The sequence below is a fragment of the Triturus cristatus genome, chromosome 9 (genome assembly GCF_964204655.1).
Source record: "Triturus cristatus chromosome 9, aTriCri1.1, whole genome shotgun sequence".
NCBI classification, from domain to species: domain Eukaryota; kingdom Metazoa; phylum Chordata; class Amphibia; order Caudata; family Salamandridae; genus Triturus; species Triturus cristatus.
In genome coordinates, this window is record NC_140592.1 from 958,511,303 (window position 1) to 958,655,481 (window position 144,179).

Below are 144,179 nucleotides of genomic sequence, written 5' to 3' on the forward strand. Positions count from 1 at the left end.
ATGAGACAACTCCGTGTTCCATTTCATCAACAACTGCAAGTGGAAGAAGAACTCACACGCCTCAAAGAACTAGGCATAATAGAAAGAGTAACAGGCCCCAATCCCTTGGTGTCCCCATTGATCATCTCACAAAAGCCTACGCCTGGAGCAGTTAGAATCTGCATAGACATGAGGCTCCAGAATCAGGTCATCAAGTGTAAGCGCCACATCAAGACAATGATGGATAACAGTATCACCAACCTAACAGGCGTCAAATGGTTCAACAAAGTAGGCCTTAATTCATACCCAGTGGTGGCTCGCAGAGGGAGTGCTGTGGGGCAAGGAAGGGGAGGGGCAGGGTGGGGGGGGGGGTTATGGATTTGGACATACGACGACATGGAGTAGGGTATGTACATAAATAAATAAAACTATTTGCCTTGAGCTCGATGCATTGACGAATTGGCAACAGATAAGCTGCGTGCCGGCTTCTTGACTGCAATTTTGATCGTTGTCCACCAATTTATGAACACTGTTGCCTGGTGAAACAAAATTGTGCTTGCCAGGTGGGGGAGGGAACAGTAGAATCAGACTATTATAATTATGACCCAGTAACTGCCAATGGTAGAACATTTCTTGATTCCATCAGGAGCAGGTCCCCACATTAGAAACACATCTATTCGCTGATGCCAGCCTGATAGGATTAGAAGCAATCCTGGTACACCAACAAAAATAAACTGCTAGACCCCGGAATCCTTTGTCAGTCGAGCATTATCAGACTTCAAGATGCCATATGCCCAAATTGAGCGTGAGGCCCTAGCCATCAAGCGGACCTGCACTCATTTTCGCCTGTACCTCATAGGCAGGGCCACTGGGATTATGCAGCAGGGGAGCACAAAATGAAGGGTTATATATACAAAGAAGTGGATGAGTGAGGCGTTAGCCATCATGGCTTAACGCCTCACTTTGCCCCTTCAGAAACGAAAGGCTGCACCATATTTACAAGGATATGGTGCAGCCTTGCATTTCCCCCTGTGCTGGCGCTACACTTAGCAGTGTAGCGCCAACGCAGGCACCCTTGCACCAGAGTGCAAGGGTTTATGCGTGCAAGAAATAGTTTTTATGTACAGGAAGGTCCCCCTTCCTGCACATAAATAATCTTGAAATGCCATTTTATCACTTCAATGTGTGCTGCTTAAGTTACAATTTTTTTTTTTTAAGGATTGTTTAAGTGCAGGAAGGGTCACCTTCCTGAACATAAGCAATTCAAGGCGTTTTGTTTTTTCCATGTATGATGCACAAGGCAGCACAAATGGAACAACAAGAACGAGGAGAAATAAAGCATTTCTCCTTCTTTCGCCAAGTTAAGACCAGGTTTTCTCTGGTCTTCATTTTGGTGCTGCCTCCTATTTGCGCTTCCCTTGTAAATAAAGGGTAGCGTCAAAATCAATGGGTGTTACGGTGAAATGCGCTCCGCAACACCCCCTGCCCACCCCTTTCACACTAAGCATAGCATGATAGGGGGCCTTATTTACAAGGCAGCTTTAAGCCACTTTAAGTGGCTTAACGCTGCCTTCTAAATAAGGTGAGGTCCCTATAGCCATCACAACGTCACTGAAAGTGACGTTGTGATGGCGATAGGGACTTGTACATATGACTCTAAGTGTGAGGGTTGACTAAATTATGTGGCAAGAAAAGGCAAATTATGGGGTATAATGCAGCACATGACAGTATTAATTTATTATTTTGTACTTTTTATACATAGTAGTACTGTCTGGACAAAGATTTTACCTCATTAGTACCAGTACAACAGCCAAATACATAAATAAGCAACAGAAAGAAGACCAGTTAGCCTTTTCAAAGCGTCTTCCAACGTGCATGAATACATATCAACACATTTTTGTAACTTAAGAACCGTTTGAGCTAGAAACTCTTTTTTTATGAAATCTGCAGATTATACATCATATGGTGGCTTATGTGGCAAACGTGTTATATCTTTAATTATGCTTAAAAAAAGCCTTGTACGCAGAATCGCATAATTCCAGTGACCCTGCTCTCAGGGCACCGATTCAGGCTATTCACAGACCATTAGTGAACGTTTTACAGGGCAAATTGAGTTACCCTCTCCCCAAATAGAAAAGTGGGTTCTCCAGTTACAACAATACAGGTTTAGCACCAAGTACAGTACAGGAGCAGAGAACCCGGCGGACTTTTTCTCCAGACACCCTCACTGCGGGGCAGACAGCGCTGCTTCCCAGACACATGCAACAAAACAGTATGTTCGCCAAATTTCTCAAACAGCGTGCCCCAGGGTACTGTCGTTGGATGACCTCCTAAAAGATGGCTGTATTCGGGGTAGGGTAGAATACAAAGGGCAAATCTCCTTGATGAAAGTGTGACAATAGGTGTCGCCCACTCCTCAACAAGTCATGAGGCACAGGGTCTCTCTGGATTAGGTAAATTACCTTTGATATTTCAAGGAGAAGTGTGTCCTTTCCTATACATTACCACATAGATTAATATCAGGATCCTAAAGTAAGCCCTGGAGAATACCCAATACCAAGTTAGGCTACCTGCGGCAGAAACATTTTGGCTGGTACGTAAGGGCCATTGTCCCCAATAACATCCTCTGAACATACTTCTTAAATATTTTATATATATCTAGGGTGCCTACTGTTAGACCTGGCACCTTGGTGGGGGGTCTCCCTTTCATTTTTTGCTGTTGCCTCTTGTGTTTTTGCTGGTTATAGATGCTTTGGGCACTGTGCCACAGCTGTCCAGTGCCACAGTGCAAGTACTCCCTATGGTAAATTGATATATGGATTAGTGATTCCATGATTGGCTGGTTTGGTTTACTTGTCAGACCCTAGTACAGTACACTGAGTGTGCCCAGGGCTTGTAAACCAAATGCTATTGGTGGGCTTGCAGCACTGGTTGTGCCACCCACAGAAGAAGCCTGTAAAGGTGTGTCTCAGGTCTACCATTGCAGAGCCTGTGTGCAGTCTGGTACTGCCATGTTGACTGGGCAAGTGCACCCACTTTCCAGTCCCTAAACCTTCCCTTTTCTTCATATCAGACACCCCTATGGTAGGCCCAAGGGTAGGGTGCATTGTAAGTATAAGGTAGGACATGCCCTGGTGTGTGTGGCATATCCTAATAGTGAATTACAGCCATTTTTGTTTTTCACTATTGCTAGGCTACCTGTTCCCCATAGGCCAGAATGGGCAGTTTGATTATTACATCTTAGACCCAGGGAACTAGGTAGAAATTCGAGTTTAGTATGCCTGAACTCAAATGGTAAAATGCATCTTTTAGTGAAGTTGGTTGTAACATTCTTTGTTTGAAAATGCCACTTTTAGAAAATAGGTATTTTCTTGTCTAACCATCCAAGCCTGCCTCTGCTAGGTTGTGTATTCCTTGTCTGGAGTTTGAGTGACAGGGGCTGGGGGATTCCAGGAGACAGGGTGAGTCAGCACAGGGCTGAATAGAGAGATCTGCATGTAGATGGGTGGGAGGAGTTGCACCTGGGACCTGAATAGGGCTGTGCCTTCCCTCCCCAATGCTGGCTGCACCTCCTGTGGTGCCTCTGATGTCCCTGCCCTGCACTGTGAAAGGAAAGAAGGAGTCATGTTAACAAAGTGCTCCAGGACTGACCAGAACTGGTTTGGACTAGGCAAAGGCCTCTCTGCCTTCAGAGTACAAAGAGAAACTGTGTATAAAAAGGGGGACCCAGACCCCAGAACTTTAGATCACTTTTGGGAAACAAGAAGAAACCTTTGATGAGGAGAGGAACCAGAGAGTCTGAGGAGAGCCTATCCCTTAGCTTGAGGGATTGGCCTGCAGTGGTTGCTTGACTGCCAAAGAGAGGAGAAAGGAACTTTGTGTGTACTTTATTCAACTTGTGAAGGGTCTCCAAGGGCTTGAGAAAGAGCTTGCCTCCTGCTGAAGTCTCAGGGACAACAGACTTCACCCACCAGCTCTCCAAAAGTTCTTTGGAAGTGCCTACAGTTGTGCTGGGCTTTCTGAAGGACTGCGTGCCGCAAGAAGCTGGAAGCACGACGCCCGAAGAAGAAGCGTGTCGCCGAACTGCCACTGTCGCGTCACAATGCGAAAGCGCCTCGCATCGCCAGAGAAGAGGATCGACATCGCACCAGAGGCCACCGCATACACGGAGAAGCGTGTCGCAGCCGCAGCCGCAGCGGCTGTCGTCGCATCGCGGGAAAGCGTGTCGCCGCTGCAGTTGTCACATCACTGCTGAAGCGCCTCGCAACGCCGAAGAAGTGGATCGACGTCGCATCAGACGCCGCCACATCACCGAGAAGCGTGTCGCAGGGCCTGTTGCGGCTCAAAAGAATCATTGAGTCGCTGCACGGCCGTCGGGCATGGACGAATCGTGTCGCATCAAGAAGAAGACGCCATCTTTGTTTCATCGCACCGGATCTTCATCGCATCACAGCGTTGCGGGTCGCATCGCCATGAAAGCGCAGTAAGAAACCGACGCATCACCTCCTCTCGCAGAGAAGAACCGATGCATCCCCTACGCATCAGTAGGGACCTGACACATCACCGTTTTTACGTGTAAGGAACCGACGCATCACCTTCCCTGCACCACTTTCATTGTATTGCCTTATGCATCCTATGGTACATTGAACTCAAAGTCTCGCATTTTACATCTTAAAATAATTAAGCTATTTTCTACAATTTTTAAAGTACAGTATTGTGGATTTTTGTCATTTGTGGTCTTGTGATAAGTCTATATAAAGAATACTTATTCTGTGTGGTGTTCCTCTGTAGTGTTGTCACTGGGTTTCTGTATGTGTAGGCTTTCCTGTTTTCAGTTTCTATTTTTGGTAAATTCTGGTGGGTTTTTCCAGTGTTTTCCAGTGATTTCAATACCTTAAAAAACAGTGGTTATCAGTGATTACACATTTTGACACCATTAAAAACAACAGAAATAGTGTTTTTCCGATGTTTATGGAACGTTTTCTTTTATTATTGCTTGCTTTCTGCACTGATAGTGCATGGTATAATGACAGTGTACATACTGTGTATATGTGGTCCACTTTCTGAACTTTCCTAAAGAACAAAAGACCTTGCTTTATCTTGTTAAGAGTAGCACATTTTTTGACCTTCTAGGACCATGATGCCTTCTGGTAATACAGTGCTTGACAAATACGTAACACAAATACATATTCGAGACTCTTATAGGAGTCTTAGAAAGCAGTAAATTGAATTACTTCAAAGCTAATTTGCAGGAATACATTTGACGGCAATAGTATTACGAAAGCAAAGTTACATCTCAGTGCCTCTGTGAAGTAGAGGCAGAAAATTAGCTGCCAAGGTGGTTCTAAGTTCCTTTTATCTACTGCCACATTTCATGTTTCCAGAAGCAAAACATCTTCATAGAGGGCTAGGCTGACAGGGATTGATGCATAACTTATTAGGCTTCATGTTCTTTTATTATTTAATGGCTGTTGGAGAAAAACATTTGAAGTGGAAGGAATAGTGTGGAAGCAAGGCTGATAGATTCCTTGGTCTCTCCAGAGAGAAATCACTTCCACTGCATGATATAATAATTAATTTTTCTAGCCCTTGCTCTCTTTTGAATGCTCACCCCCAGGTAACAATGAAAAGCACCCTGCATGCCCATCCCGTTATTGGCTTCTTTCAGTAGTGTGCATTTTGAATGCCCATGCCATCTTTTTTTTAATTTGCTATAATAATAGACATGTAGCACTACCATTCAGAACCTGCATCACTCTGGCACGAACATATTTTACATTGAAAGCATTCACATAGTACCTCTTTCACTAAACATGTATCCATTCCTGGGATTTCCCTTTTTGTTAACCACATTTATCAAGTGTATCATTCTGGTGCAGTCACATGAAGCGAACCAAGTCTGCAGCTTTGATCCCAGTTTGGAGGTACTAATGGTTGTAATACCGTTTGCACACCATAGCAGGCCAGATTTGGCACCCCAGTAATCCTTAATTGACAAAGGTGAATAATGTACGAGAACAGTCTTTTTGCCTCTCCCAGAGCATTCTTCTGTTGGCACAATTTCCTAGCGGTAAGACCTAGGGGGAAAAGTGTGTGCAAAAGACATCAATCAGTGAAAGCTACTTCCATTCCTCATGAAACACGCACAAAGTGAAAAGATAGGCGCAGAAATCATCTCTGAACAATTGTACACTTTTGGACCCAGGGCTGGCCTTTAGCATGGCATGAGTGAGCTTGGCCGAGGCGCCAATCTTCAGAGAGGTGAAAAGACCTATGTGCATAAAGGTCCTACAACCAGCAACGACCCCTACCTTGGTTAGAGTGATTCAGTTTAAAGTACTTTCAACTATTCTTAACGTGCTGCAAACAATGTGTTTTAGCACCTATTCACCCCATACCTTTCCCTCCCATCTACCCCTCACCCTCTGCCACCGCTGACCTGTGAAAAGGGCCTGCTGTCACATTTTTTCACCAGCAAGGGAGGCATATTTCCTTCTCGCCAAAGGAGCAATTGGAGCAAAGGCCGCCTCTGTGTGCACCTCTCAAATGAGGCCGTGTGTTTTTGATATTTTACATAAAAGTCCCGTATTCGAAACATAATGACATAATTAGCATCTGCTGCATTATAATTTGCCGTTTTTATTACATTTTTCATTCTTTCTAGTTTCATAGATCAAAAAGTGTTCTGTAGTGAAAGGTGTGGGCGCGTCTGCTCACAGGGCATGAGTGATCTTTGGCAAATACAATTTGTAGGAGACCGTCATGTTAAAGGTATGTTGGTACCGGTATGTCATCTGCCTAACTTGGATTGAGTTTTCTCAAAACCCAGCAACGTGACTAGCCACAGAGGAATTCTTCAGGGGGGCAATATTCGCACAAAAACAAGAGTTGAACACTTCTGACAACAACATGGAGTCAGCAGAGCATCCAGCCTTTCCATAATAATGAAATGCGAAAGGGCTGCATGCAGATAGATATATCCCCACTCAAACTGAACACTCACCAGACAGCCTGCAATGTATTCAAAAAGACTGGTTGAGCAGCTTACACCCTAATAAAAATCATTACCCCGAGCCATGCCGCTACCTGCCTGTGTCACAGAGCAAGACTCTGACTTAGTAACGCTCTGGCTCGGTGGTGCACTGCAAGTAAAGTTGATGTTGGACCCGGGCCTAAAAACAAGATTAGTGTGACTGAGAAACACTGAAAACTAGTACAGTGAGCAGACAGTGCAGCGTGGCAGCTCCGAATGAATATGATGAGATCATGACGTGGTGCGCTAACTCTAAACACACATTTTTATTAGTAGCAGGAACTTAAGAATGATACATTACTCCAGCCTAAGCACTTTATCTTTGCAGTAGTGAGGGCAATGAGAGTGGCAATTCGGACCGGTACGGGCCTGCCTGGAGGCCAGCCATCGCAACGTCGGCTCGGGCTCCCGGCCTACAGTAATGCCAGCTGGGCATGATTGAGGCTCAGCTAGTTAAGCTGCACAGTGGGGTGTACTCTGCGGGCTGCTGAGTGAGGAACCACTCCGGCACCCGCTGATGTGGTCCCTGGCCTCTGGGAATCACTGAGGTCCAGTTCCAGGATTCATTACGGCGGGGTGAGCTAGGTACGGTGTACCATTGCTTGCAAGCAGCCAAAAATGTTATTCTTCCTTGCCCGCAACAAGACCCGCCTATTACTGTGAGTCAAACACTAAAGTCCTTACCTGACTGGTTGATGACATTATCTCCGTAGTAGTAGCCATTGAGCACTGACTCCTGATGTCTCTGAAATGTGTTGCGGGGAGTTTCAGTATATTTTGTACTGCTTTGGCTCCCTCAAGTGGCCAAGCAGTGCAACAATGAGAAAAATCAGTGACACTCGGTTTAAACCAGGTCAGCTGATTTTCATCCATTAGGGTACTGTCGGGCACAATCGGGTTAAACCGATTTCCGGACAGCCTATTTATGTGTTCATAAATGCTTTACACACTGCCTCTGAGAGAAGCCTGTCTGCTTGTGCCAAGCTACCAAGGGGGTGAGCAGGGGTTATTTTAGGAGTGTACCCCCTGACCCTGACTAGAAGCAAGGGTCCCTATTTGGTCAAAGGTACCTACCTCTGCCAACTAGAAACCCCCAGTTCTAACATTGGTGGTCAGCGGTGAGGATTCTGGACTTGCATTTGTGACTCATATACAGTGATTGGTGAACACCACTAGTGAGTGCAGACCAAAACGCGACCACATACCTTTGGTAGATTGTTTTTCCTGGAATTTTCTATTTTTGCAAAGAACTGCCATGTTTAACCACCATGGAGAATGCAGCATCCTTAGCATCTGTTGATTATGAGTGGGAAGAGGAGAAACTGGACTGCTACAATGTAAAACAGCTAAAGCACTTCTGCAGGAAATTTAAAGTTGCAATGACCAGTCTCTACAAGAAGGATGAGTTCTAACAGATGCTGAGGGACTTGGTCGCAGCAAGGAGTACCCCTGAGAATGAGGAAGGGGTTGAGAATGCAGAGGAGCATCTGGATGGGCCATTTGGTCCAGGGAGAAGGAGAGCAATTTCCCCAGTGGGTAGCAGTGTTTCTGCCAATGGCCTGTCCCCAGAGGAGCTGCAGGACAGGGAGAGGAATAGGATGCATGAGTTGGATCTAGCCAAAATGAATGGGCAGTTAGAAATTAGAAAATTGGCACAAGAGGAAAAGAAGATGCAACTGGATCATGAGAGAAGTTTGAGGGAGTTGGAGTTGAAAGCAAGGAGCTTGGAGATTACTCCCTCTGGTGGCAGCACACCATCCATGCCTGTGGAAGCTAGGGTGTATATTCCTAAGGATGTGGTTAGAGAGTTTTATAAGAATGATGACATTGGGCAGTGGTTTAAGGCCTATGAGATAGCCATGTCTTCCCACCGGGTCCCTGAGAAGGATGGGGGAGTGGGGTTGAGGGGGCGGTTCCTTAGTGAGGGGCGGGATACACTGTTATACTTGCCCTCTGAAAGCCATAATTCTTACAGCCACATGAAAGAAGCATTGATGTCCAGGTATGGGTTGACTCCTGAATTGTATATACAGAGGTTTAGAAATTGCAAGAAGGTGGAGTCAAGCACATGGGTAGAATATGTAACTTTCTTTTGCAGAGCACTGGATGGTTGGGTGAAGGGTAGCAAAATTAATGATTTTGAGGGGCTCTTTGGTTTAATTGCATGCGAGCACTTGTCAAGTAATTGTTTTCCAGAGCTACGCGAGCACCTGATTGATTGCAGGCTGACTAACCCTAGGAAGCTTGCTGAGGAGGCGGATCGAGGTTGAGCACCCGGGTTCACAAGAGTCACGTGGGAGACTCCGCCAAGACAAGAGAAGCGTGTCGCAGGACCTGTTGCGGCTCAAAAGAATCATTGAGTCGCTGCACGGCCGTCGGGCATGGACGAATCGTGTCACATCAAGAAGAAGACGCCATCTTTGTTTCATCGCACCGGATCTTCATCGCATCACAGCGTTGCGGGTCGCATCGCCATGAAAGCGCAGTAAGAAACCGACGCATCACCTCCTCTCGCAGAGAAGAACCGATGCATCCCCTACGCATCAGTAGGGACCTGACACATCACCGTTTTTACGTGTAAGGAACCGACGCATCACCTTCCCTGCACCACTTTCGTTGTATTGCCTTATGCATCCTATGGTACATTGAACTCAAAGTCTCGCATTTTACATCTTAAAATAATTAAGCTATTTTCTACAATTTTTAAAGTACAGTATTGTGGATTTTTGTCATTTGTGGTCTTGTGATAAGTCTATATAAAGAATACTTATTCTGTGTGGTGTCCATCTGTAGTGTTGTCACTGGGTTTCTGTATGTGTAGGCTTTCCTGTTTTCAGTTTCTATTTTTGGTAAATTCTGGTGGGTTTTTCCAGTGTTTTCCAGTGATTTCAATACCTTAAAAAACAGTGGTTATCAGTGGTTACACATTTTGACACCATTAAAAACAACAGAAATAGTGTTTTTCCGATGTTTATGGAACGTTTTCTTTTATTATTGCTTGCTTTCTGCACTGATAGTGCATGGTATAATGACAGTGTACATACTGTGTATATGTGGTCCACTTTCTGAACTTTCCTAAAGAACAAAAGACCTTGCTTTATCTTGTTAAGAGTAGCACATTTTTTGACCTTCTAGGACCATGATGCCTTCTGGTAATACAGTGCTTGACAAATACGTAACACAAATACATATTCGAGACTCTTATAGGAGTCTTAGAAAGCAGTAAATTGAATTACTTCAAAGCTAATTTGCAGGAATACATTTGACGGCAATAGTATTACGAAAGCAAAGTTACATCTCAGTGCCTCTGTGAAGTAGAGGCAGAAAATTAGCTGCCAAGGTGGGACTAAGTTCCTTTTATCTACTGCCACATTTCATGTTTCCAGAAGCAAAACATCTTCATAGAGGGCTAGGCTGACAGGGATTGATGCATAACTTATTAGGCTTCATGTTCTTTTATTATTTAATGGCTGTTGGAGAAAAACATTTGAAGTGGAAGGAATAGTGTGGAAGCAAGGCTGATAGATTCCTTGGTCTCTCCAGAGAGAAATCACTTCCACTGCATGATATAATAATTAATTTTTCTAGCCCTTGCTCTCTTTTGAATGCTCACCCCCAGGTAACAATGAAAAGCACCCTGCATGCCCATCCCGTTATTGGCTTCTTTCAGTAGTGTGCATTTTGAATGCCCATGCCATCTTTTTTTTAATTTGCTATAATAATAGACATGTAGCACTACCATTCAGAACCTGCATCACTCTGGCACGAACATATTTTACATTGAAAGCATTCACATAGTACCTCTTTCACTAAACATGTATCCATTCCTGGGATTTCCCTTTTTGTTAACCACATTTATCAAGTGTATCATTCTGGTGCAGTCACATGAAGCGAACCAAGTCTGCAGCTTTGATCCCAGTTTGGAGGTACTAATGGTTGTAATACCGTTTGCACACCATAGCAGGCCAGATTTGGCACCCCAGTAATCCTTAATTGACAAAGGTGAATAATGTACGAGAACAGTCTTTTTGCCTCTCCCAGAGCATTCTTCTGTTGGCACAATTTCCTAGCGGTAAGACCTAGGGGGAAAAGTGTGTGCAAAAGACATCAATCAGTGAAAGCTACTTCCATTCCTCATGAAACACGCACAAAGTGAAAAGATAGGCGCAGAAATCATCTCTGAACAATTGTACACTTTTGGACCCAGGGCTGGCCTTTAGCATGGCATGAGTGAGCTTGGCCGAGGCGCCAATCTTCAGAGAGGTGAAAAGACCTATGTGCATAAAGGTCCTACAACCAGCAACGACCCCTACCTTGGTTAGAGTGATTCAGTTTAAAGTACTTTCAACTATTCTTAACGTGCTGCAAACAATGTGTTTTAGCACCTATTCACCCCATACCTTTCCCTCCCATCTACCCCTCACCCTCTGCCACCGCTGACCTGTGAAAAGGGCCTGCTGTCACATTTTTTCACCAGCAAGGGAGGCATATTTCCTTCTCGCCAAAGGAGCAATTGGAGCAAAGGCCGCCTCTGTGTGCACCTCTCAAATGAGGCCGTGTGTTTTTGATATTTTACATAAAAGTCCCGTATTCGAAACATAATGACATAATTAGCATCTGCTGCATTATAATTTGCCGTTTTTATTACATTTTTCATTCTTTCTAGTTTCATAGATCAAAAAGTGTTCTGTAGTGAAAGGTGTGGGCGCGTCTGCTCACAGGGCATGAGTGATCTTTGGCAAATACAATTTGTAGGAGACCGTCATGTTAAAGGTATGTTGGTACCGGTATGTCATCTGCCTAACTTGGATTGAGTTTTCTCAAAACCCAGCAACGTGACTAGCCACAGAGGAATTCTTCAGGGGGGCAATATTCGCACAAAAACAAGAGTTGAACACTTCTGACAACAACATGGAGTCAGCAGAGCATCCAGCCTTTCCATAATAATGAAATGCGAAAGGGCTGCATGCAGATAGATATATCCCCACTCAAACTGAACACTCACCAGACAGCCTGCAATGTATTCAAAAAGACTGGTTGAGCAGCTTACACCCTAATAAAAATCATTACCCCGAGCCATGCCGCTACCTGCCTGTGTCACAGAGCAAGACTCTGACTTAGTAACGCTCTGGCTCGGTGGTGCACTGCAAGTAAAGTTGATGTTGGACCCGGGCCTAAAAACAAGATTAGTGTGACTGAGAAACACTGAAAACTAGTACAGTGAGCAGACAGTGCAGCGTGGCAGCTCCGAATGAATATGATGAGATCATGACGTGGTGCGCTAACTCTAAACACACATTTTTATTAGTAGCAGGAACTTAAGAATGATACATTACTCCAGCCTAAGCACTTTATCTTTGCAGTAGTGAGGGCAATGAGAGTGGCAATTCGGACCGGTACGGGCCTGCCTGGAGGCCAGCCATCGCAACGTCGGCTCGGGCTCCCGGCCTACAGTAATGCCAGCTGGGCATGATTGAGGCTCAGCTAGTTAAGCTGCACAGTGGGGTGTACTCTGCGGGCTGCTGAGTGAGGAACCACTCCGGCACCCGCTGATGTGGTCCCTGGCCTCTGGGAATCACTGAGGTCCAGTTCCAGGATTCATTACGGCGGGGTGAGCTAGGTACGGTGTACCATTGCTTGCAAGCAGCCAAAAATGTTATTCTTCCTTGCCCGCAACAAGACCCGCCTATTACTGTGAGTCAAACACTAAAGTCCTTACCTGACTGGTTGATGACATTATCTCCGTAGTAGTAGCCATTGAGCACTGACTCCTGATGTCTCTGAAATGTGTTGCGGGGAGTTTCAGTATATTTTGTACTGCTTTGGCTCCCTCAAGTGGCCAAGCAGTGCAACAATGAGAAAAATCAGTGACACTCGGTTTAAACCAGGTCAGCTGATTTTCATCCATTAGGGTACTGTCGGGCACAATCGGGTTAAACCGATTTCCGGACAGCCTATTTATGTGTTCATAAATGCTTTACACACTGCCTCTGAGAGAAGCCTGTCTGCTTGTGCCAAGCTACCAAGGGGGTGAGCAGGGGTTATTTTAGGAGTGTACCCCCTGACCCTGACTAGAAGCAAGGGTCCCTATTTGGTCAAAGGTACCTACCTCTGCCAACTAGAAACCCCCAGTTCTAACATTGGTGGTCAGCGGTGAGGATTCTGGACTTGCATTTGTGACTCATATACAGTGATTGGTGAACACCACTAGTGAGTGCAGACCAAAACGCGACCACATACCTTTGGTAGATTGTTTTTCCTGGAATTTTCTATTTTTGCAAAGAACTGCCATGTTTAACCACCATGGAGAATGCAGCATCCTTAGCATCTGTTGATTATGAGTGGGAAGAGGAGAAACTGGACTGCTACAATGTAAAACAGCTAAAGCACTTCTGCAGGAAATTTAAAGTTGCAATGACCGGTCTCTACAAGAAGGATGAGTTCCAACAGATGCTGAGGGCCTTGGTCGCAGCAAGGAGTACCCCTGAGAATGAGGAAGGGGTTGAGAATGCAGAGGAGCATCTGGATGGGCCATTTGGTCCAGGGAGAAGGAGAGCAATTTCCCCAGTGGGTAGCAGTGTTTCTGCCAATGGCCTGTCCCCAGAGGAGCTGCAGGACAGGGAGAGGAATAGGATGCATGAGTTGGATCTAGCCAAAATGAATGGGCAGTTAGAAATTAGAAAATTGGCACAAGAGGAAAAGAAGATGCAACTGGATCATGAGAGAAGTTTGAGGGAGTTGGAGTTGAAAGCAAGGAGCTTGGAGATTACTCCCTCTGGTGGCAGCACACCATCCATGCCTGTGGAAGCTAGGGTGTATATTCCTAAGGATGTGGTTAGAGAGTTTTATAAGAATGATGACATTGGGCAGTGGTTTAAGGCCTATGAGATAGCCATGTCCTCCCACCGGGTCCCTGAGAAGGATTGGGGAGTGAGGTTGAGGGGGCAGTTCCTTAGTGAGGGGCGGGATACACTGTTATACTTGCCCTCTGAAAGCCATAATTCTTACAGCCACATGAAAGAAGCATTGATGTCCAGGTATGGGTTGACTCCTGAATTGTATATACAGAGGTTTAGAAATTGCAAGAAGGTGGAGTCAAGCACATGGGTAGAATATGTAACTTTCTTTTGCAGAGCACTGGATGGTTGGGTGAAGGGTAGCAAAATTAATGATTTTGAGGGGCTCTTTGGTTTAATTGCATGCGAGCACTTGTCAAGTAATTGTTTTCCAGAGCTACGCCAGCACCTGATTGATTGCAGGCTGACTAACCCTAGGAAGCTTGCTGAGGAGGCGGATCGAGGTTGAGCACCCGGGTTCACAAGAGTCACGTGGGAGACTCCGCCAAGACAAGAGTGGGCAGGGTCCCCAGCAGAAGAGTGGGGGGGGGCAAGGGTAAACAGAGGGAGTTCCAGAAAGGGCCCCAAAGTAATTTGCAAGGGAACCAAGCAAAAGGTTCCCAGCATCCCCCTGAGAGAAAGCCCGGGGCCCCGACAGGTAACCCTGTTCCTAGGGGAACCCTGAGGTGCTACAAGTTTGGGGACATGGCCATAAGTCTAATGATCCCTGGTGCCCCCAGTTTGGAAAGACAGCACCCACTGGTGCTCCACCCCGGCTGATAGCGAGTGTAGCTGTGGGGAAGAAGAGGGGTGTCCAAGGGGGATGGGGACCAGCAGAGATGTCCCTTGTCTCTTTAGGAGACTGTGAGGTGGTCCCCAGGACCAAACTGCCTGATAACACTAAGAAGTACAGGCAGTGGGTGACCATCAATGGCCATAGAGTGGAGGCTCTTAGAGCCACAGGAGCCAGTGTGACAGCTGTCAAGTCTCACCTGGTATCTCAAGAGCAGATTGTCCCCAATGCATTTAACCCAGTTATTGCCGCTGACAACACAAAGAGCCACTGCAAGGTGGCTCAGGTTCCCTTTGAGTGGGGGGAGTCTCTGGTACTCTTCAAGTAGCTGTGAGGCCAGCCATCCTGTTGACAGTTTGTTGGGGAACGATTTGGAGAGCTCACTTTTGGCTAAGGTGGAGTGAAGTGCTTATTTGGAGTTGTTGGGTCTGCCTCACTCGGCGTGTTTGGCGGTCCATGGCAGCCAGTAAGGGTGCTCAAGAGGACCTAGAGCCTGAGAAGAAGGCCCAGGTGCCTGCCTTAAAGAGAAGAGGCAGGGGGTGTGAGAAACCGGCCCCCGAAGTTCCCACGGTCCAGGAGGAGGCAGACCCTGAGGGGGATGCCCTGGAGCCTACAGGGGAACAGGTAGCTGACCTGGGGGATCTGCCTGAGATGACCCATTGGCAGCAAGAAGGAGGACCCTCCAGGGAAGAGTTCTGCAAAGAGCAGAAGGAATGCCCTTCTCTTGTGGGTTTGCGGCAGCAGGCTGCATACCAGGCAGCCGGTGATTAGTCTGGATCACATTGGATCTACTGGGAGAATGATCTCCTGTTTACTGAGCCTAAGGTTGGTGAGCCTGGATCAGCCTGTGTGCTGGTGGTACCCCAGCGCTTCAGAGCCTTGCTACTGGGGCTGGCTCATGATGTGCTGATAGCAGGACACTTGGGGCAGGACAAGGACATTTGAGAGGCTTGTCACTCACTTTTATTGGCCCCAAATGCGCAAGAGTTCATACACTCATTGCAGGATATGTCAGACTTGCCAGGCAAGTGGAAAGAGTGGGAGGAAGCAGAAGGCTCCTCTCCAGCCATTCCCTGTGGTCAGCACCCCCTTTGAACAGGTGGGTATTGACATTGTGTGGCCACTGGACCCCAAGACAGCCATGGGCAACAGGTTCATTCTGGTCTTGGTGGACCATCACACCCAGTGCCCGGAAGCCATACCTCTGAGGACAGTGATGGCCCCCGTGGTGGGACTGGCACTGATGTGAATTTTCTCCAGAGTGGGATTCCCTAGAGAGGTAGTGTATGACCGAGGTATCAACTTAATTTCCAAGTATATGAAGTCCCTGTGGCAGGAGTAACTTATAAGTTCACCACTCCTTACCACCCCCAAGGAAATGGGTTGGTTGAGAGATTCAACCCAACCCTAAAAGGCATGATTATGGGTCTTGAGGAACCTATGAGGTGTAAGTGGGACATCCTGCTACCATGCCTGCTTTTTGCATGCTGTGAGGTGCCACAGAAATATCTAGGGTTTAGCCCCTTTGAGCTTCTCTATGGTGACCCCGTGAGAGGACCTCGGAGTCTGGTAAAGGAAGGCTGGGAGCAATCTCCCAGGAAACCTCCCCAGGATGCCTATAGCTACATGCTGGCCTTCAGGAACCAGACAAGGCGTTTCAGGCAACTCGCTGAGGCGAATCTGGAAGCCAGCCAGGAGGAGATGAAGTGGTGGTCCGACCAGAATGCCACTCAGGTAGAGCTTCAGCCTGGTCAGAAAGTGTGGGTCATGGCCCCAATGAAGTCTTGTGCGCTCCAGGATAAGTGGACCAGCCATTTGAGGTGGTGGTGGGCAAATGTCCTGTTACCTACTTGGTGGACTTGCGGTCTCCCAGGAACCCCATGCAGGTCCTGCATGTCAACCGCCTGAAGCCCTACTTGGAGAGGTCTGAAGTGGGCATGCTCTTAGCGACAGATGATGGAATGGAGGAGGAGACTGAGCCTCTTCCTGACTTACTGTTGGCAACAGAGCAAGATGGGTCAGTGGATGGTGTAAACCTCTCTTCCACCCTGACCCCCGAGCAACAGAATGACTGTCACCAGTTGCTGGGACAATTTTCTGATCTGTTCTCCCTGATTCCCAGTGTCACTGATTGGTGCGTCCATGATGTGGACACTGGAGATAGTCCTCCTGTGAAGCACAAAACTTACAGGGTGACTGACAAGGTGAGGGCTTGCATCAAGGAGGAGGTCTCCAAGATGCTTGCGTTAGGGGTGATTGAGTCCTCTAACAGTCCTTTGGCCAGCCCCGTGGTCTTGGTCCCAAAGGGTGCCGCACTGGGTGCCACACCAGAACTCCGGTTCTGTGTGTACTACCGAGGGCTCAATTCAGTCACGAGGGCTGACACGCACCCCATCCCCAGAGCTGATGAGCTCATAGATCGGTTAGGGGCTGCCCGGCACCTCAGCACGTTTGATCTAACGTCTGGGTACTGGCAGATGACCTTGACTGATGGGGCAAGTGAAGTACTGGGAATTTTAAGCCCAGCGGTGCAGGGGAACACACCCTATGACTTCGGGTTCTTCCTGTTTCAGACCTACAGAAACACAGAGTCTTCTGGGTGAAGTCAAAGATCAGTTTATTGGCTGCAGACCAATTACAGGTATCCTAGAAGTACAACAGCGTGTATGTTCTCAGGAGACTGCTAAAAGTTACAGAAACGAGCTTCTCCTTAAATACAAAATATCATGCTTCAGGCACACATTCCTTGGTTTACGATATGGCCATATAAAGGTATACATTACAAACGAAAAGGCAGAGTCATGATGACCATCCCACATTCCAGTTAAGCCAGCCCACAATTATTTACCCAGCGAGGCTCAGATCCCACATCAGATATCAACAGGCCCCAATAAACATGAGCATCTCCTGTTTGGAAAACAAGCCATAAAGCAGGAACAGTCAGGTGTGAAAGAGATTAGCTGGAGGCTCGTGTAGGATGAAAAGGCTTTATGGTGTGTCAAGCCCTGATGCTAATCACAGGTGGCCAGAGGACGGGGAGCTCGTGAGACCGGACTGACCTGGGGCAGCGGAGCCAAGCTGCCCAGGTCACAGAGAAGTCAAAGGAAGGCACATGTGCTCTAAAAGGCCCGTATTTGCTTCATGATATGTAGCCTATGTGAGGGCAACCATAAGATGGCCACCGCTCTAAGATGGAACCCACGAAGTCAATGTATAATAACGTATACACAGTGCATTCATAGCTAAAACGTTACACAAAGCACTTGTACATACCACATTGACCATTCGCGGTTCGCTAATACCGGGATAGACGGGGTAGGGCCCTGCCTCCTACGCGGTCCCAAATTGCAAAGTACGACAGACCCTCCTTTTGCCCTTACATAGGCAATAACTATACTCATTTCAATCCGAGTCTAGGTCAGTATTCATGAAGTCATGGAGATGTTGCTGTAGCATCATCCTATTACTTAGCTCGTCCCTCGATACAGGTTTCCTTACACATAATGTAGCACAGAGGCCACATATCGCAGGAGCACACTGTATGCACAGACAGAACAGGAAAAGGATGGCTAAGATCATTCCAATGACCATCAGAACTTTCCAACCCCAGGCAGATATCAGTTCCCAGAACCACCCCACCAGTGACCAATCTCCTTTATCCACGTGTATGGATTCAGATATTTTATGCAGTTTGGAGATGGCTTGATAAACTGTTGGAGCGTTATCTGGTATGAAAATGCAACAACTAGATTGGATAACCTTACATACCCCACCGCGGTCTGCAAGTATAACGTCTAGAACCATGCGGTTCTGCAAAGTCATGAGGCGATCCGCTTGGAGCTCAGCTGTCAAATTACCAAGGGCACCAGCCGTAACATTAACGGTGGATTCAACCACACGAGTCAGTTGTCTCAGGTTCCTACTATTGACCATAGGTCCCCAAAATGGCAGGAAACCCAAAAAGAAGTCTCCCGCTTCCTGACCGGCAGTATCCTCCTTACTAATCACACCTCTCACAACTCTGGTCTTGTGATAGTCAGAGGCAGCAGTAAATGTTGGCGGTGGCAGATTTGCAATATAGCATGTGCCCGAGAAATCAGGGGGCAACCATGTATATGCTCGGTCATTGCAGACAAAATATGTACCCTTGGCAGCCAAAAACGCTGGGGAAAACTGCGACGGAAAGGTGTACGTTTCAGTACAGTCACTTCTCCCCAGCTGAGCTCTAGGATTCTGACCATTACCTTGTAAACAGAACCGACCTATGTGGGGTACGACCCAGATTGGGGATGAAATTTTTCGCTGTCTTTCACCCAGACTAATACTATACCCCGTCGCGTTCCACCCTACATAAGCTCTCAATTCCTCCTTGGGTGTAGATGAGTATGCGTCGATATCTCTGCTCATATCGGCAACTCCTTTCATTAAAGCTTTATTATTTGTGCTAGGTCTGATGGAACGCGGTTGTCGTGGGGAGTAGGCATCTAGTGCAAAGAGAAACATGGTCTGGAATGCCCATGACGACCCATTGTAACTAAACGGCAGCACTAGATAAGGAATACCCTTATTAATGGTATGTGGCATTAAACCACACACCCAACAATTGGTGGTATTCATGACTAGTTGGTGCTGGTGCAGGAGCTGAATAAATGAGTTGTTTACAAACTCTGATCGTCTAGCTTGTTCGTGTTCAGGCAGAGGGTGAAAAGAGTGTGAGGAGACAGTAGGAGGAGGTATAGGCTGTTCAGTGGGTGCAATGGGCTCTTGAGAGGAGAAGAATACAAATCCTACAGTAAACACTACCATACTACATAATATAAACAGACATAAAAATACAAAGCGTTTGCTCTTCATTATTTTACATCTTTTCGCTTTAAAGTTCATTTCCTCAGCGAGTCTCTCCATCTTGAAAAACTCCATCCTCTAATCGTGCCGCTCGCGGCGGGTGAGTATCTTCTGCTAAGGAGTACGCCTGTCAGTCCATGGAATGCCCTAGACCAACCAGAACCGTTGACCTAACGTCTTCGGCCTGTACCCCAAAGTCTTGGCACCGCGACCCTGCGGCTGAACCCGGATGGTGGTTCGAAAAACAAAAATGAAGAAAGTCCTTCAGATGGGAGAGCTATGGTGTCAAAAACAAAAAGGTAAGGACAAAGAATATTTATTTGTCCATAGGCCTTAGTCTTAGATTATAATGAAAACGGCCAGATACTGTCTGATCTTGAAACAAGAGTTCAGGCTCTGTAGTGTCCAATCGAATTGACGGTGGCACAGCTTCTTGTAAAATATCGTCACTCTGTTGTGCTGAAGTTGTGCCTCTCACGCGTGCATCACTGAACGGCACAAAATGAGGTACAGTGTCTGTTTCAGAGTCAGCGATACCCTCCTGGACCCACTGGTCATACGGCAGAGGCAAAGGTATCCTTTTGACGTGGGCGCCGTGGATCCAGTTCTTCTTCCCCTTTACTCGAACAGCTGATCTTGTAGACAGAAGTACGAGATGAGGGCCGATCCAACGAGGCTCATCGTTGCTTTTGCGCTGGAAATTTTTCACCAGAACCCACGTGCCAGGGTCGATAGGGTGTCCTGGAGCTTCAGAGGCCTGGGGAAGAGTATCGTGCACCTGTTGGTGTAAAACACGCAATTTAGCCGTCAATTCGTACAAATAATGAAGCAGTACTGGATGTTCGATTTCGCTGAATTTCGCCGGTCTTGGCACACCCCATACATTGGCCGGGCGGCCAAAAATAACCTCGTATGGGCTAAGTCCCACTCGTGAGTGTACGGTCATTCTGGTGGACAGGAGTGCTAGAGGCAGAGCGTCAGGCCATTTAAGACCGGAGCTCGCTTGGATTTTGGCCAGCTTGAGTTTTAGAGCGCCATTGTAGCGCTCTACTAATCCAGCTGATTAGGGGTGATTTGCAGCGTGGAACTTCTGCTTGATCCCTAATCCCTCACACACATTCTTCATCACTTGACCCACAAATTCACTCCCATTATCACTCCACACCATTCTTGGCATTCCAAACCTAGGGAAAAATTCCTTCACAAGGGCTTTGGCTGTGGATAGAGCAGTGTTGTCTTTTAGGGGATAGGCCTCTATCCATTTTGAAAAAGCGCAGACAACCACCAATACATATTTCAGGTTGTTGCACCTTTCCATGTGGATAAAATCTAGCTGCAAAACTTCAAATGGATATGATGGAGGCGCAAAATGACCAGCTGGAGTTGGGGTTCTCCTACCAGGGTTGTATTTCAAGCATACCATACAATTCTTGACCACATTCTCTGCACACTTGAGAATTCCAGCATTCTGCCATACTGGAGCCAACAACTTACAGATTCCTTTCATACTGATATGTGCCATTCCATGTGCCATAGTAACCACTGGAAGCACATATGCATCAGGTAACAACCATCGCCTATGTTCTGACAAATCGACCCAACAACCATTCTCATCCAACTTACCCGTACTTTCTCTCCACTTGCTCAACTCTTTCTCTGTGGCTTCAGCTTGAAGGGACTTTACACTCTCTATTGTGTTTTCACATATTCCAACATCACCAACCCATCTTACAGGGCCTGCAACATACATTCGAGTCTTCACATCTTTTGCTGTTTCTTTCGCGACTTCATCAGCAAACGCATTACCACGACCAACATCATCAGTGATTTTCTTGTGCGCACTGCATTTCATAATTGCAACTTGCATTGGTAGGGTCAGTGACTCAAGAAGATCATTCACCAACTTGCCATTCTGAATCTTAGCTCCATGCGAAGTCAGGAACCCACGTTCTTTCCACAATCGCCCAAAGCTGTGCGCCACGCCAAAGGCGTACTGGCTATCCGTATATATGTTCACTTTCATTCCTTCAGACAACACGCATGCTCTTGTAAGGGCAATCAATTCTGCTGCTTGAGCCGAATTTTGTGGCACACGTGCAGTTTCCACAATCGTGTGCAAAGTCGTGATAGCATATGCAGCAGTCGTATCACCATTCGGAAGCTTGAAACACGAACCATCCACCCATAAAGTACCAGCACACTCAGTCAGGGGAGTATCTTTAAGATCTACTATCCCTTTCGTCTCTTCTTCGGTTCTGAACAGACAATCATGTTGCTCAATCTCATCTAGGTCTGCTGGAATTGGTAATAGTGTAGCTGGATTCAACGTGTTGCATCTCTTTATGTGTATATGATTTGCTAACAGTGTCAGCTCATATCCGGATAATCGCGCACTAGTTAAGTGTTGTGTCTTGGTCCTGTTTAACAGTGTGTCCACAGCATGTGGAACCATAACAATCAATGTATTATCCATTACTAGTCCAGCAGACTGTCGAATAGACATAGCTGCGGCAGCTGTAGCTCTCAGACAACTTGGCAATGCCCTAGCTACTGGATCCAAGGTTGACGAAAAATATGCGCATGGACGCGGTCTGTCGCCAAAAGGCTGTGTTAACACTGATAATGCGCAACCATCTTTCTCATGAACATACAATGTAAAAGGCTTGCTGTAGTCAGGGGTACCCAACACAGGAGCTGAACATAATGCATTACGAAATTCCCAAAAACTTTTCTGACACTCTTCAGACCATGGAATAGGATTCGGTGTGTCTTTGCATGTTAATGCTAACAAAGGTTTTGCCAGCAAGGAAAAATTGGGAATCCAATGCCTACAGTATGAAGTAATGCCCAAGAAAGCACGCACTTCTCTCTGTGTTCTTGGCACACTCAACTGTGCAATGGCTTGAATTCTTTCTGGGGTCAGTCTCCTTCCCTCCTTCGATAAGAGATGACCTAAGTAGGTCACTTCTTGTCGACAATATTGCAGCTTTGAGAGAGACACTTTGTGATGAAAGGCAGACAAATGACGCAACAATGACAAGGTAGCTTCTTTGCAAATCTTTTCAGTATCCGCGGCGATTAGTAAATCGTCAACGTACTGAATGAGGATAGCGCCACTGGGTAAAACCAGTGCATCAAGCTGCGCTTTTAAAGCCTGACTGTATATTGATGGACTTTCACAGTAGCCCCGGGGAGCGCGTTTAAAGCGGAAGCTTCGGCCTCCTAAACTAAAGCCAAAAATGTCTCTGCTCTCCTCTGCAATTGGGATGCTAAAGAAGGCATTCTTCAGATCGACCACTGAGAACCATGCAGCGGAGGCTGGAATCATAGTTAACAAGGCAGTTATATCAGGGACAACTGGAAACTGTGGCACAACAATCTTATTAACCTCTCTAAGATTAATCACAAATCTGTAAACAGGTGGCTGTGAAGGGTCCGTTCGTTTTAAGACAGGTAAAACAGCACTATTGCAAACGTTGCCTCTTGTCTCTTCAATTACACCCTTTTTAATCAAATCACTAACAATTGCTAACAATGCTTTCTGACCTTCATTGGAGATCTTGTACTGGGGAATACGTGGCAATCTGATATTGGCTTTTAAAGTGACCACATATGGCGGTATTTCCAGGAGACCCACATCATTGGGACCAGTAGCCCAAAGGACATCCGGAAGGGACGACAATTCAGGTGGCATTGCATTCTTAGACAAATACATTGGGGAAATCACTTTCTTACCTAATGTAAGTTGTACTCCTGAGGGAGAACAATATAACGTTGCATGCAATCTTTTTAGCAAATCTAAGCCTAGCAAATTTTCACCACAACCTGTCGTTAGGATGAGGGGTGCTTTTAGCTCACAAGGTCCAACAGAAAGAGACATAGGACTAGAAATCGGGTTCCTAACTGGGGCGCCAGAAAAACCTACTGAGGCATTCATTTCGCCAGACAAAGGCGCGCCAGGGAGTTTTGAATGCATGATTGAACTCTTTGCAGCACCAGTATCCAGCAGAAAGGGCTCCGTTACATTTGCTGTAGTTACTTTAACATAAGGTCCGCTCTGATCCACTGGCACTGAAACAACTCCCTCTCTCTGTCTACGGCTGTCCTAGTAATCGTTATCTTCTACATTGTCATCTTCTGCATAATAATCATTATTGTAGTACTGAGCTGTATTACCAGTCGCGTTGGCTTGCTGATCAAAGTTATTTATGGTATTTTGAGGCGGAAGAGGACGCGCGTTCTGGGGAACATTTCCACGCCCTCTGCCTCTAGGAGCTTGCTGACCACCTCTACCTCTTGCGCCATACGCATTACTGTTACGCTGCACTAATTTAGGGCAACTATATTTAAAATGACCTTCCTCTTTGCAATATGAACATTGGTTGGGACCTACAGGGATTCGTGGTTGATAATACCCATTCATTTGCTGATTACTCTGAAACTGTTGGGGCTGCTGATAGATACCTTGGCTTTGCCTATAATTATTCTGTCCTCCACGTGGCGGATAAGCCTGCTGCAAGAGGACCTTTGTTTTCAGTTCTTTCGTTTTCTTATCTGTTCTATCCTTCTCATCTTTATCTCTATTTTCATAATACTGTGCAGTAGCCAGTATTTGCGCTGAAGAGGAAACAGCCCAGGAACTTTCTGAGTCTTTTAATTTTTTACACAACTCGGGAAGTAGATTCTGCACAAATTTATCAACAAATAACCGTTGGCCACCTTCAGTGCTCATGTCTTGACCACTGTGGTCGATAAACGTTTCTTCAAACCTGGTAAAGAAATCAGACACTGTCTCATCTTTCTTCTGCTTACATGCGGATAGTTTATCCCAATTTACGCGCATCGCAGGCATTATAGTTTTCATGTAGGTAATAATTCGACCAGGGAGTTCTGCTACCAAAGGATCAGGCTTCGCGCCACCAACTTGTCTAGCGTCTGCAGCAACGATATTAGCCCATGTACCCCCTAGTTCTGCCGCATGATCCGTATTACAGATGGATCCCCATAAAGGCTGTGGAACCACATTCCCAAACAACATATCTATGTCAGCCAGATTCATTACACACGATTCTACAGTTTGGGATAACTCCTTGTAATATCCTGTAGGGTTTTTACGGGGGTCAGGCAATGTCTGCTTGAGTGCTAACACTTCAGATCGTTTCCAAGGGACATGCACCCAAACACGCTGAAAATGTGCTAAGACAGGTGGAACAGCATTTGGATCAGCAGGTCTCCAAACTGGGGGAACCTCACGCATCGGATATTGGCTCGCTTTTAGCTTTTTCCCCACAGGGAGTTCCTGTTCGAACAATGATTGCTGACAATCACCATTTCTGAGGGACAGTAAAGTCGCAACTGCTTTATCTACATTGGGGCCCACAATAATACCTGTTTCAAAATCAAATCGCACTCGACACAATTCCTGTGGGTTTGGGTTTGCACCATTATCCTCCAATTCCTCACAGAGGAATTCACACATCTTATCAAAGACATACCTCTGTTTTGGGGCATCCCATTGGTGAAAAACGTTAACAACTGATTCCACATCATAGAGTGAAGGGAAACCAATCCACCTACGCGCCAGGTGATCTAACACCTCTTTCTCGTCGGGACCAGGCAGCTGACTGCGCAATTGCTTACGCTGTAAGCCAGGAGTCGCACTGGATGACCCAAAGAGAGGCGACATTAAACTAGTAACTACATTAGCCAGTCGTTGTCGTGCAGAAGGAGAAGTTGAGGCGAAAACAGGGGGATAGACAGAGGGAAGAAAAACGGATTCAGATACAGGTACCTGGGTAGTGTAAGAAGGAACGCCAGGGGAAGCCGCTGGCGTGCTAGACAAAGTCGCAGGAAGCGCGGGGGTAACAGGTAACAAAACTGGCGGCCCTTGAGAGGGCTGCACTGCAGGGATAGGAGCCAGCTGAGGAGGAGCTGGCGGCTGTGGGAAGGCTTGCGGCATATTTACTGGAGGCTGCACATTTACAAGCTGTGGAGGTGCGGTGGCATTTTGCGCATACGGGGGTGGCGAACTTAACAAATGGGACATTAGGTAATCTTTTTCTTTCTCTTTTGTCTCATCTTGCACAAGGGATGACAAAACAGGGTAACATTTATCGATCCTTAGTTTGCGCTGTCTGTGCAATTGCTCATTCATTTGTTCCTCCTCATTATCTTTAAATTGCACAGCTGCTTGCATCACTGACATAGCTCTTTCTCTCTTATTTCTTTTCGCTAGCTTAATTTCTTTCTGTTTGGCTTCCTTTCGCCATAGGAGGAAAGAATCAAACATCGCCGGCCGGGCTTTCTTTTTAAACAATTTCACTTCCAAATTATCTAAGATATCTGTATCGAAACTACCATTTTGGGGCCATTTTAAAACACCGTCCTTTCTGGTGTATCGGATCCATACTTCATTATATGCAATGGGGCCCACGCCATGTTTTACATAAAGCTCATAAGTTGGAGTTCCAATTGGAGGAATCGGACATGAATCCTCTAACTGGAAATCCCTTCCACAACTCAAACAAAACAATCTTCCAAATACACTAGCACCAGGCATATTTCCTCACTAGTCTAGTTCTAAACTTCAAAGGATTATCGATTACGATAGTCTCGTGAATACACGAGTCCTCTGGCTTTGGCGTTTGCAAACTCCAAATCAAAATAATCCCGAAGGATACCAAATTCAAACTGGGAGACGCTCCACTTATACTTAACTGAATATCGATGATCAATGGCATCACCAGAAGACTCTCGGAACCGTTCCGTCATAAGCGTCGAAGGGGTTAAGAGGTTCAATAATATTAGACACCATGTAAATTAAGACCTACAAAATGAAAGCACTATGCTGCAAGATGGCAAAGTCTCTGGGTGGAATAACTCAGGTTTATAAACTTAACTGGAATATTGCCATTAGTATTATGCACATAGCAGCACTTGATTTGTAATGTGGCCTACTGCTTTGTTTCATATCAATCACAACACTCTTGATGTATGTTGGTAGTTAGTAAAAATTACACATTCAGTGTATTTAACTAGGCAGTTTGAAAAATGAAAATAATAAACAGGTGTTGCTTCCACATTTCCCTTTTTACCTTCGGCCCAGGCCACCCTTCAAACCACCCTGCAAGCCACTATAGCGCCTGCTATTTCCAGAGAAAGCTATTTATGCTCTATGATGGCTTAATCACAGTAAACTGAACTGAGACGTCAACTTCATTTTACATTTGACATGAAATAAGTTATAAAAGGCATTGACTTGAGTAAATACTGATGATGTGAGTCCGAAAAGCACTGGCATTCTATGAAAACCACTAAATCTCCAGATATCATTAGTACAGTAGATTCAGTAGCTCCAGAGCTCATGTATATGGGATGCCCACTGAATCCCTATTATGGCTGTCTTAGACTACCTTAATAATATTCAGTTGCGCCCCCATTTTCCTTTTCTGCCTTATGACCCAGAGCACCTTTACAAAGCCGCTGCAAGCCACTTAACAACCTAGTTCTACTCTGTTGAATGGCAGCCTGAAAAAGACACCGCTGTTGAATGGCAGCCTGAAAAAGACACAGTCAATGCCCTTTCTGTGAAGGATAAGAGATACAGAATGATGCTTGTAGGAGTGATTTATTTGCTTAATTTCTGCAGGTGGTGGATAATGGGACTCGCTTTGGGAAATGCCGGCATTGGCACTCATTTTGGGAACTGAGGTCGAAGCCTACCAGACAGCACAGCTGTCTGATTTGCGAATGAGATTTTGGGAACATTCGGAAAACATCCCTGGGAATGAACTCCGTCCATTGCTTACCATTGGTTTTGTGGTTTGTAACTCACATTTGCTTATTTCTATTCACTAGCTCTATTCGTTTTAGGTTGTTCAGATTGATTTTGTTCCTTCGGGTGCCCAAACCCCATCTACTCTATTTTCCATCAGTACAGAAGTTTTGTAAATAGGCCTTTGAATCTTGTACTTATCTTTTTCTATTTGCTGTGCATTCAAAGACAGAGGGCAAATGTCAGGCTGTCTTTCAGGGAGCTCAATATTTTCTTTTCTTTCTCTGACTTCAAAGTGAGAGTATGTATGTGACAATCATGCTGGCTACTGTGGGGGTGCTTGAGGAAGGCTGTATGATGTTATTTTTTTATAGTATACAGCAAAATGTAAATGTCTGTTAGTGCGCTATGCAGATATTTCGGTATATATCAGAATGAGAAAAGCACAAATGAAGCAAATTTTTCTGTAATTCTGAAGTGTGGTGGAAACAAATAATTTAATACGATCAAAACAAATCAATATACTAGGTGATGACATTTCCACACATTATATCTGCGCTGTATACTGGTACCAGGAAAACTATGAGCCAGATGTACATAGGCAAACTTTTGCGATTACCAAATAAGCACATTTTTGCAATTCGCTATTTGGTTATCGCAAACACCCATGTACAAATGTGTGGTTTACATATTTTGCGATTCCCAGGGGATCGCAAATAGACCTACATCATGAATATTAATGAGGCAGGTCTCGGTTTGTGACCCACTGGGAAATCGCAAAAGTCAGAGTGATGGTCGCCTGATGGGGATGGCCCATATGCAAACACAAACACGCTTTGTAAACCTGATCCTATATGTCTGTGCAAATGTAATGGTCATTTCAGTTGAAGATGGGTGACATGGCAGTGCACTACCAGACCATGCATATTCCACTTTATGCCACTTCACTCTATTCGGCACTACTCCACACTATAGCACTCCACACCACTCCACACTGCACCACTACAACCTACCCAGAGCCACTCAAATCCATGTCACTCTGTTCTATGCCACTAGACTCTACGCTGCTCAATGTGCAATTCTAATAGATTCTATGATCAAAGATAAATATGGATAAAGACGGCTTTGTAGAAAAATAAATACTATGAAACCAGGATCTCCACATACAAGAGTTACATGAGGAGACGGGAAGTGTAGGGTGGTGGAAGAAAGTGGTCGCATAGTAAGCATTCCCGGGGTTCGCAGTGCAGGCTGTCAGCTGCTGAGAAAATCTTTGGACTCCTGCACTTATTTATTTATTTTGTAAACTTTTGGTTTTTATTTTAATTAAACACTGAAACTAGCTGTTGTATATTGTGTATGAAGTAAACCAGATAGAAACTGCTGGGGGAGTCGGAGTGGTGGAGAATCAATGAAGAAAGAGAAGAGTGAGAGGGTTTTCAGCGTATTAAGAAGAATCCTGGAAACTTGCAGATTCAGTGGTATGTAAATCCGGCCTCCTCCTGCCATTAAAACGTAATGGTGTGTGCTCTTCACAATGTTAAGTCAAATGTGTGGAGCGCTGACTGTGGATAATCCGGGGCTCTTCAGCTCCGCTGCTCTTTCTGTGGAACTCATAGGAGTGAGAACACCCTCTCCTGAAGCAAGACCTGGAGCAAATGTTCCTTCCTTCATGGGTCAGATGGCTACCCGACTGCTCGGCGCAGACGGTATGTGCCAAGGTGGCGTCGTGTTTTAAAATCCGACGCCTCCTACTGTCCTGACAAAATAACAGAGGTGAGGTGATGGGTTCAAACCTTGACTGCTTCAAGGGCATCCTGCCTACCACGTAGTCTAGCTAGCATCTTCAACATATGTGTCGATGACACGGTGCTGCTTCACAATAAATATCCTTTTAGGTTACACTAGAATCATTTTTTTAAAGTTTTGCTACTTGGACAAAAAACTGGAAATGTTATTTTTCTCACTCACCCATGCAGCAACAACTGCAAGAATTCCCCACTATGGTAGCATTAACACTTTTGTGTTTGCTCATTTTAAATATTGTGTTGCCCTTGGCCCGAGGTGGCACAGGACATATAGAAGTGAGCAGGAGGTGTTTTTTTCTCTCCTACACAGCATCCTCCAGTCCTATCTCCATGTCAGTTTAGCAATCATGATCCAAACTCTTGCCACCTCGAGGCATTTCATAATTCAATGACATTTGGTGGATGTGAAGTTCTGATTAAATTAAGGAATATGAGTATACTTTTTCCCTGTCATTTTCCTCAGTACACACACACATGCATACACACACACACACACACACACACACACATACACACCTGGAAGCCTACTGGGCAGATGCTAATCGACTGGTTTTAGCGCTATAAGCTCAGTCCACCGGTTGGCCAAGATTCTCCACTGTTTCGAAAGAATATTGAATGTTGTTTTATTCACCCCAAACCACACCATAGCAACCCCAAAATATAACTTTTCCTTCTTGTGTGTTAGTTTATGGGGTTTGTTGTTTCTCCATACTGCCGTAGGACTGTCCTGTAACTCCACCTTGGAACACTATTGCAAACGAGCAAACACAAGTACATCAAATAATTTACTCTGTTTGTTCCCATACTAAAAAAAAGTGAATTGGTCCCTTTGAAGTGTCTGTTGTTCGCACCTCCTTGCCCTTCTACTTTCTATTTTGAGAGTAAGTTCTTTTGTGAATCAGACCCTCAGAATGCGCATGCATTGCCGACTCATGACAATTACTTGCTTGAAGCATCAGAAATGATAGGGCTCCTCGGAAGTGCAAACTTCCTCACACAGTGCACACTTTGTGCCTATTCAAAACATTTAGGGGTATATTCACAAGAACGCGTGCTAAACATCACAAAAAAATGTTAACGCAACTTTACACATGGAAGTCTATCACGGGAAAATAACCCGTGTCAATGTGGAATTCACAACAAGGCGGTACAATGCTATAGACTGCCGAAACCGCGGACAATGTCCGCAATACAACCACCTCGATGGAGATAAAAACACACACCACAACACAAAAAACCTGCGATGGGCCAAAGCCTGATGAGGAAATCATCGATAAGCAGCGCCAGGCCTGCAACACACACCTGGCCGGAGGGAAAAATCACCATAAAAGTAGAAAAAACACCCAAACACAAACTGACCAAAACCCAAGCACCATGGAGGCAGCCGAAGTAGGTGCAGAGGACAAGCACAACCCCACAAGCACCCCGGACGACCAGTCCGGGACCTCTGGGACAGGGAAGGGCGAGGACAAGAAGAAGAGGAAGATGAAGTTCAGTCCGCAGGCGAACAGGATCATAGTCACGGAGGTGATGAAACACCATCAACAACTGTTCGTCACCTCCGTGTCATTGGGCACCAAAAATGGAATATGGTGGGACATCGTGGACTAGTTGAATGCCGTCGGAGAGCACAAGAGGACAATGGTCAAGAGGCGATGGAATGACATCAAGCGAAAGACCAAGGAGAAACTCGCAGCCAACTAGAAGGCAGCAATGCAGACTGGATGTGGGGGCCCAGTGCCCCAGCTCGTGCTGGATGACATGGAGGAGCTGGTGTCGACAGTCATCAATGTGGATACTGCGGCCGGAGTCGGGGGGCAGGACACTGCTCGACAGGACACAACACTACCGCAACAGGTACTAGGGGGGCGGGTGGAGAAGGCCACGATGGCACACATGCACAATCAAGCAGAGCACAGTGCACACCCTCAATGACTCTGAGTCATCGCCCTAATCTATCGACCTCATGGCTAGCAAACTGGACGCCATCCATGGGTGTCTAGGACCGCTCCATGGTCTCCAACGAGCCCTGACTGACATCGCTGGAGTCGTGACGCTGAGAGAAGAACACCTGTCCACTCAGAGGGGCTCCAGCCATACCAGCAGTGAGCTGGCACACATGCGGAGGCTCATGGAAGACATGGTGCGGATGGAGGCGGTAAGGATGGCAGCCACCGCTGCACACCAGCGAAATGTAGCTGGGATGTACCATGCCCGGCAGATCATCATCATGGCATTGCTGCCACAAGGTGTGGCGATGATGAATGCTGTTGCCCCTACACCATCCACATCTCCGCCCCCTTGTGTGCCATTGCTTCACAGTGTGGCAGACGTATTCACTCCAGCACCTGATGTGTCAGTGCCACACAGTGTCTCTGCCGGTACTGCAACACCCACAGGTGGGGCAGAGGACACATCCAGGGACGAGGAAGTTGAATGGTTTGTGATCAGGAGGCACTAGCATTCATTTCCGCCACCTGGCCTGTTTCTGCTTGGGGCTGCACATGGCCACATGACCTTCCACTAACCTCCGATACACTCCGATGCACTCACCTTGGACAACGACATGGACTGCCATATCCTGTTTGATGACCAATGACACGGCGACCAGACTGCGGACTGCACCCTTCCTCTTCCGCAGTACTTGTCATCCCCGGATGGACTCTGGCTGGCCCTCCACAGGCCCATATTGTGTAGTGTGGTCGGCATTGCCCTGTACCGCTCCAGCTGCAGAACTGCACTGGATGTGCAATAAACATCCAGTGACGCACTGCTGTGTTATGTCTTTCATCATTCATGTATGAATGTGTGGATGAATGTAGGGACAGTGATTTCCCTTGCGCCATTGATGCTCATCCTGTGGGATGCCAGTCAGAGGGTGATATATTGCATATTGTGTACCGGGTGCCGTGAACACTACAACAGGGACACACGCATCAGTCACTTCCATGTCTGGACATGAACTGAACCACACCCAGAGCCCACGAGCCATTGTTGCAAGCCCTGCACTGGTCTGGCGTACGGCAGGCCAGACTACTCCACTTATGCTCCGAGGTGGGGCCCTCATTGCTACCAGTCGCAGGCATACTCCCTGGTGGTGTGCAGGTCACTGGTCAAGTTGTCAGCATGTCACAGCCACTCCCTGAGGGAAGGTTTGCACGCACACCACACCCATCTGGCACAGGCGTCACAGGCCATGTGACTCCGCCAATATAAGGGGTCGGTGACGTCACATTCCCCTCTGCCAGTGGTGACTGGATGACGGACGCTTCACTGTTCTCAATCATAAAGGGTCCATGAGTTGTTGCGCACAGGGTTAATGGCACCCGAAGCCTTGCGGCCGGCACATGCACCCCACCACGGGACGGTGACTTTGGGTGCACTGAGTTAGTGACACCTTAAGCTGCTGAGCAGGTGTGCAGCCTGCGATGAGGGCGTGTGCACTGGTATGTCCTCTGACATGGAGTAATCAAGACCCAGCATCAAACATGAGACCTGGTGGCCTGCGGAGAGGGGCTGCATGGTGTGGAGGGTGCCATGTCTGTGGGCCCAGGGCTTGTGGCTTGCATCGGCACGTGGTGGGACCTCCTGCCTTCACGCCGGTGGCGGAAGGTGAGCAGTGAGGGCTGGGTGTGCATGGAAGGGCATGCTCTGATGGGCAGTGGGAGGGGCTGGGATGCCTCTGCCTGGGTGTGCATGGGCGGGCAGGCGATGTTGTCTTGTGCAATTGTATGTACTGTGCCAACCATGTATCTGGACTCTGTTTCAGGTGATGGGTCTGTCTCAGATGTGTGACCTGGTCAGGGTCGGACTGGGAACTGAGAGCAGCCCTGGCAAATTGGGGCAGACCAGCCCCCTTCTGGCGCATAGCGAGTGAGCGCAGCAGGCGAGCCTGACAGCTACTAGGGGGGTTTGGGGTGGTTCTTCCCCCAAGAAAATTTTGGAAAATAACAGATCAAAATGGTGAATTTTAAAGCACATTTTTCATTACATATTCAATTGTATATACTATCATCTGATGAAAAGAAAACCCATTTTTACAGAATCTGACCTGAGCTCATCATGGTTTGAGGTCAGTGCTGCACTGCTGGGGGCAGCGTGCAGACCGTCGGCCATGGCAGGAGAAACCAGAGCAGGCAGACCTGCACACAAATAAATCCACACTCAGGGTCCAGGGCACTAGGGCGCTGTGCGTCTGTGCTGCCTGCACAGAACCGGGCCGGGGATTAAACAAAAGTTATAGGACAATGCAAGGCTGGGCCTTAATTGAGGGTTAACATGCATTTCCCGTCTCGAATCTCTGTTAACAGATCACCATCTGCTTTCATTTCATTTTGTCTACTCCCATTCTGCACTTTTGCCTATTTTAACGGGCCACCCAAGGAAGAGGAAAAAATACGGTTTTATTTATCCAGTCCGCATCACTAACCTGCACCAACCGTACGTAGCCATTTTAGGATGCTGTTTTGTTTGTTGACGTCTGATGGGGATCTGAGACCTATCTTGACATCATTTCCTGGACAGCGCCTTTAAATCTGCTGTTTCCCAGTGGATGTCAATCATTGTTGCGTCAAAGGAGAGGATGTGGTGTAACAGCCAGAGTTGCCGACTTTGGAGCTGGGGAACCGGGTTCGAGCTTCAGCGTCAGCTCAACATCCTTTGATTCTGGGCAAATCACTTCATCTCCCCATGCCTACCAAAAATGAATGTGTATTTTTTGTAATGTGACGGGTGCTCAAGTAAAGGGCTCCAATACATTCGGGTTGCAAAAAATATATGAAAAAACCAAGTAACCGACTTCCTGCTCTTTTGATGAATTCCTCTTAGGCAGAAGGATATACGATTCCATTTCGAAGCTGATAGTGTCAACAACACGTGCCAAGTGGATGAACGTCATTCTTTGATTGTTTTGTGTACCTGTTTTGCAAAGGACATAAAGGGCTCTTTTTTTGGAATAGTTTCTCTGCAGTAACATACAAACCTTTTTTTACATTTATGAAGTGCAGCAGCTGATAAAGAGGGCTGCCTCGCTTATTGTGTCACTGTGCGTGTTATTGAAAGTATTTGCCCTGTTTAAGGAGCATACCAGACTCAGAAACTCGCTGAAACTCTGAATTAGTAAATGAGCTACAGGTAGCACAGCACAGTTCGGAAGCAATCGTGGCAGTGGGGAACCAGCTTTGAATTTGGCTGAACACTCAAGCATCCTGTGATTCTGGGCAAAACACTTAATCTCCCAATGTAAAGCGTTTTCATACCGTCAGGTCGAGTACGCGCTATATAAAACTGCAACAAATTATTTTTTTTAAATACCGCAGCAATCATACTTACGTACTTCCGAGCTATGCTGAGGTTCAGCTCATGTTCTTATTTATACAACTCTTCCAGTTTAATTGAAAATAGGCATAATACAGTTCTCTTCTGCTCTTGTGCACGGCACCTTGTTCATGATGAAGCCCCGCGGGCCTTCGCTTGAACGCCTGCGCAAACCCAGATCAGAGCTCTGCACCTGTGTCTGAATGTAATCACACTTTCTACAGCACTTGACACGTCATGAGCAAATTTACAACATTTCCAAGAAAGGCAAGATTTGTCAGTTCACTCATGAGGTGCAGAAAGCAAAACTTGGAAAATCAGTGGTAACCACAGCTCAATATTTCCGAGCTGAAGCTCATGCAGTAGTTCCTTTAGTTTTCGTAGCTGGTCTGAATTTGATCATAACAGGCGCACAGCTCCATTCTGCCTCTGTGTGCTGTGGTCATGATGACATGGCCTCGGATTCAGCACCTTAAATTGTTATCCTTTTTAACGCATGATACATGTGACGTCTGCATGTCTATCCTTAATCTGTGTGTTTCTTGCACGCTTTAGTGGCCGACAGGCCTGGGCATTGGGGGGGGCGACGGCCTTTACCTTTTATTTAATCCCGGCCCACAGTGCCATGATGAATCTATCACCCCCCCTCTTCTCTACACCCTCCAGATACCGACCCCTTATAGCCCATGTGTTGTCATCTGCCTGCTGGAGACAGGTAAAGGTAATGCTCATGAGAGCTGGTTACCTGCCAGGGGCAGCCCCAGAGACCGGGGCGCAGGAGGCACTCTCAGCAAAGCGCATAGAAAAGAGAAAACAGAAATGAAGCGATGAGGCTGTGCAGAAAAAGCCGCCAGCCTCGTCGTTTTAGCGCTATGTTCACTCCGCACATAAACAGCATTCTTGATGAAATGTCAACTTAATGTTACAAAGGCAAACAATAAAAACGCGCAGACACGCATGCGATGTGAAATGATCTCGCCAATAAGCTGCCCCCATAAATGACAATGGAGCTAATACAAAGAATGCACGCTTCGCTTCCTGTCCCACTGTGGCCCTCTGGTCTTAAGACTTCAGCTCTGCCCCTCCTGCGGTTGCCTACATGTACTTCGATCCTACTGTTAGTTACCCATGTTGACCCCGCGCTCCTACTGCACCTTCTGATGTGGTATTGTATAATATATTCTCTGATTGCTAATGCAAACAATTTGAAAAAATGTAAATAACACTCACCTGCGGGCAGCGGGTGGGAGACAGTCGGCAGCAGGGACACTGGGACAGGCAGGGGCCAGGGCCAGGGCTAGAAATAATTAAATTATGGGGACGGTGCAGAGAGAGGGCCTCTCTCGTCATCTGGCTTAGTTCTCTGAAATGTGGGTCATGCACACTTTTTATTGCGTGAGCCCTAATGCGCATGTCACCAACAGCCGCGTCCGCCCCACCCCCAGCCCCCTAAGGTGGGTGAAATGAAGAAGACTAAGAGACTGCACAGATGCGGTGGCGGGCACCGGGCGGAGACATCTGCGCCCTGCGCGCGCTTGCTACCCACCCCCTAAAATGGCACTTGCACTCCAATGCATTATTTGATCAGCAGCAGAGATTGATTAAGTTTTCACACAGAGCGTAGAGCGAGGAGAGAGTGAGAGTCACGCAGATGCACGCTGTGCAGCAGAGTACAGTGGTGACGAGTCAGTGACTACTGTACTAGTGGGTGTGTACAAAAAATCGGCCCCAGCAACAAAACAGGCCCCCGGCCAAAAAACCGGCCCCCATTCCTGGTAGCCTACAGGGCCGGACTGGGAACTGAAAGCAGCCCTGCAAATTGTGGAAGACCAGCCTCCATATGGTGCGTAGCAAGCGAGCTCAGCGAGAGAGCCTGACTGCTACTAGGGTGGTTTGGGGGGGGTTCTCTCCCCAAGAAAATTTAGGAAAACGACAGATCAAAATGGTGAATTTTATAGCACAATTTTTAATACATATTCAGTTGTATCAACTTTCAAAGCACAGTAAATAGTAGATTATGACCTGAAAGAGCACCATGTTACCCACCCAGTCATATGTACCCATAGACATTCTTTCAGAGAGCACCAAAAATAGACACAAGAAGTGAATCAGAGAGAACAAAGTAAAAGTGAGACCAGCCCCCCACATGGTGTGTAGTGAGCAAGCACCCAGGCCAGTAAGCATGGAAATGACACGCATGGGCCTCCAGCTCCAGATCACTGAGGCCAGAAACTATGGAAATAGCACACATAAATAAGCACCCAAGCCAGAAATCATGGAAACGTCATACATAGCCACCCAGGCTGACAGAAGGCATGGAAATGTCTCAAATGGCATGGCACCCTGGCCAGAAATCAAAAGTTAACACAAAGGCCCTGGTCTTGACATGACACATCTTTAAATAGCCTACTTAAGTGGGAGGCACAATAAGTGTTGTAGGCCCACTAGCAGCATTTAATGTACAGTTCCTGGGTACATGTAGAACCACATTTCTAGGTACTTACAAGTAAATTAAAATTGCCAATTCGGTGTAAGCCATTTTCACCATGTTTGAAAGGAAAGAGCGCAAGCCCTTTAGCACTGGTTAGTGGTGGTAAAGTGCCCTTGGGCACTGCCCTTGTTGGTTTCTACCCCTGCACCAGTGGTAATGTAGAAGGCAGGAGCAGAAAAGTAACTAAGGAGGGTTTTAAAGGGCCTATTAGTGTGTGAAGTGGCCCATACCTGATGACTTTATAAACTTTTCACTATAAGAGAGAGGAGGAGGAGGGGGCATAAACAAGAAGACGTATGGCTAGCGAGTAGCCTGAGAGCCACACACCGCTCTCTCCCCTAAAACTCTAGCAAAAGCTTCAGAGGCTACCACTAATTTCCTAGGGAGGTTGCAACCCCCTTTATGAACATCAGCAATTCAGAGCATCCACACACAAGCTGGAAGGCTGCTCTGTGCAAGGGTTTCCAGATCACCTTGTCTAGCACTATGATAACAGCTCTTCCCGACCATGTGAAGGGAGCCAATAGTGTGACACATGCTCACACCGTGTGAGGTAGCAGTTCTAGCTTCCACATCTGATCTTGCCCTTGCTGCCCCTGGGCCCTTAGGAGCAAGTAGGAGGCTGTTGAAGGGCTTGGGCTGGGATCAGAGATCAACTCTGTGATGTCATCAGAGGATTGGTGATGTAATTTTCCTAACACTGCGCCTTCTCTAGAGAACACTGTGCAACTAATTTGTTACAGATTGGAATCGATGCAAGGCAGACCCAGCCTTTTCAGCTTTCTGAGGCCAAAAAACACGAATACTATTCTGCTGGATATTCTGTTCCTTAGACATTGAAACAGAAACATCATAGCACACACAAGAATTGGGTATTATGAAACAGCAAGTCGCTTTCGAAAACTTCTGTCAGATTGCACACTGGGAACTGCAGCTACCGCCACAGTGGCCCGATTGCATCTTTTAGAAGTGAACCATCTGCTGAACAGTGAACAAACAAGTGCGCATTTTAACAGCGCAAACTCCTTTCTTGTGAAATCCGGACTGAAATCCGAACAATTTAAAAAAATGTAGGTCACGAACCAACTGAGCCAGCGTCAAGGGAACGCACCAAGGGCTCCTAGAAATGTACACGTTAGCCTAAGCGGCAAGTGCCAGTGGCAACACCAGTGGCCAGTGGAAAACAAAACAAATGGACACACTTGTGTAAAAAAGAAAGAAAAAAAAACTAGAAAGCCCTATTGTCTTCTTAAAATATATTTTTCAGCACAAGCCCGAAGTTAGGGCTTGTGCTGGAAAATATATTTTAAGCAGACTTTCTGACCACAACCTTTGCCCCAGTTACAGCCACCAAGAGTCAAGCAGCACAGCGCCACCAAAGGGAGCACACAACATGAATCCTGCTAGCTGTCTGCTGGCTCGGAACATTTCAGCTGGCCTGGCCCTGCTCGGAGTCTGGCACACACACGAACAACAGACAACACCTGACCCTGATGAAAAGAAAGCCCATTTTTACAGAATCTGACCTGAGCTCATCATGGTCTGAGGTCAGTGCTGCACTACTGGGGGCAGCGGGCGGCCCGTGGGCTGTGGCAGGAGGAACCAAAGCAGGCAGGCCTGCTCACAAATAAATCCACACTCAGGGTCCAGGGCACTAGTGTGCTGTGCGCCCTTGCTGCTTGCGCAGAACTGGGCCGGGGATTAAACAAAAAGGTATAGGCTGAGGCCCAGGCTGGGCCTTAATAGAGTGTTAACCTGCATTTCCCGCCTCGAATCTCTGTTAACAGATCATCATCTGCTTTCATTTCATTTTGTCTACTCCCATTCTGCTTTTTTGCCTATTTTAATGGGCCACCCAAGGGAGAGGAAAAAATAAGTTTTTATTTATCCAGTCCGCATCACTAACCCGCACCAACCGTACGTAGCCATTTTAGAATGCTGTTTTGTTTTTTGACGTCTGATGGGGATCTGAGACCTATCTTTACATCACTTCCTGGACAGCGCCTTTAAATCTGCTGTTTCCCAGTGGATGTCAATCATTGTTGTGTCAAAGGAGAGGATGTGGCGCAATAGCCAGAGTTGCCGACTTTGGAGCTGGGGAACCGGGTTCGAGCCTCAGCGTCAGCTCAACATCCTGTGATTCTGGGCAACTCACTTCATCTCCCCGTGCCTACCAAAAATGAATGTGTGTTTTGTAATGTGACTGGTGCTCAAGTAAAGGGCTCCAATACATTTGGGTTGCAAAAATAAAATTAAAAAAACAAGTAACCGACTTCCTGCTCTTTCGAAGAATTCCTCTTAGGCAGAAGGATATACGATACCATTTAGAAGCTGATAGTGTCAACAACACGTGCCAAGCAAATTAAATGTTATGATACATTTTATAGAGCCTGCCACGTGGATGAACGTCATTCTTTGATTGTTTTGTGTACCTGTTTTGCAAAGGACATAAAGTGCTCTTTTTTTTCGGAATAGTTTCTCTGCACTAACATACGAACCTTTTTTTACATTTATGAAGTGCAGCAGCTGATAAAGAGGACCGCCTCGCTGTGCGTGTTATTGAAAGTATTTGCCCTGTTTAAGGAGCATACCAGACTCAGAAACTCGCTGAAACTCTGAATTAGTAAATGAGCTACAGGTAGCACAGCATAGTTCGGAAGCAATCGTGGCAGTGGGGAACCAGCTTTGAATTTGGCTGGACGCTCAAGCATCCTGTGATTCTGGGCAAAACACTTAGGGGCAGATTTATGAGCCCCTTGCGCCACTTTTGCGTCACTTTTCCCATGTTAAAAGTGACGCAAAAGTGGCGCAAGGGGCTCATAAATCTGCCCCTTAATCTCCCCATGTAAAGCGCTTTCATACCTTCGGGTCGAGTATGCGCTATATAAAACTGCAACAAAAAAAATACCGCCGCAGCAATCATACCTACGTACTTCTGAGCAAAGCTGTCGTTCAGCTCATGTTCTAATTTATACAACTCTTCCAGTTTAACTGAAAACAGGCATAATACAGTTCTTGTTCATGATGAAGCCCCGCGGGCCTTCGCTTGAACGCCTGCGCAGGCCCAGATCAGAGCTCTGCACCTGTGTCTGAATGTAATCACAATTTCTACAGCACTTGACACGTCATGAGCTAATTGACAACATTTCCAAGAAAGGCAAGATTTGTCAGTTCACTCATGAGGTGCAGAAAGCAAAACTTGGAAAAACAGTGTTAACCCCAGCTCAATATTTCCGAGCTGAAGCTCATGCAGTAGTTCCTTTAGTTTTCGTAGCTGGTCTGATTTTGATCATGACAGGCGCACAGCTCCTTTCTGCCTCTGTTGCTGTGGTCATGATGACATGGCCTCGGATTCAGCACCTTAAATTGTTATCCTTTTTAACGCATGATACATGTGACGTGTGCATGTCTCTCCTTAATCTCTGTGTTTCTTGCACGCTTTAGTGGCCGACGGGCCTGGGCATTGGCGGGGGCGGCGGCCTTTACCTTTTATTTAATCCCGGCCCGGCCCACAGTGCCATGATGAATCTATCCACCCCCCTCTTCTCTACACCCTCCAGATACCGACCCCTTATAGCCCATGTGTTGTCATCTGCCTGCTGGAGACAGGTAAAGGTAATGCTCATGAGAGCTGGTTACCTGCCAGGGGCAGCCCCAGAGACCGGGGCGCAGGAGGCACTCTCAGCAAAGCGCATAGAAAATAGAAAACAGAAATGAAGCGATGAGGTTGTGCAGAAAAAGCCGCCAGCCTCGTCGTTTTAGTGCTATGTTCACTCCGCACATAAACAGCATTCTTGATGAAATGTCAACTTAATGTTACAAAGGCAAACAATAACAAGCATTGGCATAGCCAATAGGTCTCGCCTTTGGGACCTTATAAGTGTTTAGCCATGCAACAGTTGCATAACTAAACACTTATAAGGTCCCAAAAGCGAGACCTATTGGCTATGCCAATGCTTGTTTTAACTGCTGCAATCTATTGAAGACTCACGGAGAACATGAAAGCGAAAGTAAAAGTGAAAGTAATCGCGGTAAAGCGCGACGTGCGCGCCCGCGCACATACACCGTAGGTCTAGGCTGGCCTGGTAGCACTTTTTGGAGCCCTCACAAAATGTCTCGCCAGGCCAGCGCATGCGCTGGGTCAGGCGAGACCTAACAAAGTGTACAAAAAGTGATGGATAGAATTCTTGAATTAATATCACCCACTGGTAATCATTCGGGGACACATCCCAATCCATCATTATTTTGCTCACCATGCCACCTCAGGTTGGTCCCATTAATATTCAAATCAGTCTTGATCCTGCTCCAATGGGAACAGTCCAGCCCAAACTGCAAAGCCAGGTTCTCCCAGAACAGGAACACAAGCAACCCAGGACTGGTTTCGCTCTTGTTATGGGCTCATCAACTGGGTATAGCTAAGGGGTGCTCCTCCATTCGAGGAGAGGAGAGTCACCCCACAAGCCCCAAACTAAGTGACTGGACGGACGTGGCCATTGCTGCCAAGTGGCAGGGCGACACACTAAAGTATACAAAAGGTGATGGGTGGAATGCTTGAATTAAGTTCAGCCACTGGTAATTACTCTATGCTGCAGCCCAATCCGACTCTATTTTGCACACCATGCCACCTAAGTTTGGACCCAACTATAGGCAAATCAGTCTTGAGTCAGCTCCAATGGGAACAGTCCACCCTGATCTGCCAAGCCAGGGCCTTCCTGGACAGGAAAACAAGCAACCCAGGGCCGGTTTTGCCCTCGTTATGGGCAATTAGTGGGTTTAGCTTGGTTCCAGTAGCACAGTGTGCCCAGGACCCACATTTGGGCATGCCCGTCCCACTTAGGGCGACACACTAAAGCGATAGATAGAATGCTTGAATTAATCTCAGCCACTGGTAATTACTGGGGGCTGCATACCAATCAACTGTTATTCTGCACTTCAAGCCCAGACCCATCTGACAAGCCCATAACAAGGGTGAAACCGGTCCTGGGTTGTTTGTGTTCCAGTTCAAGGAACAGCCTGCACTTGTAGGCTGGAGCTGTTCTAGATCCGTGGGGGTGTGGTGCACATGGGATGAAGTCGTGAAAGGGAGTTTTGTAGATGGCTTGTGTTGGTGGGCAAGTCTTGCTCTTGAAAAGGGTTGAGTTCCTGGCTCTTGAGAGAGTGTTTATTCAGTGGAAGGTCCCACAACATCACAAAAGGCCAAATATGAGTATTTTAATGGCCTACACTGCATACGTAACTCACATCTCTTCTATACAAGCCCCTTGCTCACTTCTGGTTGCCGGAGTAGTGTTGTTACTCAACTGATGGCCAAGGTTCAAACAGACCGTGCATCTATACTCCATGGATTCATCAGCGCGTACCCTCTGGGAGTCGAGGAGAGCGGGCGGTGGGGGGCTGGCATAAAAACGATGACAGACAGCATGCAAATTAAGAGGAATAAAAAGTATTCTGCCTCCAGCAAAGTCTCAGTGAAGCTAATGGGATTTAAATGTCTTTGATATGATTGCCAATTTGTTTCCCATCGCATTAAGAAAAATGGCGAAGGCTGCTAATGCGGAGGTGATAGCCCTGCACTTAAGAGAATTCCAGTGACTCTTTAATAAAAGAAAACCGTGGAAGGATACGGTGCTAGATAGCCCCCAGCGATTCCTAATGCGCCAACCTCAGAGCTCTCGAACAGGCGCTCGCGACAAGCTGGGGTCTTCGCACTCGCATAGTGCTGAGTCGATCTTCTACGTGCAGAAGTAACCGGTGTACCCAATGACTTGAGCCATTCGTTCACCAGGTATTGTAAAGCAAATAATTGTGATTTTTTGTGATCCATCAACTTTGCTTTCGAGAGCACCAACCAGATGCCTTAAAATAAACTCAGGACCCTCTGGAAAGAAGATGGTGGCTGGACAGGGATCCATTGATTTGAATGTTTTCCACCGAGGGGTTCCAAGTGACATCATAGTCAAGAAGACTAAATCGGGACAACATGGCAGTGATGGAGAAACAGACCAAGCTGTGTGACCTCCTGCTAGGGCTTGCTCGCTCAGTTCCTAGGAAGATTGCAGGCAGCTACGACGCGCTATGTTCCAAGTTCCGAATTCTGTTCGCTTCTAAATCTTGTAATCTGGTGCGTTAGTCCATCTGGCTCCAGTGAACCAAGACAACAGACTCTAGCATTCAGTGCCTGAAACAGGAAGTGACATCAGAGGAGAACAAGAAGTGCTGCCTTTACATCCATTACTGCAGCAAGACGCATAGTAACAGGGGTGACATTTCTTGTTGGTGAAAATGAAAAAGAGCCTTTTGATTGGCACCTTTTCTGTTCTGGAAGATCTGCAGATGGCACTTCCTTCCCTCTTACATCATTTCCTGTTTAGGCAGTTGATATGACAGGTGTGGATTGGGAAATGTGGCAGAGGCAAAAACCTTTAGCTGTACGAATCTGAATATATTCTTTTAAATAGGTATTCCATGTTTCCGGTCAGTGGATGCCTTCTGAACGCGAGTTCAAATCGTAAAGACGCTTAATGTAAACTTTATTGAGTTTGCCTTTCAGAAAACATCTGCTTCAGCCTTAAACTAAGGTGACTCCATGTCCCCACGGACGCAAGGCTCCTGCTTTGGTTTTTCGTCTATCTTATTGTATTCTGGGAGTTGTAGTCTCCATTCAAAATTAAGCGATCCAGTTGAGCTAGGGAACGTAAAAAAGACCTCCACCTGCCTCCCCCTTAGCTCTGCCCCACTCCTCCCCTATAACGGCCCTTCTCACACACGGGCGAATCGCTGTAGATTTAGAAGGTTACAGATTTCGATGTACACAAGGCATACAGTTCGCAGGAAACAGCGGTTGAAAAACAGCAAAAATAGGATTGCACGAAAAAATTGTGCGAAACATACCCTTGCAGTGAAATTTATCACAGAAACAAATCTCACACAAAAATGTTTGTTTTGTCATAAATTGTGATTGGAAGCGGATTTTGCGATGGTAACTAACGTTGCAATTTAGAAACCTTCTGCTATTTGTCACCTGCGCAAAATGTTGCTGACAAGCTAATTGTGCGGCCCCTGATCACAGCGGGATGCAGAGTTAGAGAGCTCCTGGTTTCAGAACCGTAAATCATTTCTAGAGCTCAAAATGCGGTTTCAGCATTTTAGTTTTTACTAAACAGGGGAAATGCCTCTTAAGAAGTCAGCCGTAAACTGGTGGCACTTTCAGCAGTCGCATAGCGCTTAAATTGGGAAGATGCTCGTCACCGTAAGACTTCCTTCCTGCTCTGGAAGATGGTTCTAGGCTAGCCTGACCATTGCCCACTGCCCAGTGCTTTAAATGGAAATGTAACAAGCCTTCGGCCGCGCGGCCGTAAAAGTAACGGCCGCGCGGCCGTGAAAACGAAAGTAATAGCGATCGCGATCAAAGCGAAAGTGATCGCGATCGCTTGGACGGGAGCGCTGTGTGGCAAGCACGCGAGTGGTGTGCGCGCAGCAGTGATTGGCGGCTGCGCGCGTGCACGCTCACGTGCACTCAAGCTTTAGGCCACAGGCAGCACTTTAAAAATCCCAACTACAAAATGTCTCTCCGAGCCAGCGCATGCGCTGGCCTCAGCGAGACCTAAAAACGCGCATACACGCACACGATATGAAATGATCTCGCCAATAAGCTGCCCCCATAAATGACAATGGAGCTAATACAAAGAATGCACGCTTCGCTTCCTGTCCCACTTTGGCCCTCTGGTCTTAAGACTTCAGCTCTGCCCCTCCTGCGGTTGCCTACATGTACTTCGATCCTACTGTTAGTTACCTGCGTTGACCCCGCGCTCCTACTGCACCTTCTGATGTGGTATTGTATAATATATTCTCTGATTGCAAATGCAAACAATTTGAAAAAATGCAAATAACACTCACCTGCAGGCAGCGGGCGGCAGACAGTCGGCAGCAGGGACACTGGGACAGGCAGGGGCCAGGGCCAGGGCTAGAAATAATTAAATTATGGGGACGGTGCAGAGAGAGGGCCTCTCTCCTCATCTGGCTTAGTTCTCTGAAATGTGGGTCATGCACACTTTTTATTGCGTGAGCCCTAATGCGCATGTCACCAAAAGCCGCGTCCACCCCATCCCCAGCCCCCTAAGGTGGGTGAAATGAAGAAGACTAAGAGACCGCACAGATGCGGTGGCGGGCACCGGGCGGAGACATCTGCGCCCTGCGCATGCATGCTACCCACCCCCTAAAATGGCACTTGCACTCCAATGCATTATTTGATCAGCAGCAGAGATTGATTAAGTTTTCGCACGGAGCGTAGAGCGAGGAGAGAGTGAGAGTCACGCAGATGCACGCTGCGCAGCAGAGTACAGTAGTGACGAGCCAGTGACTACTGTACTAGTGAGTGTGTACAAAAAATTGGCCCCAGCAACAAAACAGGCCCCTGGCCAAAAAACCGGCCCCCATTCCTGGCAGCCTACAGGGCCGGACTGGGAACTGAAAGCAGCCCTGGCAAATTGTGGAAGACCAGCCTCCGTATGGCACGTAGCAAGCGAGCTCAGCGAGCGAGCCTGACCGCTACTAGGGTGGTTTGGGGGGGTTCTCCCCCCAAGAAAGTTTAGGAAAACGACAAATCAAAATGGTGAATTTTTTAGCACATTTTTCATTACATATTCAGTTGTATCAACTTTCAAAGCACAGTAAATAGTAGATGAGGACCTTAAAGAGCACCAGGTTACCCACCCATGGACCCATGGACATTCTTTCAGAGAGCACCAAAAATAGACACAAGAAGTGAATCAGAGAGAACAAAGTAAAGTGAGACCAGCCCCCCACATGGTGTGTAGTGAGCAAGCACCCAAGCCTGTAAGCATGGAAATGACACGTATGAGCCTCCAGCTCCAGGTCACTGGGGCCAGAAACTATGGAAATAGCACACATAAATAAGCACCCAAGCCAGAAAGCATGGAAACGTCACACATAGCCACCCAGGCTGGCATGGAAATGTCTCAAATGGCATGGCACCCTGGCCAGAAAGCAAGAAAAGTTAACACAAAGGCCCTGGCCTTGACATGACACATCTTTAAATAGCCTACTTAAGTGGGTGGCACAATAAGTGTTGTAGGCCCACTAGCAGCATTTAATGTACAGTTCCTGGGTACATGTAGAACCACATTTCTAGGGACTTACAAGTAAATAAAAATTGCCAATTTGGTGTAAGCCATTTTCACCATGTTTGAAAGGAAAGAGCGCAAGCCCTTTAGCACTGGTTAGTGGTGGTAAAGTGCCCTTGGGCACTGCCCTTGTTGGTTTCTACCCCTGCACCAGGGGTAATGTAGAAGGCAGGAGCAGAAAAGAAACTAAGGAGGGTTTTAAAGGGCCTATTAGTGTGTGAAGTGGCCCATACCTGATGACTTTATAAACTTTTCACTATAAGAGAGAGGAGGAGGAGGGGGCATAAACAAGAAGACGTATGGCTAGCGAGTAGCCTGAGAGCCACACACCTCTCTCTCCCCTAAAACTCTAGCAAAAGCTTCAGAGGCTACCACTAATTTCCTAGGGAGGTTGCAACCCCCTTTATGAACATCAGCAATTCAGAGCATCCACACACAAGCTGGAAGGCTGCTCTGTGCAAGGGTTTCCAGATCACCTTGTCTAGCACTATGATAACAGCTCTTCCCGACCATGTGAAGGGAGCCAATAGTGTGACACATGCTCACACCGTGTGAGGTAGCAGTTCTAGCTTCCACATCTGATCTTGCCCTTGCTGCCCCTGGGCCCTTAGGAGCAAGTAGGAGGCTGTTGAAGGGCTTGGGCTGGGATCAGAGATCAACTCTGTGATGTCATCAGAGGATTGGTGATGTAATTTTCCTAACACTGCGCCTTCTCTAGAGAACACTGTGCAACTAATTTGTTACAGATTGGAATCGATGCAAGGCAGACCCAGCCTTTTCAGCTTTCTGAGGCCAAAAAACACGAATACTATTCTGCTGAATATTCTGTTCCTTAGACATTGAAACAGAAACATCATAGCACACACAAGAATTGGGTATTATGAAACAGCAAGTCGCTTTCGAAAACTTCTGTCAGATTGCACACTGGGAACTGCAGCTACCACCACAGTGGCCCGATTGCATCTTTTAGAAGTGAACCATCTGCTGAACAGTGAACACACAAGTGCGCATTTTAACAGCGCAAACTCCTTTCTTGTGAAATCCGGACTGAAATCCGAACAATTTAAAAAAATGTAGGTCACGAACCAACTGAGCCAGCGTCAAGGGAACGCACCAAGGGCTCCTAGAAATGTACACGTTAGCCTAAGCGGCAAGTGCCAGTGGCAACACCAGTGGCCAGTGGAAAACAAAACAAATGGACACACTTGTGTAAAAAAGAAAGAAAAAAAACACTAGAAAGCCCTGTTGTCTTCTTAAAATATATTTTTCAGCACAAGCCCCAAGTTAGGGCTTGTGCTGGAAAATATATTTTAAGCAGACTTTCTGACCACAACCTTTGCCCCAGTTACAGCCACCAAGAGTCAAGCAGCACAGCGCCACCAAAGGGAGCACACAACATGAATCCTGCTAGCTGTCTGCTGGCTCGGAACATTTCAGCTGGCCTGGCCCTGCTCGGAGTCTGGCACACACACGAACAACAGACAACACCTGACCCTGATGAAAAGAAAGCCCATTTTTACAGAATCTGACCTGAGCTCATCATGGTCTGAGGTCAGTGCTGCACTACTGGGGGCAGCGGGCGGCCCGTGGGCTGTGGCAGGAGGAACCAAAGCAGGCAGGCCTGCTCACAAATAAATCCACACTCAGGGTCCAGGGCACTAGTGTGCTGTGCGCCCTTGCTGCCTGCGCAGAACTGGGCCGGGGATTAAACAAAAAGTTATAGGCTGAGGCCCAGGCTGGGCCTTAATAGAGTGTTAACATGCATTTCCAGCCTCGAATCTCTGTTAACAGATCATCATCTGCTTTCATTTCATTTTGTCTACTCCCATTCTGCTTTTTTGCCTATTTTAACGGGCCACCCAAGGAAGAGGAAATTTTTTTTTTTTTTTATCCAGTCCGCATCACTAACCCGCACCAACCGTACATAGCCATTTTAGAATGCTGTTTTGTTTTTTGACGTCTGATGGGGATCTGAGACCTATCTTTACATCTCTTCCTGGACAGCGCCTTTAAATCTGCTGTTTCCCAGTGGATGTTGATCATTGTTGTGTCAAAGGAGAGGATGTGGCGTAATAGCCAGAGTTGCCGACTTTGGAGCTGGGGAACCGGGTTCGAGCCTCAGCGTCAGCTCAACATCCTGTGATTCTGGGCAACTCACTTCATCTCCCCGTGCCTACCAAAAATGAATGTGTGTTTTGTAATGTGACTGGTGCTCAAGTAAAGGGCTCCAATACATTTGGGGTGCAAAAATAAAATAAAAAAAAACAAGTAACCGACTTCCTGCTCTTTCTAAGAATTCCTCTTAGGCAGAAGGATATACAATACCATTTAGAAGCTGATAGTGTCAACAACACGTGCCAAGCAAATTAGATGTTATGATACATTTTATAGAGCCTGCCAAGTGGATGAATGTCTTTCTTTGATTGTTTTGTGTACCTGTTTTGCAAAGGACATAAAGGGCTCTTTTTTTTCAGAATAGTTTCTCTGCACTAACATACAAACCTTTTTTTACATTTATGAAGTGCAGCAGCTGATAAAGAGGGCTGCCTCGCTTATTGTGTCACTGTGCGTGTTATTGAAAGTATTTGCCCTGTTTAAGGAGCATACCAGACTCAGAAACTCGCTGAAACTCTGAATTAGTAAATGAGCTACAGGTAGCACAGCACAGTTCGGAAGCAATCGTGGCAGTGGGGAACCAGCTTTGAATTTGGCTGAACACTCAAGCATCCTGTGATTCTGGGCAAAACACTTAATCTCCCAATGTAAAGCGTTTTCATACCGTCAGGTCGAGTACGCGCTATATAAAACTGCAACAAATTATTTTTTTTAAATACCACAGCAATCATACCTACGTACTTCCGAGCTATGCTGAGGTTCAGCTCATGTTCTAATTTATACAACTCTTCCAGTTTAATTGAAAATAGGCATAATACAGTTCTCTTCTGCTCTTGTGCACGGCACCTTGTTCATGATGAAGCCCCGCGGGCCTTCGCTTGAACGCCTGCGCAAACCCAGATCAGAGCTCTGCACCTGTGTCTGAATGTAATCACACTTTCTACAGCACTTGACACGTCATGAGCAAATTTACAACATTTCCAAGAAAGGCAAGATTTGTCAGTTCGGAAGCAATCGTGGCAGTGGACTTTACCTTTTGTTTAATCCCGGCCCAGCCCACAGTGCCATGATGAATCTATCCACCCCCCCCCCTCTTTTCTACTCCCTCCAGATGCCGACCCCTTATAGCCCATGTGTTGTCATCTGCCTGTTGGAGACAGGTAAAGGTAATGGTCATGTGAGCTGGTTACCTGCCAGGGGCAGCCCCAGAGATCGGGGCGCAGGAGGCACTCTCAGCAAAGCGCATAGAAAAGAGAAAACAGAAATAGGGTGATGCGGCTGTGCAGAAAAAGCCGCCGGCCTCGTCGTTTTAGCGCTATGTTCACTCCGCACATAAACAGCATTGTTGATGAAATGTCAACTTAATGTTACAAAGGCAAACAATAAAAATGTGCAGACACGCACACGATGTGAAATGATCTCTCCAATAAGCTGCCCCCCATAAATGACAATGGAGCTAATACATAGAATGCACGCTTCGCTTCCTGTCCCACTGTGGCCCTCTGGTCTTAAAACTTAAACTCTGCCCCTCACGCAGTTGCCTACATGTACTTCGATCCTATGGTTAGTTACCCGCGTTGACCCCGCGCTCCTACTGCACCTTCTGCTGTGGTATTGTATAATATTTTATCTGATTGCAAATGCGGGCGGCAGGCAGCAGACAGTCGGCAGCAGGGACACTGGGACAGGCAGGGGCCAGGGCCAGGGCTAGAAATAATTAAATTAATGGGACGGTGCTGAGAGAGGGCCTCTCTCGTCGTCTGGCTTAGTTCTCCATGGCACACTTTTTATTGCACGAGCCATAATTTGCAGGTCACCAACAGCTGCGCCCACCCCCACCCCCCAAAGGTGGGTGAACTGAAGAAGACTAAGAGACCGCGCAGACGTGGCGGGGGCGCCGGGCAGAGACATCTGCGCGCTGCGCACGCACGCGACCCACCCCCTAAAATGGCACCCGCACTCCAATGCATTATTTGATTAGCAGCAGAGATTGATTAAGTTTTCGCACAGAGCATGGAGCGAGGAGAGAGTGAGAGTCACGCAGACGCACGCTGCGCGGCAGAGTAAAGTAGTGACGAGTCAGTGACTACTGTTCTAGTGAGTGTGTACAAAAAATCAGCCCCAGCAACAAAACCGGCCCCCGGCCAAAAAAACGGCCCCCACCCCTGGCAGCCTACCGGGGGATTGCCCGGTGCCCGGCATTGCCAGTCCGGCCCTAGACCTGGTGTACTGCGATACATAACGGCAACTGGTTGGAGACACACCGGTGGCAGCAGGTGAGCAGTGTGGCCTGGGTGCGCAGGGACGGCACTCTCTCTCTCTCTCTCCCTCTCTTCTTCTCTTCCCCCCTTCTCTTCTTCTCTCTATCTCGCCCCCTCTCTTCTTCTCTCTCTCTCTATCTCCCCATCTCTTCTTCTCTCTCTCTCTATCTCCCCTCTCTTCTTCTTCTCTCTCTCTCTCCCCCGCTCTTCTCTCTCTCTCTATCTCCCCCTCTCTTCTTCTCTCTCTCGCTCTCTCCTTATCTCTCTATCTCCCTCTCTTCCTCTCTCTCTCCTTCGCTCTCTCTCTGTCCTTTGATGAGCACATATACACCTTATCATCATAATTTTTGTCTTGCAGGCTGTGACCTACGGATTGTCCCGAGGGAGCCGCCATGTGTATGCATTTCATTTCAGTGTTCATGTTAATAAAGTTTCATTTGTTGCTTTGAAAGTGAATGTGTGATGCTCATTTTTGTGACAACACATGCATGTCACCAGTTGTGATTGTGCGACATCATTAACCCTGGGCGTAGTGGGCGTAGTAGGGCTACGTGAAGCAGCACGTAGTGTGGCAAAATCTACGCACACTCGCGCGCTCCGCGTAGCCCCACTACGCGCCGCCCGCCCTCATTTTAAAATACCTTAAAAAATGTAAAAAGTGGGGGTGGCGGGCAGCTCTGCTTCGCAGCGGCGTGGGCGTAGTGCTGCCTGCTATGCCTACTTCGTAAACGGCAAAGCAGGCAGCGCTACGTCCACTCCTTGGGCGAAGCGGAGCACGACGCCCACCCTTAGACATCATGCGGATTATTTTGTACATGTTTCGGTGTAGCTGATGTGGCATTTCTTTGGCCGGTGGTGTGCCGGGGAGGAGGGGTCCTGGGGGTGGTGGTGGCGGCAGGTGTTATTGCCCTTTCAGCCCTCCGGGCAGCATGTTCAGTTACCCGGGTGCATCTGTTGTTCTTCAGGTGTGGCGCTGGGCTGTGTTCCCTTTTGTGGTGCAGGTTGTGGTCCGACTTTGCACCAGGTCAGAGCAGTTGTTATTTTCCTGCTGCTAACGCGCCTTATCGCCTGTTTTGTGTTCTTATCGCAGATTTGGCTGGTCGTTGAGAATGTTGTGGAGTGGTGTTGTTGGGGCTTTTGATACGGGAACGCCTACTCTGCATCTCATTAGCGATAATTGCAGGGGTTATCTGTGGCGATGTTTTTTGCGGCTGCTATCGCAGGTAAACTGGTGCTGTGGGATGTTAACACCAGCTTGTGATTGGGGCGATAATTTTATCGCAACTTTGGCTGCGATAAAGTGCCGTTAACTCGGCAATAGATCCTTTTGAATATGCCCCATACTCTGCATCAACAGTGGTAATTTTCCTTGGAAAGAGAACAGAACTGACACCCCCGAATTCTTAATCTTTGATAACTGTTGATCAAAACTAAACACTGTGACATTGAGTTAGTAGAACCTGCAAATATTGGCACTTCTGGGAGGATAATTTAATACAGGGTTATCTGCGCACCTCTTTCTAATTTTATTTATAAAATACTGCATTTATTAAATTAAATTGCATTAAAAACATTTAACTAGGCCATTGCACAATTAACTTTGTTTAAAAAGTTATAGCCTATGTTTAAGGCAGGGCGAAACTGTGCTCTGATTTCAAAGCGAGTAACACGCTCAGCTAGGAGCTGCGGGTATTTTTCATACCTATGGAGTTGTACCACCCTCGGTAATGCGTGACTTTGTTTTTACATAAATTAGCTTCCAAAAACGAAAACAGAGCTTGAGGCTTTTCGCTAGATATAGTTTGGAGCTCCCGCGGTCTCTCTCCCTGAATCCCATGTTGTCAGTTCTCGTCTCAGCGTGAATGTCGTGTGCTATAGGTTGTGTTATTAGATGCGCTGTGACAACGGTGGAAACAATCTTCGCTGCCCTGCGTATTATAAAAGATCGGCCTGTTCGCGGCTGCCAGGCCTGCGTATTTGCCGAGTGTGTGGCTGGCGTGATTTGTCTCCTGCTAATAAGCGTTCACCCGGCAGAGGTTCGAAATGACAGAAATCATCCGCGGGGACGTGGACTTTCTCTAATTTACTTATTGTTGTCCCCTTTGAAATGCAGATGAGGACATTTTGTTCTCTCGGAAGACGTCGCGTTTAAAGCAAATAAGCAAAACACTTTAGATGGAGGAGAACACAGAATACCGACCTTTATGGCGTTTTAAACCAGACAGAGAGAGGGGCAGGGTGGAGGCCAAGGTCGGATTGGTAACGCGGGCACTCAGGCATTGCCCGAGGTGCCGGTGTCCAGTTCCAGCTGTGGGCTGCTTTTTTGAGCAGTCTGGGTTGCGGATTTGGGTGGTTTCTGCATTGTGCGGCTACAGCCAGCGGCCCAGTGGGTGACTAAGTGGCCTTTCTGGAGGCAGATGGGCGTCCATTACCTCCCTTTTATCAAAGGGCAGAGGTGTCTCTCTTTCTCTCACAGGGCCGGCAAAATAATGTGTGCTTTCTGAGCGGGAGCAGGGGGCCTGAGCAGGGCTGGCTTGAGGGAAGTGCAACCGGTGCAGCCGCACTGGGTGCTGACCTGGAAAAGGGGGGGGCTGTGTCTAGCAATAACTTTAAAAGCACCTGCTGCAGAGTTCCTTGTGCGTCCAGCTTTCAGGCAGCAATGAAAATGTCAAGATTACTCTTGTAAATAATGTTCCTGTTAGAGGGAGAGATTAGAGTTTTGTCTAGTGGCAGTAGCTCTGAGGATTAATATGCCTGCTGCAAAGAACGGATCTGTATTCTATGTGTACTGCTGACTGGATTTGTAAAGACTGCCTTTATCGCGCTTTAAAACATATTAAATGTATGTGAGAGAAGAGCTATGGAGAATTAAGGGGCACTTTTGCCGACTGATAATGAAGGATTTAGAGGAGGAGGTGGGGAGCACCAAAAAAGTTTGTTGCACCGGAAGCCACCAGAGCTAAAGCCGGCCCTGGGCCTGAGCAGAAGTGGCCTCACTTGTTTTCAGGTGTATTTCACCAGTGTGATCTAATCCGTGCATTTTTTTTAACTCCCCCCCCCCCCCTTTTTTTAATACAATTTCGCAGAAGCAGTGTTTTGCGAAAGGCAATATGCACATGTTGGCCACTTTTTTTTTTGCGTACCCAGGCCGATTTTTTATCCCAATCCAACTCTGGGGGAGGGTGGGCAGGATGGGGTTGTATTCTGTTATTCTGTAATGCCCGATTACTTACTGGTAATCTTCATTCCTCCGAGTCCTGGTCTTCCTGGATGCGGTCCTGAGTACCGCCCTCCCACCCCGGCATGGCGGTTTATTATTTCCTGTTTTCTTGTGTCTTTTGGTGCGGTATGTTACAGGAAGTGCTTCGTTTTTTCCCCTCTTTTGTGGTGGCTCATGGGTAACAGGAGTCATCTTGGGGGAACGTTTGGGTTTCAGCTAGGGAATTGATTCTGCCAGAAAGGAGAAACATCTCATGCTTAAAGCCTGCATCCAAAAAGACGGATGAGGAGGTAATGGCCATCGCAGACATGGCCACTTGATAAGGGAAAAACGTGAAAGTCCATAGAATCAGACCAATGAATTCACAGTGTGGGTGCGCTGCAGTTGAACTATCCTGCAAAAGGGTGAGTGCAGTGTGAGACTGTTGAACGTTAAAATCATTGACACACTTTGCAAGTGAAAGGACAATTTTTTCAAGGGAAAGAATTAAAGAAAAGAAAAGGCTGTTAGTCTCATCCAGCATTCCGAATTGTCTACGTATTGCCATGTAGGCCAACCATACCTTTTGTGACTGCACAATATGTCCTCTCGGCGGTCCATTAGCAATGCTCTGCATCCATGCCATGCCCACCTTCAAAACGCCATTTTATTTGTCTCTACCACCATCACAGGAAGGCTCTTCCCACTGCTTAATTTGTGTCAGTGGTTTTAGGTGGTGAGCACTGGCCCTTATTTTTGTGAACCGAGGCTTACAAATGAGAAACCGGAGCGAGGAACTCCACTCATTAAACAAAACTGCAAACAACTGGAAATAAGATGGACAACGAACCACAAAGAAACTGACATTGACAGTTACTAAGCATCACCAAGACGCTACCATCAGCAGATTCGAGAAACCAATGAGAAGTCCCTTGCAGCTCCAATACTTGTAAAGAAATCTTCGTGATCATCAAAGACTTCATCACTCTAGCTTCCACCACAAACAGTATCAACCCCTCACAATAACTTTGTGGCAAACCTTCAGAATTTTTCAGAAACAAAATCGAAACCATCGACAACAAGTTCGACCTTTAACCGAACCCCTGCATGCACTCTCCCCTCCAACCTACCCCAAAAAATCCTCAAAACCCCCTAACTACAAGGGAAACAATCATGATGGAGGAAACAGTCAACATCAAAGGAACCATCACTCTGGGGCACCGACGGACACCTGCCCCACCACATCTACAACATGGCGGCCTCCCTATCAGCAAAGGATCACCGGCATCCTGAACACCACCATCACCAATGCGATGTTCCCGGAGGCCTAGCGCACACAGCGATGAACGCACTTCTTTAGAAACCTTTGTCAGGCCCCACCCAGCTAGCAAAATGCCACCTGATCTCCCTATTACCCTATCCAGATAAGGTCATAAATAAAGCCATTCAAAAGCAACTCGCCCACTGCCTTGAAACACACCAATTCCTAGGCACCACGCAGTCAGGTTCCAGACTCAACTACAGCACTGAGACCGCCCTCATAGCAGCAACAGACAATATCAGGATCATGCTCGACCAAGGAGAAACAGCGGCCTACATCCTACTCAACCTCTCAGCGGCCTTCAACATGGTCTCCCTCTCCACCCTGTGAAGAAGACCTCATGCAATAGGTATCCAAGGACCCACCTTCAACTGGATCTTCTCCATCCTCACTGGAAGAACACAAAAAGTCAACATGCCACCCTTTACATCAGAAGCCAAGAACCTCATCTTTGGAAATCCCCAAACATCATTACTCAGTCCAACCTTGTTTAAAATCTACATGACCCCAATGGTCAACCTCATCAGATCACACAGCATTACCATACTTATCGACACAGACGATACCCAATTGATACTCTCCCTGATGAACAAGACCCCTGCGACAAAAACAACGTAGTCACCTGCATGAGCACAGTAGCCACCTGGATGAGATCGAACTGCCTAAAGCTCAACTAAGACAAAACTGATTTAGTGATCTTTGGAAGGAAAACCTCTGCTTGGGATTCCACCTGATGGCAGACCTCAGCTCCACACCAACCCCCACCACCCACACACAAAAACCTAGGAATCATCCTAGATGACAAGCTCGGAATGACAGCCCAGATAAACGCGGTGACTACCTGTTTCCCCAACCTGAGGTTGCCGCAAAAAATCTTCACACAGGCATGAAAACCAGCAGACTTGACTCTAGACGACCCAAAATGCTATAGCAAGACTCATCCTCAACCTGCTTTGCCAAACCCACATCATCTCACACCTCAAGGAACTTCACTGGCTCCCCATAAGCCTACTCACCCAGTTCTAACTCCTCACACATATACATGGAACTGCACAACATAGGCCTTCCCTACCTCAACAGATTCACTCACTTCCACCCACCTACCAGGCATTTCCGCTCACCAGGACTCTAACTAGTGCATGTACCCTACATACACAAAAACAGAGTCAGAGGTCGAGCCTTCTTGTACATTTCCTTACGCATGGTTGGCCTCCCACATCACACCAGAGCCTCCTTACCGCTTCTTGAGTTCTGCAAGAAGCTGAAGATTGGCTCTTCGAATAATCGCACATAGGAGACAGTCACCTACAAACCTGCAAAGCACCTAGGTACCCTCATAGCTGATTAGTGACTTATACAAATAAACAGGAAAAAATTCACCATCCATACCATCCAAAAATCAGAAAAATAAGAAGGGAGGAGAATGGGAAATATATGAAAGCAGTGACAAAGAGAGAAGCAGGGGTGAAAAAGGACATCCATGTGTGAGATAAAAAGGAAGTGTAGGGTGGTGGGAGAAAGACAGAGAAGGTGGAATCAGGACCAAGCAATCTTACTATTCAACAATACTGGCATTTGGTGGCACTGAAAACAGGTTTCTGAGAAATAGTTTTGGGCCCAGCAATTTCTTTTCTTTCAAACTAAGCACTGGTTCTTCAGTGCATTCAACACACTTTCCTTGGCAAAAAGAGGAGCTCCCATGTCTCAAGAGTGTAAACTGCTCATTTCAGACTTTAATGATAGCTTGCTGAATCAAAATGTGTTGCTCTGAAGATTAATTGCCTCTTCAACAATTCTCAACTCCACAAGCTGTCATATTGTGTGATGTTCCTCATACCCTGCAAGTATACCTTACTAAATGTAAAGGCAACCTGCTGCCCGATATTTAAAAGGACACGTAAAGCCACCCTCTGTGGCTTTACATGTCTTTGTAAATATCACCCCTTTTCATGCAACACTTTACGTTTAAGGCGCGTGACATGGGTGTTGCTGTGGGTGTTCCCACGCAACACCCATGTATTCTGATGCATTTCCAGATTTATGAGAAATCGCAAACCTGGAAAAGTGTCAGAATTCTACGCCACCCCAGGGATGGCATAGGGAGGTGCAACGGGGAGAAATGTTTACATTTCCCCTTGTTCTTTTCCTCTTTCAGTGCCTGCTGCATTCTACAGCACAAATGGAAAGAGGAAATCACCTCTCGGCAGGACTCCTACTTGCACACATCCCAGGCATATACAGAAATATATCTCTTACACCGCTCCCAAAATATGCAAAAGCCTCTCACTCCACATCAGAGCCTCCACCTCTCTTCCTGAATTCTGCAAGAAGCTGAAGACTGCCTTTTTACCTAACCAATCTACCATAGGCAGGGCTAGGCACACACACCTGCTCCTCACCATGATACCCTCACAGGTAATAGTGAACTTTATAAATACACAAACCATAACAATTCAATTATACGGCACTGCAGAACCAAGAGATGTGATGGAGTTGTCTAAATTATGTAGCGAGAAAAGACAAATCATGCAGCATAATGTAGCACTTTCTGTGGCAGCATCATTCCGCTACTTTATCATTTTAACACACATTATTATTGACTGAACAATTGCCACACTTCATTAGTATCAATGTAGCACCTGACCTCAGCAATCAGCAATTGATAGATGAGAAGATTACCCTTTCAAAAGATTTGCAACTGCGCAGCACCAAATGTGGTGTTTTTCATTCAGTAACTTTTGATCTACTAGAGGAAAAAACAATTGATTCAAAATCTCCTCATCCTTAGCGATGATAGCCAGTTATTTTCTTCTGCAAACTCTTCGAACCTAAACTCAAAATAGAACAAGCACTGTCAAAAATGGTGACACCTAAAGGTGTATATGTTTCCAAAAATAAAAATAAGTGAAAAATGACGCATTACAAAAAGAAATAGAAAACATGTAAATAAAGCAGCAATGAAAAAAAGAAATTGGCCTGTCAGTCCAGGCATCTACGTGGACTGCTTTTTAGGTGAATTTGCACATGTGCAAGAGCAAAATGCTGTCACTCACTGTGAAGAGAGCCAATGGCTGAAGTAGGGTGGCTCATTGCCCATGCTGAAGGCTGTTGTGGGTGGAAAGAAAGAGTGACTGACACCTGAATAGGTCAATATATGAAGAGGGATGACCAAATGCCTCTGCAGGTGTATATAAATGTATTTATTTTTATTATGAAAATTTGGAAAAACATGAGATTGGTGTGACAGAAAAATCTGGGCCAAGACGAGACCTAAAAAACCCACCATCCTCATCAAAATAACACCCATCCGCACAGTCCATGGCAAAAAGTAATGAAAATATGTACACATAATCTAACCACTCAGGACATGGGGCTTACACTCTCTGATAACACAATTGAGTACACCCACCCAATACCCTCCTAGGAACTCATTCATATGACTATACTCTAAAGTGCTATTAACACAGGGATGGGCATACTGTAATAACCTCAAACAGCCTTAACTCTTAGCAGTTTTTCTCTGACTTACTGTAGAATTTGTGGGAGCAGAGACACATATTCATGAACAACAACTCTTTGAATTAGGTTAAGAGTGATTAAAAATCTATTTACGCTATTTACTATCCACTACACACTTTCCATGCACATAGCACAACTGTTCCTCAAAGAGATGTTCAATTCCTTCATAAAAGTAAGATTTCTCCGAAGTATTCCATGTTAATTAAATATACATCCTTCTGGCCATAAACAGGGCATCTCCAACTTTTCCCTTTACATCATGTCATTTATAACGCTTGTTGATCAACAGACACATTTGGATACCAAAACTTTAATAGGTACCTGGCTTTTCCATATAACTACAAAAAACAATGCAGCTTTGCCAAATGATAAACATTGTAAATGTGCTGGAACTGGAAAGTTTACGGTGGATGCTCACGAAATGGGTTTAGCACAAATGGAGAGGAGTCGTGAGCGGTGGCATCATAAGGAGCAGATACAATGATATGCAGTCTGTCCTTAAAAGCACAGCCTAATTTACTTAAAGTTTCACAAATAGGCTGAATTTTAAGATAATTAAAGGGGTTAAGCAGTGATTCAAGCATGTTGAAAAGGGTGATGGTCTTTGAATGGTATATGGTCTAAGAAAAGAGATTTAATCATTTTCAAGATGTGGGAACTCTGCAAGTAAGGACATGTCCTTATATAGGTGGCCTGATTATTTTCTTGCTCCTTCTCTTTCTTGTCCCCCTTCTCTGTGTCTTTCTGGTTCTCATCCTCCTCCTGTTCCTTGTGTTTGTGGTTCCCCTGACCTTGTCCATTGCCCTCCTTCTGAACGTCCTTTACCTGGCTCAGGTCCTTTTCCTCCTCATTGTACTAGTCTTCACCTTGGCCCTCCTCTTCCTTCTGCTAATCCTTATGGTCCTCCTTCTTCTGGTCTTATTCCTGAGCCTCTACGTCCACCATAATCTGGTCCTGAACTGGTCCTTGTGGCCATGTTGCTCCTGCTCCTCACAGTCTTTATCCTCCAGGTCCTTGTGGTCCTGATATTCCAGGTCTAGACTGTTTTGGTTTATCCGTCGTTTTTTCTCCTTCTGGTCCTGGTCTCAGTCCTTCTAGGATTGTTCCAGGTATCCCTGGACCTGGTCTTTCAGGTCCTCCTTGTACTTGTTATCTCGGCTCCCAGTCTTCCTGGTCATTCTAGCTTTGGTTCTCTAAGTGCTCAATACTCCTTATCCTAGTCCTTAAGGCCCTACATTCCCTTGCCCCTTGTTCTTCCTGGGCTTGATATTCCTGGCTATAGGCCTACAGGGCCTGGTCGTATTTTTGGTCCATTGAGTGCCAAAGCCCAATTCTTGCTCCTCTTGCTTCTCTCAGTCCTCTCAATCATAGTTCCCCTGAAGCTAGTCTCCTTATGCTAACCCTCATGGTCTCTTTGGTCTTTATCCTCCTGTTTCTGTTCCTCCTGCTCATATGGACCCTGAGCTACCTAGCCTTTGTTGTCTTAATCCCCTAGTGCTGATCCTCCTGGTCTTATGCCCTCTGGCCTTGGTTCCATGGTCCTTTTTCTCCTGGCCATTTTAGTCCTCCACATCCTCGTGGCCATGTTCCTCCTGGCCCTGGTCCTCTTGATCCTCAAAATTCTATTCCTGCTTATTCTCATGGTCCCTAATGTCCTTATTGTCTTGGTCCTTTTCCTCCTGGTACTTTTGGTCCTCTTGCTTCTTTGCTTTTGGTTCACTTGCTGCTGGCCTCCATGGCCCTGGTTCTTCTAATCCTCCTGGTCCTCTTGTTCTTGTAATTGTGGTCTCCCAGGTGTTACTAGCTTCCCTTCCCCAGGTTAGCTAGGAACTACCTTTTAGTCTGCCATTCAGGTTTTTATTTACCTTTAGAGTGCACCAATGCAGGACATAAGAGGAGAGATATGTATTTCTCCAGCATGTTTCAGGGTATATCAGTGGCACGTTAACTCTGGTGGTTAATGTGCTTGCTGGAGAACCATGTACATTCTCTGGTCACAGTTTATAAACATCAAAACATACCACAGATAGTTATTGTGCTTGTTTAAGAGCATAAAATGCAAATCAGAGATTTATTTTTATGTGCAGGATAGCTTAGTGAGCTAATGCTGTAGTTACAGAAATCCTTGTGTGACTTGCACAGGAAGAGTTACCATATACCTTAGTGAGTAGCAAACCTGTAACAAGAGATGCATGCGTCCTGCACACTATATATTCAGACCAGTGCAGGTTTTCCTTCAAGATTTTGCCATTTTAAGGTTATTTAAGTGATTTCATTTTGGGGGAGGTGATGGGATAGGAGGGTGGCAGATGGGAGGGCATGTTGAAGGCTTTTTGGGGACAGTTGCATTAATGATCCTCTTCCATATGATGTTGTTGCCCTTTGTATCTCTCTTCCTATTCGTTCCCATACTGGAGAAGTTGCTTTGTTCTTCTACGCTTAGGATTCAGTTGCTAGTTGTATCAGTGGGATTATGCCCTGTATTGGTTATATTCTGTTGGTACAATGTAAAGCCCAATAAAGATATTTTGCAAAATAAATGATTTCATTTAACTGCTGATAAACACATACTGCTAAATATATGATTATCAGTGTTATTCGATAGACAAACGCACCTTACATATTTACATGACAATGAAAGACCTTTTCTTCTTACATACATAGCTTGAAAAAGCAAAAGAAACCTCAGCTAGTACTTAATGTATAAAAAATCTAAATACCAAGGCCCTTCTCAGGAGGCAGCACTCATTGCCCCAGTGAACAGTGCCAATGGCAGTACCAGCACAACTACTAACCATCACACTTTTTATTTTTTAAAACATCTTTTTTTATTAATTTCGCTCAGTACATCTTCTTACACAAATATTACAGTATATATGAACACTCTCTTTTCGCACCATAAATCTAACATATTGTCCGCATTCTCACAACCCATCATCATCTATTGTTGTAGCACCCCTAGGAAACAGTGCTCCTCTCTTTTTTTGTATATTCTATTCGCGCATTGTTTTTCCCTTGAACTTTTATATTCTTTAAAATTCCTCTGTACGTATTCCACAGCCCCCATATTTTGTCCCATTTTCGTGGGCAACCTCTAGCTGCATAAGATACATTTTTGGCCTCTGAGCACCAGTCTAAGTCTTCCTCCCATCCCCGAAGGTCCGGCGGTCTGGATGTCCCCCACCCCCCAAAAATATCCCTTTTTGCCACTATTGCCGCAATTTTCAGACATATCGGAATGTACTTGGGCCATTTTATCTCGCCCGTTACACATACTAATAACCATCGTGGTTCTAATGGGATCTCCTCCTCCGAGACCTCCGCCATTATTCGTGTTACATCCTTCCAGTAGTTGGGAATGTACCTGCATTCCCAAAGAATGTGAAAGAAGGAGGCCAATTCCCCACACCCCCTTGAACAGTATTCAGATGTACCCTGGCCCCACTGATGCAGCAGTGTCCTGGAAGTATAAGACCTGTGGAAGATATTCAGCTGAATGAGACGAAACCTGTCTCTCACCGACACCTCACAAGGACTCTGCACTGCCTCCTCCCAATCTTCGTCCTCCAAGAGTCCCAGGTCCAGTTCCCATGCTCCTCTCAGGGGATCAACTGGGTTGGGTGAGTTACATACTATTTTCCTATATGTTAATGAGGTGGCCTTAGTTGTTATGTGGTCAATTAGTAGTCTATCTTCCAGTGGGGAGTACTCGGCCAGTGTTTTCCCGTCCCTGATATGTTTGTGCATGGAGTGGCACAACTGTAGGTATCTATACCTTTCTGTATCGGCCAAATCGTATTCGTATTGCAAATTCTCAAACGTACGTAGTGCATGCCCCCTCCAAATATCTCCCAGGCTTTCAATTCCCATTTTTTAAAATCCTGTCAGGTTCCCCACCTCACTCAACTGATCGCTATCCCATAAGAAAGTCCTGTCGGTCAACTTCCACTCCCATCCTAGATGTTTGACCACCTCTCGCCAGGCACGCAGCACTGTCTGTGTATGTGGTGGGAGTAATCTTTCCTTATTTCTACGATATAGTGCAGCCAGATGCCTCTCTTCCCCATAGGCCAATGGTCACTCCTGAACCCCGGGTCGGACCGATCTGAAAAGGCCCAATCGTTCAACACAATGAGCTGCGATGTCCAATAGTACTTTCGGATGTCTGGAACTGCTAGTCCCCCTTCATACACCCCTTGCTGCAGCTCTGCTGCTATTCTGCATGCTATTCCGGCAAGGCCTCTGTCCCATAGGAGTTTAAGCATTTCACTATCGATTTCTTGGGACACCTTTTTTGGTATTTTGTATGGTGTATTTTGCATGATGTATAGCAGTCTGGGTAGGAACATCATCAGTGATATCGGCAATTTCCTCCAGCATTCCACATCGTTCTTCAATCTCTGTATTTGAGGATATAGATTTCCTGCCAGGAAATCTTCTACTCTAATGGATATTCTTAAGCCTAGGTAAGTGAATGTATGTTTAACTACTAATGGTGTTGTGTCAATCGGTCTCCGAGGGATATCTCCTTTTAAGGGAAAAATCAGAGACTTGTCCCAATTAATCTTATATCCCGAGTAACTGCCGAACAATTGGAAGATGTGCAGCAGCCGATGTACTGATCTGTAAGGCTTCACCAGATAAAGAAGCACATCATCTGCATAGAGGGATATTCTATCTTACCATTTGCCTCCTGCCTCTATGCCTGTTATTATCGGGTCATTGTGGACCCAAGCCACCAGTGGCTCCAATGCGAATATCATGGGTGAGAGCGGGCAGCCCTGCCTCGTACCCTTTCTCAGAGGAAACGAGCGAGATACCGCTCCATTCACTTTCACTCTTGCCCTTGCGTCTTGGTATAGGTGCTTTACCCATGAACAGAACTTAGGCCCAAAGTACAGCCTGTTTAAAGTTTCAAACATATATTGCCACTCAATACTGTTGAATGCCATTTGTGCATCCAGGGAGAGAAGAACTGCATCTTCGGTGCATTCAGTTTTAGTTCAATGTAGCACCCCATATAATCTCCTCAAGTTAAGTCTCGTGGCCCTAAACGGCATAAATCCAGACTGGTCCGGATGGACTACAGTGGTGATGACTGTCTGTAGCCTGGTTGCCAATGCCCTAGCCAGCACCTTTGCCTCAGTATTTAATAACGATATTGGTCTATAGGATCCACAGTCATCGTCAGGTTTCCCTTTCTTAGGTATCATCACTATCGTTACTGTACGGATGTCCAAGGGCAGTTCACCTCTCTCTCGGGATTCCATATTTAGTAAATGTGGTGCGATTTTACTCACAACATCTTTATACATTTTCACTGGCAAGCCATTAGGGCCGGCTGCCTTCGCTGACTGGAGGTCAGTGAGTGCATTGGCAATCCCCTCTACCGTGAAGTCCTGGTCAAGTGTCTCTCTATCCTCCTCCCCCAGTCTAGGAAGATTAATTTTGCGTAATAGATCTGCACAGTCCGCAGCAGTGCGCTTAGCAGAGGATGCATAGAGTGCCTCGTAATACTGTGCGAATGCCTCCGCTATCTCCTCTCCCGTCCGATGCGTTGTCCCCCTCAGTGTGTTTATCTCCAGGACCCAAATTAATTTCCTATATCTTTTATCTAGCCATGCAATAATTTTCTTCGCTTTGTCGCCTATATCATATAGCTTCCTCTGAGTTGCCAATGCTTGTGCTCTTGCCCTTTGCTCCTCTTGGTTTCTCAGTTCCTTTTGCTTATGTCGAAGACGACGCTTTATGGACTCATTCGAGTCCCTCCCTTCCCAAGACTCTCTCTCCAGTTGCTCTACCTCTTTCTCAAACTCTACTAGCTCTCTTTTTTCTTCTTTCTTGATAATGCCTATTTGTGCTTGGATATATCCTCTAATCACTGTTTTCTAAGCCTACCATAGGTTGGATACCCTCTCGACTGACCTTTCTTTTTCTGGAAATATTACTCCCTTAGTAGCTGTACTTTTGTAACAAATTCTTTTTTTTGAAGTACCATGGCTCCAGTCTCGGGGCCAAAGTGTTACTTTTGACTGATCCCTGTATCTTTACTTCTCTTGGGGAGTGATCTGAGATACCTCGTGCTTGTTGTGACATGTTCTGAAATTGCCCCACCTGATTTTTAAATGTAAACAGATAATCTATCCTAGAGTGGCTGTTGTGTTTGGCTGAAGTGTGTGTGTATTGTAGGCTTGTTGGGTTTTGCATACACCACAAGTCAATCATTCCCATCACTGTTATGAATCCCCGCAGGGGTTCCCTTCAACTGGTGCTTGCTGCCCCTGTTAATCTATCTCTCTGTCGGTCGATTCCTGCGTTCATGTCTCCTCCCAATATCAACGTGCCCGAAGGCAGTTCCAGCAATATATCTCCCAGTGCGGGGAGGGTTTCCGAGTGTAATCTTGGAAGAACATAAACAGAGCATAGATTAATTGTCCTACCCTCCCATGTACCCGTAATAGCAACATATCTACCTATGCCATCGCACCAACTCCTGCCCGGAATAAAGGAAATTGACGCCTTCACTAAGATCCCCACTCCTCGGGAATCAGATGTACAACCTGTGTGAGCCATACGTTTATAACTACAGTGATCCAAAGCTTTGAATAATTTCCCTTCAGATGAGCCTCCTGGAGCAGTACAACATCTGGAGACTGCCGTCTCAGGTACTGCATAACCAGAGTGCATTTTATCTTACTGCCCAGTCCATTGACGTTCCACGTCAAAAGCTTTAGTGCCATAGAGAGACAAATTTCCTGATATCCCTGTTTGGCCTAGTCCCTTCATCCTACGCTTAGTCCCAAGTTCCTCCACAGCATTCTGATCCTTTGTGACTAAGCTTGGATTGGGTACATATTTGATGGGGTGCATCCCTGTGTTTTTGTATCAATCTACATTAGTTGTGCCTGAGCGTACAGACGAAACAACAACAACAATATTAACCCACCCAACATGGACAATCAATAGCCCATGTCCCTCCACCCTCCACCCTGCTACCCTGCTTGACAGGTCTAAAACTACCCGCCATCCCAACATTCAGAGAGCCTGTCGCCCCATATTAACTTGCTTTGTGTCGGGGTAGGCTAGAGCCCCCTGCTGGCTTTCTGCTTCTGTTGTCCAGCCCCACCAAGCGTATGTGTTAATGTCCTTTCCCTGCACGGGGTATTTATCTTTTCCTCCCTCTCTCCCCTTCCATGCTTCAGTCTCCTCTGGCATCCCCCACACCCTCTCATCTAAGCCAACAGAGCAAGATTTAAATTAGTAAATCGGATCATACTGAATCTAATTTGCGGTCTTCACTAGAGTGGTCTCATTTGTCTTTTCCGGCCCAGTTCTTTCTTCCCTGTCACTCCCCTCGAAGCCGGTTGTTCAATGCTGGTCCCAGACCCTGGGTGAGTTCTGTTTTACCACTCTCCACCCTTCTAACCACTCCCATGCTTCTTCAGGAGTGGCGAAGAGACAGGACTTTTCTTCCGCCATTATTCTCAGCCAAGCAGGAAACAGCATCATGTATTTATTGTCCTTATACCGTAGTTCCCTCCCGCTTCACAGATTCAAAGCTTCATCGAATCTTCTGCACTTGTAGTGTAAAGTCTGGGAAGAAACGTATTGTCACATTTTCATGAATTAGGTGTCCATGAATCCTTGCGGCTTGTAAGATTGCATCTCTATCCTTGTAATTAAGAATCCTTGCAATAATTGTTCATGGCGGCGCCCCAGGTCTCAGTTTTGGTATCTGGGCTGTATGTGCACGCATGATTGTGAAGTAGTTTGATAATCATACAGGGTGTACATGATTTAGTATGAGATCCTCTAGAAAGAGATCAACACTGGTCCCCTCCATTCCCTCCGGTATTCCCCCAACCTGTATGTTGTTCTGTCTGGTGCGCCCTTCCTGGTCTTCGAGTTTTGCCGCCATCTCCCCTTGCTGTTGCTGGAGTTGTTTAATTTGGTTTCCCATCGACTTGGTGGTGGTTTGTAGCTGCGAGATATTGCCTTCTGCCATCGTTACCTCTCCGGTGGTTTTACGCAGATCTGCTCTCAACAGATTTACTTCAACTGTTACAGTGTCAATTTTGGGTTCAAGAGTGTTTTTGAGATCCGTTATGGCTGCCATGATGGCAGTCAGCGAGGGTTCCTCCACCCCTATCCCTTCCGTATGTACTCCCTGAGCATCTGTCAGGTGCTTTGATACTGCGTATTTGTCCATTTCGTTTGTTTGAATCGTGGACAGTGCTTTTGGCTTCACCATTTCCTTCCTTCGCATACTGGATGATGCGACTTGCGTACTCTAGGCAGTTAGTACTCAACACTTTTCTTCTGAGCCACTCTTAACTTCTTCCTAGTACCTCTGTTCAGGGCCCGGGGCCCCTTTTCGCTGCTCTTTTCCATCTCAAATGTATCAGCGTTTGAGTTCCTTTCCTTCCCGCTTCCCCTCAATCGTTTTTAGCAGTTAGGCCTATGCTGTGGGTTATCTTCGTGGGCGAGCCAGCCCCCCCCTTAGCGGAAAACACTGGTTTCGGTAGCACATTGGTCCCCCACATCAAGACACTGGCACTGTGCACTCTCTATTCACTCCAGCAGTCAATGTCGTATTTTCCTTCTAGCCTCTAACCCGTGTTGGTATCTTCCTCCTCGGGAATCACCTGGCTTTCTTGATCGATTAGGCCCCGGGCCTCCTCTTCGATCCCGGGTCTGCAGTGCAGCTCCTCTTGTGGGCTACAATTTACTGACTTGTGATCTAGACTGCCCCGGGCTGTGTTGCTTTTTCTGGGTCTCCTGTTTGCCCCCACCTTACTTTGGGAACCTAGTATCCCCTATGCCTATGGATCCGTTTCAGCTGGGCAGGTTCTGTCCACCGAGCCCCCAGTCACGTGCTTTTCTTATGGCCCTGTAAGCTCAACTTCCCCGGTTCACCGCTCTGCTGTAAAGCGTTTGCCCATGCTTGTGATCTGCTGGCTTATATGAGTCTGGATCGGGGGAAAGTCACCCACCATCTCTTTGCTCCCGGGAGCGAAGTTCTTTCCGTGGCCGCTTTCCACCACACGAGTCTCTGGCCATTGCGTCATCTCTGTTGTCTCCCAGGTCCCTGCCTCAGGCGGCGTCTCCGGCTGCCGCCCTTATTACTTTTCTGGACCCCAGGGGTCTTGCGACGAACTGCCAAGCGGGCCTGCCACTGTATTATCTCTGCTGGCCGCATCCCTCTTCGCGCAGCTCCACAGCCTGCTGCACTGTGGGTCCGATCTCTGCTCCCTGCATGCCTCACTCATCTGAGCTCTGGGTGCTTCGTTTGCTTCTTCCAGCTAATAGTGGGACCCAGTTGGACCCTGTCGTGGATCGGGTGGGGTGTCCCGTCAGAGCGCAGAGTTTCTTCACCCCATGCAAGGCCGGATCAAAGTACGGATTTTAGGGCTGCCGTGTTAGTTGGTCCGGAGCTTCACAGAAGTACGGACATTACAGGCGGCTCCAAGCCACACCCCAACCATCACACTCTTACGAGTGTGGAAATTTGGGGCCGCCCAAAGCAATAAGAATGCCTTGAGTGGCATGTATTATTCATTTTTTAGGTTGAGCCTAGAGTCAGCATGCATGCGCTGCTCTGGGAGGCATGCTGTAATCCCTCTGTGGGCTTTGAACATGACCACCGCTTTTTCATTGGTTGCTTGGTCTGCCTTTATAAATTCTACTGTTGTCGTTGGTGAACAGTATACATTTGTCCCGCCTTGTGGCTGTTTTGCTACCCCCCTGGCGACTGCCTCTGCTACATGGATCCTTTCACTAGTGGTCATATGTTTTGTTTCAGAGCACTATTTTATCTTTCCACCCTCTCCTTGTAGCTCGCTTGTATTTATTGTTTACTGCTCTCGTCTTCTGCGAGTGTTCAGCTCCAGCAACTGTTGATGCTCCCAGCTGCTCGTTTTCATTCCAGCTGTCTTGGTGCCGTGTCCCCCTTGTCCCTTTGCTGTGCTCCCAGTGACACGGCGCAATGGACGTTTTCTGGGAGGTAGCAGTAGCTGGCAGTGTCAGGGAGCACAGGGGAGGCAGGTTCACCCCCTTGGTGGTAGCCGACAGAACACTGCTGACCTCCCCTTCTCTCTTCTTCTTCACTGCTGTATGTTTTCCTATCACTCTGCTCCCAGTAAACAGGGCTATGGGCCGGTGCAGCCCCTTGTCTTCTGATGTGTTTTCATGTCATCTGAGGCTTGGAAAAAGCATCTCATTCACGTTTGGGGCACCCAGGAGTTACTCTGGAATAAAAGTGTATTTGGCATGTGGCTGTCTGCTAAAAGAAAGTCAACAAAGGGGAATATTCAAGTGGCAGAATACAGAGGAGGCCCATTCTTTAAATGAGACTAGTGGGCATGTGTGCCATCTGCCGGTTTTGTACCTATATCATTATTGATGACATTGTAAACAATGCAGCGCTGACATTTAACAGGATTTTGCTGGCCAGCCTCTCCCTGATCATTGCTTAGCTTTTGTTTTTTTTACTGTTTTACTGCTAGCCTTAATTATCCTTCCAGTATTGGCGGTAGCTTAAGTCGAGAGCTCCTGAAGGTGGGGGGACTCGAGGCTCACCGCAACCCAGAGCGGGTCTGGAAGTCACTTCATATCGCTTCACCCATGACGCCGCAGGCCCTGTGTTCATGGTGCGCGTGCCTCCGAGACCAGACCGCTCTTGACTCCAGGTTTAATACTCTACACAACCCATCATCATGACTTTACACCGCCCTGCACTGTGTTACGTCATGGCCTGCTACATGCCAGTGTAAGCGTCCCTAGATGCAATGTACCATTCTCCTATAAGCATCAATCTTACATGGCATGCTACAGCCTAACATGCACACTGTTTCCTTATAACATGCCTTAGGGGCACTTTTAGCGTTGCACAGCAGGCAACACCTACCCATGTGCAGCCATGCACCTGGTGTGCCGCACCATCCCAGTGCACATTAATGCTCCAGCATGGATTGGCCTCCCCTCGCCCCACTAGAAGAAAGCTGCCTGTTCAGAACACTATCAGAGACGCACACTTGTTTCCCTGTGCCATCTCAGGGGTGGTCAATAGACATATGCCACAGCAGGGCGTGCACATGTTCAGGTCTCGGTGAGGCCACTTCTCTCACACACAATGGGAGCGTGCCTGGCATATTGTTATATAGGCCCAGTATTGGCCTGTACAGTCTGTTGAACACATAATATATTTCATAGTCCCACCTCCTGCTCTGCAACTTCCTGCATTCCTTCATAACACAAGGGACCTAATGATGGGCTGTAAGCAACCCATTTACTGAGGAAAAGTAGGTCGCACACCGCTCGTCACACCAGCAAGTTGCCCCAAAGGACTGTGGGAAATGTAGTGGCGACGGCGGGTACGCCTATGCCACAAAATGTAAATAGAACAGTATGTGTATGCGTTAGCCATCCCTGGACACGTGTTTCGAGGTAGTTGCCTCTCGTCAGCAGGGAGCAGGTCAATGTAAAGGGGTGCCGCGTGGACTGCCAAATGTAATTAAAAGCAGGTCAAGTACCTCTCCTGGCGCGCAGGTGCAGACTCAAGGCTCGTCAGCCCGTTAGCTTAAGGAAGCCGTTTAAATTGAGGAAAAGTAGGTCGCACACCGCTCGTCACACCAGCAAGTTGCCCCGAAGGACTGTGGGAAATGTAGTGGCGACGGCGGGTACGCCTATGCCACAAAATGTAAATAGAACAGTATGTGTATGCGTTAGCCATCCCTGGACACGTGTTTCGAGGTAGTTGCCTCTCGTCAGCAGGGAGCAGGTCAATGTAAAGGGGTGCCGCGTGGACTGCCAAATGTAATTAAAAGCAGGTCAAGTACCTCTCCTGGCGCGCAGGTGCAGACTCAAGGCTCGTCAGCCCGTTAGCTTAAGGAAGCCGTTTAAATTGAGGAAAAGTAGGTCGCACACCGCTCGTCACACCAGCAAGTTGCCCCAAAGGACTGTGGGAAATGTAGTGGCGACGGCGGGTACGCCTATGCCACAAAATGTAAATAGAACAGTATGTGTATGCGTTAGCCATCCCTGGACACGTGTTTCGAGGTAGTTGCCTCTCGTCAGCAGGGAGCAGGTCAATGTAAAGGGGTGCCGCGTGGACTGCCAAATGTAATTAAAAGCAGGTCAAGTACCTCTCCTGGCGCGCAGGTGCAGACTCAAGGCTCGTCAGCCCGTTAGCTTAAGGAAGCCGTTTAAATTGAGGAAAAGTAGGTCGCACACCGCTCGTCACACCAGCAAGTTGCCCCAAAGGACTGTGGGAAATGTAGTGGCGACGGCGGGTACGCCTATGCCACAAAATGTAAATAGAACAGTATGTGTATGCGTTAGCCATCCCTGGACACGTGTTTCGAGGTAGTTGCCTCTCGTCAGCAGGGAGCAGGTCAATGTAAAGGGGTGCCGCGTGGACTGCCAAATGTAATTAAAAGCTGACGAGCCTTGGTTCTGCACCTGCGCGCCAGGAGAGGTACTTGACCTGCTTTTAATTACATTTTGGCAGTCCACGCGGCACCCCTTTACACTGACCTGCTCCCTGCTGACGAGAGGCAACTACCTCGAAACACGTGTCCAGGGATGGCTAACGCAACACATACTGTTCTATTTACATTTCGTGGCATAGGCGTACCCGCCGTCGCCACTACATTTCCCACAGTCCTTTGGGGCAACTTGCTGGTGTGACGAGCAGTGTGCGACCTATTCTTCCACAATTTAAACGGCTTCCTTGAGCTAACGGGCTGACGAGCCTTGGTTCTGCACCTGCGCGCCAGGAGAGGTACTTGACCTGCTTTTAATTACATTTTGGCAGTCCACGCGGCACCCCTTTACACTGACCTGCTCCCTGCTGACGAGAGGCAACTACCTCGAAACACGTGTCCAGGGATGGCTAACGCAACACATACTGTTCTATTTACATTTCGTGGCATAGGCGTACCCGCCGTCGCCACTACATTTCCCACAGTCCTTTGGGGCAACTTGCTGGTGTGACGAGCAGTGTGCGACCTATTCTTCCACAATTTAAACGGCTTCCTTGAGCTAACGGGCTGACGAGCCTTGGTTCTGCACCTGCGCGCCAGGAGAGGTACTTGACCTGCTTTTAATTACATTTTGGCAGTCCACGCGGCACCCCTTTACACTGACCTGCTCCCTGCTGACGAGAGGCAACTACCTCGAAACACGTGTCCAGGGATGGCTAACGCAACACATACTGTTCTATTTACATTTCGTGGCATAGGCGTACCCGCCGTCGCCACTACATTTCCCACAGTCCTTTGGGGCAACTTGCTGGTGTGACGAGCAGTGTGCGACCTATTCTTCCACAATTTAAACGGCTTCCTTGAGCTAACGGGCTGACGAGCCTTGGTTCTGCACCTGCGCGCCAGGAGAGGTACTTGACCTGCTTTTAATTACATTTTGGCAGTCCACGCGGCACCCCTTTACACTGACCTGCTCCCTGCTGACGAGAGGCAACTACCTCGAAACACGTGTCCAGGGATGGCTAACGCAACACATACTGTTCTATTTACATTTCGTGGCATAGGCGTACCCGCCGTCGCCACTACATTTCCCACAGTCCTTTGGGGCAACTTGCTGGTGTGACGAGCAGTGTGCGACCTATTCTTCCACAATTTAAACGGCTTCCTTGAGCTAACGGGCTGACGAGCCTTGGTTCTGCACCTGCGCGCCAGGAGAGGTACTTGACCTGCTTTTAATTACATTTTGGCAGTCCACGCGGCACCCCTTTACACTGACCTGCTCCCTGCTGACGAGAGGCAACTACCTCGAAACACGTGTCCAGGGATGGCTAACGCAACACATACTGTTCTATTTACATTTCGTGGCATAGGCGTACCCGCCGTCGCCACTACATTTCCCACAGTCCTTTGGGGCAACTTGCTGGTGTGACGAGCAGTGTGCGACCTATTCTTCCACAATTTAAACGGCTTCCTTGAGCTAACGGGCTGACGAGCCTTGGTTCTGTACCTGCGCGCCAGGAGAGGTACTTGACCTGCTTTTAATGACATTTTGGCAGTCCACGCGGCACCCCTTTACACTGACCTGCTCCCTGCTGACGAGAGGCAACTACCTCGAAACACGTGTCCAGGGATGGCTAACGCAACACATACTGTTCTATTTACATTTCGTGGCATAGGCGTACCCGCCGTCGCCACTACATTTCCCACAGTCCTTTGGGGCAACTTGCTGGTGTGACGAGCAGTGTGCGACCTATTCTTCCACAATTTAAACAGCTTCCTTGAGCTAACAGGCTGACGAGCCTTGGTTCTGCACCTGCGCGCCAGGAGAGGTACTTGACCTGCTTTTAATTACATTTTGGCAGTCCACGCGGCACCCCTTTACACTGACCTGCTCCCTGCTGACGAGAGGCAACTACCTCGAAACACGTGTCCAGGGATGGCTAACGCAACACATACTGTTCTATTTACATTTCGTGGCATAGGCGTACCCGCCGTCGCCACTACATTTCCCACAGTCCTTTGGGGCAACTTGCTGGTGTGACGAGCAGTGTGCGACCTATTCTTCCACAATTTAAACGGCTTCCTTGAGCTAACGGGCTGACGAGCCTTGGTTCTGCACCTGCGCGCCAGGAGAGGTACTTGACCTGCTTTTAATTACATTTTGGCAGTCCACGCGGCACCCCTTTACACTGACCTGCTCCCTGCTGACGAGAGGCAACTACCTCGAAACACGTGTCCAGGGATGGCTAACGCAACACATACTGTTCTATTTACATTTCGTGGCATAGGCGTACCCGCCGTCGCCACTACATTTCCCACAGTCCTTTGGGGCAACTTGCTGGTGTGACGAGCAGTGTGCGACCTATTCTTCCACAATTTAAACGGCTTCCTTGAGCTAACGGGCTGACGAGCCTTGGTTCTGCACCTGCGCGCCAGGAGAGGTACTTGACCTGCTTTTAATTACATTTTGGCAGTCCACGCGGCACCCCTTTACACTGACCTGCTCCCTGCTGACGAGAGGCAACTACCTCGAAACACGTGTCCAGGGATGGCTAACGCAACACATACTGTTCTATTTACATTTCGTGGCATAGGCGTACCCGCCGTCGCCACTACATTTCCCACAGTCCTTTGGTGCAACTTGCTGGTGTGACGAGCAGTGTGCGACCTATTCTTCCACAATTTAAACGGCTTCCTTGAGCTAACGGGCTGACGAGCCTTGGTTCTGCACCTGCGCGCCAGGAGAGGTACTTGACCTGCTTTTAATTACATTTTGGCAGTCCACGCGGCACCCCTTTACACTGACCTGCTCCCTGCTGACGAGAGGCAACTACCTCGAAACACGTGTCCAGGGATGGCTAACGCAACACATACTGTTCTATTTACATTTCGTGGCATAGGCGTACCCGCCGTCGCCACTACATTTCCCACAGTCCTTTGGGGCAACTTGCTGGTGTGACGAGCAGTGTGCGACCTATTCTTCCACAATTTAAACGGCTTCCTTGAGCTAACGGGCTGACGAGCCTTGGTTCTGCACCTGCGCGCCAGGAGAGGTACTTGACCTGCTTTTAATTACATTTTGGCAGTCCACGCGGCACCCCTTTACACTGACCTGCTCCCTGCTGACGAGAGGCAACTACCTCGAAACACGTGTCCAGGGATGGCTAACGCAACACATACTGTTCTATTTACATTTCGTGGCATAGGCGTACCCGCTGTCGCCACTACATTTCCCACAGTCCTTTGGGGCAACTTGCTGGTGTGACGAGCAGTGTGCGACCTATTCTTCCACAATTTAAACGGATTCCTTGAGCTAACGGGCTGACGAGCCTTGGTTCTGCACCTGCGCGCCAGGAGAGGTACTTGACCTGCTTTTAATTACATTTTGGCAGTCCACGCGGCACCCCTTTACACTGACCTGCTCCCTGCTGACGAGAGGCAACTACCTCGAAACACGTGTCCAGGGATGGCTAACGCAACACATACTGTTCTATTTACATTTCGTGGCATAGGCGTACCCGCCGTCGCCACTACATTTCCCACAGTCCTTTGGGGCAACTTGCTGGTGTGACGAGCAGTGTGCGACCTATTCTTCCACAATTTAAACGGCTTCCTTGAGCTAACGGGCTGACGAGCCTTGGTTCTGCACCTGCGCGCCAGGAGAGGTACTTGACCTGCTTTTAATTACATTTTGGCAGTCCACGTGGCACCCCTTTACACTGACCTGCTCCCTGCTGACGAGAGGCAACTACCTCGAAACACGTGTCCAGGGATGGCTAACGCAACACATACTGTTCTATTTACATTTCGTGGCATAGGCGTACCCGCCGTCGCCACTACATTTCCCACAGTCCTTTGGGGCAACTTGCTGGTGTGACGAGCAGTGTGCGACCTATTCTTCCACAAAGCAACCCATTTACTACCTGGGGCTTCCCTTGCAGTGCATGTAGCACGAGGGAGCTGCATTCTACGTGGAGTTTTCCCCAACCCTCTGTGAAACATGGGCACGTGTGCCACCCAGAATTGATTTGTGTGTTTTGTAACACAAGGGACCGCCACTCTGCCCAGTACATCATTGCGTTCCATCCTATAGTCTGTGCAACACAAAGGATCTCCACTCTGCCCAATACGCCATTGAGTTCCATTTTGTATTTTACACAACACATGAGACCTTGTGCTGCTTGAGATGGTTGTGCATCCCATATGACACCAATGACCTGTAGGCAGCACATCGGGTCCTTGCATTCAGGCAACACATAGAAGCTCATATTACCATTGCTTTTACTGCAGTTCATGCTAGGAAAGGGACCTGACATACATTTAGGGGTTTTCTTTTCATTTCGTGTATCACAGGGGAACCAAGTACTATCGGAGCTTCTGTGGCCTGTTTACCACCAGGGCCTCGCACTTCATATTGTCCGATGCATTCCATGGTACTGATAGAAATTAATGCAGTCTGGGCCCCCTCCTTCATTACTTACTGTGAAGGGGCACGCCAAACATTCCTTGTGGTATGGTGGACCTACGAACTACATGTAGTTCCTTTCATTGTAGGTAACAAAGCGAATCTGCTTCCTACCCAAAGCATTGCATACTTTACACATGACGCAGGGGACCCATGGCTTCCATGCATTCCGAGTAACTGCTGTCTGGGACTTCCGTGCATACCATGCAACACAAGGGGCCTACATACTACCCAAGGCTTCCCAAACATGTAAAGCAGATGCCAGCAGAGAGCCTTTAATCAGTCAGCCATCTTGCGTTTTTTAGGATTTGTGATTTTTCACACTATGGCAGGTTGCTGTGCTTGTGTCATTTCTTGAAAGTAGAATATCTCTGCACGATGGTGCCTGTGACATCTCTGATTGCAGTGCACTGGTTGTACATGTAACATAACAGAGTGCAGTGCACATTGGCAATTGTGATACCTCTGACAGCAGTGCACTGTGGTACATGTGAAATCTCAGAGTGCAGTGCATTGGTGCTGAGTATGGCGTTACTTTAAAAAGGCTGGGAATGTGTCAATACGTTTTGCCTGAGGCAAGCATTTATTTCTGAATCAGACTGCCTGACCCAGTGTGTAGTAATTGTATAACTCTTCAGTTCCTGGTGCCAATCGTCCAGGATAAAGTGCTGCATGGCTAAACACTTATAAGGTCCCAAAGGTGAGACCTATTGGCTATGCCAATGCTTATATTATACTTTGAATTACTAAACACTCTGGTGGTGTGCTCGTCTCAAAGTTAAACGAACCCTACCACCATGTGGTGCAGTGTCATAAATTCAATGTTGACAATTAAGTGCTAGTGCAGAGCTCAAATTAAGTAAGGACAGCCCCCAAATCTTAGTTTGCTTCTTAATAACTTGTGATATGACAGGCTTGTGCAATTGCTTGCTCTAATGGGCATCTGAGTTAAAAAAAAAAAAAAAAAAAAAAAAAAAGATAAAGGTCTTGGGTTGCAGCTGTGAATTTTTTACATTCAACAACTCACAATCTTGACAGACAAACTGATTTGCTAATTGCCATTTCAGTGCGTCAGGAACAGCTTAAATGAAAAGTTGATGTGTTCTCCATGGGAAACAACCGTTACACCGCATTCATTACAACGCATGCTTTTACCCTGCATGCCGTTGCAATGAAAATGGCTTGCTGTAGGGGGTAGAAGGTGTTGGATTTAACTCCAACACCTTCCCTACTGTTGCACAGACTGGAGTTGGAATAGTAAATTATACGTTTCCAACATCCAGCGCACCCCCAACAGCAACACCATGCGTGGTAAAAGCATGCATTGTAACATTACAACCATTCTCCCTCACCACTTGCAATCCCTGCAGCAGGTGTCCCAGTGTGGGCACTTTACAAGATCTGGGACACAATACAGCTCACTGGGGTCTGGAACACAGACCAGGCTAAAAAATAACTCATGGATCTGGGATCTGACTGGGTCCCCTTTTATTGCAGCACTGATTGTCATGGAAGTGTTAAGATCTGTTCTTGCTGATCAAAGTCTTCAAGTTGGTCCATTCCATGCATATGAGTCGTAGGTGAGCTCTTAGTTATAAACACACTGCACTGCCTTTGGAACTGGTTTCTTACCCTCAGCAGATTTTCTATTGCTCTCTTCTCATGTAGGTGAACATTTGCACTCCATGTAATCTTTAGTGATAAATATAACCTTTGTATTTTTCCATTACATCATAGCCTTCTCCTGGGAAGAACCTACCCATTTTCTAACTTGAATGTGTTTAAAATTGACATATTTTTGGAAAAGATGCTTACATTTCTCAAAAATAACATTGTGTTGTTGTACTTTCCCGATTCAAATCTCATATTCTTTTCTTTTAAGATTGAAGTCTAACAGAGAAGGCAACCAGGTTCAACCATGATTTTTTTTCTTTGACATAAAAATCACTCTGAAAAGAACAAAATTTCATAAAACATATATGTTGATTAACATTTCATGATCCTGATATGCTTTTACCATAACTAGGTTCTATTTTATAAGTGTCACTGGAAAAAAGAACGAATTTAAATTCTGTAAAAAAAAACACTGTTTTCATTTGTCAGGGTGCAGTTCCAAAATACCAAACTCTGTAAAAAGTGAAATAGATTCATGTGGGTACTCTCACCTAATATCGTATGATAGTTCTACTCTGATATACAGGAAGGTGAGAGCAGTTCTTCAAGCTCATGGGCAGAAACTGGTTCTAATATTAAGGGAGAGAGAAAAGGTTTCCTATTCAGGGGGATATTTATGGAAATTGTGGCGCAGGGCAGCGCAGCAGGAGACCTGGCTGCATTGCCCTGCATCATTGGGAAAAGGCAGGAATGCGCGCTATTTAAGCAATACCGTGCATTCCTGTGCTTTCCCTCTGCGCTGGTGCCGCTTTGGCAGCCTAACGCCAACGCAGGTACCCTTACACCATAGTGCAAGGGTGCCTGTGTTGTAGGCAGGATTGTTTTTATGCAAGAAGGGGCACCTCCCAGCACAAAAACAATCCATAGAGACATTTCCTCTTAAAAACGAAGAGAACATTTTTTTTCCTCCTCCATACGCCCCACCTTGTGAGGTGTATCTTTTTGGCCCATTCCCAGGTTTACCAGGTTTGGTAATTCTGGGAATGTACCAAAATCCATGGTAGGTGCATGAGAACACCCATTGCAATGCCCATGGAACGCCTCCCTTGCGCAGAATAAGGCAACGGAGTGATTTGCGCTGTGTTGCTGAAGTCCAGATTTATGAAGCCATTCAAAGCCATGCAGTGTGGCTTTGCGTGGCTTCATAAATCTAGATTTAGAGGCTTGCGTCACACTTGTACCACTTTGCAGGGTGCAAACGTGACACAGGCCTCTCGTAATTATGCCTCTCAGTGCAGGAAGTAGCAAGTTTTGGTTGTGATCAGTAGAAGAGCCAATAATGTCCAGGCCTGTCAGAAGCTTCTGTGGGGCGCGGGCAAAACGTTTTTGTAAGGCCTCAATCTGACTTTCACTTTGTAAACAGGAAAATATAATCTCAGGTAAAGAAAGAAGAGCAGTATTTGGTACGACCTAGTGGTAAGACTGTGTTAATTCAGGCCTGCTTTGTTATTTTTTTGTTTTGTAAAATACCTTTATTCGCAGGAGTGTGAGCCCTTGAAAGAAATGTGGGTGCGAGGGCAAAAATCACCTGTCGCCTTCCCCTTGCGATGGCCTTTATACGCCTAATAAACAGGGAGTAATGGAATCCTGCTCAAGGTCTGGCCTAATAATGATCTGCCTGTCAGGTGCAATGACATTCACCATGTAGTCTTTATACTCTGCACATCATTTACCACCTCCACTTAGTCATTATAGTCCTTATAGATATCACTCCAACTAGCGTTAATTCCCAGCAGGCAGAGCACACCACAGTGCTCTGTACTTGGGATATACAGCATTTGCATTGAGGCAGTGCCCAGTGCAAACCTGTGACCGCTCCTTCCACTCCCAGTACTAAATGTCATTATAGCATACAGTGCAGATAGCCGAATAGAAAACACCAACTGGGAAATTGGACTCACTGAGGTTGCTGTGGTTGGTTTTTGGGGAGCAGCATTGGTTTCTTCAATATTCATTGATGTGTGGGTAATCCAGGTGAAATCTACCCCTTGTGAAATGGACTGAGTGGCCTACTCTATGGTGTGCACACCACATAGCCCTCCTGTGGCAAGTTTACATTTGCGATAAGTGAAAATGAGGGAAATAAACTATCTACATAATTATGCTATCTTTGATAATCTCTTAGGATACAAAGTAAGCGCCTTTGCAGGGTCAGAGGCACTGTTGACCTCAAGAACATGAGAGAAAATGCCCCCTTTACGGATTGAATTGTCAGCAAATCAAATAGCATAATCAATTAAATAAGTCTTCTTGAGACAAGTATAAGTTAGAAACAATGTAGGTTTATTAAAAGATTTAAGCTCAATACAGAAGGTAAAATAGGACTAGTCTTAAAATAAGTCAACATGCGTAATAAATCTTGACTAGGGAATTAGCATTAAGCTCAGCCAAATGCAGGAGTAGGTCTGACATAGAATTAGGCTCCAGAAAGAATATTAAAATAATTCAAAGTCCTAAGCATGAGACAGACTAACGGGGCCTGCTCTCAAAGAGTCAGAGCAAGCAGCTGTCACATAGTAAGTCTAACCCAACAAGTCAAGCTCCCTAAGGCGGGCTCACTTCCACATTAAGGGGCAGATTTACAAGCCCCCTGCGCCACCAGTACGTCACTTTTTGTGACGTACTGGAGGCGCATTTCACTTCTACATATTTACAAGGACAGGAAAAGCCACCCTGCGTGACTTTTCCTCTCCTTCACACGCAGCACTTTGCGTGGAAGGGGCATTCCATGGGTGTTGCTGTGGGTGTTCCCACGCAACACCCGTGGAACAAGACACATCTCCAAATTTATGAGAAATCGTAAATCTGGAGATGCGTCTGAATGCTACGCCACCCTAGAGGTGGCGTAGGGAGGCGCAACGAGGAGAAATAATTTCATTTCTCCTCGTTTTTTCCTCTTTCAATGCGCGCTGCATTCTACAGCACACATTGAAAGAGGAAAATGCCTGTAGTGATTGTTTTTGTGCAGGAAGGTGCCCCTTCCTGCACAAAAACAATCTCCCCCATGACGCAGGCATCCTTGCACCATGGTGCAAGGGTGCCTGCGCTGCGCGTGGCTGCAGTTTGTTCGCCAGCGCAGGGGAAAGCACAGGAATGTGACATATTATTGTAAATATGTCGCATTCCTGTGCTTCGAAAGTGCCAAAGGGCTTGTGTTGCCGCGCTGGGGCACTTCCTTGTAGATCTACCTCTAAATGCCTTGAAGAGGATAATACACAGTAAAAATCATACAGTTAGCAGGAGGTGAGTACAATGTTCACTGGGTAAAAATGAAATCATCAGTTGAACGTTCCTAAAAAAAAAAACTCGCTCCTTGCCGCGTGGAAGGTAACTACTCAATCTATGCCCAGATTTATTGATTCGGGAGTGGGGGTGTTATACATTTCACACACCATGGTTTGTTGTATTTATTATGCAATAGGGATGGGAATTTCAGATGTCCACTACTGCCACAAAGTGATCTCTTCCTCCGTTTTATGGATACTTTGACTCAATGGGGTGCCCATAAAGAAATCGGATGAAAAGTGAATGCTTTTGTATGGCATGAGATGTTGAAATTTTGGTCAAAAAGTGTCATTCTTATCCTTCAGACAATGCATAAATCAACAGTGGAAAATATAGTCACACATATGTACATACATAGACAGGTACTGGCAAAGCCAAAAGGTCTCACTTTTTCAAAAATCTGGATTGTAACTGGAACAAATCTATCAGCCTTGTCAAAGTCTGTTCATGTTGCATGCTCTGTCCCACTGAATGCCCTTTTTCAAACTTAGTTTAAAAAAGCAAAATATACAAAAAAAAGAAAAGCCAAATGTGGCATTTGCTTGCCCTCTGATTTTTAAACAGCAGCAATTTATGCATTCCTAATGCAGGGTGAGGGTTATTTCCACAAGCCCTTGCAGTACCAAGTTTCAGTAGCGTAGATAGTTACTTGAGGGTCTGGGAGCCAAGCACAAATCCTTTCCATAGCAGGCTTCCTTGAGTCAGACACAAATCCTTTTCTCTAAAAAGTTAGGGGGACATTCTCAAGAATGTGTGATAATCATCACCAAATTCGGGTAATGCAATCTCACATATCTCCATCTATCGCGGGAAAATAACTCTTTGACAATGTCATATTCACAACACAGCGGCAACCTGCGATAGCCTCCCGATAACGCGTCAAATGTACGTGATAAAATCACCAGAACGGAGATAAAAATCTGAACCCGAAAGTGAAAAAATCTGCGATGGGCCCAACTGCGAGAAAAAATGCATCGATAAGAAGCGCCGCACCTGCAAGTCCCACAAGTCAGGCAGGAAAAATCAACATAAAAACGGCAATGAAAACCACAAACAAAATACACACACTGTGACGCACCATGGAAGTAGCCGGAGCAAGTACAGAGGACAACCAGAATCCCACAACCCCCACGGAGGAGCAGCCTGGGACCATCATTGGGGAGACGGTGGCAGGAGTTGGGGGACCAGACACTGCACAACTTGACCTGACCCAACAGCAACAGGGTGAGTAACGGCCATGGAGTGGGGGGACAGGGGGAGATGGGCACGATTGCACACATACGCAAGTAAGCATAGCACATCTGCAGACAAACCATGCCCAAGAGTCACAACTGCCACCAAGAGCCCAATTTAACCAAGTCTGCAACATCTCAACACTGCATAAACACAGAACTGAAAGGCACACCGCCTGAAAGGGAAAAGGGCCAGCCAAATCAGAGCCGAAGGGGCAACTCACCCACAATGCAGCACACACACATAAGACGCAGAGCACCCCAACATTCACAACAATGTGGTACAAATTGCAACACTGTCTCAACAGAAACAAAGGACTCAACTGCTGCCGCCTGTGTATAGAATATGGCCATTCGCATGTGGCATGGCAGGAAACTGTGAGATGACAATGCACAACTACAACCTCACATCCCTTATGGCGTAGAAATGTCAAGTGTCCCGCTCCAAATAGGCGTCTCCTCATAAACAGGCACAATGTACGTTGCCATGCAGTCTGACAGTAAACCTGTACAATGCGTGAACATACATGCGAACATATTGCCAATCTGCCTTTCCCCTTCACATTGCAGAGGGAGAATCAACACCTCCTGCAGAGCAGACCCAACAACTCAGCACTGATGATGAAGAGGACCTCCCCAACATCTACACCGACACACTCCAACAGTTCAGGGACTGCTCCGGCACCCCACCTCCCTGAGCAGGGCAGCCAAGCTGCATCCATGAGACCCCACCCCCTGCACAGACCACACAGCAGGAAGCACCCACCACCACAGCTGTCTCCCCGGACCCCCACGACCAACACATGGCATTCCAACTCCGTGTGCCATGGTGCCAGGAGGAGATGTTGGACCAGCTGCGGGTGGGCTACAACCTCATGGCTGCCAAACTAGATGCCATACGTGTGTGTCTAAGTCCCATCAGGGACCACTCACAGTCCCCAACGGACACCCACTGTCCACTCCTTGCCCGACAAAAAGCCATGGCTGACATCGCTGGAGTCCTGACTCTGTGCCAAGATCAACCGTCTTGTCAGAGTGGCCCCAGCGATGTCAACAAGGAGTTGAGTCACATGCGAATGATCCTGGAGGACATGGAGCTGATGCAAGCCTCTGAAATGGTTGCACGGCCGCACACCACCGAGATGTAGCTGTGATCTTCCATGCCCTGCAGATCCTCTTCAGGCATTGCCACCACAAGGCCTGGCGTGGATGAATGCTGGTGCTACCACTCCATCCACATCTCCTCCCCCTGAAGTGTCAGTGCCACACATTGATGCATACAAAACACCATCACCCGCATGTGAGTCACCTAACACATCAGAGGACGAAGATGATGAGGAATCTATCTGCGTGGTAAGAATGAAGTGGTAGCATTCAACTCCGCCATATGGCCGTGTTCAGCTTGGTACTGCCCTCTGCATCATGCCCTGGAATAACACCTCCCACTGTCCCCCTATACACTGAGCGGCCCTCACCTTGGACCTCGGCATGAACTGCCATATTTGTTTTGGACACCGATGACACTGTAATCACACTGTGGACTGGAGTCTTCCGCTCCCTATGAACTTGTCAGTCCTGAAAGGACTCTGTCTGGCCATCCACGGGCCAACAATGTAAAGTGGGATTTGCATGGCCCTATACTGGTCCAGCGTCAACACTCCACTGAATGTGAATAAACATTCCAATTCATACAGATATGTCATGGCCATGATCAATCAAGAATGAAAATATGGATGTATTTAGGGACAGTAATTCCACAAAAAGCTACTCCCTGGGTTATGCTTTCAATGCACATGTATGGGCATGAGCTAAATAGCCATTGAGATACACATCATCATTCAAATCAACACACATCACAGTTGAATACAAGTGAAGGTGAGTAGAGTTTATTAGCATATGCGTGTCAGTACAGGCAGGATAAGTGCCACAACATGCAGACCAATGCTGCAGCATGTCAGAATGAGGAACGTTCACAAGCGCCGCTGTCTACTCCGGAGGAGTGCCCACCTTTCACAGGTGTGTGTTAAGCTGCATAGTTGCCCGCTTATGTATTCGGAGTTCATGCGAATGCAGCCATGTCCACTGTTGTCGTGGGATATGTGACCAGATCTCAAAGATGCAACAATGTGTAGGGACATGTGCAATGTGTTCCAATTTGTTGTGACTGCAGGTACATAGTTACTCATCCATGAAAGCGATTGCAGCTTTGTAGGCTAACATTTCCAACATGAGGTCATTGTCGACTTCAACAGACAGGACGGGTGAGTCCATCCATGAGCAGGTCCGGACAGATGTGCTGCGTCCACCTCCTTTCACCAACTTGCACCACAGCCCAATAGGGGAGCGGTTCATTGTGGTCACTGCACACGAGAATTTGTGCAATCTCCCAGGTCCAGCTGCCAGCATGTATGCCAAGTATCAGGGCATCCCATAAACGGGTATCATGGTGACACTACTGGTCATGTGCCAACAGGGGGCGCACACACATGTCAAAATCCAGTTCATATACCGTCCTGTTGGATAGGCCGACATCTATGCACCACTCAAATATGCACGAGCGACAATGCAACACATGCTGAACGCAGGTGACATTGGCAAGGTGGAAGCTTAGCGGTAACTGATCCGCATCACCGCCAATGGCAGTGCCCCCAGTAAATGCATCATTCGTGCACTGTACAGTTCCACATGACAGGGGTTGTGCATGTGTCCGGAATGTTCGGCCATTGCGTCAGTGGCTCTGGTTGATGAGACACTGGTCTTTTGGGTGCCGGTTCTGTGGATGGAGTGCCACATCTCGGGTCAATGAGTTGTTTTAGTGTGCAATGGTTGTACGCCTGGGATGGTGTGGGAGTAAGTGTGAAGGCCATTCCATGCATGATAATTCCGAGCAAGGACTTCTGTCTGTGGGGTGTGGATACATTGTACCTTTGTCGGGCCATGTGTAGTGTGGGAGTTGGCATCAATGCAATGGTATCTGTCAGGGGGTGCCGGGCACATGCACATCCGAGGTCGGAGGTGCAGATGTCCTCCTGCCTGATAGTTCAAACAAAGGGGCTTTCATCCATAGTGTAAGTTTGGAATCTGCTAGCATTCATGAAAGGTGAAGTGGCTTGTTGGGTGGGGTGTGATGAGTGCAACTTTGTCATACATTTTTGACATGTCTTGTATGTGGCATATGAGCGGCATCACTGTGTATTACGTTGCCTCACAGCTGCTCCTCCCTCCCCCAACCCATTTACTTGTGTCCTTTGCGCGATTGCATTACTTGCACTCCTACGGCACAGTGTTGTCATGCCTTTCTGTGCAGGTCCACAAGCCTGACAATGACACAGTGATGTTGTCTGTTGTAGGTGGTGGGCCACGTGAGTGTAGGCCTATGGTAAGGGGGGCAGACACAGATGTGGGGTACATGCCTGGTCAAAATGGCGCAGCTAATGTGTCTAGGCATTTGTTTCATGCTGCCGCAATACAGATGCACACAACACTTTGCATGTATGATCCTGGACCCCCAGTGGTCTTGTGCTCCGTCATTACTCCGTTCATGCGCTCACGCCCTCTGGGTGCATGTTACATTGCAACATTTTCGCTTACGGGTGGGCTTAGCTGCATGGCCAGGCTCTTACCTACTGCCTGTGAGGACATGCTTGCGTCCGCTAGCCACAACACTACGGACACCAGCAGTATATGTCCACATGGATAGGTCTGTGCTCTGCATACTGAGGTCTGTCCAACACATCACCGCCACACTTGGCATTGTGTGCATTCTTATTCATGGGTGACTTGCCTCCTTCACACGTACTTTTTTCCAACCTCTACCCACATGCTGTTATTGTGTGGCTGAGGGCCATGCCGTTTTCAAAACGTCCGCTGTTCTGTTCTGCGCTGCCTCGGTGGTGGTCTGGGGGGGTGTGGACTGGGGGGAGGGTGGTCCTGGGGGTGGTGGTGGTGGGTGTTGTGGCCCTCTCGGGTATCCGAGCTGCATGGTCACTGTCTCCATGCCATCTGTTGGTCTTCAGATGTGGCTCTGGGTTGGGCTCTCTTTCATGCTTTGCATGCTCTCGTCCTGCTTAACACCAGTCGGAGGCAGGTTTTAGATCCCTGCTGCTAACTCGCCTTATCTTCTGTTGTTGGTTCGCCTCGCAGATCTGGGTGCCCATTTGGAATAACGCGCAGTGGTGTTTCCTTGTGTTTTTGCAAGGGAACGCCTACTCTGCATCTCATTAGAGTTAGTTGTCACTCTCATCTTTGGCGATGTTTTTTGTGGACACTTTTGCTGAGAAACTGGGGCTATGGGCAGTTTGCACCAGCTTGTGAATGGGGCGATGGCTCTTTCGCCACTTTTGCTGCACTAAAGAGCCGATGACTCGGTGATGTGTCCTTGTGAATATGCCCCTTAGAGTACCGTAGGTTATTGCTAGAGGTCCTTGGAGTCAGAAAGACACCTTTTGTAGCAGGATTAAGTACACTATGCTTTTATGAGAGTACCCTGGAGTCAAGCATGTGTTAGTGCTGTAATCTAGTGCAGTATGTTAAGTAGTTAACATATGTTTAAGGAGTCAGACACAAATCCTTTCTGTAGCAGAGTGCAATACCTTTGGTTGTTATAGAGGTCCCAAGAGTCAGAAATATGTCTTTGCTGTAGGGGGGCTGGAGTTCCTGGAGGTCCCATTCGTGCTGACCACTGTCCCTGCAATCTAAAAATACCACAAAGTTGTAAAAGAAAAATGCCTTTTGTTGAAAGTGGAAAGACGCTTTAACAAATCGTTGACTGCGCTTTTGCAGGCCATACCATGTAGAGGGTGTGGCTTCCACATAAATATGTATATTCACTTTCACAAGTCTATAGATTGTTGCTTTTCTATGAACTACACTAATATGCCAGTGGAGGGTTGTGATGATAACACGCATTATAAGGGCTCTAAACACTTTCCTGTGTGTTCTGGAGAAAGGCATCCTAATATTCTTAGCTAATACAATACACTTGCATTTAGGGACTAGCACACTTCTGTATACTCAATAATAGTGCCATACTGTGGCAGCTACTGGAGTCAAAAAGGCTGATGCAGGCATAAAGAAGATGGAAGTAGAAGAAAAGTGGGCAATCAAGAGACTGTAGAAGCTAGAGAGTGAGGGAATGAAGAGTAGACATAAGTTGACTACACTTATAAGACAGGCAGCAGAAAAATGTAGGACCACCTTTTGATGCTCCATTGCCAAGCAATGTTACAATAGGAAAAATGTACTGACCACAAAATGCCAGTGGCTTGATGGGCAGCCCGTGCAAGTGAAGACAATCTATTAAAAACACATCAGAAACAATTGCTCAATAGGGCTGACTTAAAGCCTACTATCTCTGTTCTACTTGTAATATTTACTTATTTTTTAATTGGTTACTTATAGCCTCTCAGTCAGCTATAGCTGCCTGTATTACAATCTTAAAATGATCAACCATAAATACACCCATGCAGGCCCTCATGGACTCTCACTGGGAAAAAAGGGAATGGGCACTACCATGGTACATATTATATATTCATTGGAGAGGGGTTGAAGGTAGCTTGTGAACCTCAAAATCTAGTGCTGGGAACCTAAGGACTTTCTCTTGAATACTTGGAACACTGTAGCCATCATTTGAGTATTTAAAAGGTAGTCAGAGCCGGGAGTCCAATCTCCAGCCATGGGGGTGTCGTTCCAGTTAGGACCCATTGAGAAGCAGCAACTCCATCTGAACTCTGCAAAGTTTCTAATTTTACATAAAGCAAGCACAGACAAAAATGCCCATCCACCAGGTCAGTCAGATCACTACTCGTGTAAAGTGTAATTCCAGATGCACCAAGACAGTCTCTTACTCCTGCCTCCTATTGCCTTGTGTTACATTTCAGCTATCTAACTCCTGAGGCTGTTTCATTCAGTTCTGCCACCAAAGGGGACAATCAAACAGGGCACACACCCTTGGTCTGCAAACATTTTACCTCAATGGAGACACCTTTATATTGAACAAATGATGCATATAGAGGTGAGAGGTTGACGTGAAGAAGAAAGGCAGCCATCATTTGCTGTTAAAGAAGGGAAATTTAATCAAAAGTGAAAGAGATGAGGCATTGTTCATGTGTACAATTAATATGAAAACAAGTGATTTTTCTCATTTCAGGGGAAGGTATTATCAGCAGCTGGCCACCCAGTCCTCCATGGTGGACTTAACCTATATGTATTTCTGTTGTGAGATTTCAAGGCAGCAGGAGAAGAAAATATGTATAGTGAGCATATAGGTTGGATGAAAAGTAGACTTAAGAAATGTCAATAAAAGAGAGACAAAGTTGTAGAGAGAAGAGAAGGTGTCCACATATCTGTGGGACATCCACTGGCAATTATGTGGATGTGGAGCTGGAGAAACAGTATTGCACAGAGTAGAGTCTATCCTCAAAACAGGCAGAGATATATAATTGTGTGGCACTATTGTCCCCTATCATAGAAATAATCACCAAGATTACATTGTGGGGCAACTGAGTGGAAGGCAACACAGATATAAAGAAGCATCAGAATACGAGCTGTGTTTTTGGATAAGAAGCAGGGAATGAATTCAGTGATGTGTGAAAGCTGCCTCAGTGTCATGCATTATGTGGAATCACAAATAAATGAGATTAGCAAGAGATGGTGGAATGTGAGCTGGTTGGAGATTAAGTTCTTTCATCTCAGGGCAAGCAAGACAATCTGGAGCAGAGAGATGCGATGGTAGCGATAGTTAAGTCAAAATGCGTTTTAAGGGACCATGGCAATTTCGAAGCAGGGATCCCAACTTCGCATCAGCTGGGTGAGGTTGAATATGTACAATACATGTAGAGCCTACAAGTGGTGTACATGGTTTATGATTTAGGTGGACAAAGTGTCTGAGGGACACTGATACAGCTATCTGAGTGGAGAACAGGGCAGGTTTTGCTGGTGAACTGGGAAAGAAGGTAAGGACAGGAATAGTAGCCTTAATCAACATTTTTCTTTAACATACATCACTTGAAAATCAGCCCAGGCGCTATTAAACAGGTCCTTGCCTCTGAAATCCATCAAACAAAGCGATATTACATTCACCTTTTGTCACTATTCCACCGTCTACTTGAGCTCAATTAATAACAGTGCGCTTGACCCAATCAAGCGATTCAATTAGCTGAATGCTCCTCGCCACCTTATTACAAAAGATATGGCCAAATATACGTCATCTTCTGTTAATTACCAGTATGAGCATAAAGCAACATGCGTCTGTGTATTAATAATTGATCTGTTTAATTATAAAAATGATTAAGTGGTGGTGTTAAAGACAATAGCTGTTGTTGTGCAGGGAGATGAAAGGGAGGCATGGTTTATCTCATGGCTAGACAATGATTAATGACTCCAGATGCCTTTTTATATAAATTCATTATAGAGCAGTGCTTGGCTCATACAAAGAAGATGAGTCACAATAGCTGAAAAAGAAGATGTTAAAATAGGTTAATGACATGAGAGGCTGAATATGGTTGAAAGGAAGGAAACATTTATTTAATTCACGTTTATGGCTATTCAGCCAAAGAATATAGAGATATTGCATAGTACCTGATACTGAATAAACAGGCTAATGGTAGGCTTTGAAAGTTATCAGAACCGGGTGAGATTGGTTCGTCCATTCCACCATAAGGAGGCAAATAGAATGGGGAAACAGCCAGGTCTCATCTCTTAGCTCATGCAAGGAAATCATGCCAGGAGTGGACATTTACAGGAAAAGGCCTCTTGCAGCTTATTGTGCCCCTGTAACCACATAGGAGGTCAGTCAACTTTAAATCCACTTCTTTGTCCTGGGTACAAGTGAGAGCAGGTACAGTTCTTCTGGGCTCCTCTTAGGTCGAATGCACCTAGACCAGTCATCCTCTGTTCTTCTGCAGGTCCACAAAGAGTTTTAAGGAGCGTGCCATGCAGTGCCACCTTTATGGTTGGCACTGGCTAGTGAGGGGGTTTGACCCCTACCGCCTCCCTAACCAATGGTTTAGATGTCCCCAGGGCAACCCAACATGCTTTTTATGCAGTTCTGGTTTGTTGTACTACAAAGAATCCCTCAGTGAACCTCACTCTTAAAATTCAAGAACGAGAAACACTTTTCTCCTAATGCAGAGGCTGTGTGCCCACTCAGATGTGTGTTGTGTTATTTTATGGTATGTTATGTTTTTTTGTGTTTTGTTATGTTATGTGCATTTGTATCTCACACAACTCATCTGGGAGGGTATCCTGGCATTGAAGTAGGAGCTGTATAGGTCATGCCTGGGTTGGGGCAAGGTGGAGAGTACTCGTATGTTGATAGGGAGCCAGTGGAACTCTTTGAGGTGCAGGGTGATGTGAGTGTGGAGTGGGAGGTAAAGCGTGGGCGTGGTAACTGAGTTTTGTAGAGTGTAGTGCTTGGAGTCTTCCGTTTTTTCTGTAGTGAGAGCTTCTTCAGATCAGTGAGAATAATTGTGAGCTACTGAAGGCTAAACAACTCGTGCATTGCTACCAGACACTTCCACACCCAGCTTCATTGACTTTAAGCCTATTCAGATTTAATTGTATCCACTGGTCCCTAACTGTACCTAAAGATTTTGCAAAATTAGGCATCCTGCAACCATGTGCATGCAGTACTTTCTCTGACGAAGACCTGTTGCACTTTATGTTTTTTTGTGTTTTTTATACTGATCTGCGAGCTAAACATATTCTACCACTTTTTAGAGATTGCTATTTTGCACAAGTAAGACCAGCAATGGTCTATTTACGAATGCTCTCTTCTCCACTTATTTGTTATGAGGTTGCAAGTTTCTTATCAGGGGCAATTCGTGATATCAGTAATGACTTGGGCCTATCCGAATATGTTTCTTGTAATAAAAACGTATTTTAACTGTGCTTTTAATTATAACAGTGGTGTAGTTTTAAAATGTATGTGTTCTTTTATGAGAAATGTACTTTTATGGCCAGAACGTGGCCGAATAAAGGTTTTATTGAATTGAATTGACTTTAAGCCTACGGTCCATACAGCCAGAAACTATGGCTTGTACAAAATACTTTGACTAGGGGCATTATGACAGTGCAGAAATGTGTGTTAGTGAAAGCGTAGTCTTTTGGGATGTATGGACATGTGTGCGAATGAATGAGATATACCTGTATGGGTGACAGAGAGCCTGTCTTGTATGTGCTTGTGGAACAGAACAGACCTTTCGCCATATGAGGCACCATACATAAATAACAAACATACAACTATTTTTTAAGTGGGAGAAATTTAAAGTGCAGAAATGTTTTCCTACAAACATGTTCATAATTTTGAAAACAAATTCTGCACTTAAAATGTCTACCACTTAAGATATTGGCTGTTTTTTCAGTTATAAATATGGGACCATGTCTACCAGCCTCTGGGAGCAAGATGTCTGCTGTGTGGAAAGGAGATACTTTGAAATGTGAGAAAATCAAACCGAAGAGTTAACTGGATGTTTATATGGATAATAAATCCTTTAAATTGTCTCATGTTTCCAAGTGCCACATTTACAAACACTAGGCTACCAGTGACCTGTAGGCACAGTGCCATATTTATAACAGAAAAATACAACCATTTGTTTAAATGGGAGGACTTGAAGACACATGCTATATAAACCATTAGGATGTAATTGGCTTAATTGAAAGTGGAGAAACACATTAAAATGTGATGTTTCATAGAAATCTTTTTCTTCAATTTAAATTTCTACCAACTATAAAAAAATGACTATATTTTTTTTCTGGTATGAATATTGCAGTGTCCGCTTGCCACTGGGAACAAGAAGCCTGCTGTTTGTAAATATAAAACTTTGACATGGGAGGAAATTAAAATGAAAATGTAGCTCTTTTTTCATTTTCTTGCATTCAGAAACAGTATGTTGTTCTCACCCTCCAATACTGAGTTGACAAGGAGTTTTATTTAAGAGTTAAATATCTCAGTGCTTCAGTTCTTCACCTCAGTATTCCAGCCTCGGTCATTAATCTAACTGAGCACTGCTCATTATCAGGCCCTCCTACCTGCAGCCTGATAATAATAATGTCAAATAAACACAGCCTCTCCTGAACTGTAAATGAAAACTATGACCCTGTGCTTATTTATAAGCATTGGTAAATACAATAGGTTTTGCCAATGTGATTAATAATACGCTGTTTTTTGTTGTAAGTTCTAGTTCGGTGAGCAGTTGTGCAATATAGGTTACTGAAACTCCATGTCTTCCTGGGTAATGTAACTGGTGCATATGTTAAACGGAGTGAGTACGCGCAATATAAAAATACAAAAATAAAATAAAATGTCACGGGCAAGGACAGAAGCTGTGGGAGGCTTTGCAGCAAAAAATGAATGTAAACATGCAATTCTTGTTAAAAAGGAGGCTGTGGTAGAAGTGTTAGAACCTAGTGAAGAATGCGCACCTTCCTCCACAAGCATTCACATTCAAAAATGCAAATTTCATATCTTAAGGATATTACACATGCCTGATTGTATCCTGATAATACACGTTTGGAAAATGTTGGGTCGTGCAGGCCCTTGAAACCGCTGCAGGACTGATGGAGTAATGCTATTTCAACCTTTATCTTTCTGGATACGAGTCAAACCCTAACCCGGGGCCACGTGAGGTGATAATTATCTGGGGTGCCCCAAGGGATTGATTTACAGATGTGTTAAACACCAAGATAAAATTGGTGTGCCGGCTCAAAATCATGCTGGGTAGTGTAAGTATGCATAAAGAACAATTGATGGACAGAATGCAGAACAATGTTGTTGGACAGAATGCAGAACAATGTCATACATTCACCCCAGTACAGAGATCTGGGCCTAAATCCATCGTTTTGTTGCTCACCATGCCATTCCAGTTTGGACCCAGCCATATGCAAATCAATCTTGAACCTGCACCCAATGGGAATAGTCCAGCCTTAACTGCCAGGCCAGGTCCTTCCTGGACTTGAAACAAGCATCCTAGGACCGGTTTCAGGCTTTCAGCCCTCATCAGCCAGGACAGGTTGATTCCAGTGGCCTGAAGAGCATGGGACCCACGTCTGGGCATAACCGTCCCACTCGGGGTGACAAATGCAAAAAACCAATTGATGGACAGAATGCAGAACAATATCATACATTCACCCCAGTACCGAGCTCTGGGCCTAAATCCATCGTTTTTTTGCTCACCATGCCATTCCAGTTTGGATCCAGCCATATGCAAATCAGTCTTGACCCTGCACCCAATGGTAACAGTCAAGCCCGAACTGCCCGAAGTGTAAGAAGACATGACTGTAATGTTAATACAACCCAAAAACTGTGCTGCGGTCTGTGTGTTATCCCCAAACAGCTCACACTGTTAACTAACAGTGTGCAACAATGCCATAATAGCATCAGGCATCATCCCATGGGGAAGCCGTCTACCACAGCCCAAGTGCAGCAACAGTCACAAAACTATGCTTCTGGACTACTCACGTTCTATACATTTATAAACTAAGGATGGAACAGCTAAACAATTACTACACATTGGGTCATGCAGTCTGATTCACATCCCTCTGTAAACTATGGACTCAATTTACAAAAGCCCAATTGTTTGAGCTGTGGATGAAATTTGCTATATGTGAGTTCAGACTGAAATAAATCAACCCTTTAACTGTAAATTTAGCCAGCACTAAGGGTTTAATTCAACCCACTAAAATGAAATTTAGTACCTCAGTTAGGTATGGTATGTAAACTTCTTGCAACAGACAGGGATGGGGTGTGCTGTGTGTGATTTATCTATTCAGACCTCAGGCCTGTGCTTCCAATTACCATGGGCTCTGCCCTGTGTCCTCTCCCTTTCCCCTCCGACACTCTCAGAGAACTCACTGAGCCAAATCAGTGGCGTACAGTGGTGCAGAGTAAAGTGACGTAGAGTGCAAAGTTGAAGGGTATTGTGGCATACAGTGCAGTGGTGCAGAGTAGATTGGCATACAATGCAGTGGCGTAGAGTGTACTGGTTTTGAGTAAAGTGGTGTAGAGTGCGTTGGCACAGAGTGCAGTGGCATACAATTCAGTGGCATAGAGTGGAGTGGCATAACGTGAAGAGGCGCAGAGTGGAATAGAGTGAAGTAGACTGCAGTGGCATAGAGTAGATTGTTTTGGAGTAGAGTGAAGTGGCGTAGAGCGCAGTGGTTTAGAGTAAAGTTTCATAAAGTGCAGTGGTAAAGAGTAGATTAGAGTGGCTTAGAGTGTATTGGTGTAGAGTGCTGTGGTGCTGAGTGGAGAGATGCAGAGTTCAGTGTCGTAGAGCTCAGTGGCGTAGAATGGAACAAAGTAGAGTGGCATAAACAGAGTGGCAGAGTGCAGTGTTGTAAAGTGTTCCGTTGGAGTGCAATAGTGTATAGTAGAGTGGCGTGGACTGCACTAACATAAAGTGCTGTGGGGCAAAGTAGAGTGGCATAGAGAGCAGTGGCATAGAGTACAATGGTGCAGAGTAGAATAGAGTCACATAGAGTGCAGTGACATAAAGTAGAATAAAGTTGTGTAGAGTGCAGTGACAGAGCACAATGGCGAAGCTTACAGTGGCGCAAAGTACAGTGGTGTAGAGTGCAGTGCTGCAGAGTAGATTGGTGTAGAGTGCATTGGTTTTGAGTACATTGGCATGGAGTGCATTGGTTTTAAGTAATGTGGTGTAGAGTGCATTGGCATAGAGTACAGTAGTCTAGAGTGGTTCAGTGTGCAGTGGTGTAGAGTAGATTGTTTCAGAGTAGAGTGAAGTGGTGTAGAGTACGGTGGCATAGAGAGGATTGGCATAGACTGCACTTGCATACAGTGGAGTGGTACAAAGTAGAGTGCATTGGTGTGGAGTACAGTGGCATAGAGTGCAGTGTTGCAGTGTAGGGTGACATAGAGTGGGTGGTGCAGAGTGGTATAGCGTGCAATGGCAAAGAGTGCATAGTAGAGTAATGTGAGGTAGAGTGCATTGACATAGAGTAGAGTGGAGTGGTGCAGAGTAGAGAGGCATAGAGTGGAGTGGTGCAGAGAAGAGTGCAGTGATGCAGTGTGGAGTGGAGTGGCGTAGTGTGGAGTGGAGTGGTGAAGAATAGACTTCAGTGGCGCGGAGTGGTGCAGAGTAAAGTGGAATGGGGTAGCATGGAGTATGGATGGTATGCTAGCATACTGCCATTACAGACAACAAGTCTTCAATTGCAATGCACATTACATTTGCAATCGCAAATAGTTTTACTGATAAAACTTGTACAGCTCACAAACAATGTGTGGAAATGTCATCACCTAGTGTATTGATTTGATCGTCAGAACAGTAAATTTACAGACATTTAAATTTTGATGTGTGCTAGGAGGAATATAAACATCATAACGCCTTCCTCTGGCACTTCTCCAGAGTCAGCATTAATGTTATATAAATCCTTTCACTTTCAAGTCGGAGAAAGAAAAATAAACACCAAGCTCCCTGGAAATCACAGTTTGACATTTGACCTCTATCTTTGAATACACAGAAAATGTGACAAGATAAGAACACAATTTAGAGGCCAGTTTACAGAAAGCGAGGTCGTGGAAGAATACAGTGAACATGGTTTAGGCAACGAGAGGGGTGATCTAAACCTGGAGAGCCTCAAGCAAATAAAGCCAGAAAAGGTGGGTTGCAAATGACAAAACCAATGGTAATCAACGGACGGAATGCTTTCCTAGGTCAATTTTTTTAAAGTCCCTAAGATGTCTTTAGCAAACCAGAGAGCTGTGCTGACTGGTAGGCTGTGACCTAAAAAGAGTGAGAGATGTGGTAATTACTCTGGGCACATCTCAACCCCACTGTGCCCAAGTAGAATCTCTCTGATGAGAGCAAATAAGGCCAAAACTGCTCTGGAATTGATTATTTTCCTATCAGACAAGGATCTGGATGGGGAGAGGAGTTGGCCTAATGGCTAGGGCACTCGGCTGCGGACCTGGGGAACTGGGTTCGAGTCTCGGTAATGACGCTGAACATCCTGTGATTCTGGGCAAATCACTTAATCTCCATGTGCCTAACAAAAATGAGTGTGTGTCCTTATGTAACGTAACTGCTGCTATGTAAAGTGCTCTGATACCCGATACCGGGTCAAGTTCGAACTATATAAAACTCTGCAAAAAAAAAAAAAAGCTACCCTGTTCCTATTGCAATAGGACAAAGTCTGGCTCGAATGCCACTGCCCTTTGTCTGGCATAGAATATTTGACGAAAAGTTGAGCAGCTTAAGTCTTTACAAATGGCTGGGGTCACATCATCTGCCATGTTTTATCCATACAAGAAAAAATATCAGAGGGCAACAATTAAATCTCAAGTAAATCCCTCATGTGCCGTTATATAAAAACATAAAGTTGTACCACAAATAACCATATCCACCTCCATTCTGGCAGCCATAGTCTTATTAATTGAAAACCTGCTGACCCGGGCAGTAGGTTCTCCCTCTCTCACCCAGCATCCAGATTACATTTCGATAATGCGTGGCCACTAGTCATGTTGGTGTAGCAATCCATGCTTTCACCGTTCCTTAGAGAATGACTTGCTCATATGCAGGGACATAAAGTCCAGAGAACTAGATCTCACCTGTTTCCTTCTAATACATTATTCTCATGCTTTGGGAAATGGGATTATTGGTTGTTCTAGGGGCCCACTGCTGCTTTTCCACTTTCAGCATAGTGCTATTCAATGCATTGTTTCCTCTATTTGGCATGCACCTCCTATCTGTTACATACAGTAAACTGTATTTATATTTCTAGGCCTTACATTAATTTGAGTGTTAAACTGGAAGAATATAACAGTGAAAATTGCATTGCCCTTTTTTAAGCTTCAGATTTTCTTCCTATAGGAAAAATTATCTGTATTTTGGTCTGCTGCATTGCCCAACTGTTTCACGTATACATGTGGAAACATATACCTTTCTCTGCAAATATGAAGTCAGAGGGAGTAGATTTAAAGACTCCTTCAAACAGTTCTTGAACCTATAGAAGGTTCATACATATCTAAACTTCGTTAAGTAACCTCTGTTTGCTTTCCCGGTGTCTCGGCCAATATAGATATTCAATGAAGCAGATATATCACTAATAGCAGCTATATCTGCGCAGTGTAATAAAAAGGCCACACCACTCCCACATAGCTTTAGGGACGACTTAGATCAGTGGGTGTTCCTAAGTGCATATCAGGGGCATTGTAAGGACATGCAATACAAACAAGATGAACACCCTTACTTATTGGAACGCCATGTGCAATAAAAAAATAATAATAAGCATCAGCAAGAATGATACTGAAAATTAAGAAATTAAGTTCTTGTAATAAATCGAAATACTAAGTAGTTGATTAGACTCAAGAGAAGACACTATTGTGGTGAATATTATTAAAGGTATCATAAAAAGGAACAAGGGTGCAAAAAATCGATTATTGAATGTCTGACATTTTTGTGGGCTGCTGGCCTGCATTCAGAAATGTACACAATGCAGATGCACTCCTCTGAATTGCATATTTTCCAAGCACATTCCTGTTCTTCTCTGTATAAGAGTGGGGACTGTGAGTACATAGCCAAAATATCCATGTGCTTATTTTTTTAGCTTCACTTTATCCCTTAACCTTACCTCACACCCGGCAATATTGGTGTTCTCTTCCCTAGACTACAGTGAAAAAACAGTTACGCCTATTTTTAAATGTGATATTTTATACGTGTTTCCATGACGGGGAAAATACTTACAATAAGCTATTTCCTTTGACAATGTTTTAGTTGTGTTGCACAAGAGCATGACTGAGGTGCATCATGGCTGAAAGTTTTCAAAAGGTTTAAAATTGGGGGGGCGTGGCTTGGATGCAACCCAAGATGGCTGCCTCATATAGGTGCTCCACCCTACGCCAGTAAAGTCAATAATTTACCTGACGGCTCGAGGGAACCTGCAACGTTGGAATGGCTTTGCTTGCTCCTTGGAACTTCCTCTAAGGTGAAGGCCAGTGTCCAGTCCTCTCTTCCTTGCCTTTTTCATCATTTCAGCACGATGTTTCTTCTTGCTGCCTCGCAGGCAGCCATTTGGCATTTTAATGTGATGTCGGCATTTTGTCAGTGCTTCACCGGCTGTGAGGTACTTTCCACCTGTGTTACCTTGAATATGTGACGTTACAACACATGCCATTACCTCGCATGCCGATGCAGCGCAAAACTTTACCCCGACTTTCTGTCGGGGGAGCGCTGGAAGTTGGAGTAGATTAATTTTCTATTCCAACTCCAGTGTGTGCAACAGTAAGGAACACCTTCAACCCACTGCTGCACACCTTTTGCATTGCAACGGCATGCTATGTAATTGCATGCGTTGTAACGGTTGCGTTTAAAAGGCTGTTTCCCGTTACCTTCCTTGTTCCTCTGCTTTTTTTAAGCATTTCTTAATAGGAATAAAGGTATTTTATACCTTTTTGTCTCATCTTCTCTTTTTCTGTGGAGGCATTGAGACACTCTCTGTTTTATTCTTCTAGTGGTGCATCTTGGAGGAACCCTACTTTATTTAGGTACATTTTTCCCTTATTTTTTGAGTCCCTGAGGTTGCGTGATAAATGGGCAGAACCAAGAAATTAATGTATTTACCTACAAAGCAGACAGATACATTTTCTGTGCCAGGTCCTTCTTATAATGTGCCCTCAATGGACTGTCCCCTCACCGTTCATGATATGGCCCAATCTGGCTCTTCTCGCTCTGAAATTTCACCCTTTGTGTCTTCCAAGAAGCAGCCACCCATTGCTGCTACTAACCTGCTCAAGCAGGACCCTACTTCTCCAGTGAAGTGCGTGTCTCCTGTGTTTCTGGATATGGTTTTGGAGGAAATTCGTGCTCACCGTCCATTTATTAAGGAAAAAAATCATCATCTTCGGATGCTTTATGATAAATGGTCGTCCATGGAGTCCTGAATGTATTCGGTGGAGCAACGTGTCAGTGAGATGCAAGATGCAACTACTAAAAATGCTATCTTGATGAAGGATGTTCTGTTGTTGAAGAAGTCTGTGGAAGATCTTCAGAACAGAAATAGGCACAATAATCTTCATCTCTATAGTCCTCCTGAGGGTATTGAGGGCGAAGATCCTGTCTCCTTCTTCACTACTTTTCTTCCAAAACTCCTTGATCTTCCATCTGCTATTAACCTAAATATCCAATGTGCTCACAGACTGGGTCCTTGCTTGCCTTCTTTCTCTACTCCGACCAGGCCACGTGGTGTGATCATCCTATTTTTGAAATTTACTGATCTTCTTCAGGTCCTTAATGCAGCCAAAATGAAAAAGCAGATTGTATGATCTGGTGCAAGAATGTTCCTGTGTCAAAATGTCTCTTCAGCTGTATTACGTACTTTGGGTGGACAATATGGTTTGTTTCATCTGTGCACCTTCAAAGTTACTTTTCAGAATCGTATTTCTACTTTCGATGATCCTTCAGACCTATGGCAATTCATTCATACTCATTTAAAGGCTTTGATGGAGACTGCTGGTCCCTCTTTGTTAATTTGACTTTTATAAGTTTATTTTTTATCTAATCTGTTTCTTATTCTTTATTGCTTCCTTTGCATGTTGTTTTATGCTGCTTGTTTTTTTCAATGACTTGATATTATGTCTCTCTTCTAATCCATTTGCAGATTCTCCAGATTCCTGTTGTACCAACTTTTAGTTCATTTCCTTTATGGCGTCCCATTGCGGTGCATTCTCCCTTATTGGCTGTGCCGTCTTCGTTTGTGTATCACCATCCTTGTTGTTGTATTTGTTTCCTCTTAAGGAACGTATTTCAGTCGTCAAGTTTGACAAGTCTTTTCTTGTTGTATCTCTTCGTCTCTTTTCTTTTATTTTTTTACTCTTCTTTCATTACACTTTCTTTTTTTTCGCTTACTTTCATGCTTATTCCTTTTATTCTTCCTCTTCTTTCTTCTTCTATTTCCTTTTCTTTAATATTGTTGATCGTGTATTTTTATATATTCTTGCTGTTGTTCACATTCAGAGTTATATATTGGAACGTAAAAGCTCCTCCCCCTTCCTGCCCCTCTGGGTTGATACTAACCCTGGGCGTAGTTTGCCTAGTAGTGCTGCGTGTTGCTATGCGAAGTGCACTTCGCACTACGCGAGATATGCGCTGTTCGGGATGATTGCACAGTGCCTGATGCTTGTCCGCACTGTGCAATCATTGAAAACGGCATCTTGCACAGTGCAAGCTGTCGTGTTCTGCCGCTCGAGTAGATTTTTACTCGAGCGGCAGCTTTCTCAACGCGGACTGGTAGTTTCTCATCACGAGCATACGCGACCACTTGCAATGAGAAACCTGACCTCCCCGCGTTGAGAATCTCGCCGAGAGGTTTATTTTCCATGCTCGCGATCGCCAACTTGATGTTGCTGATCGCGAAAGAGGAAAAAGTCTCGCCGGGATGTCATTTTGCTCGCTCGCGGTCGCCAACTTGACGTTGAGGACCGCGAGCAAGCAAAAAATGCCAACTACGCTACGCGTTTTTGCACTGTCCTACGTGCAATTCACGTAGTGCGAAGTAGCACAAACTACGCAAACTACGCAAGCGTAGCGTAGTTGGCTGCCCAGGGTTAGTTGATACTGAACGCTCTTTGCTTGCGCCTTTCTCTACAAAAGAAGTTCTTGCTTTTTCTGGAAATAACACTATCTCCTCTTTAACACTTTTTAAACGCACATTTATTCTGTTGAAACCTCATTATCATTCACAGATTCTCTCTAGGGAGTCTTTTTTGCACTCTCCACTTTGTTATATTCATCTCATCACTATTAATAATAGGTCTCTATACTGGGGGGATTGTTTGGGTCAAAGATTTACATGATGGCGTGAATTTTTGCTTGTTTCCTCATTTTCAAGCTATGTTCCGTTGTCCTTGTTCCTTTTGGCATAAATGTTGATTTATTTTGGAAATTGATGCAGATGTTTTTTATTCGTTCCCTATGGGTGTTGAAGCTGCTTTGACAGACGTCTCGCTTCTTATGCTACTTACACTTGTTCCTGAAGCCTCCCTTATTTATGAATATCTTTTATCTCTGGATCCTTCTCGAATTAAGTCTAAGATGGAATTTAGCTGGGAAAATTTTTTTTTGTTTTGTTTTTTTAAAGCGCAAACTCGATCCAAAGCTATGAGAGTGCTTTACAGGAGCACCAGTTACGTTACAGATGGGCACATTAATTTTTGTTAGGCATGGGGAGATTAAGTGATTTGCCCATAATCACAGAACATTGAGCGTCGCTGTCGAGACTCGGACCCGGCTTCCCTGCTCCGAGGTTGACGCACTAGCTGTTGGGCCACAATCTTTCCTCGATGTGTTTGGTCTATTAGTTTCTGGAACTAAATTTGGACTAGTTCCTTTAACGTTTCTAGAACTGCCTCTACCACTCAATCTCTGTTCTTTTTATATCACAGATTGTATCATACACCTTCCTCTATTGCTAATTATTCTCATACAAATAATAAAGCTTGTTGGTTCTGTGGTCATTTTGATGCTGATTTGTTTCACCTTCTTTTTGTTTGCCCCAACCCCACTGTTTCTTTTTGGAAGAAAATGTGGTCCTATCTTTCAAACATTTTTAATGTATGCTGTTCCATGTCATACACAATACTTTTTCTCGGTAGTCTATCAGATGTTGTGGCATTAAGTTTGCATGAACATGTTTATTTGATTTTAAGTTAGTTTTAGCTTTTCAACAAATTACACTTTATTGGAAATGTTCAACTAAAATCTCAATTAGAGCTTGCTGATATAATGTTTGTCATAATCATAGACTTGAAATTGCTTTTGATCATTCAAATAACCCTCATGTTAATAGAGATTTATATTGGTTGTCGCTAACCAATTATTTAATTGATGTTGCAAAACACCTGTTTCGCTGTAAGCGTTGTGAAAAATGTAAACCTCCATAACTTGTAATATGCTATTTTCTCTGCCCTTTTCTCAGTTCTTTTTTCGCTATAGATTTTTATATTAGACACTTTATTTGTTAGGAGGTTTTTGATACTCAGTCTTCAATCAGTCCATTTTATATGATATGCTTTTTCTTCTCCTTCCCTCCTCTTCCTCCCCTTCCCTTTGCCTTTCCTCCCCTTCTTCTTTTTCTTTTCCCTGTTATCCCTTCCTTATGTTATTGATACAATTGTTAAATAGCATTATTTCCTTCAACATTTTTAATTTCGTTATGGATTTCAGCTTCGCTATAGTTTTACCCGTTGTTCTTGTGTCATTTTAAATTCTTAATAAAGCTTATTAAACTTAAAAAAACCAAAGGTTTAAAATTGCTGGTGGGAGGAATCTCAAAGGAGGGCGTGCAACACGGCTGCTGTAGATGCCTTCCGCCTCGCAATAAAAATAAAAATAAAAAGCACAGTGACTTGATACCTTTTCACAGGGTTACAGAAAATATGTCGATCCTCCAATGTGCAAAAGCAGAGTGCGTAGGGTCAGGTTAAAGCATGTTGGACAACTAAAGTTCTCCCAGGATTGGGTTGCTTTTGGCCCATGAATTTGTTAATTACGTGACATCTTGAGTCATAGGTTTACTACACAACTGGGAGCCAGAGGGCACACGCATGGCCGGAGTAGTCAGTGCACTGCTAGCTGTCTCCACAGGAAGTAAGAAAGCACTGTGCAGCCAAAACATTAGAAAAAGTTACGTGGAGAAGTGTAAAGAAGCACAGCACTTGCACTGTCCAGGCAAATCAAAGAAAAAAGATACTGGTAGATTATGCGGAATTAGTAATCTATTAAACTGATCAAGCGTAAGGCATGTGACCTCTCCCATTAAGCACCAGAACCCCCGAAGTTCGGATGTGTGCTGATGTTACAGTGACACAACACTCTTCCATAATGGACATATTTCAAGCACTCTCTGCCTCAATTGCTCCAAGCATGTGAGTGTGGAGGTGCTGCAAACACCAGATCACGTCTCACATCTCAAAATAACGCTTCACACATGGGTGTGATAATCATTCGCTAGGTTTGACCAAACAGCAATTACCAGCCCAGACTCTAGCATCCTCAGGATGCGTCCCTTAATAGAACGCAGACGGTCAGATTGGAGCCAGAGGACATACGCATGGTCCGAGCAGTCCGGGCACTGTGAGCTGTCTTCATAAAATAAGTAAAGAATCACAGCGCAAGAGCTGTGCCAGCAAAACAGAAAAAAGATACGGGTAGAATAAGTAAAACAAATAAGCTAACAGTGCACTGTGAGAGGTCTTTCCTGGAAGTACGAAACTCCAGTCTGTGAGAGCTCATCATTCATGCTCGTGTGTACATGACGACGCCCCACCCTCCTCCCTGAGAGTAAGTCAGCACACAGCAATAAGTACAAGTGTATGAGGGGAAATTAATCTATGAGAAACTTCTGATCTAAGCTAACAATTTGATGGGAAATCGTTATAAAACCACCTATTTAGGGAAACAAGCACAGCACAAGCACTGTGCAGACAAACAGAAAACAAATACAAGGAGAGCAATTAAACTAGCACAGTGCAAGCGCTGTTCAGGCAAAAAATGAAAAAGTTCTGATGAAAGCAGTTGAAAACAGTACTTGGGTAGTGGGACACTAATAAGAGAAACACACAGAGGAACAACAGGAAATAGTATGCTAAAGTCAAGAGAAACAGAGGAAAGGTAAGTGACAAGCACATGAACCAATGAAAAGTAAGGGTGGGATCTAATCCCCTTTAAAGAATTATATTAAATACAATACATTTCACTGCTGTGCAGGCGAAACCTACAAAATGTACTCAAGGCTGTGAGCTACTCTGAAGGTGTCTGCGAGCTGCTGGTAGCTCGCGATCAAATGGTTGGAGACACCTGGTCTAGAGTCTTTCCGGAAGCTGAGTTTAGATTCCAGCATAGAGTGCATTGCCATAGTCCAGCTTGCTTGTGATGAGGGTTTGGGTGATGGTTCTGCAAGTGTTGGTTTAGAGGCATTTGAAGATCTTCTTGAGTATCTTGTGTGTGTGTGGAAGCAGAAGACATAGACTGCATTCACTTGGCCGGTTATTCTGAGTTGGTTGTTGATTGCTATTCTAAGGTTCTTTGCATGGGTTGCCAGAAGAAGTGGGGGGGGGGCTGAGTTTGACAGATCACCAGGTGGAGTCCAGGAATGAGGTGTCTTTCACTAAGATTACTTATTTCTTCTTTTCTGTATTGAACAGTTGATTTTCAACCATCTCACCACTTTGGTCATTGAAGCAAAGAAATTGGTCTGAGATTTTGACATCTTATCGGAGAGGGAGAGTATGAGATGGGTATTATCAGTATGATACATTATGTTTATTCCATTGGTGGGGATGATGCTTGTGAGTGGGGTCATGTAGGTGTTGAACAGATAGGGTTGAGTGAGGATCCTGTTAGAACTCCACAAATGAGGTTGACAGCATTGAGGTGAAGGGGGCCAGGTAGCTTGTCAGAAAGAGGCAAATCTAGCAAACTGAGAGTCCTTGGGTCCTGGCTTCATGTATTTATAGGATATGGATGGGATGTGAGACAGTGTTGAAGGGTGCAGAAAGATCCAGTAGATGAAGACCACTTTGTCCCTGATCAACCAGATGTCGTCATTAATGGTGATGCAGGCAGTCTCTGTACTATAGTTGGGCCTGAATCCAGATTAAGTTGGGTCGAGAAGGTGGTTGTCAGCGAGCGAGGTGACCAGGTGTTTGCTTATCATCTTTTCCTTGACTTTTGGCGGGAAGGGTTACTTAAGGGTGGGGAGTACTGTGGCATGTTTCCAAGCAACCGGATAGATGGCTGTGATGATTGAGATATTCAGGATCGAATACTTCAAGCACTCTCCAAGCCTGCATCTGCCTCCATTGCTCCAAGTGGTGAGTGTGGAGGTGCTGCAAATGTCAGATCACGTCTCACATCTCAAAATAACGCTTCCCAATAACTTCTTTTCTTACCTTTGTAGATGAAATGATGTATGTTTCCTCTCCAAGTTGGCCCATATCTTACTGCAGAGTTTCCCAAAGTACATTCTTAATTCTGGTGGTGGTTGCCCAGAGCTAACAGGGAAGATATCAGAGGTAAAAAATGGTTCTTCTAACTCAGAATGATGCCAGTGATGAAGTGAACTAGCAAAAGAATTCTGACTATCATTTTAAGTTTGGATGTCAGCCAATGGCCGTCCCCCCACTCTCTCTCCAGTGCGTCTGTCGGCCATTGGCCGATGCTGGGGCGGGCTGAAAAGCACCTTCTGATTATTGCACTAGAGGGTTTACTTTTAAGATTTTTGAAGTTGGCTGCTCCCCCAGGGATGTTGATTGTGAGGAGGGAGTGCCTCCTTGGGCATGGGCCTGTGCTCCCTCCTGCCCTCGGCCCCATTCACTTTTCTGTGTCCCCAGGTGGTTGATGGGGGTGCTCAGAAAGCCCACTAGATACCAGGGTTTAGTTTTTTGGGGACACAATTTTTTGGGGGGAGGGGGTAGTTACCGCCCTGGGCTTGGGCCTGTGCTCTGCCCTACCAGGGTCCCCATTAGTCTTTCTGCTCTCCTAGGGGGTGGATGCTGGTTTTCACTCTGAACATGCTCCTTTGGGGCAGAAAGTCCACAAGACACCAGGGTTAGTTGGTTCTTTTTTGGGCGGAGCTGCCCCCCTAGTTACAAGCCTGTGCTTCCTCCACCCTGGGCCCCAATAGCTTTTCTGCCACCCCTCCCAGGGGGGATGGAGAACAGAACGTCAACTGGACACCAGGGTTCTTTTTGTGCACACTATTTATTTCGGAGAAAGTGATCCCCCTCCCCGAACATGGGTCTGTGCTTCTGCTCACCAGGGGGCCCATTAGTCTTTCCCCCCTGGAGGTGGATGGGGTATTCTTCCCGAATCTGCCCCCTACCAGGGGCATAAAGCCCACTCGAGACCAGGAATTTTATTGGGGCAGACTATTTTTTAGGGCAAGCGGCCATCATGGGCATTGTCCTGTGCTCACTTCCACAAGGGACCCCATTACTCTTTCTGCCCAATCCCACTCAGGGTGGATGAGGGTGTTCATCAACGATCTGCCCCCTGGAGGTGGGCAGACGACACACTAGACACCAGATATCTATTTTATTGTACAGAAACAAATATAGTGTTTGGGTGGACCACCCTGGTGTTGGGCCGATCCTCCAGCCCTAAATCCCCTACAGCCTTTCTGCCCACCTGGGGTGCAGAGCCCCATTCCCATGACAAGCAAGAGGGAATTTTAAATCTTTTGGCCGTAGTTTTGACATGTGGACCGGCAGAGTAGAAGTAAAACCAAATTTCCTCCTTCTTGCCATGGTGAATGGTTGATCTATTAGAGCCCGTTCTCTTCCACCCAGGGAAACCAAATAAACCTCCAAGATGGTGTGTCTTGCATGGATCCCACAATGTTTTCTAATTCACAATGACCTGGAAACCTCAAACTTTGCCTAAAATCATGCCTTTTCCTAACATTTCTATGAAGGAAAGTTCCAGATTCTGTGGGCTGACCCTAACACCTGCAGCACAAAGGCCCCAAACCTCAACATGGAGAAATTGGCAATAGGGGTAGTGGCAGTATTTGTGCTCGGCGTACGTCTACCCAGGCAAACCTGCTAAATCCACACATTTCTGAAAAACAGACACCCAGGGGAGGCCAGGGTGGTGTGCCCAGTGTGGATCCACAATGGTTTTTCACACACAATACCCTGCAAAGCTCAAACGTTGCCTACAATCGCACATTTTCCTTGCATTTCTGTTACATAAACTTATGGAATCTGCAGGGTGAGCAACACCAACCCTCTCTCCCCATGTGTTTAGTTTTACGAAATTTTCAGGTTTGCTAGGTTTTTCTTAGTGCCGTCTGAGCTAGAGTCCAAATTCCACAGCTACCCAAATTGCAAAAAAAGGGCGGTTTTTAATGGAAAAATTGGATGCGTCCATGTGGCGTTTTGGGCCCTTTCTTGTCGTGGGTGCTAGGCCGCCCCTACAAGTTAAGTACCATTCTTTTATGGGAGACGTTGGTGAATTCTGAGTGGCAGGAAATGTATGGTTTCGTGCAGATTTTAGGAGTTTCTATCACACAAATGTGAGGAATGTTTGAGGTTTGCAAGGGCTTCTGGGTAAATAAGCCTTGTAAGAGCCACTAAAGGGCAATCAAGAAAAGTTAAGCAGCTTTCTCAGTGATACATGGTGATGATCACCAAAACATTATATATTACGTTTAGTTTACCATAATATGAATAATCATAATTTTTCATTCCTGGTGCAAGTAACCTGTTCCAAGTGTGGTGTCCATTTACCTATGTGCCCCTCTTTGTCAGAGAAGTTATACATGACACAGTGCAGTCTTTTAAATCTTCACTGTCTCCCAACCTCTTCCTTCCCAGAGGAGGGTGCAGCAGGTATGTCACGTTGCCTGAAAAAGGGTGAGCGCTTGATGTTTGTGGTGGCAACATACTTCTTCTTCTTCTCCTCACTGGTGACTTTCTTGGCAGGAAACTTCTTCTTCGAGACTATTTTCTTTCATGGATCAGCATTTCACTTAGCACAAGCGAAAGCACTTAGCAGAGTACTCTCTTGTGTCACTGTCAGATAATTCCCATACTTCTCTCCATCTCAGTTTTGTGGGTGACATTACATCTCATTACATTACATCTCATTAACATCTAGGTAATAAAAATTAAACAGGAAGCTAGCGAGACCTGGGTAGTCTAGCCAATGTAATACACGTAAAAATTAATGCTTAACAGTAGTGTACCTATGCATAAACCTTTTTTTTTTTACTAGATATTACACAGGAAAAGGTAGCTAGGTGCCTCTCAAGGGGAAATGTGGACTATATGAGAGGCAGGGAAAAATCAAATAAATTAATTACATAATCACTGTTGCATCTCAAGGCCCCATATAGGCATTAGAGGAGGCAGGTAAAAATCAAACAAAAAAATCGAAGAATAGCTGATGCTCCTCTCAGACCCATGGGAACTCTATAAGAGGCAGGCAAAAATCAAATAAATGAATTTAAAAATTGTTGGTGCCCCACAATTGCATATATGGACTCTATGTTTGGTGAGGGGGCAAGCAAAAATTAAATAAAAAAATAAAAACATCTGGTGCCCCTTCAGGGCTCATGGGGACTCTATGTAAGGAAGAGGGAGGCAATCAAAAATTGAATCAATGAGTAAAAAAGAACACCTCATTATAGTCAACCACAAGCTGAAATAAATATAGCAGAAATAGACAAAAACTGAACAAAAATGTAATGAGTCTCTTTTATCAAAGTACCTCAAAATAGCTCTTAAAAGTACAGCACTTTGTCTTCCAAGTAGATTTTGTTCACACTTTATAAACCTCTAAATAAATAAATATTATTTTCCTTTAGAGAAAAAGTAATTCTACATGAGCTCTACTCCAAACTCCAGGCCATCTACCAACATAGATACATATTTAAAAAAAACACCCTAAAAGGATAGAAACACACACTGGCAGTATGAAATTGTGGTAGGTAGCTTATACACCAGATGGATACTGAAAAATGAGGCATGGAAAACAGAGACAAAATGACCATCAAATATACACACTCATTGGCTTCACAAAATGTTGGTCGCCCCATGACCAGCAAAGAAAGAGGCATAAAGAGCAAAGACAAAATGGCAGTCTAAGACAAACACAATGGCTACGCATAATGACCACCGCTGCATGGCCAGAAAAGAAGGAGGTATGGAAAACAGGAGCAGAAATAGCAGCGTACGGCAAACACACACACTGTCCACACAAAATGGCCACCGTCAGTAAGCCAGCAAGAAGGAGGCATTGTAAAGAAAGGACAGCTCAGATATATGTTATTTAGCAAAAATATTTCTGGACCCACACGTGGCGCTGCCCATTACCCACCACTATTAAACCAGTAATGCCAAAAATGAAAATGGAATCAACTTAAAAAATGCCCCAACTACAAACAACACAAGGCATCATCAATTTCCCTTGAAATAAAGTATTAATAGTGTCTAGAAAACAAGTAAAAATAATATCAACCATATTACACATACTCAGAAAAATGGTGGGCAAGTACATGGGGAAAAGGGTAGCTGAGAATAAAGGAACATGTTGGGCCAAATGGGACTGGAGCCACAAGCAGTCACATGAAGACAAATAATAACCTAAATTTTGCATTTAATAGAAGGCTATCCACAAGCTCCTAAATGTTTAAAAAAAATATATAGCACAGCAGCAGAGAGAATGTGTAAAATACATCAAAATGACACCCAAGGCCTGGTACAGGGCAGAGTAGGCCCCAAACAGTAAAACAACTTCACAATAAAATGGTAAACAAATCAGTACAAAATTCACAAAAAAACACACAAAAATGAAGAAAACATATATTTAAACCCAAGCTTTTACCATCTAATCACATCAAGCAATTTCAACTCCTCGACTAATGTCAATCTGGCTTTCGACTGGGCTCTCCCGATGACATCAACATCCTCAATAACACCTTGACAAAGACGCAGCACTAATTGGGGTATATTCAAATTATCGCAAAGCTGCGGAATGCGTACATTTTGACATTTTCGCGCTTTCCGCGGAACGCGAAAATGTCAAATTATCGCAATTTCCGCGAACGGAATGTAATTTTAGCCCAGGCCTAGTGTTAACGTGGGATTCACAACAAGGCGGTACCATGTGACAGCAATCAGATAACGCGGACAATGTCAGCGTCATAATCAACGCCACGCCGCAAAAATGCGAAACACGAACACAAAAAAACATGTGATGAGGCCAATCGCAGTACAGAAATCAGCGAAGACCAGCCACAGGCCTGCAAATCTCACGTGTCTGTTGGAACAATGCACTATAAAAGCCACAAAACAATTCAAACTGCGTAGCAACATGGATGCACCTGGACCGAGTGCAGAGGACAAGCTGAACACCACAAGCCCCACGGCGGATCAACCAGGAACCCGGCGTCCGGGGAAGGGCAGGGACAAGAGGAAGAGGAAAACGGGGTTCAGTCTGCAGGAAGACCGAATCATCGTCACGGAGGTGACCCATCACCATCAACAACTGTTCGGCACCTCCACTGCGGCACTGGTCACCCAAACGCAAACATGGCAGTCCATCTTCACCAACGTCAATGCAGTCGGAGTGTCGAGGAGGTCAAAGAAGGATGTCAAGAGGCACTGGCATGGCCTGAAAAGGCAGACCAAACATAAGCTCGCCGCCAACAGGGAGGCAGCAACGGCGACTGGAGGCGGGCCTCCTGTGACACAGGAGGAGCTGGATGAGCTGGAGCAAATGGCCACAGTCAGCAGTGAGGAGACGGTGGCAGGGTTGGGGAGCCTGGACACAGCACGATACGACCTGACACAACAGCAACAGGGTGAGTAACGACCAGCCACGGGGGGCCGGGGAGAGATGGGTGCAATGGCACCAAGCACAATCAATTCAGGCACACTGCACACCCACAATGACCGTGGAACATGTCCCTGATTGGCTTGTCACACAACAGTACACATACAAATTCCAAGTAGGCCCCCACCCACAATGTGCACAGAGGGCCCCCCCATCACCAACATCACAACCGACCCATGCACATGTGCTGAATCCAGCAAAGCAGCGGCTCTGTGACCCACACTGACTATGCGAGTAAGACTGCATGTCCGATAGCATGGCAGCAGCCAAAAAAATTACATGGCCCACGAATCGCCATGGAGGTAGCCCAATGTGGATCACATCCATCAAGGAGCAGGTCACGCTCTGACATGTCCATGTGCACCCACAACCCATGCCGTACAATACACGCAGCAGACGAACAATGCACCAGGCCACAAAATCTGTCCGAGAGCACAGATGACCCAAGTCAAAAGCAAATCAGGCCCCGAAAGGCACACAATTCAAAGGCACCCTGCCTCAAAGGGAGGAGGCTACACCAAATCAGAGCTGCAGGGGCAAATCTCCCATAATACAACACACACACATATCAAGCACAGAACATTAGCAATGATGGCAATGTGGTGCAATGTGCAACACCAGCACCACAGGACAGAGCTCACAACAGGTTCTGCTTGTGCATAGTAACTGTCCACTCACATCTGGCATTGCCTGACACAGTGTGATGATAATGAACAGGTACTACCACACATCCGTCAGTGGTAGTCATGTAAAACACACTGACTACCATCAAATAGCCAGCTCCTCTAACAGTCACAATGTACATTGGCATGCAGTCTGAATGTAAACATCTGAATGCAACAACATACATATGAAACTCTGTTAACCTGCATCTCCCCTTAACATTTCATAGGGACAATCACCACCTACTGCAGAGCAGAACACAAACCCCATCATCGATGATGTAGATTGCAACCTGCACAAATGTCCAGATACCCTCCAATGGCTAATGGACAGCCTCGGCACCCCACCCCCAGGAGCGGGGCAGGCCAGCTGCCTCGAGGTGAACCCACCACCTGCACAGCACACACAGCCGGAAACACACACCACCACGGCTGTTTCCCAGGACACCCACTACTAATACATGGAGCACATACAATATGTGTGGTCTTCCCAGGTGGAGTTGGCTGAACAGCTGCGGGTGGGTTTCGAGCTCATGGCAGCCAAACTCGATGCCATACGTGGTTGTCTGAGTACACCCCCTGTCCGCACCATGCTCAGCCACAGATAACTGCAGCGGGAACATCAACACACACACACAGCTCTGACCCCTGATGTGTCCGTGGCACACAGTGATGCTGCCCCATCACTTTCGCAGTCTGATGTGCCAGTGGCACACAGTGATGCAGCCATCACCCTGCCACACACACCGGACACACCGGACACAGAACTTGTATCAGGGGAGTAAGAAGGAGATCTGAACTACTGTGTGAGGAAGGAGGAAGGAGCTGCCATCACCGCCGAATGGCCAGTCCCTGCCTGGTTATGACCTATGTATCATGGCCTGGGAAACCCCTCCTAGTGACCCCTGGAACACTCTGCGGCTTTCACCCAGACCCCAACACGGACTGCCATTTCATCACCGCAGGCCAATTACATAGCTATCCTGCTGCGGGCTGCACTCTCCCTCTTCCCAATCACTGTACCCAGACCCCGACACGGACTGCCATTTCATCACCGCAGGCCAATTACATAGCTATCCTGCTGCGGACTGCACTCTCCCTCTTCCCAATCACTGTGCAGTCCCCAAAGGACTCTGGTTGGCCCACCACTGGGCTTCCATATGATGTGGGCTTGGATGGCCATGTGCAGCCCCAGCTCCATCAATCACCTGAATGTGAATAAAACATTCTAAATCACACAGATGTGTCATCACTATGTTCACTCACGTATGGAGTTGTGGCTGGATGTAGGAACAATGTTTGCACATGGAGGTACACCCAGGTAAATGACATCTATGCGCATGTGTATCCCTGAGACACATGGCCAAAGGTGAGTACTAGCTGTGTCCCCATTGCACATCAACAACAATCTCACAACCCCCAACGTAGGCACACGTCCATGTACTGAATATGGCTGTGTGTAGGACTGACCCAAACTAAAGCAGGCCAGGAGTGGTGTCCTACACTACATGTGACACCAGAAGTTCACATCGCATACCTACTCACACACAGCTGTGTGGACACATTCTGTTGTGATATATGACATTGCTCCACATGGTCAGAGGTTGGATACCATACTCACATTTCTGTAGTCACGTAACTGCACATGACTTCCAGCACCAATCCAAAAACACTGTCTGGCTCACAGAGGTGGAGCTTGCCAAAGGGACACCCCCCCATTGCACAAGCGTCAGTCAATTCCTACCTGTGTAGGGCCGATGCTCATTGTGGCACACGAGTGGACAATCCAAACAACAGACCTCACAGTTAGACACCAGTGTAGCATTGACATTATTGGCATGTGCGTGTCAGTACGGACGAGGCAACGGCCACAACATGCAGGGACATATTTGAGACACTTACACGTAGCATGGGTACATGTCGAGGTTCAGGAAATGTTGGGGCTAAAATGGGCAACATTCATCATGGATGGCAACGCTCTCAGTCCACCTTGCCTTCCTGGATGTGTCATGTTTTGTTTGGCGTATGCCCATTGCACCGTGTGAGGGGGCACGACTCACTGCCCATGGGATCTGCATGGTGCTCTGCCTCCAGAGTGCACCGATTGTCTGTTCTCCTGATGGTGATCAGGTGTGAAGGTCCGACAGCTTCACATGTCGTGCTACATTGCCATGAGTGTGCTCTCCCCCAGCAGTGTGTCCAAATTGGCAACTTTGCCAAACAACACTGTGTTGCACTGGGCATGGACCTGCATCACCTTGCACAGGTGTGTGTACACAGGCGTTGTGCCACGCACATGCATCCAGAGCCCGGATGAAGGCAGACGTTTTCCATGTTGTGGTGGGATATGTAAGCAATGCCCACGATGCAACAAGTTGTTGGGACATGTGCTGTGGGTGACAATCGGATGTGGCTGCAGGAACGTAGTTACTCGTCCATGAATGCCCGTGCAGCTTCATGTGCAATGTGTTCCAATAGTACGTTGTTGTCACGTTTAAGGAACACCAGGGTGAGCCAATCCATTAAGTGGTCCGGGCAGGTGTGCTGAACCCACGCCATTTCACCAATCCGCATCATAGCCCAATAGGGGAGCACCTCGATGTGGTCACTGCACACGAGGAATTGTGCAATCTCCCATGCACAACTACCAATACATACGCAATGTCAGGGCATCCCATGCACGGCTGTCTCGGTTACACTCCTGTTCGTGATCCAACAGGGGGCACAGACACAGGTCATAGTGCAATTCATCAACAGTTGTGTTGGTTAGGCAGGCATCCGTGGGACACTCGAATGTGCATGTTTGGCAGTGGAACCAAGGCTGGACGCAGGTGACGTAGGCAAGGCTTAAGCTGAGCCAGTAACTGATCCCCATCACTGCCAATGGCACTGCACCCAGTAAATGCAGTATACGTGCACGGGACTGTTCCACGTGACGAGGTTGTGCATGTGCCCGGTGTGGCCTGCCATTGCGTTGGTGCGTCTCGTGGAACCGGCACCCCTCTGAAATGTGGCAGTTGTGTGGAGGATATGCCACAGCTCTGAGCAATGATTTGAATGTGTGTGCAACGTTGGGGAGAGTGGCTTTCTGATTCTGTGTATGTCAAGGACATCCCATGCATGGGTACCACAGGCAGGGGCATCTGTGTGTGGGGTGTGGATGGGTCAGATAGTTCATTTGTGGAATGCGCGGTGTGGGAGTCATACCCATATGCCATGACATCTTGCTCAGGGTGTTCCAGGCGCATTCTGGACCAAGGTCAGAGGTGCAGGTGTCCTCCCGCCTTCTGCATTGGAACAATGGAGCTTTCATCCCTGATGTTTGTCTGATTACTACTTGCATTTTAGGGATGTGATGTTGTTTGGGCGCTGAGATTGGGACCCGGCCTTGGGCTCATGGTGTATGGATGGCTATACCCACACACGTGTTGACATGTGGAGCCAGGTGCCCAAGAGACCTTGCGCTGCTTGTGCAATCTCACTCCGTCTCTCTCCCTCGCTCTCTCCTTCCCTCTCTTTCCTTTGTTGTGTTTTGTGTTGGTGATTGCATTGCTGTTTGACTGAGTCTCCATTTTCTGGCCACGCAGGTCTGTTGAATTTCCTGCTTGTGCGACATCAGGCAAAATGTTTGTATTGGGATTTATGGTGTTGGTGTGCAGTTTCTTTGTCGGGGGTTGGTGGTGGTCTGGGGGGGTGAGGTGTTGCTGGCCTGGGTGTGGTGTCGGTGGGTGTTTTGGCCCTCTTGGGTGTCCGGGCCGCATGATGTGTGGCTCCATGGCATCTGTTGCCCTTCCGATGTGGCCCTGGGCTGGTCTCCCTTTTGTGGTGCTGGCTGCCGTCTGACTTAACATCAGGTCAGAGCAGGTGTAGATTTCCTGGTGCTAACGCGCCTTATCGCTGGTTTTGTGTTCTTATCGCCGATCTGGCTGGTCATTGTGAATGTTGAAGAGTGGTGTTGTCGTGGCTTTTGGCACGGGAACGCCTACTCTGCATCTCATTAGCAATAGTTGCGGGAATTCTCTGTGGTGATGTTTTTTGCGGCTACTATTTTGGGTAAACTGGTGCTGTGGTCTGTTAGCACCAGCTTGTGAATGGGGAGGTACATTTATCACGACTTTGACTGCGATAAAGTGCCGTTAATTTGGCGATGGCTCCTTGTGAATATGGCCCATTGACTCTTAACCACCTCAATAAAGAATTCCTATTAATCTCACCACATGTCATCACCCCTAGAATCAAAGACTGGCTCCCACATCTTATTGCCTTGAACTGCACCCCTCAGGTGATTGATTCTGCTAAATCCCTAGTTGTTATCTTGGAAAATGCCCTTTCCATGCAAAGGCACTTCAGTGTTGACACCAGAGGAGTTAACCATCAACTGCACGCACTAAGGAAACTAAAAATGTTCCTCCCCTTGGCGATCTCAAAACAGCAGTTCAGGCTCTAGTGTTATCGAAATTCGATTTCAGTAGTGACACCCTTGTGGGCCTCCTGAAAATCACACTTACACCACTGAAGGCTACTTTGAATGTGGCATCTAGGCTCATCACTGGATCAAAAAAGAGATCACATCACCCCTGACCTCCAGTCTTGGAAATGGTTACCCTGTGAGACCAGGATCCATCTTAAAATTGCATTTATGACACAGAAAGTGCTGCACCACCATATCCCCTCTTACCTGACCCTAAAACTGACCCTATTGGGTGAAAACAGATCTTCAAGAAGTATAATCCCCTTAATACTTAAGCCCCCCCAAAAAACAACAAGAAGAAAACCTTCAACCAATCCTTCTCCGGATTTGCCTGCAAAATCTGAAACTCTCTCCCTCAAGAGATCAGATGCAACTCATCCACATCCACCTTCAAGAAAGAAGTAAACATTTTACTATCCCAAAAATTCCTCTCACAATGAGGGCTTTCATTCCTCCCTCTCCACATGAGCTACTCTTTCCTGCCTGTGTGTCAATGCTTCATATCATGCGTTTGCCCACTCATCCGAGAACTGCACTGTTTTCCTGCGTTCCCCTGCATCTACACTGTTTTGATACTTATCAAATTTGGCTCAATCCAATTTTGTATAGCTTTGTGTTCGTATCTCCTCTATTTCCACGTGCTTATGTAAATATTGTTCCTCATGACTTTTTTATTATGCTTTCTGTATAATACCTACCATTTGTATCATACTTTAATTAGTTAGTCATGTAAAGCGCTGTCACCTAAATTGGTCTTGTTTGCGCCATATAAAACTTTAAAATAAATAAATAAATAAAAAAAATGTACAAATATTTTCCTTTTAAAAAGGTAATCCCACATGAGCCATACTCCAAAGTCCAGGCCACCCACCCACAAAGTTACAAAGCAAAAAGAACAAGCATTGGCATAGCCAATAGGTCTTGCTTTTGGGACCCTATGTGTTTATTTCAAAGTGTTGGCTATGTTGTAGAGTATTGTGGCTGATGTGTTTTATGTAGAAAAGTTGTAATGAAAAGTGTTATATGTGGTACTTAGTGGTATTATGTGTAGTGTATTGATGTTGCATTGAGTATAGTGTAATTATGTGGTGTGTAATTATGTGGTACCGAGTGTTGTTATGTGTAGTGTATGTATATTGTATTGAGTGTAGTTATAAATGTGTGGTGTGTTAGTACGTGGCACTGAGTGATATTATGTGGATTGTATTAATGTTGTATTGAGTTGAGTATAATTATGTGGTATGTAATTATGTGTTATTGAGTGGTATTATGTGTAGTGTATGTTGCATTTAGTAGAGTGTAATTATGTGGTTTAAATATGTGGTTTTGAGTGTTGTTATGTGTAGTGTATTTATATTGTATTGAGTAGAGTGTAATTATGTTGTGTGGGAATATGTGGCAATGAGTGATATTATGTGGATGGTATTGATGCTGTATTGAGTAGAGTGTAATTATGTGTTATGTAATTATGTGGCACTGAGTGGTATTATGTGGGTTGTGTTTTGGAGTTAGTATAATATAATTATGTGTTATTGAATGCTGTTTTGTGTTGTATAGAGGACATTGTAATTATGTGGATTTTAATTATTTGGTATTGATTGGTATTATGTGGAGTGTATTTATATTGCATTGAGTAGAGTGTAAGTATCTGGCATGTAATTATGTGTAGTTAGTGGTATTATGTGGAGTGTATGTTGCATTTAGTAGTGTTTTATTATGTGGTGTGATTATGTGGTTTTGAGTGATGTTATGTAACTATTTGGTGTGTTATTATGTGGCAGTGATTGATATTATGTGGCATGTAATTACGTGGTAACTATTGAGTGGTATTATGTGGGGTGTATGTTATATTTAGTAGAGCGTAATTATGTGGTGTAATTATGTGGTTTTGAGTGTTGTGTGGAGTGTATTTATATTGTATTGAGTAGAGTGTAATTATGTGGTGTGTTAATACGTGGAACTGAGTGATATTATTTACATTGTATTGATACTGTATTGAGTAGAGTGTAATTATGTGATATGTAATTATGTGGCACTGAGTGGTATTATGTGGGTTGTGTGTTGTATTTAGTATAATGTAATTATGTGTTATAGAGTGTAATTATGTGATATGTAATTATGTGGCACTGAGTGGTATTATGTGGGTTGTGTGTTGTATTTAGTATAATGTAATTATGTGTTATTTAATTATGTGGCATTGAGTGGTATAATGTGGAGCTTATTTATGTTGCATTTATTGGAGTGTAATTATGTGTTATGTAATTATGTCGCAGTGAGGGGTATTATGTGGGATGTATGTTGCATGTAATGTAGTGTTATTATGTGTTATGGAAATATATGGTAGTGAGTGTCTAACGGTGTTTTTGTGTTGTCTCTACAGTTAAAACACGCACACACATTACACACTCACAGACACATACAGACACATGCTAAGACATGCACAGACACAAACAAGCGAGGCACACATGCAATGATTTGCACATATATGTATAGATATACACACGCAAACATACACAATCACACAAATAAACAGGCGAGCGCACAAACACAGGGTAGCATATGCAAACATAGCAAGAAGTACACACACTCACACATAAATCCACAGACACACAAAAACATGCACAGATATACACTGCTCCAGTCGTACAAAAACAGAGATTAACGCACACACACTAGAACACACGTACACACGCACGCATGACCACGCACAGACATACTCACACGCACTGACAAAAAATGCAAGCCAGAACTATTGATTTTGTCAATCCTAGTTTTCCCGCTTCTTCTGCACAGACAGCATTCAGGCGGTCGTTCGTTCTATCACAGCTTGTGAATGAGTCGAGCACTAAAGTCTGTGCTGGCTGACCGATGAAAGCGCTAATACGGCACTACTCTTAGTACAGGCATTTTCTTGGTGAATCACTTAATCTCCCCGTGCCGACCAAAAAGGAATGTGTCCTTAACTGGTGCTCAAGCACCAGTGTTGATGATTAAGTGCCAGTGCTGAGCACCGGAAACCACCGGCTCAAATTAAGCGTTGGGGTTACATGCTATTTGTCAATGACATTATTACTTATTTCATTTTTTTCAAAGCAGCAGATATTTCAAGAGAGCACTAGGAGTGTAGAATTATCCCAAATATTTTACTTCTTATTGAACCCATAACTGGAGTCACGTTTTAGACCATAGCTGGGATGTGCTGAATAAATGAGAAACAACTTTTATTGAAAGAAATGTGCACAAGAAGGTTTTTTTTTCCTCTGAGTGCACTATTATGTATTTTCAGAAAAGGCATTTTAAAAAATTGAGTTCTTTTTCTTCCAAGCAAGATATGATTATTAAGTCCTGGTGAACTATATTTACAACGAGATCCGCTTAATTTGTGTTGTTGCATAATTTATATTTAGTTACACAGTATGTTGTATAATTTACCTGTCCTTAGAAAAACAAAAAGTGATAGGTGTAAAGCTTAAATCAGACTCAGTCACCCAATCGTTATTTGTCAGGGCCACATTCCAATCTATAATTTTGTGCCTACTATTCCACTCTATACAGGGACCAGCCATATGGAAATAACACTTGGTCCTGCTGCAGGAAGAGTCTGGTTTGATCTGCCAGGCCAAAACCCCTCCAGAGGGGGGCACAGCCAATCACAGACCAGTGTTGTTCTTTGGGGCACTGTCACTGAGGTACAGCGTCAGTCTAATAGCACAATAGCACAGTGAGCATCGCACCAGGTCTGCGCATAACCATCGCTGACAACACAATTTGCATTTCCTTGGCGTATAATTTTTTAACAAACACTGCCGCACAACTCATCCTCCATTGCTGTCAGTAGAGGAAACACGGAGCAACCTTACTGACTAATGGAGAGAGGATGTAGTCTAACGGTTATGGCGGTCGACTTAAAATCTGGGGAACCGGGTTCGAGTCTCTGCAACAACGCTCAACATCTTGTGATTCTGGGCAAATCACTTAATCTTCCTGTGCCTAACAAAGTGTCCTCGTGTAACGCAACTGGTGCTCATGTAAAGCACTCTGATACCTGATTTCGGGACAAGTTTGCGCTATATTAAACTTCGGCAAAAAAAAATGCTTGTGAAAGATTGCAGTGTCTGTGGCATAGTCAGTCAGATATCAAACCTAATGTGAGACTGACTCACTGGTTCCTTGCGGCCTGTAATTGGCACTGGTCTATGGTGCAGTCTCCCGATTCCTATGAAGTACAATTCACCGCTTGGTTAATATGCTCATCAGGTAAACTTTTCAAATACAAAGATTCTCGTTTGATACATTGAATACAACACCCTAGATCAGCGTGGACAGAGAGAAAACATTGTGGAACCTCTTGGTTAATCTTCAGATAATTTAAGGACAAGCGAGCAAGGCGTTAAAAATAAAAAAGAAACTGAAAATCCCACAAATTTAAACTTTCTCTTCCCTGGCGCATTTTTCTTGTAATTTCAAAAGAAGAAGGAGATGGAATAAAGAGGCATCCACAGGAGGAGTGAGGCGAAGCGAAAGTACCTTTGAAGGTATCTAGAGATGGTTCCATGACCACGCGCAAGCCATGGAGTAAAACCTCATTAGCTCCAGGAAGCAAACAGGAGTGCAATAGCTTCTGAGCGAGCGGGAAGGGTGGCGGCAAAATGTTTGATTCAGCAGAAAAACAGAAGACATTTTATAAAGTCATCTGTACCCCCGCCCCAGGAGCGTTTTATCCCTTCTCGCGGGGCTCTGAGGGAGAGAAGTGAAACCTAGCCCTCCCCCTCGTTTCACTGGGTTCCTTCTCTTTTCTATTGATCTTTTAATTATGACACTAGAGATTCAGGGCAGAAGTTTAAGTTTGAGCACCAAAATTTCAAGCGCAAGTGGAAATGATACGACAGCTTTCTCTGATGGATCAGAGGCAGTGCGCAGACGTCAGTGCGGGTTGTGAGCAAACAGAAAAAATAGAAAAAAAAAAAGTTCTCTCGCCGTAGCCCGCGGGTTAACAAGTGGGAGGGCTGGGGGGAGTGTGGCCGAGAGCACACACAGCATTTCCCTTGTGAGAGCGAGCAGGGGCACCATATGTTTGAAAGTTAATCACAAACAGATGTCGCCAAAGCTCGCTCCCGCAAGGGAATCGCCAAACGTGCACGCGTTGCTATTGAAAGCAATGCAAAGCGTGCACATTTTTGGGTGAAAAAGCGAATCGATTCCTAAAGGTCTCCTCCCAACCAGTGCATGCGCGCTGCGTAGGCAAGACCTAAAAAACACAAAAACAAACAAAAATAGTAGTACCCTGCTTTTCATCAAACAGCAAAAAGTGCTGCAATTAACTTACTTGATTTTTCCCAAAAAGTGAAGATTCCAAGTGTGTGGCTGCAGCAGAGATTACAGACAAAAAGAGAGTGACGCTTTACCTCTAATTTTGAGTTGATTTCCTGGTCGCTTGTAAAACACTGCCACTTGCATTCAGATTTGTAGTTTACTAATTCAAAAATTACCCGCACGGTTCACTCTGATAAAACATCAACCTGAAATGTTTGTTGGCCTCCCGGACTACAGAAAGTGCCACTAGCACTGGAATTGATGCCACTCACATTTAGATTTGTAGTTTGGTGCTCAAAAATTACTTGTATTGTCTACTCGGGTAAATAAATCTGCCTGGGATATTTGTTGATTGTCCACTACATTTGGATTGATGTCACTGGCATTCAGATTTGTAGTTTGGCACTCAAAAATTACATGGATGGTCCGATCAGGTAAAGAAATCTACCTGAAATATTTGTTGATCACCCAGGTTAAAGGAACTCATGTTGGGAAGATGCTCGTGTTTATGAGGAGTTGTTTCCCTACATCAAGCAGCAAAATTTCTTCTGGAACTGAAGTATTATTACACAACGTGGTGCAGCGATATAATCTCGGAAATTACAAGTAAATGTTGTTAACATAAAATTTCTGGAATTACACAATTACGCCTGCATGATTAAAATTCAGCCCAGGCCTAATTAAAACTGATTGCTATGTTCTCCATTTTCCCATTGTTAGGTCTGCAGTGCTCAAACAGGGGACTAAACATTGCCTTAACTGGACACCAGGCATGACTATCAAGTTGTCTGTTTTACTTATGGTTCTTTTACTAACATTGGCCATTAGTATGCCATAAACTTATATATCAAATACACTGGAATGGATTGAGGCTGTTGTATTGAGTTGCAATTATAACAAGCTAAATGAGGTTAACTTTGCAACTATTATGTTGTGCATTACAGTAGCGGCTGCTACTGAGCCTGTGTGGTGAGGCGGGTGGAGCGATGCTGGGAATACAAAAAAATTGACTTACTTGGGTGCGGTCGCCTCTCCTCCGTCTTCTAGCACAGCAACACACAGGAAGCACACAGCCTCCCAGAATCCCCTGTCCAATCACAATGCTGCCTTACAGCAGCGTTGTGATTGGTCTGAGCACTGTGATTCGGCACTCAGACAGGGGCTTGGAGGCTGTGCATGTTCCCCACCAGACTGTGTAATGCAGCCTGGTGGGAAGATGCAAAGTGCGCAGGACTGTTTGGCCTGCCCAAGAGGGCTGGCCAAGCTGTCATGCGCACTCAGGGAGAGTGCTTAACACTCCTTCCACTGCACCCTGCACTGCCCAGTCCAGCAACACCGTCCACACCCTGCAACCAAGCAGGAAGGAAAACGAAAATGATAATAACATAAGTTATTATCATTTTCGTTTCCCTTTTTACACTGCTCGCAGAGCAGTGGGGCAACACTCCTCCGACTTAGCGAAGGAGCCGCCGCCGGTGCTTATTGAGCTACATTGCATGCTCTTTGAATTACGCATGCATATACATATGCAGGCACTTTGCATTGGGGCTGTTTTGAAGCCCAGTGCCTTCATTTCAAATCCTTAAGGCAATGTTTCAATTTGAAAATAAATTGTTTGTCTTTGACTATTGCGCTTAGGGCATAGTATTTTGCATCAGTTCCATCTGGACAGTATGTTAAGTACTTGAGCTGTTGCATTGTCCTTTTTTTATAACTTGACACCATGATGCTGATTACGATGTCGGTCGTAAAGCCTCCGACCGGCATCGTCTATATCAATTCTGACCAGCTGATTACGATACAGCCAGTCACAATTGAAAACTGTCCGGTCATTCGGGCTGGCTTCCAATGGACTGAAAGAGCCCGTTGGCCAGTCTGAAGTGGCCCGTTATCCAAATGGACGGCAATATATGGCATCTGGATTACGATGTATGGTTTCCGGGAGGGTTTCCATGACAGCCTCTACGACATGGAAAACCGGTCAGAAAGTGTGTTTAGGAGCCCCTAGAAGGGCCCCCTTTCCCTTGTGGCCTCTGGTTGTGGTGCCAGGGGCACCTATGGTGCCCCCTGTTAATCCCTGTACTTAGCGGCAGGCACCTTAGGGGCCTGACACAAGGTACAGGGATTAACACAACCTCACTTTTCCCTATGGTAGCATGTACAATGGCCGGTTTACGGCCGTAACACATGCTCACAAAGGTAAATGTGGGAATGCTACCGCAGCATGTGCTGGCGCATCATAATCAGGCAGTTGGGACTGCCGATGGAGGTCAGTCGGTCCCGTGTCCGCCACTGTGTCAGTCAGAGGAAACTCCGACCAACATCGTAGTAGGCCCCTATTTATGGCTCTCAGTTTGTAATGAGGGCACAACTAATATTGAATTGTTGGCCCAATTTGAATTAATTATTGAAAAGTACTGGCATGGCTGATGACTGATTGAGAGCCTCAGGGTAAAACACAAACTTTTTTTTTACTACAATTATGGTGAAGAGTTGGCAAAATGAGTCATTCAAACAAATAAGGTAACCAGATAGGGAGCATGTCATGTACACAAGACGTTGCCTTCATAATTGGCCCTAATTACATTACAATACACTAATCCTGAATGCAATGACACCACACACTGACGTCAATTGAGAGGTTATGTGATGTCATTGCGTATGATGTAACTGGGTCAACAATCCTGGGATGTCACTTCCTGTGATGTCATTGATAGGTCAAATGACTTGTAATGTCATTTCTGGTACTCCTGGCATTTTAGTGAATGACTCCAATCAGAGGCAGGAAGTAAACCTGTATGATAACAGGTGGAAACTGTTAATCATCTACGTGAGCCACACTAAGCCCAATGCACCCGAGAGACTAACAACTTTAGAATTATTTGTATATTAGCACTATTATAAGGCAGAGGGAAAAGACAGCAGATGCCTAAAGAGCAATGTCCGAAATGGCAATAGGTAAAACAAGACATTTAACAGGTTTTTATTCATACATATGAGATAATGAGCGAGCCAAGAGAGAGAGGTGCACAGGGAAGTTAAAGGAGGGAACCTAATTTGTTATACTGAGTCTTGGATTTGTTTAGAGACTGATTAAAAACGTTTGACGTTTGAAAACGCAACAAAAGTCCTTAATTCAAAAAGTATTTTTATAGACAGAGACGTAAAAGATTGGTCTCATTGCATGGAGTCAGTTGAATTATACATTCCGTTGGACGGAGATGTGGCCATGCAGTCTCTAACTATGCCTGCTTTTTGGGCCTGTACCATGCAATGTGTCATGGGATTGTTGCTTGGAAAAGGCCAAGAGAAGAGATGAGGAATAAACAATGGATCGGAAAAGTATGGGGAAGAGGGGAGTGCATGGCCGTTCTTAGTTGGTGGAGTGATTTGTCTGGTTAATTCCGATAACGAACGAGACTCCTCCATGCTAACTAGTTACGCGACCCCCAGCTTGGAGGTCCTGATGAATGCCACAAACTCATAGTCATTTGGCAGAAACATGTTGACCATTGACGATTAGGACATTATTTCAGTCCTTTATCACTTTCTTTTTAATATTAGTCCATGGGGACCTCTATTAAACTGGTCTGTGTCACCCAGGAGCTATTTTTAATACACTTTTTTGCTCTTTATTTGCACTCTGCCCCTCACTCCCATTGCCTACATTGGTAACCTTATAAAACACCTCACGCTCCTCTCCTTTTTTGAGAGTTGTAGCCCACACTGTATACCTTGCGGTTGCAGTGTGTAAGAGGGGACCCAATGATGAAGCATGTCACCCTTGGGTGAGTGAGGGTTCTCGTCTTTATAAGTAAAGATTCCCTTCTCCCATTTTTCTTGTTGATTTTTCTATGGTTTATAGTAATACATTGGTCAGTATTTTAAATTAGCATCCCATTACTTTTTGTGAGAAAAGAAGAGGGGAGAGGAACATGAATAAAACTGTCTTAGATCAACAAGACAAGTAAGATATGCAAGGACCAGAGAGAAACATTGCGTGAGCGGATTGTAGGGGAGATTGTAGAACTGAGGAGAGATTTAAGAAGTGTGTAAGAGAGGTAATGAGCAGAATATTATCAAGAGGATGCAAAATCTGGAGTAGAAAATATTACTGCAGGGTAAAACAATAAAGGTCCCCGTACCATGTTTTGCAAAATGGACAAGAAGGCCCCACCTAGGGCCAGGATGCTTGAATTACACTTTTAAAACAGTAACACTACACATTTACTCATATTACACCACCATTGATAGGTTGCCTGGTACATCGTACACGAAACAACTGTTAACTTGTGGTAACACCCTGTCATTATCATGGAATTACAAATGGAAGCCAGCAGAAAAAGTAATGTTTGAGTAGCTGGGGTACTGTCAATAATTCTGCATGGTATTTCCTTGTCATTGAGGTTTAGTGCACACATTTACCATCTGCTCTGAGCAATGGTAAATGTGCACGCGAGCTCCTCTTTGGAAGAAAAGGAGGGGAGTTGGGAGGGTGGGTGTATTTCACGGAAGTGGTTGACTGGCTAGCTGGAGCTTTACATGTTCCCTTCCCCAGGTCTCTGCTGAGGGTCGAGCTGCTGGAATGGTCAGGTCTGTAATGCAGCCCGTTCAGGAAACAATGGAGTCCTTTGCAAATTCAGGTGCGGGACAAAGGGCCTCTAAAGATTGAATGGAACAGAATCCGACACGAGAATTCCACATTGGTTAGCTCATAAACAAATATTTTACGCTAGACCCTGGATAAAAACACGTGACAGTCCAGTGCATCAGCAGTACGAAGCTACAACTACCAAGGGGCCACAGCTTCTATCTCAGAAAAAATTAACTGTGGGGCATATTATCAACGGCCAGCGATAATTATCGCTGGCCGTTCTTAGCGTGAGAATTGTTATTGCCGGCTATCGCTGATAATTATCGCCATGCTAGCGCTATATTAACAACGCATAGCGTAATGGCGATAATTATTCCAGCGATAGCGTTGTTTTCCATGGAACATCGCTGGTTTTCCAACGATGTTCCATGGAAAACAGCCATAACCTTGCTGATACGACCCTGTGGGCGTATCAGCATAATCCACCTCCAATATAAAGTATAGGTAAGTCAGCATTTTTGCAGACGTTAGTTTTTGGCGAAAACCGCGGTTTTCGCCAAAAACTAACATCTGCAAAAATGCCTGGGCCTCCTTGTAAATATCGCGATGTGCACTTCAACGATATTTACCTTAGAGATGCAAAGGGAGGCGTCGGGTAAAAGGGTGCTAACATGCGCTAATGCATGTTATCACCCTCTTGTTAATAGGGCGAAAACATTATCGCCGCTTTTTTGGCTATTAAAGCCAGAAGAGCGGAGATAAGGCCCTTGATAATATGCCCCTAAGTCCGCTGAGTACACTAACTTGTGGACAATAACAAGTACTTCAATGCCATTGGTATGTAATCTGAAAAGGATTTATATCATTAATATTTCTCTAATGGAAAACGCAATAAAACCTCTTCCGAACGCTGCCTATTCAAGTGACAAATTAAAATTGAAATGCTGCCAGCCTGTTCATCAATTGTTCACAGCTGACTATGCAATTAAATTTTACATTATTTTAGTTGGCAACGTAAACATAAATTGATCACTTGCTCCTTATTGCATTTTAAATATAACCCTCTTGCTATCATTCCTCTATTCCCACAGTAGTTAGAGACTTTCGTGTAAAATAATATGGCCACAATAAAGAATATGGTATATTAATATGCAAAGCCCCTCGAATTTAAAATGCAGAATGGAGACAATGTCATGCATCCAGGTCACTTTAATAATCCATTTTCCTTTTAAAATGTGGATTTGAATTACCACCTCGTATATAATGTGATGCATTAAACATTTCATTAAATAGTATGTCTTAAGGGTTACTGTTATGTTTGCCCATTCACTGAAGCACTGCTCCATAATTGTGGCGGTAATGCGGCCAAAACTCTGAATCTGTAAGGTAACCACTCTCCTGCACCACTATATTTTGAGCTACTGGGACCAAAATGGGGACTAGCATGCACAGACCAGAATTACGTTTTTTTAAGGCAGAGTCCTGTATCCCTGTGGTGTAGAACTGTCCACTGTCCCGCATCAAATAGGCATCTCCTCCCAAACAGTCACAATGTACATTGTCATGCAGTCTGTCTGTAAACTTGTCCAATGTGTGAACATACATGGAACACACTGTTAAACTGCATCTCCCTTTTACATTACAGAGGGAGAATCAACACCTCCTGCAGAGCAGACCGTACATCTCTTCACTGCTGATGAAGAGGACCTCCACACCATCGGCCCCGATGCCCTCCAACACCCCTAGGAGCAGGGCAGCCCAGCTGCATCGAGGAGACCCCACCCCCTGCACAGACCACACAGAAGGAAGCACTCATCACCAAGGCTGTCTCACAGGACCACCACGATCAACACATGGAATTCCAACGGTGTGTGTTAGAGTGCCAGAAGGAAATTGCTGATCAAGTGCGGGTGGGCTTCGATCGCATGGCAGCCAAACTAGATGCCATACGTGGACCACTTACAGTCCCTAACGGACACCCACAGTCCACTCCATGCTCTCCAACAAGCCATGGCTGACATCACTGGAGTCATGGCTCTGAGACAAGAACAACTGTCTAGTCAGAGTGGCTCCAGCGATGCCACCGGGGAGGTGGGACACATGCGGAGAATTATGGAGAATATGGAGCGGATGCAGGCGGAAAGAATGGCTGCCACAGCTGCACACCAGCGAGATGTAGCTGGGATCTTCCATGCCCTGCAGATCCTTATTATGGCATTGCTGCCATGAGGCCTGGCACAGGTGAATGCTGTTGCTACTACTCCATCCACATCTCCACCCCCTGATGTGTCAGTGCCTCACAGTGTGGCAGACAACCCACCTCCACCCCCTGATGTGTCAGTGCCGCACAGTGTGGCAGACAACCCACCTCCGGCCCCTGATGTGTCAGTGCCACACAGTGCTGCAGACAGAACACCACCACCCACATTGTATTGTATTGTATTGTATTAGTATTTGTATAGCGCAGCTGTCACCCTACGGGTATCCTGGTGCTCTGACAAAACGGAATCACTAGTGCTGAGGGGGAAGGTCGATCAGGGGCCATCAAGCTGCTGGAAAGAGCCAGGTCTTAACATGTGAGGCACATCACACAGCAGAGGACGATGATGTGGATGATTCTTCCAATCTGGTAAGAAGGAAGCAGTAGCATTCATCTCCGCCATATGGCCTGTTTCAGCTTGGTTCTGCCCTCTGCATCATGCCCTGGAATAACACCTTCCACTGTCCCCCGATACACTCTGCGACACTCACCTTGTCCCTCGACATTTTATTTTCTTATTTTTATTTTTGAAGTTTTACATAGCGCTAACATGACCCGAGGGGTATCAGAGCGCTTTACATCAACATACGCTAATAGAAACATAAACATTAGCGTACAGAGACTAGTATCTAGAGTACTGGAGGTCAGATAGATCGAGGTCATTGACCAGATGCATAGAGATGATGCTTGAGGAGAAATTCATTTAGTTGTCCCTTGAAGTTCATGAAGGCGGGATTAGTCCTGATGTGGGTAGGGTGAGAGTTCCAGATTTTTGGGGCATTCCCAGAGAAAGAGCGGGAGAGGGCATTTTGTTTATGTCTTTCTGGGGGGATTAAGAGGAGCGGGTTGGAGCTTCTTAGGTTTCTTAATTGTGTTGCTTTTGTGAGTTTGGCTGTGAGGTAGTCTGGTTTGCCTGTGTGTAGGGCTTTATGGGTGAGACAGGCAGTTTTGAAAGGGCAGCAAGCTCCGATGGGTAGCCATTTTAGGTCCTGTAATGCAGGGGTGATGTGGTCGTATTTCTTGGTCCCTGTGACCATTCCTGCTGCTGCTTTTAGGGTGGTTCTCATGGGGGCTATGTATGTTTTAGCTGTCCCAGTTAGTCTGGAATTTCCATAGTCCAGTCTGGTGAGAACTAGAGATTGGGTTGCAATTTTTAGGTCATTGGGGGGTACGAAAGGTTTGATTTTGTTGAGGAGTTTTAGGTTGTAGAGGGTGCCTTTTGCTGTGGAGTTTATGTGGGAGCTCATGTTGAGACTTGAGTCTAGAGAGATCCCTAGGGATTTCGCTGAGATTGCTGGAGTAAGTTTGCAGTTTAGAGAGTCAGGGTTGTTTATCCATTCTTGGATTTGAGGGGGTTGTTCATGATTCGAGAAAACAAGGATTTAATTTTTTTCTTGGTTGAGTTTGAGGTGGTTGAGTGTTAGCCAATTTTCTACTTTTGATAGTGTGGAGTTGAGTCGGAGGATGTCACTGAGGGAGGATATCTCGAGGTATAGCTGTGTGTCGTCAGAATAGAGGTGGTAGTCGATGTTTGCTTGTTTTAGAATGGTAGTGAGCAGTTCCATGTAAATGTTGAAGAGTGTGGGGGAGAGGACTGAGCCTTGGGGGACAACTCGAGTTGAGGGGGAGGTGTCGTACATCGAATTTTCAATTTTTATGAGTTGGGAGCGGTTATGTAGAAATGAGGAAAACCATTTTAGGACCTTTCCATCTGCTCTTTTGTAGGGAGTCTAAGTGTAGCTTGTGGTCTACCGTGTCAAAGGCAGCTGATAGGTCAAGGAAGATAAGTAGGCAACATCTGTTTGAGTCAAGGGAGTTATGAATGTCATCGGTTATGTTCAGTATGGCGGTTTCTGTGCTGCATCCCTTTCTGAATCCGGATTGGTGTGAGTCAAGTAGGTTGTTGGATTCCAGGTGTTGGTTCAGTTGGGCGAGAACACATTTCTCCAGGATTTTGGCTAGGAAAGAAATGTTGGTGATGGGCCTCACGTTTTTGAGGTCATTTGGGTCAGCATCTGTTTTTTTTTAGAAGGGGGTGACTTGGCCTTGTTTGAGGCAGCCGGGCATCAACCTGTTGTTTAGGGAGCTGTTGATGATATTTATCCACAGTGGGGTTAGGGTGAGGTTGAGGTTCTTGGCCAGGGAGGCGGGTAGATGGTCAGCATAGTGGTTGGAGGGTTTGGAGTTGGCAATCACATTGGAGATGTCCTTGTCGGAGAGAGGTTTGAAGTGCTTCCAACACTTGGGGGAAGATGGGGATCTAGGGTGTAGGTGTATTTTGGTGGTTGACAGAAGAGGCATATCGTCTTCTGGGAGTATGTCGTAAACTGGGGTTGATTTAGGTTTGGTTATGGGTGAGGATTTGCTGTGTTGGGATTGAGGGTGCCAGTCTAGGGAGAGCTCAATATTGGTGATTTTGTCATTGACGAATTTGGCCAGGTTATTACATTGAAGTTTGGAGGTCTGTTTCTGGATGATGTTGAAATGTTCTATGGGCGTTTTTTGGCTTTGTCTAGTGCACTCCAGAAGAAGGAGGCTTTTCCCTTGCTTATGTGTTTTTTTGTAATTGCTGCATTCTTTTCTGAGCTGGAAGAGGTTGGTTGTGGATGGGTTCTCTCTCCAGAGTCTCTCAGCGGCTCTTACTTTTCTTCTTTCGGAGTTGAGGTCTTTGTTGAACCAGGTTCTGGAGGGTGTGTCTCTGACCCTTTTCAGTTTCAGGGGGGCTAGTTGGTCAAGAGCAGTTGTCATTGTTCTGTTGTACATTGTAGTGAGCTCGACCGTGTTGAGGTTGTCTGTGGAGGGAGGGAGAAGTGAAGTTATGGTTTCTTCGAGGACATGGAGGGGGATGGCATTGAGGTTTCTGCTCCTTTGACGGGTAAATTGTGTTTTGGCTGGAGGAGTTGCAGTTTGATTGATGTTAAATATAATGATGTGATGGTCTGACCAGTAGATTGGGAGGATGTTATTGATGATTATTGTTTTGTTTTTGGCTATGATTACATCAAGGGTAGAGCCTTTGTTGTGGGTTTGACCCTTGCAGTGTTGGGTGAGCTCAATTGTGAGAAGGAGTTCATTTAGTGACTGAATGACAGGGTCCTTTTCATATTCCAGTGTAGGTTGAAGTCACCCAGGAAGATGTTGTCGGGGTTGGCTAGGGAGCAGTGTGTAAGTAGGTCTGATATTTGTTCTACGAATACAGGAGAGTTTCCTGGGGGGTGGTAGATGAGATGGCATTTTGTTACTTTGTTGTTTTGACGTGTTATGATGTGTGTTTTGAGGTATTCGAAGGCAGAGAAGGAATGGGGTTTGATTTCAACTAGATTGATGTTGTTCTTATGGATGATGGCAATGCCACCACCTTATTGGTCAATTCTATCTTTTTTAATGATGGAGAAACCAGGGGGGACTAGAAGGTCAAGGAGCGGATAGGATGTTTAATTGAGCCAGGTTTTGGTGAGGAACGTGATGTCAATGTCGTGATTCAGTATGGCATCGGCCAGCTCTATTGCGTGCTTGACTGCGGATCTGCAGTTTATAAGCATGCAGTTTATCTTGCCACCGTTGGAAAGGTTTTGGGAGGAGAGGGGAGCTTGGGGAATGGTTTTGCGTTGGGAGGGAAGTCTTGTAGATCTAGGTTGTTTGTTGGCTCTACCTATCCCGGTGATTACCTGTATGTTGGAGGGGGGAGTTTGGGTAGTTGTGGGGTCGTAGGTATTAGCGAGGGTCACTGCCCTTTCAAAGACATCTCAGGATTCGCTCTTCTTGGTCTGAGAGATTGAGTGTTTCTGGGGTGGAGCGCCAGCTGGTCATCTGGTGATTGGGCAGTTGAGGTGGCTCGCTGATGTTTATGAGGGAGAGGAGTATTGGGTGTTGGGTGGGGAAGGAGAGGACTTTTGTGTTGAGAAGGATTGCGTTTATGCCCTACCTGATTGTGTTGATTTGGCTATGGAGAAGGGATAGGATTTTGGTTATGGTTATGAGGTGCTTAGGGGTCATTGGTAAGAGGGTGTTGAGTTGTGTTTCAATACGTACAAGGCATTCAGTTTATTCTGCCATTGACTCTAGGTTTGGGGTAGTTGGAGGGGAGGAGTTGAGGGGCGATCCGACTGAGGTTGTAGGTTGGGACAGGAAGGTTGGGGGTTGGTAGGGTTAGAGGGAGGGGAGGTGTTGTGGAGAGGTTCAGTTGACGGTATAGGTTGGGACAAGGGGGTCAAGGGGAGGTAGGATTAGGGTGAGGGAAGGGGTTGGAGGCAAATTCGGCTGAGGGTGTGGGTTGGGACAGGTGGGTTGAGGGTGGGTAGGATTAGGGGAATTAGATAGACATGCGTCTCCCGATGGGTGGTGGTGGGGGGTTGTGGATGGTGTGTTACAAGTGTACTGGTGTTGTTTTGTCAGAGGGTTGGTCATCGGTTAGGTGGGTGTTTGGGTTGACGCAGGTAGGGAGAGTGGGGTAGATGTATTGGGTGGGTTGAGGGGGTGGCTCAGGGCATGAAGTCTCGGGGTGGGAGGTGTGGTTGGGGGGATGGGAGTGGGAGTAGAGAGGGATCTGGCGTGGGAGTGGAGTGGAGGTCTGAGGTGTTCAGTAGTTGAGGGCTTGCGTCAGGTTTCATGGGCGTTCTTTCTTGGGTTGGGTTCTGGGGGATGTGTTGGGAAGGGGAGGTGATTGGACAGGGTGGAGATGAAGTTATGCAGCTTGGGGAAGGTGAGTACAAATTGGCACAGCTTGAAGTCATTGGCTTGGACCATGACTTTGCCTTTTCTGTATATTGTTATGGTGGCATTGATTCTGAAGGGAGAGGACTTGGAGACAATCAGTATTTGGCCGTGGGGGATGTTGGTGGTTTTGGTAATTCACAGCAGGTTAGCTAGGTTATTTCTCCATTTGGCCTGGTGGGTGGTGTAGAAGATGAGATCTGTTTTTGTCTTACCTTTGGAGGGGTTATGGTAGAGGTCAGCTATGAGTGTTTCAGGGTATTGCTTGAGTAGTCTGTGTTTAAACATTGTGGCGGCGTTAGCTGAGAGGTTGGGTGGGTACGTAATGAAGAAGGAGTGGGGGTGTGGGGTTTAAGGTTGGTGAGAAGTAGGGGGGTGGGGGTTAATGGGGCGTTCTGGTGGGATCTTATGTTGGTTGACATCTTCCTGATTAAGGGGTAGAGACTAAACAAAGGAGGTATCACTGGTTCGGCACTTATGTGGATTCAGTCTTTTCTTACTGACAGGAGTTTTCAGGTTAGACAGGGAGAACATTACTCTCGCATGTTCTCTCTCAATCAAGGGGTTCCTCAGGGCTCGGCCCTTAGCCCCACCCTGTTTAACCTGTATGTTTCCCCTGTTGCCACTATTGCGGAAAGACACGATCTCCAACTAGTGTCATATGCCGATGACACACAGCTGGTCATCTCACTGTCACGAGCTCCTGACGCCGCTGCATCCAGCTTCAGTGCCTGCATGCAGGAGCTTGCATCCTGGATGTCTAACAACTGCCTGAAGTTGAATGGGTCAAAAACGGAAGTGCTCGTGATAGGAGGTGTACCAAATGTGTGGTCATCGGCATGGTGGCCGGACTGCCTAGGACCTACCCCTATACCTTGTCAGCAGGCAAAAAATTTGGGAGTGGTGTTTGACAGCAAGCTTTCCTTCACGGCCCAGATCAATCGGGTGGTCGGAATTTGCTTCGGCATACTAAAGAGTCTTAGGAAGACTCTCGACTTACTCCCAGTCAGTGCTAGGCAGACTCTTGTCCATGCCTTGGTCACATCCAGACTCGATTATTCTAATCTTTTGTATCTGGGTGTGACAGCAAAATCCCTCAACCGTCTCCAGGTTCTTCAGAACGCTATTGCCCGTTTGGTACTGAGGCTTCCAAGAAGAACATCATCTAAAGTGGCCTTGAAATCCCTCCACTGGCTACCCGTCGGGGAACGGATTATCTTTAAGGCACTATGCCTATGCCACCGCATCGTCACGTGTAGGGCACCCACTCCTCTCTGTAATCTCATTACTCCCTACAGGCCTGGGCGGTCGCTCAGATCCTCGGACACTGGACTGGTCACCATCCCCAAAGTTCGAAAGGCCAGAATGGGAGGAAGGTCTTTCAGATTTTTGGCAGCAAAAAAATGGAACCTACTACCGTTGGAGCTGCGCCTTGAATCCTCAGAAAGCAGTTTTCGTAAAGCACTAAAAACGCATCTGTTCCGCACTGCACTGGTATGATTTCTTGCACGGGCCGCCTTATTGCTTCTCCTCTTAGCGCGGGGACACGCCGGGGTGCGTAACCATGCGCTCTACAAAACTCCATAATAATAAATAATAATAAGAGAGGAAGGGGACATACAGGCGGGGGTTCTAAGTTGAAGGGTAACTGCAGGGATGTGGGCCACAGAGAGGTTGGGTAAGGGACAAGCCTAGTTTAGAGGGTCGTTCGGGGAGAGGTGAGGGGGTTCAGGTGGCTTAGGTAGGGTGAGTGACAGAGGGCATTTTCAGGTCTTGGTCTGAGCTGATTGGGGGGTTGAAAGTTTAGGAGTGTAGTCACATGGAGCATTTCAGGATGGCTGTCCTTTAAAGGGCTTCCGAGAAGGTTGGGTCTTAGTAAGGTTTTGGTGGGAAGAAGTAGCCTAGTCTTTGGTCTTTGGTATATTATTGATAATATAAATAATATATATATATATATATATATATATTTATATATATATATGTTCGCTCCTTTTGCCCACACGGTGAAGCAGCACTCGGACAGAAACAGATGGTGGCAAGCCTTTTATTGTAGGTATGAACGGACTCCTGCCTGGCTGCTTACAATGACAGCCATTCCCCCATCTCGCCTGACGCGTTTCAGAAGATCTACTTCCTTCCTCAGAGGCCTTAGTTGGAATGGTTACGTGCCGCCGTACTCAGTACTCAATTCATAGTGCAAGTGTTCACGCCCCCTGATGGGCGGGTCCAATGACCGCAAGGCACTGTAGGAGTCTGAGTCCCGGTAAAATATAGTCCTGAATGGTTGCACTAATCCCTGCGAAAAGCAGTTTGAAGCCCGTAGATGAGCCCCCATCCAGCAGTGACCGCTCTCAATCCTCAGCTTCCATCCCACCAAAAACAGCTCGGTATATCCCGCTCTGCGATGCCCCCTCAATTCACGGGGTGGTGCATGCTTCGGCGGCTGGGCCGCCGCCTAAAATTTTCGCTCCTTTTGCCCACACGGTGAAGCAGCACTCGGACAAAAACAGATGGTGGCAAGCCTTTTATTGTAGGTATGAACGGACTCCTGCCTGGCTGCTTACAATGACAGCCATTCCCCCATCTCGCCTGACGCGTTTCAGAAGATCTACTTCCTTCCTCAGAGGCCTTAGTTGGAATGGTTACGTGCCGCCGTACTCAGTACTCAATTCATAGTGCAAGTGTTCACGCCCCCTGATGGGCGGGTCCAATGACCGCAAGGCACTGTAGGAGTCTGAGTCCCGGTAAAATATAGTCCTGAATGGTTGCACTAATCCCTGCGAAAAGCAGTTTGAAGCCCGTAGATGAGCCCCCATCCAGCAGTGACCGCTCTCAATCCTCAGCTTCCATCCCACCAAAAACAGCTCGGTATATCCCGCTCTGCGATGCCCCCTCAATTCACGGGGTGGTGCATGCTTCGGCGGCTGGGCCGCCGCCTAAAATGTTCGCTCCTTTTGCCCACACGGTGAAGCAGCACTCGGACAGAAACAGATGGTGGCAAGCCTTTTATTGTAGGTATGAACGGACTCCTGCCTGGCTGCTTACAATGACAGCCATTCCCCCATCTCGCCTGACGCGTTTCAGAAGATCTACTTCCTTCCTCAGAGGCCTTAGTTGGAATGGTTACGTGCCACTGTACTCAGTACTCAATTCATAGTGCAAGTGTTCACGCCCCCTGATGGGCGGGTCCAATGACCGCAAGGCACTGTAGGAGTCTGAGTCCCGGTAAAATATAGTCCTGAATGGTTGCACTAATCCCTGCGAAAAGCAGTTTGAAGCCCGTAGATGAGCCCCCATCCAGCAGTGACCGCTCTCAATCCTCAGCTTCCTTCCCACCAAAAACAGCTCGGTATATCCCGCTCTGCGATGCCCCCTCAATTCACGGGGTGGTGCATGCTTCGGCGGCTGGGCCGCCGCCTAAAATGTTCGCTCCTTTTGCCCACACGGTGAAGCAGCACTCGGACAGAAACAGATGGTGGCAAGCCTTTTATTGTAGGTATGAACGGACTCCTGCCTGGCTGCTTACAATGACAGCCATTCCCCCATCTCGCCTGACGCGTTTCAGAAGATCTACTTCCTTCCTCAGAGGCCTTAGTTGGAATGGTTACGTGCCGCCGTACTCAGTACTCAATTCATAGTGCAAGTGTTCACGCCCCCTGATGGGCGGGTCCAATGACCGCAAGGCACTGTAGGAGTCTGAGTCCCGGTAAAATATAGTCCTGAATGGTTGCACTAATCCCTGCGAAAAGCAGTTTGAAGCCCGTAGATGAGCCCCCATCCAGCAGTGACCGCTCTCAATCCTCAGCTTCCATCCCACCAAAAACAGCTCGGTATATCCTGCTCTGCGATGCCCCCTCAATTCACGGGGTGGTGCATGCTTCGGCGGCTGGGCCGCCGCCTAAAATGTTCGCTCCTTTTGCCCACACGGTGAAGCAGCACTCGGACAGAAACAGATGGTGGCAAGCCTTTTATTGTAGGTATGAACGGACTCCTGCCTGGCTGCTTACAATGACAGCCATTCCCCCTTCTCGCCTGACGCATTTCAGAAGATCTACTTCCTTCCTCAGAGGCCTTAGTTGGAATGGTTACGTGCCGCCGTACTCAGTACTCAATTCATAGTGCAAGTGTTCACGCCCCCTGATGGGCGGGTCCAATGACCGCAAGGCACTGTAGGAGTCTGAGTCCCGGTAAAATATAGTCCTGAATGGTTGCACTAATCCCTGCGAAAAGCAGTTTGAAGCCAGTAGATGAGCCCCCATCCAGCAGTGACCGCTCTCAATCCTCAGCTTCCATCCCACCAAAAACAGCTCGGTATATGCCGCTCTGCGATGCCCCCTCAATTCACGGGGTGGTGCATGCTTCGGCGGCTGGGCCGCCGCCTAAAATGTTCGCTCCTTTTGCCCACACGGTGAAGCAGCACTCGGACAGAAACAGATGGTGGCAAGCCTTTTATTGTAGGTATGAACGGACTCCTGTCTGGCTGCTTACAATGACAGCCATTCCCCCATCTCGCCTGACGCGTTTCAGAAGATCTACTTCCTTCCTCAGAGGCCTTAGTTGGAATGGTTACGTGCCGCCGTACTCAGTACTCAATTCATAGTGCAAGTGTTCACGCCCCCTGATGGGCGGGTCCAATGACCGCAAGGCACTGTAGGAGTCTGAGTCCCGGTAAAATATAGTCCTGAATGGTTGCACTAATCCCTGCGAAAAGCAGTTTGAAGCCCGTAGATGAGCCCCCATCCAGCAGTGACCGCTCTCAATCCTCAGCTTCCATCCCACCAAAAACAGCTCGGTATATCCCGCTCTGCGATGCCCCCTCAATTCACGGGGTGGTGCATGCTTCGGCGGCTGGGCCGCCCCCTAAAATGTTCGCTCCTTTTGCCCACACGGTGAAGCAGCACTCGGACAGAAAGAGATGGTGGCAAGCCTTTTATTGTAGGTATGAACGGACTCCTGCCTGGCTGCTTACAATGACAGCCATTCCCCCATCTCGCCTGACGCGTTTCAGAAGATCTACTTCCTTCCTCAGAGGCCTTAGTTGGAATGGTTACGTGCCGCCGTACTCAGTACTCAATTCATAGTGCAAGTGTTCACGCCCCCTGATGGGCGGGTCCAATGACCGCAAGGCACTGTAGGAGTCTGAGTCCCGGTAAAATATAGTCCTGAATGGTTGCACTAATCCCTGCGAAAAGCAGTTTGAAGCCCGTAGATGAGCCCCCATCCAGCAGTGACCGCTCTCAATCCTCAGCTTCCATCCCACCAAAAACAGCTCGGTATATCCTGCTCTGCGATGCCCCCTCAATTCACGGGGTGGTGCATGCTTCGGCGGCTGGGCCGCCGCCTAAAATGTTCGCTCCTTTTGCCCACACGGTGAAGCAGCACTCGGACAGAAACAGATGGTGGCAAGCCTTTTATTGTAGGTATGAACGGACTCCTGCCTGGCTGCTTACAATGACAGCCATTCCCCCATCTCGCCTGACGCGTTTCAGAAGATCTACTTCCTTCCTCAGAGGCCTTAGTTGGAATGGTTATGTGCCGCCGTACTCAGTACTCAATTCATAGTGCAAGTGTTCACGCCCCCTGATGGGCGGGTCCAATGACCGCAAGGCACTGTAGGAGTCTGAGTCCCGGTAAAATATAGTCCTGAATGGTTGCACTAATCCCTGCGAAAAGCAGTTTGAAGCCCGTAGATGAGCCCCCATCCAGCAGTGACCGCTCTCAATCCTCAGCTTCCATCCCACCAAAAACAGCTCGGTATATCCCGCTCTGCGATGCCCCCTCAATTCACGGGGTGGTGCATGCTTCGGCGGCTGGGCCGCCGCCTAAAATGTTCGCTCCTTTTGCCCACACGGTGAAGCAGCACTCGGACAGAAACAGATGGTGGCAAGCCTTTTATTGTAGGTATGAACGGACTCCTGCCTGGCTGCTTACAATGACAGCCATTCCCCCATCTCGCCTGACGCGTTTCAGAAGATCTACTTCCTTCCTCAGAGGCCTTAGTTGGAATGGTTACGTGCCGCCGTACTCAGTACTCAATTCATAGTGCAAGTGTTCACGCCCCCTGATGGGCGGGTCCAATGACCGCAAGGCACTGTAGGAGTCTGATTCCTGGTAAAATATAGTCCTGAATGGTTGCACTAATCCCTGCGAAAAGCAGTTTGAAGCCCGTAGATGAGCCCCCATCCAGCAGTGACCGCTCTCAATCCTCAGCTTCCATCCCACCAAAAACAGCTCGGTATATCCCGCTCTGCGATGCCCCCTCAATTCACGGGGTGGTGCATGCTTCGGCGGCTGGGCCGCCGCCTAAAATGTTCGCTCCTTGAGCACTGAGTACGGCGGCACGTAACCATTCCAACTAAGGCCTCTGAGGAAGGAAGTAGATCTTCTGAAACGCGTCAGGCGAGATGGGGGAATGGCTGTCATTGTAAGCAGCCAGGCAGGAGTCCGTTCATACCTACAATAAAAGGCTTGCCACCATCTGTTTCTGTCCGAGTGCTGCTTCACCGTGTGGGCAAAAGGAGCGAACATTTAAGGCGGCGGCCCAGCCGCCGAAGCATGCACCACCCCGTGAATCGAGGGGGCATCGCAGAGCGGGATATACCGAGCTGTTTTTGGTGGGATGGACGCTGAGGATTGAGAGCGGACACTGCTGGATGGGGGCTCATCTACGGGCTTTAAACTGCTTTTCGCAGGGATTAGTGCAACCATTCAGGACTATATTTTACCAGGACTCAGTCTCCTACAGTGCTTTGCGGTCATTGGACCCGCCCATCAGGGGGCGTGAACACTTGCACTATGAATTGAGCACTGAGTACGGCGGCACGTAACCATTCCAACTAAGGCCTCTGAGGAAGGAAGTAGATCTTCTGAAACGCGTCAGGCGAGATGGGGGAATGGCTGTAAGGAGCCAGGCAGGAGTCCGTTCATACCTACAATAAAAGGCTTGCCACCATCTGTTTCTGTCCGAGTGCTGCTTCACCGTGTGGGCAAAAGGAGCGAACATATATATATATATATATATATATATAGATAGATAGATAGATAGATAGATAGATAGATAGATAGATAGATAGATAGATAGATAGATAGATAGATAGATAGATAGATAGATAGATAGATAGATAGATAGATAGATAGATAGATAGATAGATAGATAGATAGATAGATAGATAGATAGATAGATAGATAGATAGATAGATAGATAGATAGCTATATATTACCTACTGGCGGTCGCCAGTAGGTAGTTATAGTTAGGACCACGTTTCCATAGGAAAACCTCAAAATTCTATTTTGAATAACTTTGGCGCCGGTTGACGAATCCTCGCGAATTTCTCAAAATAGGTGGGGCGCTCCGCTCCGCTCCTACCCTGAAAGTCTCGGGGGGATCCGTCAAGCGGGGGCTGAGATAAAAGGGGGGTCCCAAAACGCGTTTTTCCCATGCATTTTTCCATAGGACCTTTAGAACGAGCTACAGCCCGAACAGCTGAACAGAATTACTCAAAATTTGGCAGAGAGGTAGTCCCTAGGTCAAGGAAGTGCCTTTTGTAGGTTTGGTGTAAATCTGTTCAGTAGATTCTGAGAAAATAGCCTTTAAATCAATATATATATCTGAGCCCGCTTACGGTACGCTTACCGTACGCTTACGGTAAGCGTACGGCGGCGTGCGCGAGCGCGATTCCGATTGGCTGTTAGATCTTAGTAAACATTCGAATCGGCCGAAACCAGGAAGCGGCGGCCGCCATTTTGTGTATTTCACTCTGAAAAAAAAGAGTGAAAACAAGGAAAGGGGGCAATGAGGAGAGTTACAGACCCCCTAACATTTGTAAGGGGGTCAAAGAAGGACAGAAAAGTACAAAAAAAACATTTATTGATTTTAAAAAAAATCACGGGGTACGCGTACGGTAAGCTTACGGTAAGCGTACGGTAAAAAAATAAAAATAGATAAATGAAAAGCAGATTTAAGAGTTTAGAAATTAGGGAGCTCTAAAAAGAGCTGTTGTGTTTATGAAGTCATTTTTTTAGTGGTACCTACAAGTAAGTACCGATGCAGAGTCTAAGGTTCAAGAGGAAGACTCTGTTCCCTTCATCATTGAAGTGCACACCATCTCCTCTATAAATGTCTTGCATGTCATAACGCAAGTTGTTGTGGTAAATGGCACCCATACCATAGTCACGGAGGAAAGCAGAAACAGATTTGTTGACGTGCTTTCTTGCTTTGTCAATCTGTGGACAGAAATGATTGGACCAGTTCCATTTTTGTCTTTGGCATATGTTGGAAAACACAAAGGCAGTTTTAGGGAAAAGTGAAAACAGTTGTGCAAAGGTGTCCTTCATAAGCATTTCCAGACCTACCCCAGTCAAAGTGCCTAGGTCATTGCCACCACAGTGCACTATTATGAGGTCAGGGTGTTGGTTTTGCATGAAGGATTTCACCAATGGCATCAATTGGTGCCACTTTAACCCTCTCTGACCAATCCATTTAATGTCTACATTTGGCAAAGCAAGGTCTCTCACCATACCTGTTTTCTCTGCAAACTTTTCACTCCAGAAGACATAGCTGTGTCCTACAATCCACACTGTGAACATCTTCCAAGGAGATCTGGATGCACTCAGGAGGTGTATTTCAGTAGAATGGTAAAAAGAAATGAAAGACAGTTTGGAAATGGAGGCATACATATTTTTTTTTTTTTAAAAGAACTGATTGGCTGTTTCATACCATTCTACACTAAAAACTAGGCTGTATGTGTAAATTTATAGAAGCATGTTTTGTATTGGTACAGAAAAATGTGTTACCAAAGAACAGTACTATGGATTTGCTGTTAGGTTTGAAAAGTCAAGCACTCTTGCTCTGTGGAATTGAAACATTGTTTGGTGAACTTCTGACCTAACTCCACACAGCAGTGTTCCATGAGCTGTTGCTATGGTAGCAGGCAGAAGTCAAGTTGGGGGAAGGGTACTAGGCAGAAGTCAAGTTGGGGGAAGGGTACTTTTGGAAAAGGGTTGGTTTTCAACCAATAGAAATGTGTGATAACATTTGAAAAAAAGGGGGAAGCACTGAGATTTGAAATTAACATGTATATGTGTGGAAAAAGAGAGGGAAAGTTTGCCATTATCTGGTTCTGCTGAGAGGAGAGAGGTGTAAAGAACAGAGATCCTGGCTCTGATAATCTGCTGTTTGAGTGCCACATTTCTTTCACAACTAAATAATTTTAAAGGTGAGTTTAGAGTTTGAGAGGGGATGTATATGGTAAATTAAGAAATGAATAATAGAAATGCAATTCTTTTTGTTGAAGTTGTGTTTATTATTTTCTGTTTTGGGAGAAATTTAAATGTGAGGAACATGTAAAATAATATGGACTATGTTTTCACGATAAATTAAGGTGTACTGGTATAAAAAAAGAATAGTTTAAGGGTTTGAGGTTGGACTCAGTAATGCAAATACATACAGCATCACTAAGGCTGGTTGCCCTTGCTGGAGTGTAGGCAGTCACCCAGGTTACAAATGGTGCTGTTCTGAAAAAGCAGTTTGGACATGTGGTTTTTTAAGAATCTGAAAAGTGGATTCATAATGTGTCAGTCTGTAAAAGTGATTATCACTTGCCAAAAAAAAGAGTAGTAAGTGTGCTTTCAAATTGGCAAAGAAATTTCGTTTTGTGACTAATGTGAAAACATGACTCTGTGTGCAAAGAGGAATTATAGACAGAGATTTATTGCGTATTGCTCTGGTGATTTCACAGTTGCATTAGATGGAAAGGGGGAGTCATTTTTTGGTGCAGAAGCAGACTCTTAGCACACACCCAGCTGCTTACCATGTGGAATCATGCACAGTATTCACAAGCGAGTGGGGTTTGAGGTTTCAGTCAGTAATGCAAATACATTCAGCATCACTAAGGCTGGTTGCCCTTGCTGGAGTGTAGGCAGTCACCCAGGTTACAAATGGTGCTGGTCTGAAAAAGCAGTTTGGACATGTGCTTTTTTAAGAATCTGAAAAGTGGATTCATAATGTGTCAGTCTGTAAAAGTGATTATCACTTGCCAAAAAAAAGAGTAGTAAGTGTGCTTTCAAATTGGCAAAGAAATTTCGTTTTGTGACTAATGTGAAAACATGACTCTGTGTGCAAAGAGGAATTATAGACAGAGATTTATTGCGTATTGCTCTGGTGATTTCACAGTTGCATTAGATGGAAAGGGGGAGCCATTTTTTGGTGCAGAAGCAGACTCTTAGCACACACCCAGCTGCTTACCATGTGGAATCATGCACAGTATTCACAAGCGAGTGGGGTTTGAGGTTTCAGTCAGTAATGCAAATACATTCAGCATCACTAAGGCTGGTTGCCCTTGCTGGAGTGTAGGCAGTCACCCAGGTTACAAATGGTGCTGGTCTGAAAAAGCAGTTTGGACATGTGCTTTTTTAAGAATCTGAAAAGTGGATTCATAATGTGTCAGTCTGTAAAAGTGTTTATCACTTGCCAAAAAAAAGAGTAGTAAGTGTGCTTTCAAATTGGCAAAGAAATTTCGTTTTGTGACTAATGTGAAAACATGACTCTGTGTGCAAATAGGAATTACAGGCAGAGATTTATTGCGTATTGCTCTGGTGATTTCACAGTTGCATTAGATGGAAAGGGGGAGCCATTTTTTGGCGCAGAAGCAGACTCTTAGCACACACCCAGCTGCTTACCATGTGGAATCATGCACAGTATTCACAAGCGAGTGGGGTTTGAGGTTTCAGTCAGTAATGCAAATACATTCAGCATCACTAAGGCTGGTTGCCCTTGCTGGAGTGTAGGCAGTCACCCAGGTTACAAATGGTGCTGGTCTGAAAAAGCAGTTTGGACATGTGCTTTTTAAAAAATCTGAAAAGTGGATTCATAATGTGTCAGTCTGTAAAAGTGTTTATCACTTGCCAAAAAAAAGAGTAGTAAGTGTGCTTTCAAATTGGCAAAGAAATTTCGTTTTGTGACTAATGTGAAAACATGACTCTGTGTGCAAATAGGAATTACAGGCAGAGATTTATTGCGTATTGCTCTGGTGATTTCACAGTTACATTAGATGGAAAGGGGGAGCCATTTTTTGGTGCAGAAGCAGACTCTTAGCACACACCCAGCTCTTTACCATGTGGAATCATGCACAGTATTTACAAGCGAGTGGGGTTTGAGGTTTCAGTCAGTAATGCAAATACATTCAGCATCACTAAGGCTGGTTGCCCTTGCTGGAGTGTAGGCAGTCACCCAGGTTACAAATGGTGCTGGTCTGAAAAAGCAGTTTGGACATGTGCTTTTTTAAGAATCTGAAAAGTGGATTCATAATGTGTCAGTCTGTAAAAGTGATTATCACTTGCCAAAAAAAAGAGTAGTAAGTGTGCTTTCAAATTGGCAAAGAAATTTCGTTTTGTGACTAATGTGAAAACATGACTCTGTGTGCAAATAGGAATTACAGGCAGAGATTTATTGCGTATTGCTCTGGTGATTTCACAGTTGCATTAGATGGAAAGGGGGAGCCATTTTTTGGTGCAGAAGCAGACTCTTAGCACACACCCAGCTGCTTACCATGTGGAATCATGCACAGTATTCACAAGCGAGTGGGGTTTGAGGTTGGACTCAGTAATGCAAATACATACAGCATCACTAAGGCTGGTTGCCCTTGCTGGAGTGTAGGCAGTCACCCAGGTTACAAATGGTGCTGGTCTGAAAAAGCAGTTTGGACATGTGCTTTTTTAAGAATCTGAAAAGTGGATTCATAATGTGTCAGTCTGTAAAAGTGTTTATCACTTGCCAAAAAAAAGAGTGGTAAGTGTGCTTTCAAATTGCCAAAGAAATTTCGTTTTGAAAACAGCAAAAAAAAGGCAATTTTTTTTTTTGAAAAATATGTAAATATGTGTACTGTATTATAAAATGTTTAATTAAATATTAATACTTTTTTCTTTTTTTTCAGATTGAGATAGATAATTTTCGAAAACTAGAACCATTTTTAAAGCAATTAAAAAAAAATTTAAATGAATAAATATTTTTTTGAGTGGGTATGGTAAGTCAAAAATATCATGGTCCCTTTTTTCCACTTCTCCACAATCACATTTTCAGTTTTTCTTTGTAGTCTCTCAAGGACCTTGTAATGTGATAATTGATTTTTAGTGTTTTTTAAAAAAAAAAATAATAATTACGCGTACCGTACGCGTACGGTAAAAAAAAAATCAAAAAAAAGTTTTAAAAACATATATAAAAAATAGATGAAAGGTAAGGTTGGC